The sequence below is a fragment of the Pelecanus crispus genome, chromosome 2 (assembly GCF_030463565.1).
Source record: "Pelecanus crispus isolate bPelCri1 chromosome 2, bPelCri1.pri, whole genome shotgun sequence".
NCBI lineage: Eukaryota > Metazoa > Chordata > Aves > Pelecaniformes > Pelecanidae > Pelecanus > Pelecanus crispus.
Genome location: NC_134644.1, coordinates 73,741,117 through 73,863,012, shown reverse-complemented (window position 1 = coordinate 73,863,012; position 121,896 = coordinate 73,741,117). Strand labels below are relative to the sequence as shown.

General features: G+C 40.7%; 4 protein-coding genes across 10 annotated transcripts; 1 reads left to right on the top strand and 3 right to left on the bottom strand.

The window, feature by feature from the left end:
* Positions 1 to 4,341: 4,341 nt before the first annotated feature.
* On the bottom strand, positions 4,342 to 5,505 carry NHLRC1 (NHL repeat containing E3 ubiquitin protein ligase 1). Its single transcript, XM_009482634.2, has one exon. It carries the CDS (start codon positions 5,503 to 5,505, stop codon positions 4,342 to 4,344), a length of 1,164 nt encoding a protein of 387 aa, XP_009480909.2.
* Positions 5,506 to 7,344: 1,839 nt separating this feature from the next.
* On the bottom strand, positions 7,345 to 14,584 carry TPMT (thiopurine S-methyltransferase). The gene is made up of 8 exons (XM_009485034.2): positions 14,445 to 14,584; positions 13,573 to 13,665; positions 12,339 to 12,471; positions 11,804 to 11,856; positions 10,160 to 10,234; positions 9,325 to 9,410; positions 8,260 to 8,304; positions 7,345 to 7,460 (listed from the first exon to the last, which is right to left on the bottom strand). The coding sequence occupies exons 1-8, from the start codon at positions 14,582 to 14,584 to the stop codon at positions 7,345 to 7,347; spliced, it is 741 nt and encodes a 246-aa protein (XP_009483309.1).
* Positions 14,585 to 18,714: 4,130 nt separating this feature from the next.
* On the top strand, positions 18,715 to 42,182 carry KDM1B (lysine demethylase 1B). Of its 7 annotated transcripts, XM_009484826.2 has the most exons (20): positions 18,715 to 18,817; positions 19,623 to 19,747; positions 21,598 to 21,687; positions 22,476 to 22,587; positions 23,316 to 23,432; positions 24,433 to 24,471; positions 25,579 to 25,783; positions 26,887 to 27,071; positions 27,925 to 28,101; positions 29,032 to 29,106; positions 30,473 to 30,610; positions 32,110 to 32,281; positions 33,344 to 33,471; positions 34,901 to 35,032; positions 35,429 to 35,503; positions 36,422 to 36,538; positions 37,399 to 37,524; positions 39,037 to 39,159; positions 41,163 to 41,315; positions 41,927 to 42,182. In XM_009484826.2, exons 1-20 carry the CDS (start codon positions 18,728 to 18,730, stop codon positions 42,008 to 42,010), a joined length of 2,463 nt encoding a protein of 820 aa, XP_009483101.1. In that variant the 5' UTR covers positions 18,715 to 18,727; the 3' UTR covers positions 42,011 to 42,182. The 7 variants fall into 7 exon arrangements, with proteins under 7 accessions (XP_009483101.1, XP_075584342.1, XP_075584343.1 ...); XM_075728227.1 differs by lacking the exon at positions 21,598 to 21,687 and having other exon boundaries at positions 18,719 to 18,817; XM_075728228.1 differs by lacking the exons at positions 25,579 to 25,783; positions 26,887 to 27,071 and having other exon boundaries at positions 18,719 to 18,817.
* Positions 42,183 to 48,450: 6,268 nt separating this feature from the next.
* DEK (DEK proto-oncogene) lies at positions 48,451 to 67,959 on the bottom strand. The gene is made up of 11 exons (XM_075705249.1): positions 67,873 to 67,959; positions 65,843 to 65,989; positions 63,997 to 64,098; positions 63,382 to 63,491; positions 62,281 to 62,375; positions 59,384 to 59,504; positions 58,027 to 58,209; positions 54,858 to 54,990; positions 52,397 to 52,545; positions 50,998 to 51,066; positions 48,451 to 50,073 (listed from the first exon to the last, which is right to left on the bottom strand). Exons 2-11 carry the CDS (start codon positions 65,976 to 65,978, stop codon positions 50,062 to 50,064), a joined length of 1,110 nt encoding a protein of 369 aa, XP_075561364.1. The 5' UTR covers positions 65,979 to 65,989; positions 67,873 to 67,959; the 3' UTR covers positions 48,451 to 50,061.
* Positions 67,960 to 121,896: the final 53,937 nt, after the last annotated feature.

Sequence of the window (121,896 nt, the reverse complement as noted above, 5' to 3'; positions counted from 1 at the left end):
AGAAGGTTACAAAAGGCAATCTCTTACAAGTCATTTCCCACCAGACTTTTCTAGAGCAGGACAGTGGATTCTCTGTAGAGGCTTCTGGTCTACTTATAGGGGAACCAAAGGTAACAAGGGGAGAAAATCCTATTATCAAGTAAATTTAAACTGTCTACACAGGGGCTAGGCCTCAGGCGCTTGCTGCTTTCTGAATGATCTGTCACTTCTCCTGAGATGTCTGAATGAAGTGTGAGGTTTAGAACTCATTTTGCAAAATTTGTGTATTTTTGCTTTAGTTATATTACACTCCTGTAGAGGCGAGCTGTGACTCACAGGTGACTTGTAAACTATAAGGATAGGCCTCTGAGAAGAGCCACAAAAAATCCCCAAACATTGAAGAGAAAGAAATTAAGGCAAATTCCTACTGTGCAGGGTGCAACAGCACCATAACGCATGGTCCCAGGGGAGAAACCTGCTTTTTTACCTCTGTCAACCCTTCCAGGAAGGAAAGGTCTCCTGTATTCAAAGCCATCATTTTGATGGAACCCGCTCTATCAAACTCTTAGTGATTTGGGGACTGGACGTTACAGGAGGTCCCCTCTTCAACCTGAAATCAGTCCATGTTAAAAAAATGCTATGGTGGTGTTACGTCCATGCTTTGTGAAAACAGAAACATCAAACTGATGTGCACAGCAGTGTGGCTGGAGGGAACAGACAGATGGTCAAATGGACAATGGCCAAATTTAAGTCAATTTTACCATTTTTTTTCCTGTATTTCTTTGTTCTTTTTATTCATCAGTCTGAAAAATTGATTATATTCTTTATCTAAAATTATTTTGTTCACAAGCAAAACAAAAAATATGTATGTTACAGGACACAATTTCAAAACACATTTCTGAAACTCCCCTGCCTCCTTTATGCCTGAACACTGTAAACATACCCTGATATATTTATATGCAACGATAGCAATCTGAGATCAGTGCTTAAAAATAAACCAAACAGGAATTGCAGCGTGTGTGTGCACAACAGACACACCAATCTATAGTAGGGGCTGAAGAGATGACATTAGGGGAATACTGTCCATTATATTTGTTTGGTTTTAATCCAAATTGTTAAAGCTTGAGGTGCAGAGGGTTGTGCAAAGTTTAGTTTAGGCTCTTTTTTTTTTTTTTAAATAAATGCAACAGTAATTATCACTGAAGCAACTAGACACCGTTGCCATGTTACATTCTAGATGAAACGGCCAGTGCTCTTTTCCAAGAGTAAGCCCACATCTAGCTATCCCCATTTTGAGCATATCCAGTCAGAACCCAAAAGCATCACCTACCTAGTTATAGGTGCCCCTTACCCTTTGCCATCCCTCACTCTCAGAACTCAAGTTTTTGTTCTGTTGAAATCTGTGACTAAATTGCAACAGATTCACAGATGGATAGGAGCAGTACGTGTCACCTGGGCCTTTGAAAAGCAGATGGCAATAAGGGATCATCCTGAAGGCAACAGATATCTACAGTAGCTATAGGGGAAATGTGCATATATGCATAAAGGAAGAGGCAAGAGTAAGTAAAAACGTCAAAGGCTTTTTAGTTTGTTATCAGCATATTGGTGGATCTCTGTCTCCCATTATCTCTTCAATTCCCTTGTGTGACAAAAGAAAGACTTCAGGCTTACTGCTGCATTTTCCCTTACACACCGAAGAGAACTCAGAATTTTTAGTTAGTGGTTTTATACAGTTCTTTATGGCTTCTCAATTTAGGCCCCTGCATCAAATGAATTAAGACAGAATGTAATCGTTTCTTTGATGCAGTGTTGTACAACGCTAAGCACCAAGTTTTACAGCAAAAGGAAAACAACTGCATCATTCACAGAAAAGGTCTAGATTTGCTTGCAGTAGGTAAAGCAGAGACTGCAGGAGATGGCACACAGCAAACTAGAGAGAATAAAGGCACAAAATTTATTTTGCTTATCAACCCAAACATCAAGTGATTTCTAGTCATATACCAAAGGAGATAGGAGTAGAATGGGCAACAATGGGAGTTTTTGTGGATTTTAAAACAGCATGAGTCAAATACTTAAAAATCAGCGTGTCAGCTGCTGGAAAATTGCCCACATGGCAGTAGACGCTAGGAAATTTGCCCATGTGTGAGCTCAGAAGCAAAAACAAGCTTCTGGTGCACACAAAGGTTTGAGGAGACAAAAGCTCACAGCCCACGGTTCAGAGGAAGGGTCCAGGTCCCACAAGTGCTATTGCGATCAACTATTAATTATGTATTAAATCGGCATTGATGGTATTGAATGCATTTTGAAACACAGCACTTCCCCAAAGGAAGTATTATCTAATTGTTTTTATACCCCTCAAAGACAGACGTCTCCTTGGCACCTAGAAAGGAATATATAATCCGGGGGGCTGCTTCTCTGAGTAAATTTCTTTCCTGCCCCCTCAAGAGGGCTGCTGCTCAGGGCTGTACACCTCCTACTGCAGAAGAGCCAAGGAGTATTTCTGGTCCTGCCAAAGGCTACACACTTACTCTGGGGCCTGGCAGTAGAAAAGGCTGGAAAAGACCAAATGTGCAGGTCCATATATTTTTCAATCGCAAAAAATGACCCTACAACAAGTTTAGCAGGGTATCTCCAAATAAAAAAAGAAACCATCTACAGGGCAACTGCAACAGAGAAATTAGATTGTAACAGAGAAGCCTATGATAAAAAGATATGAGGAGTTTTCACTAAATTATTCAATATAGGAGTAGGCAAATCACACTTTATTGGCAGGTCACTGTTCAATTAACCTTTACAAATAGCTGCATTTAATAATTTGTCTTGTTTATATGAATGTTGACATAAGACAGATTAATACGTTGTCTGAATTAGACAGCGTTTTAGCTCCAGTTTAAAGTAAGTATTTGGTAAATCACTGGTGCAGCAATGCATGCAGTTATTAAATGCCCTAAGGTCAGACCAAAAGCCAGATTAAAAATGTACCAATAGAAAGATCACCTGTGAATTTCAAATTATGTTAGTTAATATTCATGATTTCAGTGACTAAAGAAGTGACCCCAAAAGTTTTATGCCACTTTAACCTACTTGTTGCTACCTCAGATAGATAGCATTTACGTTTATATCTAACTTCCTTTTAATGCTGAACCGCCTAAATAATTATTTTACTGGCAGGTAAATGCCTAAAAATGCAGCAGTGACTTCTAGTGGGGCTGTTAAATCCTTCTCAAAATAATTCAGATATACCTTAATTTCCACTGTGCAATAAGGCAACAGAACTTGTGTCCACAGTGAAACTGTTTTCAAGGAAATATCAACTGGAGTAAACCTGCTGTGTATTCACAATCCATAAAACCTCATTTGGAAGCTAGGGAAAAAAATGAGGCTTACGTCCCCCTTTCTCTATTCTCACCAACATTTCCATTTTCAGTTGAATCTTGGGATTTTGGTGTGCAAAAGTACCATATGGATGACAAGGCAGAGGCAGGCAGTATTGGAAATCTCCCAAGCATAGCTGTGTTAGCAGCACAGCCAACTCAATTTTATATATGCAGAAGTATTTGTGGTCTAAACACAAATACTTCAAGGGGCTTTTAGGGAAAGCTGCTCATGCTGGTAACCACACCCCAAATTATGCCTAGGTAAAGACATAGACTTATGCATTATACAGGAAGACCAAGTGCTCCAGTACAACTCTAATAAAGGTGGGAATAAACTAGTACAGAGGAAGAGCGATCCCAGAAGTGCGTTTCCCCAGTATGGAAAAAATAGGCTTTGAGCACTAATTCACATAACTCACTAATCAGTGGTAGCTCCTCCATCACAATGATCTTAGCTGGATCTGAACTGAAGCTTCCATTTCTCCTATCATTTCGTCAAGCCAGTCTCCTTTCTCGTGCAGAAATCCTGGAAACAGAAACCACTCTGTCACTTTCATGAGCATAGCTATGCTTAAGGAAGAATAATGAAAACTATGTTCTGGGAAATGTAAACAAACGATGCATCACTTTCTCTCCCAGGTGCCAGTCTTTGATTACTCCATTCCAAATGTCCTTGTTATTACTTGTCAAGAAGTACCAAAAACGTTTGGTTGTCAAGGTATGGAATAGTTTCAAAATGCCAAATTACTTGTTTGGTTGATTCACTGTTGACTGCAGCCTGCAAGCGGCCAGGTCTTCCCCCGCAGACAGGCAAGAGATTCGACATAAGTTTTGCAGGAAGCACAGCATGTCGGTCAAAGAGGGCAATTTCACTTCAAGTAAGGCCTAGAAAATGCCTCCTCCTTACACGCCTGCTAACACCAGAACTCTGCTTGCTTCATGGCCAAAGCAGCTTGAACCTATAGCAGTAAGCATCTAAAGCCATTCAGGTGGAGCTATATATTTTTACTGAATGATCACCGCTGTCTAAAACGACGAGGGAATTGTTTGTCGTGTAAGTCAGTCCTACAGGATAAGCAAGCCCATGGCTAATTAGAGGGTTAAAGACGGGAAACTCCTCAGGTTTCCCTAAGCATATTACGGCCTGGCTACAGACATCCGTCACTATAACGCGGCCCTCTTTGTCGAAGGCCACAGCCGTAGTATATATTTTGGAGGGGAAAACGAGGTTCAGGCCGAAGCTATCCATCTGGCCGACGAGATCCATCTCTGCACTGAATATCTTGACTCGGGTGCTGCCGTTGTGCGGTCCTTGAGCTTTCAGGTGCTCTATTACCACGATAGCGCCCGAGGTCTGGGAGACGGCAATCCCTCTTGGGCTGATGAGCTGAGACCGGAGCATCTGACACTTCTTTAATTTCCCCTTCTTGAAGTCGGCCGTCAAACGGTAGAGAGCACCTGCCTCCGAGTCGGTGAGGATTACTTCACTCTCGGGGGTGGCATCCAAGCCCCAGGGCAAACAGAAACCTTCCCGGACAGCCAGGACCCCCCGTCCCTCAAAATCAAAGGCCTTCACGGAGCGGTCCCCGCCATCGGTGACCACCACGTGCCCGTCCGACGTGACCGTCACATCGAGCGGGTACTTGATGTCGTTGCCCGCGTCCCCCCGCTCCCCGAACTGCTGCAGGCAGGATCCGCTCGGCCCAAAGACGTGGATCCTCTTCTTGCCGTCGTGTGCCACTGCCAGGCGCCCGGACCTCCGGCAGGCCGCCACCCCGGTGGGGTTGACCAGCGACCCCCAGCCCCCCAGGGAGAGCCGGAGCCCGAGGCCGGCGGCTGCCGGCCCGGCCTCCCCTCCGCCGCCGCTCCTCCCCAAGGCCGAGGGGACGCTGCCGCCGGCGGGACCCAGGACCTCCAGCAGCTGCAGCAGCGGCAGGCAGTCGCTGGTCTCGGCGGGGCCGCAGGCCCGCCGGCAGAAGGGACACTCCAAACGCCGGCGCTCGGGGCCGCCCAGGGCCCCCACGCAGCCCCGGCAGAGGACGTGCCCGCAGGGCAGATTCCGCGGCCGCCGCTGCCCGCCGGGGCCGTACCGTTCGAAGCACACCCGGCACTCCAGCAAGCCCAGCTCCGCCTCGTCCTCCGCCGCCATCCCCTCTGAGGGCCGAGGCGGCCCCGGGGGCGGAGCAGGCGCTGCCGGCGGGCGGGTGCTGGCGGCCGCCAGCACCCGCCCGCCGGCAGCGCCTGCTCCGCCCCCGGGGCCGCCCTCCCCGCTAAAATACCCCCCCAGATCCCCACAGACACCCAGTTAGCTACCGCGCCCCTGCCAGCGCTGTGGAAGCCGGCGTCGGGGTGAAAGAAGCCGTCGCCATTTCACAGGCTTCCTCTCGCCACTCTGGGAAGCTTTCGAAAACGCAGTGGGGGGAAAAAAAACCCCCCATTTAACGCTACTCGCTAGCCGCCGCTTTGTCCGAACAGGTGCCTACGCGCATCTCGTAAGGCGTGCGGACAGCACGTTCTCCTTCTGCCTACCTGCGCCGTACTCTCGGCGTAACCGCACGGCGCGCGCTCGCCGGAGCCATCTTCACGCATCCCGAAACGGCTCGCCCGGCACCTGGCATCGCGCTTGCCAGGTCGTCGCCTACCTGGGAATCCTGCGCAGGACGCTGCGGAGCGTGCAGCAGCCTGGTGCCCAGCACCTGGCCTTTCGCGGCTATCGTGTCTCCGCAAGCCTGAGAGATAAACTCCAGCGGCTCTCACGCTGCACCTGGAAAAAAATTTCTGGGTCGAGAGGAAGGCGATGCTTTAACCTTGTAGCTGCGCTACTGGCCAGAAGCGAAAACTAGATGAAAATAGCAGCTCCCAGCTTGCACTGGCCCGCTGGCTACCTCCTTTCTTCTGTCAACCTGGCCTTGAAGCACCAGCAGCTCCAAGCACTATCGAGAGTTGCAACGGGCTGTAGCTTGGGGACTGCTGTTCTAAGATCATCAGACCCACCTGCAGCTCTAGGATGGACTACAACACTCTAAAAAGCCCCATGGCTTTTACTCGCCTTCTGGTCTTGGTGAATTATAATACACTACATTGCAATCGTACCTTTCCAGCGTTTTTTAAAATAAGCCGCCAAGGGGAAAAGGCCAGGGCAAGAAAGGGTTTTGAGAGCCCCACATTTTGTAATTTTTAAAAATTGCAGTAGTATCCAGATGGGAGAAGACCCGCAAAGGAAGGTTTGCATTTGGGCAAACAGCAGCAGCTCTGCAGGCTTTCTTTGAATGCTCTCGCCCTACAAGCCCTGTGCTGGTTTGCCTGCTCATAGCTGCGCTCTTGCAGGAGGGAGCAGCACACCCACGAACAAACGCAGGGATGTTGTCTCCCCGGACTCTCTCCTTTATTGTTACCCGGTTCGCTTCCTTCCTCTCTTTCCTGCTCCATGATAGTTCCCCCTTGGCGGCTGCTGCCAAGCATTCTTGCCCACTCACTGCCAGCTCATCACTCGACTTGTAATCACGACTGATGGGGACAGAGAGAAGCACCCTGCGCCAGCTTCCCGCCTCTCTCACCCAGCTGCCCAGTCTGGCGCAAGGCCAGCGTCGCAGAAAACAGTATTTGAACAGCAGCTGCCATTGCTTCCGGGTCTGCCAGCCGATGAGGCCGACCTGCGGAGCGCCGGGCAGACAGCATCGACTGGCAACGGGCAGAAAGGAACAGGAGCATTTCTTTTTCCTAGCTCTGATGATTTGAATCCATATGGAAGAAAAAAGATACACTTTAAAAACGCTTGTTTGTGCGTGGAGTTTAAGAAAAGCTATGCGCATCTCAAGACAGTGAAGGCAGTTATGTAGGAGCGCCGACTTGGTAAGCAAAATGGACAAAAGTGTTCCACAGGCATTTTTCTGTATGCTGAAGCCTGCTTTAAGAGTGCCCCAAAACATGTCTCATTTTAAAAGGTGAGACAAAAACAAAAGCAAGACATTATTTTAATTAATTTTAATCAAGCTCCAAACTTTAGTATATACAGCACCTCCAGAAAATAATCTAGTCCCCATTGTCTGTGTTTGTCTGAGAAGTCATTGACTTTTTGAAGACATTTAATTTCACAGTGGTTACCTGAAAAGGAGAATAGAGTAACAAATTACTGAATGACTGAAAAATGCAAACTGCGGGGTGGGGCGAGGGGAAACCAACCCAAAAACCAACCATCTTATCCACAGATTTCCTCACAGTCCCCAACGCAGTGGCACAAATGCACTGGGGAAAACCTGTCTCTTTTGCACTGGGATGTAACTGTCCGTGCCAATGACTCACTGTACACAGACACTGCAGGGGTCTCAGGAAGTTGTAAATTTAAAAGAAGTGCAACATCAAAGCATATCAGGAGGAACTTTTAAAATTAAATTCCCGCCATAATTCTGAGTTTCATTACTTTGATGAATTCGAGTTGTACATTTAGCACTTTCTTTGCGCGGCATGTTACTTTTCTTCTTTGGCTACAAAAGCACAGCAAACACTGTAGAACTGGTATGCGAGGGCCTTGTATTAAAACCAGGGTAGCTTGTGATGAGGTGCAGAGAAGGACAAAATGGTCAAACAGGACTAAGACTGCAGCTACAAGATTACTGAGTGCAGTATGAATCCTGGGAGAATGAAAAGATGCCAAGGGGAGGAAAGAGACAGTATCTGTCTCTCGGGTTTTCTTCACATCTTTTGAAGAGCTGCGAATTTTCCTTGACAGCAAAATCCCTGTGGCTAAATGGTATTTATTTTCCCCGTTATTTTTCCATGACTCCACTCCTCAGATAAGAAGCAAATTACTCTCTGTCACTTGTCACAGGCCAAGGTAGAAGCATGTAAACAAGTTTATGTGTTTTGGAAAAAATTCCTAAGGGTTAGCTGAAATATTACTTACCAAACAAGCTTTTAATTTCAGATTCAGGAACATAAAACGGTGGGCCTGAAAGAAAGTGGGTGAAGCTAATCAGAGAGAAGACACGGGAAGGGGACAAACATTTACACTGCAGCGGGAGAGCCAGCCCCATCACTCACAGCACCTGGCCCACCATCAGACCCCAGTGTGTAGCACCATCTACAGGGACCAGAAAATCCCATATCCAAGAACTTGTGGCACCTTGGTGGGCCACCAAATGGCTTCAGGTGTTGTTGCTGCATCATCTCCAGGCTGCAGCCAGGGTAGCCACGTTGTCAGAAGTCATGAACATGCCGTGGATACAACCACTCTCAGCGCACTGTGTGAATCCAGCCAACAATCTCTTTATACTACAATGGCATAATTAAAGCTAAAAGCTGAATAATGTGAGAAGGAGAGCAATGAATTAAACTACTGTTGCTTATGATAACAAGACCTATTTTTTCAGGGATAATTATGCTGAAGAGCCCAAAAGCAGCAAGAAATCTTTTTTCTTTTGAGAGTTAATAATTAACAAAAAAAAATTTTTAAAATACCTCAGACTTTGGTATGTAGTAAGTTATAAAAGGAAAAAATACTTCATGATTTTATAGAATTTCACCTCTTCCAAGCATATTCAGATCATGGTAGTGACTGGGAGAGAGGCACAAGATGGGCAACATGCTGGGTTGCAAGTACTAGGTAGACAGAGCGAAGCCAATGTTCTTGGGAGTGCTTCAAGCTCCCTAGGCCAGAGAGGATGTTACTCTAAGCATTCACTCTTTCAGTTTCATTGTCACAGCCACACTCCCAGTTTCATTTCTTTGTTAATATACCATGTCTGTCCTCCACTTACCCTTAGCATATCTGAATGCTAGAGAGAAAGAAAATTTAGTCTCGAGCTTGGTCAACATCTAAAATTTTTAACACACAGTTGTATTGGTGTGATCAGCTGACAAAGCTATGCTGACAAAAAACCTGGGGAAGATACTAATACATCTACCACATCTATATACAATTTGTATTAAAGCATGCAAAATCAAAACATGAACAGCCCAAAGTTCTCACCTTTGTGTTTGTTTGGATCATATGAAACCGTAACAAGGAGGTAAGAAGAATTTTTCTCCATCAGGGTGATCATCAAACTGACATAGCTAAAAGGAGAAAGTTATACTTTATTATTTTGGAACTGTACAAACATTCAAGCACAGCATTCAAAATACTCAACAAAAGAGGGAACGTATTTCTATGCAAAGACAACTTGAACTGAACTGCACAGAAACTAAGCAAAGCTTAGTTTGAATTTCATGAGCATGAAATTAATGCTACACATGAAACACCTCAAATAAAGGTTACTGTTCACTCCTCATAAACAAGCATTTATCTTTTTTGGCATATTCACCTCAAAGCTAACAGACAAAACAGTATTCGTCTGCCACAGTCTAGAATACAGTGCACAATACAGTACTGATCTTTTAAAATTATTGTGAATTCAAGATTATGTATCTCATTAAAAAATCCTGGGGGTAGGGTCAAACTACATTTGGGTTGGCTATAGGCAAGAACAAAAAATTGGAATAAAGGGAAGTGACGGGAAAAAGAACAGAGAGGAGAAGCAAATGGGGTGAAAAGGAAATAATAAAATTCAGATGAGACTTGCAGCTCTGCTTCTGCTGGGCTGCAACAAACCACATATTTTCCCACCAAGAGGCAGGGCGGCTTCCTGAAGGAAGCTCACAAACCTAGAGTACAGCACTCTGCAACTGCAGCTGATGCTTGTGGTAGAGAACTTGTGTAGGTTACTCCTTTAAATGAAAGGGGACTCATCAACAAGTGGCAGGAGAAAAAACCTGTGTCACTGCATACATTAGAGAAAAGACAGTAACAAAGCAAATTTACTAACCGTTGTCTGTCGCATGGATTCACAGCTACTAGAGCTCCTCTGTCCCAAACCCCATCAAACTTGCCAACTATTGAGCTACAGGGAGATAAGGAAAAGGCTTAAAAATACTAAAAAGGCACCGTCACCTTTATTCAGATACTTCTGTGAAGTCACAAGGGCTCTCCAGCTAGCTGCGCAGATTCCCCACTACCTTTTTGTTACAGTCCAGCATTTTCATGATGTGAAACAATATGATCTGGGTCCCAAGGACCCCCTCTGGTACACGGCTCTGCTGTGATAGCAAAGGGACGCTGAAATTGCTTGGCATTCCCCCATCACTAGGGGGTGCTGAGACAAGGCGGGGAGGAAGGAAAGTAGCTTAAACACGTTTGGGCTCAAGTCTGGGGTTTTGGCAATCAAACCCTGCCGTGACCCTTGAGGGAGCACTAACACGCACTAAGCACGTCGATAGTTCTTGGCCACCTTCTAAAACCCACGTGTGATTTCCAGCGCGGGTTAAGGAAGGTGCCTTGCTGCTTTAGTATCATTGAACTCGGCACACCCAGCAATTTTAGATACCGCAGTTCCTAGCTACGTGCCCAGGACAGTTAGCTTCAGCTTGCAATTTGTTTAATGTTAGAAAAGCTAAGTTACACTGCTGCTTGCCTCAGTCTACCACTGCCAGAGACATTATTTGTGCTCCTGGATATGCTGGCAGATGGCTTCAGTGACGCTTGAGCACAAGGTCAGGTGCAAAGCCACCACAAAATCTGCAAAAGCGATGCTTGAGGCCACAGAGCACAATGGGTTGAAACATTTTTCAGGAGTCAGCAGCGTGGACTGTATTGAATCATAGAATCACAGAATCATTTAGGTTGGAAAAGACCTTTAAGATCATCCAGTCCAACCGTTAACCTAACATTACCAAGTCCACTCTAAACCAATTAAGGGTAGACTAGACTAAACCATGGTAGACTAGACTAAACCATACTTTGCATTTTCTGTTGTGTCTTTTAACTAAGAAATTCGGACGTTTTAGCACTAAAAATCCTTCAGAAGACACTAGCAAGTCAAGCCATGTTTTGCAAGACACTTGCAGAGTCAGTGTTTGACAGTATATTATATAGTCACATACACTGGAGTGATGTAATGTACTTTAAGCCCATTGAGAAAAGTATGTTAAGTAAAGCATGGGACGCATACAATCAATGGGTACAGCTTACCTATGCGTACGTTAATTAATAGTTTGGGGAAAAAATATATTTAGTACTTAGTTAAATGAAAAGCTGGCTAAGACGACACCTCTGGGTATATTCTCTTTACTTTTACTAAGCTACTCTGAGTAAGGGATTGTGCTAGGGTTTTTCTATATGTTTTTTTTCTATATGTTTTCTATATGTTTTTGTATAACTTTCACAAGACGGCTTAGAACAAGAAGCTCATTTAAAGATATTTAGTCAGCACCTTTATCTAACGGTCAACAACAGAGTTAATTTTTGTTGGAGATTGGCTATTCACATTTCTCATACAAGTTAGTAAGAGTTTTCTTGAGAGGACCTGTTCCAAATCTTTATGGCTGATTCAAATAAAATAATATGACAGTACTATGACAGTATTAATACATGTTGATTATGCAGAATTGTAGAACACAGTATGTATTCCTACCTGGACAAATCATAAATACTGCAGCAGTAGAGCGAAATGTTCCCAGAGGTACTCTACAATAAAAAGAAAAGGAAACAATACTGGTCAGCAAACTATCTTTAAATACACACTTATAAGTGTATATTTACACTTTATACCTTAAAACATACACATATACTATTTTTAAATATACACTTAGGTGTAATGGGGAAAAACTGTGAGAAACATCTTTAGTTTTTCTTTACTGAGGTACCTCTCCTGATCCCCTCCAGAGAGGTTCTGATCTGTCAAGGCATGCAACTGTCCAATTTTAAAATACATTTACCTTACATTCAGATGCTTCCATGTCATAAGAAAAGGCGGCCAAAGTAATAAGCTCAAAAGAAGAACTTCTCAGTCCAAAATTACAACTCAGAGCTTCCTTTCAGACCTCTTCAGGAGAGGTAAATGATTACCAGTATGACAGAGGCATAAAAGTAGAATGACTTGTTTGCTCAGTTATGCCTGCGTTGCATGATTAACCACACCAGATCGTTAGACCACACAGAAAACATACCTGCAACTTTTTTGCTCCCGAAATCTCTGGGACTGGCTCCTCGCAATAAGGCAGACTGTGTTCTGCAAAAAATTCCTTCAGCGCTTGCTCGCTAACTTCCACACCGACAACACTATGTCCCATGTCTGCCAGCCTGCACAAGGCAGAGAGAGGTCCCACGTTTACGTGAGGCCCACAGGTTGGGCCATTACCAAATATGCATCTCCCACACAGCATTTATTCGTTAGGGAACCCCTGGGTTTAGGATGCACCAGTATGTCTAACCCTGACTTTCTGGAGCATTCACATTTTATCGCAACACCTCCCCTCCCCGATCTGAGCTTGCATTAGCACTGCCTGGCATGCAGTTGATGAGGACTTAAAGGCTTTATTTAGATTCAATAGATTATTCATTTATCTCGGTGAACTCAATGAAAACAAAGGTGATTACACGGAGAAACCGTCCCTTTCTGTTTACAGAAATACGTTCTGCTCTGAACTGCAGCAGCTGAGGCACGCTCTCCACCCAGCCGCCTCTGTGGCTCGGCAGTAGCGTTTGGCTCCGATGAAGGCGGCAGGGCGCGGTAACCTCTTCGCTGCTGCAGCTCAGCGCAACAGCAACGTGCGTCAGAGCCTGCAGTCAGCCCGGTAAGTAGTTACCATGATAAAACCTAGTAACTGGGACTAACTAACCTGATTCCTTGAGGATGCAGTTCAATCAGGGTTTTTGGGTTTGTGTCCCCTCCCTCCAAGAAAAAACACTGGCTTACACAGCCGCTAATTATAAAGATAACCCAGCCAAAAAAGTAAAATAATAAATTTTAAAAAGAAGAAGTTATATTTAGCCCAAATCGCTTAAGTTCCCAGTGTGGCATGCCACATGGTCCCATGAAAACATGCTGTGGCACAACCGACCTCACTGCAGGCAATTTAAGCTGGCATTGCCACCAAAAGAAGCAGCGGTAAGGGCATAGCTTCAGTCACTCTGTCCGTCACAAATTCAGCATTCCCCAAGCTGAACCTGGGACAATCGGGAGGACTCTCAGGTTCGTCCTTATCCATCCCATTTATGCTGCCATACAAAACGCCAGCAAATGAAACCAAACTTCCTCTTTCCCTTTGGCCTCCAGTGACGCTGCTTCCCTACCAGCGGAGATGTGGCACATTTCCATTGGCCAATATAAGGTTGGGAATTCCCCTTCTCCCTCCCTCCCCACATCAAATAAGACTTTTGCTCTTACAATCCATGCTTTACCATTTCATCTCTACTGCTTTACCACAAAGCGGGAAAAATATCCTCAGTCCACTCCTGCCATTTAAAAGAAGATCCAGATACTTCTGTAGGAGCCTGCAGAAGAACAGACATGTTTTACTCAACACTGCAAGTATTTGTGCTGGCACATTAAAAGCCAAGCGCTACGCATTATGGTGGGTAACACACAAACTCCATGATGGAACACAAATTCTTAGTTCAGCCTGCTTCACACCATTAGAAATAAAAACATAAAATAAAAACATTCACTTTCCATTTACTTAGAAAGTAAATTTAATTTCTGTTAGAAAAGAACACATTTCTCTTTGTTCTGTTTTCTGTTTGTTTTTTCAAGTAAACAAACACACCAACCCACCTCTAACAGGGCTCACTTAAACAGAATGATTATTAAACTTCTGTATCAATTAAATAACTTACACAGATCTTAAATGTAACTGTCATTGGTTGCAAGACTATAAAATCAGGCTTGCTCTCTTAGGTCCCTGTCTTCCAGTGTGCAGTAATTGCTCCAGTGCCCTCTGCATATTGTTTTAGGCCCCAGTTTCGTAACTTATGAACAGCAATGGAGAGCTGCTGCGTCAGAAAATTTAAGATTCTTAGCCAAGCTATCCAAGCTTTATAGTTTAAAACCCGATTTAAAAGTTCTAAATTCAATGCAATCCTTTCTTTTCTCTGCTCTTTTCTGACAAATGTAGGTCACAAAAATACTGATATTTATTTTACTTTCAAGCTGTGTAAAATAATTTTCCTTTTGTAAATGCTCCGTTTTCTGTTAAGAGTTTTTTGAATGAGTCACGTCATTCAGCTCACAGCATTTCTTTAAACAGCTTAGGCAGAAGAGTGAAGTCACATACGGATGCCCTTGTTCCTTGTGAAACCCGGTGTTACCCATTTCCCATTTTTGCAGCCATTCCTCCTCAGTCACCACTCTGTCTTTCTGTGGCCCAATATCAGCGCCTTCCAGGACCCCAGATGCATCTGCTGAGCGTTCCATCATTGAAAAAAAAGCTGTTTAAAAAAAAAGAAAGAGAGGAAAACTACCCCCACGCAATGAATAGTTTGGAACTGGCTCTTACTTTCTAGAATCAAATACAGATTTAGCACCGTTTAAGAGATTATAGTTCTGGACTGAACGTGACAGAGCACACTCTTGCTACCGATGGCCTCTGCTGGACCTTTTTTCCCCGGAGCGCAGCCTGCTCAAAGGCACCCAGCGAAACGCAGGGCAGGGCGGGTGACCTCCCCTTCTGCACCCAGCTGGAAGCCACCCAGGGGCTGCCCGGCCCCATCCCCGGGGGCGGGGGGGCCCGCGCCCGGGCCCATAGGTGGGCAGGTCGGGGCGGACGCTTCTCTGGCTCCCTCACCTCAAACCCGTGGGCAGACCGGCGGGGGCGAGAAGCGGCTCGGGCCGAAGGGGCCCCGGCGGGGCTCGGCACCCTCCTCAGCACCCCCGGCCCGGGCGGCGCGGCGGGGCCGGCGGGGGCCGCGGGGACGGGGCCGCAGGGACGGGGCGGCGCCTCCCCGCCCTCCCCCTCGCTACGCACCGCGGAGAGCGGAAGCGGCGGCAGGAGGAGGCGGGCTGAGGGTGCACGGCACCGGGGAGGAGGAGGGGGAGGAGGAGGATGGCGGTGCGGATGGCGGCGGTGAGTGACCCCTCTGCCCCGGCTGCAGCGCCCGCCGGGGGGACGCCTGCCCCCTCGCCGGGCGGCGGGGCAGGTGCGAGCGCTGCCCCCGTCCTCACCTCCCCGCTTCTCCCTTCCTTCCCCCTTCTCGCTCTCCCTCCCTTCCTTCCCCCTTCTCCTCCCTCTTCTCCCCCGCTGCAGCTCTAGCAGGAGGCGGCGCGGACACGCGTGAATGTGGTCTCCGGCCCCCGAGTGACCCGGCCCCGAGGTGAGTGCCAGGCGCCCCCGCCGCCGGCCGGCACCCCCGGGGACCTCCCCCCGGGGCGCCCCCGACTGCCCCCCGGGGACGCCCCTCCCCCGGGGACACCCCCTGGGGACCCCCCTGCCGCCGCCCCCGGCCGCCCGCTGCCACAGCCGCGGCGCTGGGCGCCGCTGAGCGTGGGCCCGGGGACCGGGAGTGCCCGGGGCTGCCGGCCCGGGGCGGGGGGGCGGCTGTCAGCCTGGGCGGCCGGGCGCCGGCCCTTGGCTCCGGGGGGAGCCGCGAAGGTGCGCGCACGTCGCGGTCCCCCCTCCCCTTGTTTGTCGGGCCGCGCTCGTTTCCTCTGGCTGTGTCAGTGCGTGTGTGTGTGTGTGCGTGCGTGTGGTTTCTTCCCCCTCCACCCAAGGCAAACTTGCTGTCAACTGTACAGGTAGACCCCGCAAAGCCTTCCCATACAGGCCACGCATTACAGAGGATGAAGTGTATAGAATGTGACAGCGTATTATGCATCTCCCCCAACCCACCCACCCCCCCCCAAAGGGTTTATTTTCTCAGCCAATACGATAACGTTTACAGGATGCAGAGTCATATAAAGCTTAGTAAAGTAAGCAACGTTTGCTTGTTCTTTAAAAAGCTGTGGGTTTTCGGGGAGGGTGGTGTTAGTTCTGGGAGGGGAAGTGGGGACAAAGTGGTATACAACTGGAAGCAATGGCCTTGCTTACAGTTACAGAATCACGGAACCAGAGAATGCTTTGGGTTGGGAGGGACCTTTAGAGATCATCCAGCCCACCCCCCCTGCAGTGAGCAGGGACAGCTTTAACCACATCAGGTTGCTCAGAGCCCCGTCCAGCCTGACCTTGAATGTTGCCAGGGATGGGGCCTCTACCTCTACCTCTCTGGGCAACCTGTTCCAGTGCTTGACCACCCTCATTGTAAAAAATTTCTTCCTTATATCCAGTCTGAATCTACTCTCTTTTACTTTAAAGCCATTACCCCTTGTCCTATTGCAACAGGCCCTACTAAAAAGTCTGTCTCCATCTTTCTTATAAGCCCCCTTTAAGTACTGGAAGGCCGCAATAGGGTCTCCCCGCAGCCTTCTCTTCTCCAGGCTGAACAACCCCAACTCTCTCAGCCTGGCCTCATAGGAGAGGTGCTCCAGCCCTCGGGTCATTTTTGTGGCCCTCCTCTGGACCCGCTCCAACAGGTCCATGTCCTTCTTGTGCTGAGGGCCCCAGAGCTGGACGCAGTGCTCCAGGTGGGGTCTCACCAGAGCAGAGCAGAGGGGCAGAATCACCTCCCTCGACCTGCTGGCCACCCTGCTTTTGATGCAGCCCAGGATACGGTTGGCCTTCTGGGCTGCAAGGGCACAAGCTGATCTTTTTCTTTCTCTTTCTCCCTACCTCTCTCTTCCCCCTCCTGTAGTGCTAATAGCAAAAATACGTGATTCTGTATGACTGGCCTCTGCCCTTCAAAATGGGAGGCCTCTCTGAGTCTTAAATATTTTGACCAAGCTTCTTAGTGAATGGTAACTGCTGCCTTTTCTTTTTCTAACCTGTATATGCGATGAAACAGCTGCATGTCCTTTTACCTTCTTGGATAAAGGGCCTCGCAGCAGCAGACTGTGATCGCCTGGTAGTCACCAAAATGAGTCGCCTGGTGCCTTGCTCAGTGCTAAGGTAGTCCATAGCCTCCGACCGTAAAGGCAGCGGCATGTAGGAACAATTATCTAGCGTCAGAAGCTACGGTGATACAGAGAGATACTGGATCCAGAAGGAAAGCTCCGGGGGGAAAAAGCCACCATTTCCTGGGGTGTTATGCAGTAGTTTAGGGAAATCTCATGTAAATTAAACTGGTTGGTTTTCCTTTCTCTACTTTCTAACCTCATCCACCCCCATACAGTGGTAAGTTATGGTGGAGTGATTTTTTTTTCCTTAGGTAATAAAAATTGACTTAATTCTTTTTTTTCCTTCTAATTAGTTATAATTGGGGGGGTGTTGCATAAAAAAGGAAGTTATTTTTGTATTGGGTTGTCTGAACTAATTTTTCATTTATGTGGATATCATCATGTGATTTCCCTTCCCCTCCCAAAAACAATTTCTTCTATATTGAGAGGAGAATAAAGCACCAATTTACTTGATTTGCATCAGCTTCATTTGAAAACTTGTAAAAACACCCATTCTCTCCTCCTGTTACCTTTACCTTTAGCAGAATTCCTGAAAGAAGCTACTGCTACCACGTCCATCACTGTCAGCTTGAACAAGGAAGATGCAGCCTGGAACAAAGAGAATTGAGAAGTCTCAAATATATTTAAAAAAAAAAAAATTACAAACTGATCCCTACAACAACAAGATAACATTTATGATGCAGTGCTGTAGTATGAGGGTTTTACTTCCACTTACTTTCTGTATGTGGTGGAGCACATTTAGATTTAATTTCTCCTCTAGGCTCTATTTATTTGTGTTTTACTCCCTGTGAAAAGGATGCCTTTGATAATACCATTTAAAATAGGCTTTCATATTTCTGTGACATACTTTCTCACATTCCATGCTTTCCAGCTTACATGATAAACGTGGTCTTTTCCATGTTCACACCGATGTAGTCAAAGCCAGCTATAGAGCTCTCTTGTGGCGTAAACCTTTTCTTCTGTAGTATGCTTAACAACAAAGTTTGTAATATTCTGGTCACCTATAATTGCAATGCAACTGCAGTTTAGACGTTAAATGCTAATGTACTTTCATAAGAGGGTATGCAAGTCTTGGAACTGGTTGTTCACCTGGTATTAAACATCTCTTCAGTACGCTGTTTGGAAAAGTGCTTTACAGTGCAAATCTCTTGCTACCAATAAATCAGTACTTAGCAGGATGAGCGTTAGTCCAAGTGGTATTTCAGTGCTTGCATTGTGAGCTGATGTCTGTTCACTTTGCCAACCCAAATTCCAGTCCAGGTCTTCACGTAATGCAAATCAGATTATTGAAAGCCAGGGTATGCGGATCTGGAACAGCCCGTCAAGATGTACTCAAGGATCTAATCTTAACTCCGAATTTAGTTTAAAATAGTAGTATTGTTCCTTTCCCGTAATGCTTCATTCTCTTCAATTCATAGTCAAGCTAAACAGATTCTTACCTAGGTAACTCCAACAAAAGTAGTATTATGAGAGGCTGTACTGCCCAGGTGATTAGACAGTTCTGCAAAGTCAAGCAATTTAATTTTTTTTTGTTCACTACTGCCTACCTTTTTTTGCAGATCTAATAATACAATGTCAACTGGAAGGGTACGAACGAAAAAAAAGGCATGTTCTTCAGACCAGTCTCCAGACAACCTTCCTCTGAGGAGTTCTGGAAGACAGGTATTTATAATAAATTGAAAAACACATGGGTTCATATTCTGGTATTTTTTATTTTCTGTTGACATTTATAAAGAAAGTGGGCTTCATTGTGGATAAGTTAGGACTTAGAGTGGAGAATTAGTTAATTCTGTGAATAAGTAGGTAAAGTGTCTCATTTGTGAACAACATTCAGAAAAGGCAAATGCTCAGTATAACCTGTAAATACTTGATGTGTTAAAAATACAATCACAGATTTCTGTACAGCCAGACAAAGCTGTCTGCCCATCCAGACGGAGGCCTAACACAACACAACACACAGTACCTTTGAGGCCCAGGAGAGACATTTGGTATACAGCTTTGTATCTGGAGTCCAAAAAAAGCCCCAAGCCTGCCGTAATATTTTATATGAGGTGCAGATAAGATTGCCACTAATTAATAAGTATGTGAAGAAGAGATTTGCTTTTTCTGAAGGAGAGAGAGAGTGAACGTGTGAGGCTTGACTCATTAGCATGTGATGGAGCTTAAAATATGATTTAAACTCAAAGATTTGCTTATAATTTCTTCAATGGCATCAGTTAGACTAAGGCAAGACATTTTTAGCTTTAAATTATATTTCCAGCCTTACTGTTTTTTTTCTTTTGTAGAAAAACTGACCTACTTTGACAGCTGTTTCGTGCTGCAGCTATTTCACAATGGATACAAAAATTTTCATTAGTACCATTTTAGACATTTGATGCTACTCAAAAGCTGCAAAACTGTCTGAATGCCATTTTGTAGGAGATGCATTTGTGTCATTTCTGGTCAGTTTTCAGCTCTTCTTTATTAGGTGAAGAAGAAAGCGGCTGAAGCAGCAGATGATGATGATGAAGCGTCAGAGAAGAAATATAGAAAGTGTGAAAAAGCTGGATGCACTGCAACATGTCCTGTTTGCTTTGCCAGTGCAGCTGAAAGGTTGTGTTTCTTTTTATTTGCATTTTCTATGGACTCTTCTAAACTTGGAGCTGAAGTTTAGGATCCTAACTATATTCTGAAAAATCTCTTTGTTTCTAAATGTAGAGGGAGAATCGAAAGGTACTAACACGAGTCTTCAGATGCCAGGAAAATGTCACAAGTTATTCCTGTTGTGGATAACTTTCTACTGTGCAAGTTGCTAATTCAGATATAGAATATCTTTAGAATACGCTTATTTATGTTATTATTAATGGTGTCTTCTGGAACACGCCTTGCTTCTGTGAAACTGAGAGCGTATTAGTGTAATCTGAGGAAGCTAAACTTGCTTTCAAGATGGAAAATGAAACTGTCATTTACTGCAGAAAGTCTTTATCACTCTTTCGCTGGAATGCTTTGCAGTCCCAGGTGAGATTCTGACCTTGAAATTTTAGGTCTTGGGAGACAGTTGTACTTACTTGAACTCTGTTCTTGAGTTGTTCATGGCTTTCTGTGTACTTGCACAAGTCCTTTTGCATTCTGGCCCTGGCGGTACTGAATGCATGATACTGGCAAGGTGTATCTATAATAAGCAACGCATTAGACCTCATTATGCAGTAGGCAGACTGTAATTATATAGCAATCCTCCCTCCCTCCCTGGTTAATTGAGACAAACTTGCCTTGTTTAATTTATTTTCCAATGATATAAAATAATTCAGTACTTCATTTAGTTATCTGCGTGGATTGTTCTTTGGTGGCAGGAGGTCAGTGTATGCTGGATGTTGTCATAGGAAAGCCAAGTGTTTTGGCAGTTGTGTAAGAGACTTGTAGGGGAAATGAGCACCTGAGAGATCAGCGTTGGTGATACTATGGCTTTTTATTTAGGAAACAATAGATACTGCTTAGTCTTCTTGTTGAATTGTTATCTTAATATTTTGATTTCCACCCCTCCCCTCCCCCCCCATACATACTTTCAACATTATTTATTTGAGATTAGATCATTTCATGGCTAGCTATTTCAGCTTAAGTCACTGCTTTTTACCTTGTGCATTTATCTTGACCCATTTCATCGAGTTTAATGAGAGTTTTCTAAGTGAAGAGTGGTTGCTTTGTCTGATGAATATAATCTTTGCTAATGGATATTTCTTTCTGAGAATAATAAAGAATAAGAGCGCAGAATGTGTAACTGCTTCCTCAGGGTTTTGTTTCATTGGGTTAAAATCGCAGCCAACTCGGTCATGTGAAAAAAAAATAGGCAACATCTGTTTTGTGTTCAGATTTGCCTTTATAGTTTTGTCAGTTGTTCTGAGGATGGGATGTTGTAATAATTTATGAATCAATTGACCACATGTACAGAAAAATACTAATTTAAGTGATCCCTCCCGCCCCTGCACTAATATTGGAAGAAAATGGAACAAAGTAAAGGAACTGCAAGTTCCTGTGGAGAGGGACTTTGTCTTCTTACGCGTTTGCAAAAAGCTTAGTGTGTCACAGCACATATTGTAAGAGCAAACGTATTTCATGTTCAGGAAACGTCTGCTTAAAGGGTACTAAAGACGGGCTCAAGTTGACCATTGTTAGCAGGAGGTTGCTGGAAGCCAGATGAACTATAAAACTGCACATTGTGTGTACATTTTGCCTCCTTTGCATCTGGTGTTGCTTAGTTTGGAAACTGGAAACGTTTGAGACAATTGAAATGATCTTATTGTTATTTGTATGAGTGTAACGCGTTGTGCAAGTCAGCCTTCATGGATGTAACATAAAGCCCTGGCTTGTCCTGAATGTTTTGTTCACATGCTAGAATGTGCTACTGTCAACAGAAAGATTTTTTCTAAATGTATCGTAAAACTATTTCTATGTCTCCTGTATTACAGATGTGCTAAAAATGGGTATACGTCTAGATGGTATCATCTTTCCTGCGGGGAACACTTCTGCAATGAATGTTTCGACCACTATTACCGAAGGTAGATTTGCCAATTAAGGTTGTGCCTTTTCAGTGCTTATTAAAATTTGGCAGACTTTACAACTGTTGAAACATCATTTACATAAACGTAATACAAAGACCTGTCCTCTGTGCTTGCTTTATTCAAAGTGAGGCTTAGATATTGGTGCTAAAACTGCAGACGTTTATGGACTAATCATCAACTTAAACATAGCAGCGTGAACAAAACGTTACTTTAGGCAGGCTGGTTTGTGTGTACAGTTATTCTGAAGCTTTTGTCTTTTTTTTTTTAAACAACATCAGAGAATTTTAAATGGTGAGAACAGTTTTAAGTAAATCTGTTTGCTTTTATAAAGCAAATCCACTTTACAGCATGAGTTCAGGAGACCTTGCCTCTCTGTAACATCAAATCAGTGAGCAGATTTAACTCTTGTTGACCATGAATGCTCTGGTCAGGCTCACAGAGTGCTTTCAGCTTCAAGGTCGTTTCTATCTGAGTGGGAGTTGAGACCAGCTCTACTAAGACTTTTGGGTGCTTATGTGCTCAGCAGTACCTGTGACTCAGTCCAGGCCTTAGATACCGGGAAGTGTGCTCATGATCAAGAGGACATAGTGATCAGGATGCAATTTATTGCTGTCGTAAGAACCCTGACTTTCTCCTTTTTTAATAGAAAAAATATAGGAGACTCCACAGCCTTATTTCTCTGTCCTTATGTAAAATGTTAATTTTAGAATAACTGCTGTTGCTTGAAATGAACTAGATATTCCATTTTCTGACTGCTTGCTGTTTTCTTTTCTCTTTCTTCTTAGCCATAAAGATGGTTATGAGAAATACACTGCCTGGAAAAGGATTTGGACAAGTAATGGTAAAAGTGAGCCCAGTCCAAAAGCCTTCATGGCTGATCAACAGCTTCCTTACTGGGTAAGATGGAGGGTGATTTATTTAATAGGGTATATTTCAATATGATGTTCTGATGTGAGTTTCTGATATTGTATATTCAAGCAGCAGGTCAGCTGAGTTTTTTTGGGGTGGGTTCTAGTGTTAGAGGACTGTGGCAAAGCTCAAGATAATAGTTCTAATAGCTCCTCCATTGTTGGAGACCTTCTCCACACCCCACAAAGAACAACCTTCTGTTGCTTTTCAGCAAAGTAGCAGCTAAGATGTGCGGTGTACAGGTAGAATAAGACCTGGTGGGGAAAAGGGAGCATGCCAGCTATAGGAAAGTACAAGTGTGAAAGACTTCCAAATCACATTTTGTATTTCCCTGGTAAAGAGAGCAGAAGATGAGAGACTGGAATGGAAAGAAGGTTGTTGTTTGGGTTTTTGTTGTTGTTTTTGAAGTGGTGAACAATGTTTTTGCAGTAATGCTTGTAAAACCCACTGAAGACCATAGTAACTGGGTGTTGAATTAATTCTGGAGCTAGGTTCTATGGAGAAATGCAGTATTACAGAAGATGGGCACAAGGCTTCTGTATACCAAAGGTCTTACTTATGACCTGAGGATTACATGAGAATGAATTTAACAATTATATTTGACAACTTCCTCACATCTCTCTGCTTCTGCTTTCTAATTGGCTTGTTATGCTTCATTAATCTTATCTGTAATCAGACAGCAACAAGTAAAAACATGTTTGTTTTTGGTCTTGTAGGTGCAGTGCACAAAGCCAGACTGTGGTAAATGGCGTCAGCTGACAAAGGAAATCCAGCTGACACCACAAATAGCAAAAACCTACAGATGTGGTATGAAACTGAACAATTCCACCAAGGTAACACAGAAGAGTTTTGCTCATATTGAAACTAACAACAAGTTGATGTTTCTTTTTGCAGACATTAATTTATTTGTGTTTGCTGCTTAATATTTCTAATGTCAAAATGATTGTCTGATGGCCTGGAGAGCTGCACGGTGACAGACCTATGTGCTGTTAGACTTTTGTTGTTTCCCGAGTGGAAATGTCAAGAAAGAAGTATCTGGAATATCTTTGTCTGCACAGTCAATTGTAAAATCCCTCATTCTGAAGCTATGGAAAGATTATCAGCATGTACAAAATAGACATACACCAAAATGTTTATTTTGGTTTTGTTCGGCCATACTTTGTTGTTGAGGAAAGCATTTGAAAAGCTCAGTGAGCTTTTACTAATTTCTAGCAAGTCTGTCATGGGGTTTTACATGAAAACTTTCAGCTTTGGCATGAAGATAACTCCTGAAATTTGGAAGAGTCTTTATAGTGCCATAGAATCTATGCAGTTAAAAACGTAACACTGCAAATACTGACCATATGAAAATTGGAAGGGTCAGCATTTAATGTTGAAACTTTGTGATAAATATACTCTTAAAATAAACGAGAAACTTTTTTTTTTTCTATATAGTCTAGACTGGAAGAGTCTCTCTGGAAAATGTGGGATATTTCCAGAATTTTTCTATAAAATCCCCCCCCCCCCCCCCCCCTTTTTTTTTGTTTCAGTGTTCCACTCCATTTCATGGAATAGGATGTATATTTTAATGTCTGATCAGTAGAAACTAACTTAACAAATGAGAAACATTTTCTGGGGTGTTTTTGCTTTATGGTATGTTGTGTTTTTTAACTATGCATTTCTCTGCTATGCATTTTTACGAACATTATAATATCTGCTACAGAAGGCTAACACACATTTTTGGTTTGTTTTCTAAGTTTAAAGAACTATGCCATAGACAAACTACTTTGTTTTATATTTATTTTTTGTTGTACAGCTTAAGAATAGCTCTAATACCATTCACTTTTCTTTCAGACTGAGGGTTCAGACCAGTGTTCCATGCCTGAGGACTTGGTGAGTAGTGGCTGTTCCTCCTCATTCGTCCTAGAATGTAAAAGCAATCTTAAAGCACGGCATATTTCTTTCATTTTCTTGGTCTTTTGGCCAATTACAGTGGTATTTATGCATTTTGCTCAGGAAACTGTCAGACACTATTTGCAACAGAGCCTAAGGCCTTCTACTTTCTCATCTTTTTCCTCTTTTCCCTTACCATACCAGTTAGCTTTCAGGTGGTTGGTGGTGTCTTTGAGTTGTGGCCCGTGATTCAAGGTTTACTGCTAATTCTCGTTTTTGATCAGGCCAAATGCTATTCAGTTGCCAGCTTTCAAATAAAATTCCCCATCCTAAAATTTCCCCATCTTTCAAGTGGTTTCTATCTTTAGTCAAGCTAGTCTCCTCTTTTTGAAGACTGTGAGAGAACGTGAAAACGTGTTTTCTCTCTCCTCTCCCTCATAATACAAAACTAGACTTGATGTATGTTGGTGTTTCAATGGGTTTATGATCATGTAACCCTGCATTTCAGATTTAGTATGATCTGATGTTCAATAAGCCAATGTTGACAAGTGTACCTGCCGTACCTCTATCCCAGGAAGCATGTTCAAGCTTATTGTTGACTCTTGTAGAAGCTTTGTGGTTTTGTTTCCTTAATGCATGTTTGATTTGTAAATTAAGGCTGAATCGTTAGCAGTTGTTAGGGTTTTAGAAGGTCTTTGATGGGGATAGCAGAATCTAAATTAAATTGATCAGTTAGTACAGACTTTCCTAAGATTAGATTTCTGGATGCATAAATGACTGTACATGTTTTATAAAGGGCCTGATAAGGCATGGATGTGTTGTCATGGCATGCCTCATCTATTTGCTTTCCACGTGGGTGTGGAGTTTGTGAAGTTTCAGCTCTGTTTCTGAGGAAGAGATTAATGCTACAGGTTTTCTGTGTCAGGCTGAGGAAGGGGAAAGAGGGAGAGAAAATGTCTTTATGACTTGCAGTTCTGAGATTGGTACTGCTAGTGCTCTTTGGTCTCAGTTTTGGAGGGGGGGTGGAAATTGGTTCATTTTTCACCGTTTTCAAAGTACTGACGTGTTCTCTTCTCCCCTCTTTCCTTCACTTCTCCGCTTGGCCAGAGAGTGGCTGAAGTTTCAGACCATTGGTGGTACTCCATGCTCATACTCCCTCCTTTGCTGAAAGACAGTGTGGCAGCTCCCTTTCTAGCTGCATATTATCCAGACTGCGTGGGCATGAGTCCATCCTGTACCAGCACTAATCGGTTACCTGGTGAATCCAACCTTGTGAAGTTAGAGCACTTAAAGAGCGTGCCTAATTTGACTGGTAAGGGCCATCTGCAGGGCTCTGTTGCTTAAATAGGTGTGATAAAGTTTGACTTATAACTGAGTTTATAAGGCACATAATGCTCCTGATTCAGAAATACTGGTTCTGTTCTCAGCACTAATACATACTCTCTGTGTGACTGCCTCTGTACTTCTTTGATGCAATTTACTCGTTTGTAAGATAAAGGTAATGCATTTCGTATGGCATTTCTTTAGGGAGTAAGCACAGACTGCATAGGCTTTTTGTTTACCACCTGTCATTTGTTTATACAAATGGGAAATTAACATGCAGGTACTTAAAGATTGTTTGTGTTCTTAAGGAAATTAAGGTCTATCAAAACAAAACATGGTTCTGCTAGTCTTGCTATTGTGGATCTTTGGGGCTTTGGAGAAAAGGATTTGATTTCTTAAGGCACTCAGATTCTGTTTAGGTTAATTTTTTTGTTAATGACAGCTCTGAGACTGACAGCCTGGGAGCGCGGATCTGCAGAATAGGTCAGGTATGGAGAAAGGTAATTCAGGATTCCCATAATCATCTCAAAGAGAGTGCTTTGAGGAAAGTTCAGCTTCTGTGTAGTCTTAGCAGGCTTTGCTCTCCTTAGGTGCTGGAAATAAATCTGTTCATCTGTTCAACAGATATTTATCTGCTTAACAAACAGAAAGCTTCATTACACAGAGCTACCAATACTGCACGTGGAAGATGATTACTTTTAGTTACTACCCGCTTGGGGCAGTATTGGGAGTTGAAGATGAAAGGGGTTCAGAGGACTGCATGAGCCTGTACAGTGATGCTAGATGTTAGACTTGAGTTTAGATCCTGTTCCTTGTTGGACTCATCATGGCATCTGAGGGCACATACTGTTTCTCTGACAAAACTTAAGCTCTGCTAGGTCCAAGATGTACCCATCAGGTAGCAGGACACTAATTAATACTGCACAGCCTAGAGGGTAGGAGGGGGGAGAGCAATATAAATGAAATCATTCTGAAAGTGGCTAGAGGCTGGAAAGCTTCGTTACTTGTTTAACTGTGTGAGGTCAATGGATTGTCTTGGAGGGAAAAGGATGCGATGGAATATGACAAGTTCTTTGGTGTGTCTTTATTCAGTTGCAGGCATGAACAAGTATTTCCAGCCTTTTTACCAACCCAATGAATGTGGGAAAGCACTTTGTGTGAGGCCAGATGTCATGGAACTAGATGAGCTCTATGAGTTCCCAGAATATTCACGAGACCCGACCATGTACTTGGCTTTGAGAAACCTGATTTTGGCTCTGTGGTACACAAACTGCAAGGTAAGAGATGCTAATAGTTAATTTGTTTACAAATAATAGCTACTTTTTTGGGATGTGGACTCTCTTTTTAGACATCTCCTTATGCACCAGAAAAATTGCTCCCATCCTTTTGAAAATACATTTAAGATTGGATGGCTTTTTGGTTTTTGTTGGGTTTGGGTTTTTGGTTTTATTTTTGAGTTTTAATGCCTAGGATATTCTTTTGCAATAAAATACAGAAGTTTTAAAAGTATTAAAACACTATGGAGTCCGCCCAGATATTAACTTTTAAAGGGATGCTTGAACATTTCTAAACAGTGTTTGTGGGTGCTTTATGATTTTTTTTCGTATGACTGTTGGAGAGGGAAGTGATTGTCTTTTTACTTATGCTAAATCTATGACACTACCTTGAATGGAATTGCTGGAATTTCACACACTAAAGCTTTCAGATACTGATGTCTGTATTTATGTGAAGGTTTTGGATATTAATTTATTCTTTATTTGGAATGCCATTTTGGAATGGATTTTACTGGAATGTCATTGTGAGCCTGGCCACCAGGTAGATTCATTTTGCAATCGGAGATGCATTTCCATACCATTCTTGTACTAATGGAGCACACCATGGAGTTTGCAAGAGTATCTTGTAGACTCATTTGCTTTTATTCCATGTTAATCTAGCTTAATAAATTGTTACCTCACTGTGTAAAGCTGGCTAGCAAGAAACTTCTGCAAAACCTGCTTTTAAAATGCTTTCAGAAACCTGATTCATGATTAATTTTTACCATCTGGTTTACAGTTTAAATATAACGTAAGCATATGAAAAAATTGAATATTACATAATCAACACTTTCTATTCTTTGTTTCTCCTTTGCAGGAGGCTCTTACCCCTCAAAAATGTATCCATCATATCATTGTTCGGGGGCTTGTGCGTATTCGTTGTGTACAGGAAATGGAGAGGATACTTTATTTTATGACAAGAAAAGGGCTAATTAATACAGGGATTTTATCAGTCAGTCCTGACCAGTATCTTCTTCCTAAAGAATACCACAATGTAAGTTGCTGTAGTAATCCCTACATTATTAGTGCTATAAAACTACATGGCACATGTCATATTTTTTGGTTCTGGATTTTTTGCTCATTACCTGTGATTCCAACTGTTTATATAAAAATTACATCTAAAAGCAAACACATCGCATGTTTTTCATGATTTTCATCTGCCTTCAATGGTTACGGAAACTACAGACGTAGGACTCTCCCCAGCAAGGTTTTTGTTCCCACTAAAATCTATGGAATTCAGTCCTATGGATTTGTGCTTCCTATGAGCTTTTCAGATGGATGGGAACTGTGTGAAAAATACACAGTTCACTTAGGTCCTTCTCATGGCTTAACCTTGTAATACACCTCTGCTTCCATAGGTGAGGAAACTCCTATTCCATATTGGTTTGCAGGAACTATGATTAAAGGGTACATATTTATGACTAGCAATGTGCTTGACAGCACACAGAAACTTATCAAATTAATGTATTCTGTAATGGAATATCTCCTAGAAATTGTAAATTGATTTATGTTTGGAAAGTGTATTTGTATATGTTTTTAATTTATAAAATAGCTTTTACTGGTCAACCCAATTTGTGATTGAAATCGTTACAAGGTAAGTGTGTTTCTTGTCTGACAACTTCAGTTAGGTTTTGTTACTTGACTGATAACTTCAGTTGTTTCTGTTAAAAGAAATTGAGACATCTGCTTTTAAAGTGTTTAAAAATTGTAATTATTTTTAAAGCTATAATTGATCTTTTCTCTATATTAAGTGCACTATCATCTTTAAAAGTTACCACTGATTACTTTAGAGGACAAGAGAGCCTAGACTTCTGAAACCTACAGGTATTTTTAACTTCAGCAAGAAGAAAAATAAGTGTGCAATGATAATTTCTATTTTAGTTCTAACTGGTTTTATTTATTTAAATCTTTTATTATTTTTTAGAAATCTGTCATTATTGTTGGGGCTGGTGCAGCAGGATTAGCAGCAGCCCGACAACTGCACAACTTTGGAATTAAGGTAAGAAACTTTTAGAGTACATTACTTAAAAAAATCAGACTTCCTCTGTTTTGAAAATGTTCTTCATCAAAATGAAAAAAATTACATTCTTCTTACAAACATGTATGTGTAGGGCATCCTGACTAAATTGTAAAATCTGGGGGCTTATTGAGTAAATTTGCTCTTTAAAAATGGCATTTATTTGTATCTAAAATTCAACAGTATGCAGTGAATATTTTACATAGACTTGGGTTGGGAGGATAGGGGAAACATGGATATTCTTGTCCAAATAATGGGACTGTAGATGATCATGGCTGTGTAAATAAGGTGAAATTTTCTTTCCTTTGTGCCCTTTACTGTACTTACTTGTTGCTTATTAAAACCAAGCAAACCACATGTATTTCCCTTTTCCCTCATATTTATCATTCATTGACAATGTGATCTCACAATATTTACATGTTGACATAATTATACACATCAGAATATTCTTCTGAAAATCTGTGTGACTCTACACATGAAGTGTTTGCAGGGTTGATGTTTAAGGAAGTGAATGAGCATCTGACTTTCTGGATTTATATGTTCCTATGTTCATATATGTATATATTTATATGAAAACCTGGATATTATAGCCCCATTATCTCATTCTTTGGTTGCTAAATAGCAAATTGCAGTGCAGCCTCTTTGTACATCAAGTCCTGTGGAATGCTATCCTGCAGTAAAATACATAAATATCAACTGCGAGGACCTTTTTTTTAATACATATTATATATATTTTTATATGTACACACTGTTGTTTTCTACTATTCTGGAGAGATGGAGTTTCTCTAAAAAGACTTTCTCTAAAAATAAAAAGATAATATAAGTAAGAGTGAACATATTCAGTCAGACATCCATCTAGTCCATTATTCTGTGTCTGTCTGTGACAAGTAGTGGATGCTGAAGGAGGTATGTATGAAGGTGGAAATACAGAAGAATGGGATTTTCTTAGAGTACCCCAGGAATAAATTTCTCTGAAAGGTGTATAGACTTCCTCAGACGACACTGCACCCAGATCATTGTGTTTAATAGCCTGTAGCATGCCTTAAACTCCAATTTTGAGACTTCCTGAATAGGTCTTTAGCTTTTTTAAAAAGAAGGGTTATTTTTGTTAAGAGTTGTTTCTTAAAGTAACAGTTATTTTATATGTGTATATCCCAAAGGGTAACCTTTAAAAGAGAATTTAAATGCATAAATTAGCTATCCACAAACAAAAATAAAGTGTTAAGATAGTTTGCATTGCTGGATTGCTTGGGGTTTTTTTGTTTTGTTTCCCCCTTTGCTCTGGAGTTGAACAGATATGTTTAATATAATCAAATCTTACAATTTACTAATCTGCATTGTGTCACAGGTCATTATTTTAGAAGCTAAAGACAGAATTGGTGGCCGAGTGTGGGACGATAAGACATTCAAAGGAGTCACTGTTGGAAGAGGTGCACAAATCGTCAATGGATGTGTCAACAACCCAATGGCACTAATGTGTGAGCAAGTGGGTTCCCTGCAGTGGTCATGCATTATCACTAGTGAAAAATTGTCCTTTAAGCCAGGTTCGGGTGGCTGGGTAAGGGTGGGAGTCCTTTTCCGTGACATGATTAAAGCACTGTTCTGCATTGTAAGTAAGCTCTGTGTTGCTATTATATCTTTGATAACAACTGCAGACAGAGAAGGGCTATAGAATGGTTTCAGGCACATTGTCTAAAGAAAAAACAGGCAGCTTCAGATCCAGAGGAAACCACTTTTTTCCCTTTTCTGGAGATAGTAGTGTAAAAGGTCCCTGGCAGACTCCCTTAGAGCTAGCTGAGAGAGGCTTTACTGTGGGAGGCTATTGCTATGTTGTTGTAATACATAGCTCTATGACAGACTTGCCTCTATATTTCTAGTTCAATTCCACACAAGTTAAGATGAATACGTGTAACAACTACTGATGCAAACACACTGCGGGGGTTTTTTTATTTTATTTTTGTTTTTTTTTAAATTTGTTGGTTTGGTTTTTTTGGGGCAGGAAGCTGAATTTCTCCAAGTGGAACTTGAGTATGGATTTTGTTGAGAGAGGCATGCAAATCCAGCCCATGCTGTTTTAACCGTTTAGTGCTCTATAGTCTCATGAAGAATTCTTTTTTTTTAATTTTTATTTTTTTTTTAAATCCTATTTTAGTTATGAGGTGATGTGTAATGACTTCTGAATACGCATTGGGTGCCTGTCCCTTTGTGGTCATTTGATGTTAACTTTCAAAGCACAACTGTATCTTGAGAATAGATCTGCAGTGGTGACCAACAACCTAGAGAGATGTGAGGATATGTGAAAAACCCTGGGGTGCACCTTAAGTAACAAGGCCCTAGGAAGAAGTTAGCGCTACATTTGTGCTATTTTCTCTAGACTGATTCTGTAGAACATAAAAACATCTTTATTCTGACTTAGCTTTGTTGTGTGTTTGAATCAAGTTGGACAAGCAGAGCAAGATACTATGTTTAATTCCAAATAATTTCTTTCTTTGCTTGTTTGTTAATGAAATTGCTGGTAACTGGCAAGCAATGTCCTGTCAATTCCGGAATGCAGCGAACTGTTTGGGCATCAGGCACCAAAAGTTGTAGGAAAGAACTGATTTTAATGGCGATTTAGAGAATAAGGTGAGGTAGAAATGAAGGAGATGGGTTCATCATGTTTGATTACCAGACCCAACATCTCTGTACTAGTCCCTGGCCTGATAGGAAAGTTGGAGATGAGGGTTCTGGGAATCCGTGATAAAGAAAAAGATGGAAGAGTGGGGAACAACAGTTTGTGGACAATTAATGGATAGAAGCATTGTTGGTATTACAGTTTTAGGAGGACGAGAGTTTGAGTTAATCTAATTATTTAAAGTCCTGGATGTTTTTTTTAAGTGGCATCGCTTAAATCTGAGGGATTCACCTTACTTTAAATAACTTTGAGCAGGATAGGCACGGTAGTTTTTCTATACTTAAAAAGCAATAAAATGTCTTTTTCTTAAGCTTGGCATTAAAATGCACAAACTAGGGGAGAAATGTGACTTGATCCAGGAAGGTGGAAGGATAACAGATCCCACTATTGATAAACGTATGGACTTTCATTTCAATGCCATCCTAGATGTCGTCTCTGAGTGGAGAAAAGATAAAAGCCAACATCAGGATGTTCCTCTTGGTGGTAAGTGGGAGATGTATCACAAAGTGAAGATGCTGGCTGTGTTCATAGAGTTTTATATTAAATTGGCTTTTGCATCAGACATTTTTAGAAGTGTATGGCTGTACATCTGACCTTAAATCCAACAGTGATAACCTGGCTCCATGGAGGACAAAGGGACATTGACTATCTCATACACACAGACCAAAATGTCACTTGCAACTTTTAAGGAGGCCTAATTTGAAGACTTTTACAATACTGTATGACTTCTGATGTAGTATTTTGTTTTCATGAGGTAGTTTTTTCAGTATAACTAGTGCACTAGCAGTTCAAAAGACTTGCTTCTTGCTGAAGCAGGCCATAGCCAGCCATAACTCTTCTACTTTTTGACTAATCTGTCTAAAAAAGAGCCTGATCAAAGCCTTCTGCTGGCAAGAATAGTCCCATCTCCATTGGTAACGCCTCCCACCACACTTACAGCGTGCAAGCACATTCAACAACAAAAAATAAACTTGCTCAGAAATGTCTGCCTCCCAAACCTTTTCAGCATGTATTCTGTAAGACAGAATTAGCAACTTCTATGTTCTTCAGTGAACTCTGGATAAAATTTCTCAGCTCTTTTGGTTTTGTAAAAATTAAGCAGGATTTATTTGCAAGGATTCTCCATTATCTTGAAGTGTATTTTCCTTGAAATATCTTAAACTGTGTATAGACGACAGATAAACAATTCATTTCTCTCCTGTCTCAACTGGCTAGCCTAGCTGTGCTGTTGCACAGTGTGTTTCTTTCTTTTTTTCTTTTAAATCATTTCAGCCTCTTTTTTTTTTTTTTTTTTTCCCCCCCTGAAGCTATGTATGTTTCCTTTCTGAAGAAGAAGATTTTACTAAGAAAACCTATGATTAAACAAGAAAGTTGTATTTCATCACTGGAAAGATCTTGCGTTGTTTTTTCTATGAGAAGAAAACATCTTAGTGCAATTTAGCAATAAGCTTGAAAATCCTGTGATCCAGAGAATAGCATATTGAAATGCAATAGAACTTCTGACGAATCGTGATATATTCTTATTTTAAACATGTTCTTCCACAGAAAAAATACAAGAGATCTATAAAGCCTTTATTCAGGAGTCTGGTATCCAGTTCAGTGAGCTGGAAGAAAAAGTACTACAGTTCCATCTCAGTAATTTGGAGTATGCCTGTGGCAGCAATCTCTCTCAGGTGAGTTTTGACAGCTGTGTTCTGAAGTGGTTGAGCGTCACAGAAAATAGGGCTGGAAGTAACATTGAGAAGTCATCTGATCCATCCTGTGGCCCCAAAGGAAGAATCGGCTATCCCTAAACTGTTCCTACATCCCTAACCTGTTCTTTAAAAAGAAGCATCAAGACACAGACTCCAGCACTGCCTTAGGTGATCTGATGGGAGTTAATGACACGCTTCCAGCGACATCCAAGCAGTTCAGAGTAGATGGTGCAGTGGAGTAGGGCATTTTGCTGAGATGCTGGGTGGTAGGATTCACAGGAGAGTTACTTTTCCTCAGATACTGTGTGTGACTTCTGCTTCTCAGTTCTGTGTTTAAAAACTGAGGTATTTCTCTACTTTGCTAGGTATCTTGAGAATAAATGCATTTAACTTATGAAGTGTTCCAACACCCTGATGGTGGGCCCCAGTTCACGACTCCTAGGTATTCTGTTGACTAAGTGATACTTGGCTTTCCTTGCGACTTCAATTTTAACCAAGGAGGTTCAGGAAATATCGAAGTACAATGATGTTTGTGGTGCATTATTTACTCAGTCCTGTTGCTTGGGTTAAAGATGTTTAGGGTCAATTGTACTGTGGTAGTGGGACAGCTGATTGATATGTGCAGGTGCACAAATCTGACCTGAACTGAGAAGCACATAAGGACATAATAAAAATCTGCAAGACAACGCTACACCAGGGCAGCCAATGGAAAATATTTTGATATGTCACGCTTTCACACTTCACAAGCACCCAGGGGAAATAAGATGTTAAAATTTATCTTACCTTCAAATTTAAAATAAAAATCTGAAGTAAATGCAGTGATAGGAATTGGCATTTGAATAGCAGTTTGAGAACCGCTTCAGATTTTTCACTGCTAAGTGGTGATTGCTTAGTGATTATCACTATTGTACTAACTCTAAGTTTGCTGGGGTCGGGGGAGAAGGTCAATCGAAGGTATCATGGAAGAACCTCCAAAGTGACAGAAAAATTCCATTGAGATTTTTTTGTATCTTATTTTCCCCTTCATGTTGGGAAATAAAATATTGCCATTTTTATTTGAAGTCTTAAGGCTGTAAAATCTGATTTCTTTGCTAGAGACAGAAAACTGAAATAAATACACTGCAATCCACCTGAATTTTTGTACTACTTTCCTTGTTTTCTCTACCAAGCAGAGCTATAGACCAACCTGCTAGTGACCAACCCGTATTATGACACTTCGTAATCCAGCAATTCATATGTTGTATAGTGGCCTTAGTTGCTTTTGTCAGCGTTGCCATGCATTCTGGTGAAACACTTTTTTTTTCCCAGTTGTGAAGGTAATTAGGGTAGCTTCTTGTAAACTGTGGGACTTTTGCTAGTACCCATGTCACCTCATGAGTATAGACAGCTAGTTATGTTCTGTCCACAGGTATCTGCACGCTCATGGGACCACAATGAATTTTTTGCCCAGTTTGCTGGAGATCACACTCTACTAACTGTGGGATATTCTACTGTGATTGATAAATTGGCAGAAGGGCTGGACATCCGGCTGAATTTCCCAGTGAGTCTGGAAAATGTTGATGCAGTGCCTGTCTTGGATTGCTTTGAAGCACCCAATCATACCTTTGTATTCTTTTGGACCAGGCAAATCTGTGCCTGTGATTATTTCGACTTGTCTTTAAGAGAAGAGAGGACAATTTCAGCATTTCTGGAAATCCTCTTTGAGGACTATCGGTACTTAAATATTATGATATGATGAGCTTATATGTCAGAATCATGATGATTTTTCTTTTTCAGCTTCCATGGAGGCTATTTTCTTTCTTTCAATACTTCTCTGGAAATTTGTGTTCTTCAATTTCTAGTTTGTAGACTGGTGCTATATTAGCTATTCTTGTCTGAATTTGCATTGCATGCATAGATTTTGTAGTATAATCTTTTTCAATTTGTCTTTCAATAGGTACAGAGTATTGACTATTCTGGTGAAGAAGTGCAGGTCACCACTGCAGATGGAACAGTGTGGACAACACAAAAGGTACCCAATATCCTTCAACACTAACAATTTTAGGGAACGCAAGAACAATATTGGCTACAGTACATGTCCTTTTTGTCTTCCCCCTCGCCCCCAAAACTATTTAGTCCAATTTCTCCCCACTTGAAGATAAAAACTTATATATTCTAATGACCCATATTTGGATGTCCTAGAGCCTATTTTTCATTGAGCATGCTTGAGTTTTGAGTATTAGTTGATTTGAAGAACTAGGCATTATAAAGGTAGTACTGAAAATGCGAAGCAAATAGATTTTTATCTGGTCTTTGAAGTGACAGTTAATGGTTACTGGTTCCATTCCCTGTTCAGCTTTACCCCATTTAGCATGTGCATCTGCCCTATTAAAAATTTTCCCTTTGGTATGCAGGACTGGACAACCCATTTTTCTCAGTCTCCCTTATTCCCTGTGTCCCCACCTGCTTCATGCTGCGTAATTTAGCTTTTAGTAATTTTTTAAATGATACATAAACTTGATCGAGATTGAATTGACACCAACAGTGTTACTGAGCATATTTTAAAGAGGAGGGGTTTGTGAAGGAAGAAAAAACAAACCAAAACAATGACCATATTCTGTCCTTTCAAAAAGATGGTTTTGTTAATCTGAGAGCCATTGACTATAATTTACAGGAGGTTTTAAAATTAGTAGCATGGTTAGCCATTCTGATACAAGCAATTCAACAGACTACAACTTAAAACCAGTGAACTGCAGGATCTGTTCTCACCTGAAGGTAAGGCATGTATTTCCCACTAACAGGAAGTAAAACCAGACACTAATCTAGAGATGTCTGGTGAATATTATGCTGCATCCTACAAGAATAATCCAAGATAGTTAAGAGGATGCTGTGAGGCTTAAGTGCAGTATTCAGCTTTTGCTACTGTTGTGATTGTAATTATTTCTTTCAGGTATTAGTGACTGTACCACTGGCCCTTCTTCAGAAAAATGCCATTCAGTTTAATCCTCCGCTGTCAGAAAAAAAAATTAAAGCCATTAATAGTTTGGGAGCAGGAATCATTGAGAAGGTAAGTAATTTCAGATTGTATTTAATTTTCTTTTCATAGAAACATCGGCTGCTTTGTCCCTGTGGCTTTTACTGCGTATATCTTAGGATTTATTATGCATTTGGTTTGACTTGTATCCAGTAGCACAGAAGAGCAAAATGCTATCAGGGATCACATGTATTTCTGTTTCTTAGATTTCCCAACTTAATGGGGTTTTTAAAGAAATTGTTCTCAGAATCACTTCACAGCTTAAACATTTTTGTGCTTAATTTTGAGCAAGCCTTCATGGTAGTCTTAGATCTTCCAAAATTCTAATAATACTTATTCCAGGTCCTTTCAACCTAATAAATACATAAACGATTTCAGAAGAATACTGGAAGTTGTGTATTTGACCAGTGTAAAATATCCTACCCTTTCCCAGTCCAAAAAGACAGCTTCTCCTGAAGATTCCTAGTAAGATGCGATTCCTAGTAAGATTCCTAGAAGAAAACAGTAACAGAAGTAATACCAGAAACAGATTATAACAATGTTGAAATTTAAAGGCAAGACTGAGAAGCCCCCCACACAGGATGGGGATCACTAAGTTCTACGTTAGGTTTGTAAAAATTCTGCTGAATTTCTTGAGCATTTTCCATAGTGAATTCCATTATGAATTGTCTGTGCATTTGCAATTTTTGAGACTAGCAGGTTTTTTTCTTTCCCTGCCCCCCTTGGAGAACAGGCACGTATATTCTCTGTTGAGACCCTCTCACAGAACTGGGTTTCTCTAATGGAGTGGAAAAGGGAAAAAGAATTAGAACAACATCATATACCATATCCAGTTATGAGTTTTGTGGCATGAAATGCTTTAATTCTGTCTCCTTCTTTTGCTTTCTCTCTAGATTGCCTTGCAGTTTCCTTATAGATTTTGGGACAGTAAAATTCAAGGAGCTGATTTTTTTGGTCATGTTCCACCCAATTCCAGCCAACGTGGACTCTTTAGTGTTTTCTACGACATGGATCCAGAGGTATCATATGCTAGCTGTATTTTCTGTTCGCCCTTCAGAAATTCAGTTTGGAATCTAGGTGCAATAATTACTGAACAATGAAAGCTTTCTTCTTCCCCCCACACCCACAACTGTTAAAAGAAGTGGAAGCAGTGTTATTTATCAAGAAGCTGATCAATACTTCATTGTAATAAATGGAAATGTTTCCTTATGTTTGGGTACAAAATAATATACAAGCAAGTTAATACTTTTATTCTCAAACTATCTTGAAAACAAGTCTCTAATACGTGACTATAGATGTACTAATATGGGAGAAAGTCCTACCAGTCACTTCCAGTTTAGGACTTCTGTTTCCTTATTTACATCAGCTAAAAAAAATCCTGTTAAAAAGATCATGTTGGCTTATTGATACTTAATGGCTTGCACTAGCCTGAATAACTATGTGGAGTGGCAGAAGAAAAGACAAACACTAGGTTTTGTATGAAACTGAGGTCTATAGATCAGTCCCAAACTCATGAATTTCAAAACAAATTCAAACCAGTGCATTGACATCATGTTTCTCTTCCCTGCTGGTTCCAAGCCGACGCATTACACATTTATATCTTACCTTTTCATGCTTTTACAACAACTGCTGCTTACTACTTGGCAGTAATTAAAAGGCCATTTTGTAACCTTATGGCTTACTCCAAAAGGAAACCATCCTGTGAAGATCGTGCTCTGTTACTACACTATCTGTACCTGTATATAACTTTCCTTAAAGAAGTTTTTTTCTTCAGTACTTTTAAGCTTATTCTACATGTGGTTCAGTGTGCTGGTGCTGTCCAGAGACACTAGATATAATTCTTGATTTGCTTGATAGCTATTCTCCACTAGCTCTCAAGTTTAGTAACAAAAGGATCACCTTATATAAACAAGAGAGGGAGAGTTCTGTTAAAGGAGTTGAGAACCTGTGGGCTATTCTATAGTCACCACTTCATCTTTGAAACTCCTGCATGCTAGCAGATTTCTTGAACTGGAAGGAAACATCAGTAGAACTGAGCTTTCATTTCTTGGGCCAACATCTGCTGGTAAGAACGTAGTATTGGCCTAATCCAAAACATATCTAACTAGTATTTAAATAGATTCTCTTTGTTACCACCTTTTGAAATTGGAGTACAATTGAGGTGGAATTTTGGCATGGAACTGGAGCTTAAGACGTCTGTCACAAACAACATCAATATAAATGTCAAATCTTTTGGTGTAGCCTTTAAATAGGTAGATAGGAGGTTTTCAGTTAATTCAGCAAGTTGTAAAAGGGGCTGACCATAACACAGACCTGTGAACAAGACGTCAGAGAATGTTAGTAATTTGCGCATAAATACTATAGAATACGTACCCTTTATTCTAAGGAATCAAACCCACTTTCCTCTAGAACAAAAGTTGCTTTGCAGCTGAAAATCTCTTTGTCAATACCAATTAAAAGGGACTCTTCAAGAAATACTTAATAACCTAATAATTTTGAAATGATCTCATATGTTAATGTCTTGGTTTTAGGGCAAACAAAGCATTTTAATGTCAGTGGTCACTGGAGATGCTGTGACAACCATTAAGAATTTAGATGATAAACAAGTACTGCAACAGTGTATGACTGTACTTCGAGAGCTGTTTAAGGAGCAGGTAAGAGAAGCCTCTTTTCTTAAGAAATGAATTAACTTGCCAACAGAGGTAAAGCTTTTGATTGTATTACTTCATGATGTATAGGAAAACCTTTGAAGTTTTAAACTGTTTTTCTTTGCATGTCAGTTTGAGAGAGATGTTTCCTTTGAGAGAAACTAAAAACACAATGTTTGGTCTCTTGTGTGAAGAATGTGTACTGAAGCATCTTAGATCTATCTGAAGAAAAATGGTAACAAATTGAAAAACAGAAATGAACTATCATCCTTTAAAGTGCTTTTAGAAAGGAAAAGTAATTAAAAGCAGTACTTTAGGCAGGTAACACAAATACACTTCTGCCTTAGCTATCACTTTTTCCAAACTTTTTTTTTTGGTCATCACCACTTCCAATACATCATAAAAGCTTTAAGCTAGATGAATACGATTGTGATTCCCCTTCCCTCCACGTACAAAGCAACTGAAATTACAACACGCCCCCAACCACCACCCCCAAACAACACAAATCCCTTACTCTTCTAATAAGAAACAACCCTTCCTGAGCTGTCTTGGGATGGAGGTACAGGCAGAATGATCTATCAAGGGCCCTACATCCTGAATATAAAAAACATTACATAAAAATTTCTACCTTTTTTCCTTCCCCCAGCTCATCATCTGGATAAAAACTAATAGGAAAATCAGAGAAATCTGGGGCAAGCAGAAGACTCTCACTTAGCAACATTATTTGCATTCTACTCTATAGACAGTAATGCCTTAGTTAAATTACTTAGAGCAGTTAAATCCCAAGGAATGCTTGTGTTAATGTTCATGGGTGATCTCTCATGTTTTACTGATGGTTCAGATGTTAGGACTAATGATCTTGGAAAAACTTCAGCATCTGAAAGCCCAACTTTTCCTAGAAAACATACTTTTGGTAATGGCTTTACAGTTACCAGAATCATATGGAATGTAAGTCCACATACCTGCTATTTTGATCTCATGAGAATGTCGAGGTAGCAAACAGGTCTTTGGTTTTGGTGCTGCTCTACTAGAAGAGTGATTTTTTTTTTTGTGTGTGTCTGTCTCTGTGGTTTATAGCAGTTATGAATTTCAGTCATCTGTCCACAATGCAGCGGGATTTCCAAAGACAAGATAGCTTCCAGGGGTGTACCAGAACTTCTGGGATGTCCATGAAACTTGCCATACTTGGCTAGCCATTGTCTTGATTGCTTGAGCTTTAGTCTCTCATGTGCTACCTGAATGGAATAGTCTATTTGTTGATACCAGGTGTTGTGTTAAGAGGCAACCAGGGGTGCTTCTGTTTACTTGTCACAAGCCCCTCAAGAGTTAAGACACAGCTGTAGTTGACTAAGCCTTCATACAATTGTTATCCACGCTCTTTTTGGTAGAATTGTGTGGAATTTGTATGCTGCAATGTAACAAAGAATACACAGTATTACTGTCGTGGCTTAGCTACAGACACTCTGACTTTCTGGTTTCTGTTTTCTCCCTGAACCTACTTTCCAAGCCAGCTCATTTTCCTGATCTTAGATAACTAATGTTATTTCTCCACTGGAATAAAATTATCTCCAAAATGAAGATTACAGTTTGAGATTTAACAAGCTAGAAGCAAAGCGTCATGCCTTACCAAGATGGAAAGTGCTTACATTATACATACAAAACATATTGATGTTGATACTGGTATTTTGTCTGTTTGCAAGAGTATATATGTATTTCGAGGAGACTTTTTTTTTTCTCATGTGTAGTTCTAGGTACATTAAAATATCCAGATTTGTTGCATTCAGAACAGTGCAACTGTGATGTTTCAGACATCAGGCAAGTCTAGCAAACAAAACTATCTTTGTAGTTAGTAGTATAATAAAGAAAATTGGAATTGCATTCTGGAATGTGATCTAATCTGTTGTAATAATACTACAGACTCTAAAGATTACAAGAAACTGTGTATGAGAAAAAGCTATGCAATTATGAGCTTTTCTTTGCAGTGCTTTACTTTTATTTTGATTATGCAGGAAGTTCCTGACCCAGTGAAGTTCTTTGTTACTCGATGGAGCAAAGACCCTTGGCTCCAGATGGCATATAGTTTTGTAAAAACAGGTGGCAGCGGTGAAGCTTATGACATTATAGCTGAAGACATACAGGGAAAAATTTTTTTTGCTGGCGAGGTAAGTATCTTGTTACTGTTGATTAAGGTTATTGGGGAATTATTTCTTATGAAGGATCATCTTTTGCTAACCCACACCATTTGTCTAGAGGTAGCATATAAATATGCCATTACACAAATATGCTAATGTTTCTTGATTTTGCCCCAGAACCCTCTTTATTCGTATTATTATTGGGCACAGAAAGTCTGCCACATATTTCAGGTCAGGAGTGAACCGCGTAACCATTAAGTGCAGAACATGACAAGACTATGCAAGCCACTGTTTTTTTTTAGTCAAATTGTCTTTCTGTTCCTCCATTTGAGAGTAACGTAACAAATGCATGCTGCTGATGGTGTAGGTGCATTCTGTACTGGAACAGAACTTAACCCACCCCACTACAGTGCAGATGGCAGAACAGACTACTACTTTTGCTAGTTGACTTGCTTGCAAATTTCGAAGTTGCTAAAAATCTTAAATATTTCCTCCTAAATTCCTTCTAAGAAGTTTTCTGTGGCTTTTAAAAATGTTGGTATATGCTTAGGGAAAACAAAACTGATCTTACAAACTGAAATTCTGTCTGTTCTAATAGTTTTAGAAACAATGCTTTTTTTGTTTTGTTTTGTTAAATACAGGCCACAAATAGGCACTTTCCTCAGACCGTTACGGGAGCTTACTTGAGTGGGGTTCGAGAAGCGAGCAAGATAGCAGCATTTTAAGTACTGAAATTTGTGTTTATAGATATATTTTTAATTGTTTTCTGTGGGTAAAACTATCTTCAAGTTTCCTATTTGCTGCCTTTTTCCTAAGTGGTACTTCAATAGAATATGGTACCTGAAGATAAAATCTTCATCTTCCTTTTCCTCTTTCTCCCCCACCCCCCTTTTAAGCCCTGGTGATTACAGTATCGTTGGGTTTTTTTTCCAGCTAAGGTATTACTAGCAAGAGTGACATTGGAGTCCCTGGCCACAGCTTAACGCAACTTTTGCTGAGAGTCCTCTTCTGCATGGCTCAAGTCATGCTATTGTAAACCTTCATTTCAGAAGGTCAGACTAAAACAAGACTAAGTTAACATACAGCATTAAAAATGCTGACAGTTAGTAATGATGGGAATCTTCCACTAACTGTACTTCTCAGGTTGATTATGCTCATAGGAGTTCAAACTTGCTCCCGAAAGCCCGAATAGCCTACACAAATTCTAGAATTATTGTAGGAAAGAACTCAACTATCATTCTTTCCACTTGCAATCAATAACCTTTTCTATAATATTTTTCATATTCTTAGCCTCCACTAAGTGGGCTTTGGAATATCGAGTTTGTTCCTTTAAATCAGATGGCTGGAACAGTTTACAGTGCAATCATAGAAAGGTTATTGTAGCCAATAAAAACTTGAAAAAATAACTTTTACATTACTTTAAAAAACATTGAAATATTCTCTCTGCTACTTATTCAGAAAAATTCTTGTTACAATAATAGGCTAAGTCTAGATTTGCTTAGTGCTTCTGATCATGTAGAAACAGGACAGCTTAAAAATACTGTATTTCTACAGTTATTTGAAAACAAACTTCCAGATTCATTTGGGCTGAGTAGAGGAACTATCTACTGATATGAGTGTGCAGTGGGGGGTGAAGGACTGTGCATTCCTAACGGCTCATTCAGCTTTTATATTTAAAAAATAAGTGAAGATGAATGAGGAAAAATATTAACACTTTTATGAAGGGCTGAAACAAGGTGGCTTGCACTTTGACTTGAAGTTTTTTTTTTTTCTTTTATTATTAAAGTATTATTAAAAACAACTTGAGGGAGTAATTCAGTAAGGGCTAAGCATCTATCTAATACCTTTTCCATGGGTCAGGGAAGAAAATAAAATATTTTTCAGCAGAAATAAGACAGACACAACCAGGATAGCTGTTGTAATACCCTTACACTAAAATGGTATTAATGAAAAAAAATTAAAAGCAACTTTTAGATCTCTTTCCCCACACCTTCCCTATAACTTTACTGCATAGACCTCACAATTCCTGGAAGGAAAGTAGGCACTTATTCTTTTCCCCCTCATTCTCATGCATAGGCTCTTCTCTTTTTTTTTTTTTTTAATCTCTTCATTTAAGAATGACACAGCAAATTTCTTCTGCGTTACAGTGCTTATTTCCGTAAAGTTCTATCCTTGGAAAATAAACAACAAGCAACCTTAAGAAAAATCCTACTGAATAAACGCAACTCTTCTTTTTAAATACCTAATATTTTGGTTTTAGAGTAGCTATGATATTGTTAAATACCTTTATTTAATCTCTAATTTACAAGGTGAAGATGTTTATATAACTAGATGTTTTTCAGATATATATTCTGTTCTGCTTCTTAAAGCTGAATTATATGGATTAATAGGAAAAGTGTAACTGTTCATAATTTTCCTCTACATAAATGCTAATATGTACAGTTTTAAAGTATTTCCAAGTATTAAATTGTAATTTAAAGGCTATAAGAAGCAAGACAAAAATCCTCTGATGGTAAAAGATAATCAGACATCAGATTTTGCTTTTGGTAATCATTTGCACTTTGTTAATTTAATGTCAGGCCAACTTATAGCATAACTAGGAAAGAATGAGAGCTGCATATGTTTGAGTTCCAAGTTTCTTTATCATATATGACAAAATTATTGGTAGAGGAGCTTCTGAAGGTGGGGAAAAAAAGCTTATTACTACAAGCCCAAAACATATTCAATGGCTGCTTCAGCTGACCTTGGTCAAAACTTCAGTCAGCTGAATAACAACATATAAACAAACACATCATATTTTAGGTAGGAACTGTCTGGAACGTTGAGCTCAGCATCCATTTCTGCAGTCCAAAGTTTTGTTTGAACATGCTTGATTTTAGGCATACGCTTCCATCCTATTAATTTGTACTTGGGGTTTTAAATCTATCTGCAACTAGATAAATCCTATATTCTAGAGAATAGAGGTGGACATGAACAAATACTGTCACACTTGACTTTAGCTGCTGCATGCTTCTTACAGCATTAAAAAAAGGATAACAAATGATAAATTCACCAATGGCCTAGTCTATTAATTATTTGTATATTATTTTGGTGCCAAGGCACTTAAACTGTGTTGTGCTGCACTTAAGTTTGAGGAGTAAATAAAATAAGTATGTTCCGTTTTAATTTACGTTCATTTGAAATGTATAAGAACATCAGGCTGGTTCTGAGACTTCATTCTTTAATTAATGTTCCCCAAAAATTTTTTAATACCTATGTTAAAATTTATTTCAAGCATGTATGTGTTTTTTATTTTGTGTTTAATTTAATCCCTGCAAATAAAGAACTGGGGAATGTGTCCTTTGAGTAGATTTGTTTAAATGTTATAAAAAAATATTTGAATGCAGAGCATGATCTGTTACACTTCAGCTCTTCTGTGTGACTATGTTATGGCAGCAGAATAAAACTGGAAAGTATCCACAGGATGCTCATGTTTTGGCTGGTGTTTTTTCTTTAACTATTGGCTAAGCCTACTTTTTTGTTACATTTGATATTGGTTTAAGATTCTGTTTTAGCATATTCCTCCAACTAGACAACTCCTCAGAAGCGCTGCTCTGAGCTCTAAGTACTAACTTTGCTGTTATTTGGACAATACCATAATAATCACTGTCTTTTGCCTCAAAGGTTTACAAAGCAATTCATAAGCTTGTATCAGATTATGCTCCTTAGGCAGAGAAACCACCAGAGCTTAATCACAAATGACTTAATGCTTTTCACTGAATAATTGTAGTATGAACACTTTGTAGGATTGTGGTCCCAAAAGCTTCCTCCTAGCACAGATCACTGTAAGTATGTGCAAGCCTAACTACGTACCCAAAATACTTAAAATATAAACAATGACAAATTCTGATAACACTTACCTATATTGCTCCTCTTGAATGGGGGGGTTAGATGTTCATTTACTGTAAGTCTGACTACACGCAACTAAAAAAATAATATTCCTACTCCCTTTGAATGTTTATTTCAACCAGTAACACATGTAGGTCTGAACCAGTGAAAGCATTACTGTGGGGAAGATTCACTGCTTTCCCCTAACCTTGTCATATTTGATTAGCAGTTCAAAGTTTGCATCCCAAAGACATGCTTTGTTCAAATGCTAACTCCCTGCAGGAAATTATTTTTGTTACACCTGACACTGGTCTTGAAAAAATGTTAACTTCAGTCTAAGAATAACAATCATTAAAACAGAAACAAAATACTAATGCTGCTTTTAAAATAAAGTACAAATCAGTAGATTTCATCACACTCCCCCAATGAATGACAGTCCTTCACAAAAATAGTTGGTGAGGAATTTTTTTTTTTTTTTTCGGTTTAGCCCAGCTGTCTAAAACTTAGATCAGAAACAGAAATGAAGCAGCAAGTGTACAACTGAGTGCAGTCCAGTGAACAAGGCCAGGTGAAAAGGCAGGGCAAGCTATGTCACATTGCCATCCTCTTATCCCCAAGACCTTTGGAGATCATTTGGTTTCAGCCCCTACTTGGACCAGGGCCAGCATGGAGCTGGTTGCCCAGGGCCCTGCCAGGTTGAGTTCTGAACATCCCCAACAACAAGGGATTCCACAACTGCTCCAGGCCCCGTTTCTGTGCGACCACCCTCATGGTGAAGCTTTTCTTTCCCTAACATGCAATTGCCATTTCCCTGGTGGCAGAGCTTGTGCCTCCCACCCTCTCGCTATGCGCCTCCAAGCAGAGCCTGGCCCTGCCTTCCCCATACTCCCCCATTTGGTGGTTGCAGAATGCAGTATGAACCCCCTTCATCTGTCTCTTCTTAAGGCTGAACAAGCCCAGCTCGCTCTGCCTCCCCTCCTACATCATGTGCTCCAGCCCCCGGCCATCTTGGTGGCCCTCCACTGCACTCGCTCCAGTATGTCCATGCCTGTCTTGCACCAGGGAGCCCAAAGCTGGACGCAGCGCTCCCGAGGCTGGCTCACAAGCGCTGAACAGAGGGCAACAACCGCTTCCCTCAGCCGGCTGGCTACACGCTTGCTGAACAGCCCAGGGTGCTCTCAGTGTTCCTTACTTATCACAACGGCACACTGCTGAACTGGGTTCAACTCATTGTCTGCGAGAACCATCTGCCCCTACTCAGGTCCTTTTCCACAAAGCTGCTTAGAAAGAAACCGGTCCCCGCCCACACTGTTGTACAGGGTTATTCCATCTGAGAAGCAGGATGCTGCATTTGCTTTCGTTGACCTTTATAAGGTTCCTGTCAGCCCATTTCTCCTGCAAGTCAAAGTTCATCCAAATAAACTTTTGAAGCCAAAACTTCCAGCTACTTGCTTTAATAAATATTTCTGAATTCAAAGGCAGGAGAGACATTTTTTTGAAGAAAAATAACACACTTGTCAGCATTCAAGATGTTTCTTAACATTTTTCAGCAAGTGGAACATTGATTTTACTTACTGCAAGTTTTCAGACAGTATTCTGGTGCCTTACAGACTTTTTTTCTGCTCTTCTCCCTAAATAAGGGGAACTAAAGTAACAGCAACCACCACCAGAAGTCATTCAGGAATGCTTTCACCCAGCTCAGTCAAAGCTACTTGATTAGTCCACTTCCTGATTTGGAAACATGAATAATTACATCTACCCAAGTGGTCATGAGCCACCCTCCCTCTGAAACAGCAACAGAGCTAATAAACCTTATGGGAATCACCATGCTGACTGCCAGGGGCCTTATTTGGCCAGATTAAGCACTGAGCTCCAGAAAGGTTACTTTTAAGTCCAGCTTAGTGGTGGCTAATCATAGATCCTGCTTTGTCATGTGCATTGAAACAGGATGATGCAGAAAGAACACAGATGCTGTAAGCAGCCTGCTCAGGTCCAAGAAGGCTATTAGTCTACAGCTTCTGGAAAAAACTCGGATGGCACTTAGCATCTTCCTTATTTTATCTTGGTTAGACATGCCTGAGCAGTATACCATGGGTATAACTCCGCATAACTCCAACTCAGCTCTTTTCCTAAAGACATGTAACCTCTCTTCACTCAAAATTTCTGTTCCTCCCCTCCCCCACCTAGCCCTCTCCATCCTCCTACAGGGCCCATATGCTGTCACCTCAAGTGCCAAGCTCACTCATTAGAACAGCTGCTTATGTAAGTAAGTAATTCAGGTTAATTTGTGTGGTTTTGCAGGTCACTGACCAAAATACTGAATACCAAAGGCTTAACTAAATGGAGGAACCAATACACTGGACTGTAGGAATTATGCTCTAAACAATCAAATCAAGATGTTACGAGTATTTTTCTAGAATACAACAGTCAGGACATAATCCTAAGTGTCTGGAAGGTATATGCCTGAACACTTTATATTCAGTTACCTTTTATTCAGTTAGCCAGTTTCTATTTTTTTATGAGCCTCTCTGTACAGGATTTAGAGCCCTGATTACCTATGTTTTTAATCCAATAGCACCAGGATAAGCAGGGCATTTTATTTACCTTTCAGTATTGTCTTGCAGCCTTTCCCCCAGTTGTAGAAAGAACTGGAATCTTGTATCAGCTGCAGCCAGACTGGTATGGATTAGCAGGGAAACAGCTCAGACATTTCTTCTCTGTTGAGGACTACACTGAGTTGTAGTTAAGACATTTAAACAAAATATTTGAAGGATGCCGAATTCATTTCCATTCCATCTGCACAATTCCAAAGTGGCAAGTAATGTGTATATACAATAAATAGAAGTACACTATCCCTTTGTAAGTTTTTGTTAGAATTTATGCTATAAAAAAATGTTTATTCTTGGGAGTCACTCATCTTAAAAACACTTCCTGATCCACATAATCAAAACTGACTGGAATATTTACATAAAAATCACAAGGCAGTTCAAGTATTTGTAGAAAATTAATCCAAAAAACCAACAAAACTTGACACAAGTAACTTTCCACTTTTAAGCAGGACTTGGAAACTTTTGATTTTTTTTAATTGCAAATTGAAGTGTTCTTTATGCTAACATAGTTCAGAGAAAAAAAACCAAAACCAAACCAACTTCATAGAAAATATAAAATCTTATCCTGGTGCAAGGACATACATTTCAGCAATAGTATCTGCTGAATCAGGCTTGAATAGTTTCTACCAGATGAGATAAAGACAACAACCTTGTTTCTGTATAGATTTTCTTTTTTTACTATACATTTAAGCAAATGTTAGATCATCAAAATTGATTTACATTTTTGTGAAAGACGTTTATTGAATACAAAACCCCCCCATTACATTCAGCCTTATTATAAATGATTACACGCAAAGAAATTTGAAGAGTGTGTGAAGATTAATAGTCTAACTGGCTGAACATTTTCAGAATTTAGATCATTTATGAACCCTTATTTCTCAACTGTACAGTAATAAAATTCAAAAAATACGCTTTGTCTTTCCAGCAATGCTACAGTCAGAAGGATTCCGTGCTCGTGGCGTTAATGGCAGCCCACACTTTGGCAACTATTTCATGATTTTAAGTGTAGGACCTCCCATATTAGCAACAAGGTGTACAGAGAACAGAAATGTAAACAACAAAAACTTATGCAAAGAGTTCACTTTGATCCAAAAAGCCGTAGGCCAAAGTTCAAGACTGCACGCTTAAAAGTACCATTGTCCATGTTGAGGCACCAAGGCTCAGGTTCAGAAGAACTTTCCTATACAGAAGAGAGCTTAACCACACACGTCAGCGCTGCTCCATTCGGAAGCCCCACTGTGGACTTCCAAAGCTATCGAGTCTCCCAAGCTGTACATCTTGGATACCCACTTCTGAGATGCTAGGCCATCAAGTCAAGACACTAAAGTAAGATTTTTTGCAAAGTGAACTTTAGAAAATTTTCCTACAGCCTTTAGAGGGATTTTATTTACTATGACACGCCATTGAAACACATGTATCTGTAGTCTTTTGTACAAAGTTAAATGCTGAAAAGCTTAAGTATAAAACTACAGTTTAATTTCTGTACAAGGTAAGATGGGACAAACATTGTAAAACCTCAACTCGTTTGTAGTTTCATGAAACTTCTGCATACCACTTTTCATCACAGCCTCACTGCTGAACAATGACATTTCATGTCATAAATCCCAAGATAACAAGATTAAAAAACTGATTTGCACAAAAGAAATCTGAAATAACTTTATATACACAACAGAAAGCCTTTTAAAAGTACAAAAATAACATCTATATGCCAATTAGTTACCATGCTTTGACAGTTCTCAGTGCCTACACATGCAAGACAGTAATCTAGATTTAGAATAATTCTGCATCTGTAGAATGTATCAGAATATAAAAGACATTAACATGTGACTAACTCTTGTTATTTTCAGAATGGATATGTATTCAAAATATCTTTATAACCAATACTGCAATATTCCAGTCTCTGCATGTATATGTGCAGATAAGCAGCTTTCATCTTACTTGATTTTAAAATCTCCTGCAAACTAGTAATCCACACTAAAAAGCTACGATGGTTCTAATGAATCTAGTTATACAAAGCAATTCAAAATGTACAAAACCTATAAAAAAGGGAACATTTATTGCCATGCACAAAACTTAAGTATGTTCAACTAAAAACTGCATCAAATGCAGTTTTGTTAAAAAAAAAAAAAAAAAAGATACACAAAGCAATTTACATCAACACATTTAACATTAGATCAGCAGAATCAGCTCTGACTAAATACCACAAGGGTAAGACACATTCCTTTTGCTGGTGCCTATCAGATCTTCAAATCCATGGGAACATAAAACCAGGAATCTTCATTTCCCACAGTCAAATCAGATCATGAAATCAACTGAAATGAGAAGTGTATTAGTTTTCTCCTTTCCCTCAATCCAATTACATACAGCCTCTCCTTATGCATCAGACTATCAAGAAAATACACTCTACTTCTGCTATCACAAAAAACCAAGAACATCCCTACAGCAGACAAATTGCTCTCTTATGCCTTTGCTGATAGTGACACATGTGTGCACAGCACACAGACATTAACTATTTCTAGATAGCCATGTATCAACATCTGCAAATGAAGCCACAAGAGAAAGAAAAGTTACTTTATTAACTCCACTAAGCGAACCTCACTTCTCTAATTCCATTTTTAGTTTTGGGGCAAGCAAAAGTAATTGAACTTGAAAATTTTGTTACAAATTAACAACCACAGACTAGACAATAAACCCTCTGTCATGAGTACATTAGATCAGGCCTAATCTTGAGCGCCGTAAACTCAAAGGCAACATTATAACTGTGCTACCAGGAGCACATACAGAAAAAAGCTATCTATCCTCTTTTGCCTTCTGTCATTGCCATAGCTTGCAGGTCTGCAGAGCTTATACAGCCTCATGCATTGTTACCTACGAATGGATGTGGTCAGTGCATGAATTATAGTGTACCTTGCAGCCAAGGCTGTAATTTAAAGCAAATGCATAGCTTTCAGAGAATAAGAATCATCAAGAATAGCTTTAATTTTAGTTCTGTTTACCAAAGAAATTTGGAAGAGTAGTAGTGGTGTGCTAAGAAAATAGAGTCTGAAGCGGTTATTTTTGAAAGAGGGATACAAAGGTGGGGGGAGGAGGGGCAGCAAAATCGGAGCCAGAATTCAGGTTTATCAGAGCACTAAACTTCCAGTACTATACAGGATGCCATGCCACTTTCTAATAGGCTGAAGGAAAAAAAAAACCCAAACCAACCCAGAATGTTTTCTAAATGATAAAGTCTTTACCTCTTTTACTGTTTTTTTAATGAAGTCTTTCCTGTCAGATAAGTCATAACTAGGATAGTTTTCATACACCTAAAAAAAAAAAAAAAAAGAAGTTTAAAAAACCCCCAAACAAAACAAACCTCAAATTACTTTCATTCAATGTACTGTATGAATAGAAGGAGCTTAAATTAAATCAGGGCAAGAATTGGTGTGGTACTTCTAGTATTACAACTGCCAAAATGCCTTCTGGTAATTATGGAAAGTGACAAGCTTATTTTCCTGTCCTTGTTTCAACCACATAAATATTTAAATACATGTATTTTTTTTGTGTTTGGTCACTGACTAAACTAGTACTATGAATTTTTCACATCAACAAATTGGGACACCTAGCTTGCCATGTCAGACAAGTAAGAATTCTCCACTCTTCATTTTACATGCTCTGTAAGTAGTCAGATACACCTGCATTAGCTAAACAAATATAAAATACCAAGGCTTATTTTATATTTTGGTAGTAAGTAAAATTGTGATCTTATCAAGTGACTAGTAGAAGAGTCAACACATTTGAGTGCTATTCTATAACTATTCTTTGGTTAACTGGGTGGAAGAGGACCAAACAACCCAAAAACCAGATGCCAACACTGACAACCAATGCAGAATATTTTATTTCAGTATACCAAATTTCAGACTTCTAGAACGACTATGAACATGACAGAAAGTTTGTACAGAATATAAACATACAGTTTTCTCATAAGAATAACTTCTGGTTTAATTTTCTCAAGACAACTTCTTGGAAGTACCAGGAAAACAAACATGCGAGTTAACTGACTGTAGAAAATATGAAGGTAACAGTATTGCCTATGTTTTGGTCACTTTTCCCCACCTTTCCCTGTTCCGGCCACATGGTCCCTTCCTGGCACCTGTTCTGACAATTAATGGATTCCTTGCTGAACTGATTCAACTCACTAACTTGGCCGAGAACTATTCATTTTTTCCTGACTGATGAGAGTTGAATGGACTCATAAAGAGAACATACAAAGAATGAGAGCAAGGTGAGCAGGAGAAGTGTACAGAAAGCAGGACATAGCCCTCCCCTTTTGACAGTAGCAAGCTGCTGCACCATTTCAACATCTCAAATATTTTCACTTTAATACCTGGCAGTTGTTTTGGAGGTAATACTGCTACTTTCCATGTAGCTAATTTTTCTTTGGAGATTTCCCTTCTAATGTTGTGTATCAGTGTTGCATATCTTAAGATTAAAGCTGTCCTTGTTATAGCTCTTGGCAAGTAAATAAATCAATGCAAAACTACTTTGTTTCTGAGCCACTGTGCAGAGTGCAAGCCTCCATTTCTGAAACGATGGCAAAAGTCAGTTCACAGACAACCCACCACCTAAAAGGATTGCAAAATCGTATTTGCTTACCTCCTTGCAAATTTGTTTCATTGTGACCTCCTCCAAGTTTGCATTTGCCAACAAGTTCTTGACAGTTTCCTTAAGTTCTTCATCTGTGGGTGGTTTCTTCAGCTTTTTAATTAAAGGTTCATCATCTGAACTATCCTCAGACTCACTTTCTAAATACGGAGAACAATTTGAATTGTAATAGAAGCTTTTCAATTTGTCTGCTTTCTTCCTCCAAAACAGAAGCCATCAGAACTTTCCCCAAACATCTGATGCAGATGCTCTCCCTTAAAATAGATATCTTGCCAGATCATCCATTTAAAAACAAAGCTAATGCTATCAGTACAACATTTATTTATGAATCTGCACTGTTGATGAACTATCAGTTTACAAATCAGTATGTACTCTAGAAAGTATGGGACAGATTAAATTAATCTATCAAACTAAAAAATGGTTTATTACAGCAATTCTAAATTGAGGTATTAGGGCCCTAAAAAAAGTACTTATTTGCTTTAAAAAGGAGTTTGGATTTTTTTTTCCTCAGCAGCACTGCCCACTAGGATCTTGTAATTTTGCAATGCTTGTATTACTGAACATGCTATCACAAACACCATGACAACAAATGAATAGCATCATAAAGCAAGTGGAGAGGCACAGGACACTCCTACAATCTTTTCCAGCAGAAAAAAAATTAGACTGAACGATTCCAACATAACTCAGTTCCTCTACTGCCAACAAGACAAAATTCAGAGCAGATGCCGAACAGTCTAGATAATGAGCTTACAGAAATACCTACTTAACATTTTGATTTTTGTACTGTGAACATACACTCAAAACAGAAATGCAGTAGGAGTAAATAAGAAATTATGAATATACTACATAACATATATGCAAATCTCATATGTAACTTTTTCAACACACACACACATATATATATTGATGACAAAACAAAGCGTACACACACACACACAGAGTCAGGCACATTAGTGCTGCCAGCAGCCAATCTGAAAATACACTGAGTTCAGCACAGGCCAATTTACTGCTGAGAAATAAAGTTATGAAAGAAGTTTAGCATAATTCTATGCGTAAGAGTTTAACCATTCCTTTACTTAATACACTGACAAGCAGGGTAATCAATCTGAACTGATGTCTGTGCTATAGCATATATATATGCCAATGCTGGCATTAAATGAAGTATGTTTGCAGTACAGATATATGCTGCATTACTAACTCATGCTACAATTGTGACAGAGACATGGCTGTTACCTCAGAGTGACAGAGGATTTAAGGTGGGAAAAGGACCTTTGGAGATCATTTGGTTTCAGCCCCTACTTGGACCAGGGCCAGCATGGAGCTGGTTGCCCAGGGCTCTGCCAGGTTGAGTTCTGAACATCCCCAACAACAAGGGATTCCACAACTGCTCCAGGCCCCGTTTCTGTGCGACCACCCTCATGGTGAAGCTTTTCTTTCCCTAACATGCAATTGCCATTTCCCTGGTGGCAGAGCTTGTGCCTCCCACCCTCTCGCTATGCGCCTCCAAGCAGAGCCTGGCCCTGCCTTCCCCATACTCCCCCATTTGGTGGTTGCAGACTGCAGTATGAACCCCCTTCATCTGTCTCTTCTTAAGGCTGAACAAGCCCAGCTCGCTCTGCCTCCCCTCCTACATCATGTGCTCCAGCCCCCGGCCATCTTGGTGGCCCTCCACTGCACTCGCTCCAGTATGTCCATGCCTGTCTTGCACCAGGGAGCCCAAAGCTGGACGCAGCGCTCCCGAGGCTGGCTCACAAGCGCTGAACAGAGGGCAACAACCGCTTCCCTCAGCCGGCTGGCTACACGCTTGCTGAACAGCCCAGGGTGCTCTCAGTGTTCCTTACTTATCACAACGGCACACTGCTGAACTGGGTTCAACTCATTGTCTGCGAGAACCATCTGCCCCTACCCAGGTAGGTAAAGCTGCTTAGAAAGAAACCACTGTCTCCACCGGCACTGCTGCAATCTTTACGCAGGTATTAAGGAACTCAATGTACCTTTCATGCATATCGTCAGATATGAGAAAACCAATAGCAACAGGACACATGTACAACCCGTATCTATGTTAACAAAAAACACATCAAGCTGCTGAACACAAGACATACACAGTGGGATATATAGTACTGGATCAATTATAAGATTCATGTGAAATCACTATAGAGGCACCAACAGAATTTTGCTAATGTTCTTCCTGCAGAAGGGAGAAATAGGCTGATACTTTCAGTTTATGTGCAAATAAAAGTATGCATATGTACACAACAGAAATTACATAAAGTATACCCAAACCAAGAATTTTTTTTTTAAATTACCGTTGCAAGGAAAGAAGTATCAAGGAGCAAGCCAACAATTCACCAAATTCTATTTGCTTTCACAATTAGGTGCAAAAGCTTGCTTTCTAATAAGCATCCCAGTTAAGTTACAAGACAACATATGATGAAAGGTTAAAAGCATTTACCTTTTCTAGAACTATTCTGATTTTTCTTAGTAGTGCTGCTATCTGCCTTCTTGACATTCGCACCCTTCACAGCTTTCTTAGTTTTGGAAGTCATCTTTTTAGATTTTTCTCTTTTAGATGCTTTTCTAGGGGGCTATAAAGAAGAAAAACAGAAGATTAAAATGATGGTTTCTACCCGAACAATCCATAGCCCTTTTCCACAATGGAAATTAGCCTTTCTCTCAATACAAACTAAATCAGCAAATTTAATTACTGTATTTCACTAGCAATTTCTACCCCTATACCATAGGGGGAGTAAGTCCACAAAGAGTATTCCTACATTCTTTTAAATTTCACATTGTCCTTCTACATGGACTCTTAAGCTCAAACAGTTAGAACTTTTTGATTATATTAGTTTGGTTGTGCTACAACTTTCCACTCTTAATTACTTATAATTAGCTTATAAAATAACTTTTAAGATGTTCCTTTAAAAAAGAACATGGTATGTTGTATTTAATTCCTTTTAGACGCTATAGTTGTCTAAGACTACATGGAACTAGTTCTTTTTGCACTAGTTGAGAACTACACTAGCTAATCCATAATTTGGCCAATTATTGTGACTAGTAAACCCAAAAAATTATTGCATTAAGTTAACATCAATAGAAGAAACTGGGAACATAAATGCATACGTATACACATATCAGTACACTGCATTTTTGGCACAAATTAAACGTGCTTAACACACAAAATCTTTAGATAGTATATCTCACAAGGCTGAAAACTTTCCTCACAGAAACAAACATGGAACATTGACCAGGAATAAACCATACTTCAGAGAAAGAACATCATGAAACAAAACAAAACAACTAACAGTAGTTACTAAATTCATAATCCTAGTTCATATTTAAAATGGCAGTGTAGTCAACTAAACAAACTATCACATCTAAACAATTAAGGTTAGTTCATATAACTTTTAACTGCTTCTCCCATTAGTACCTAGTGCAACTCATGAAACTAGTACTTAATAAACCAGATTATATTTATTTACATTGGCTTGCTCAGTTACAGCTGCAGTCACTCTGCAGTGTTAAATGAAGGATAAAGACTTTCACTGTTGAAATTCAGGAAATACACTCAAGCATTGCCCCATTTCTAAATAAACGTTGGTAGTTTCTAACTTTTCGGCTTTCAAGTTTCTGATAGAGCTCCATTACCAGCTACAAAGTCAGAAGTTAAATCCAGCACTTAACATTTCAGGTTTTTTTATAAAACTATGCTCCCCCAGCACACAAAAATATTTCTGATATCTTTTGCTTCCAGGTAACTGTAAGATTTTTTGTTTGTTTGTATTGTTTAAAGAAAGAGTTGCAGTCGAGAGAGACAGAACTCTGAAGACAATCTATTCCAGCAACTCCAAGCCTAAGATTCCAACAGAGCTGGGGAAACAAAACAGCTGTGCTGCCTATATCCTTCCACCTGCAGTATGTTAAAGGGTGTCATAAAACCAACTTTTTTTTTTAAATGCTGCAATCTTAAAGCTGTACAAATGCAGACATTTTCTATTTCACCATTTCCTATATTCAGACTAATCTGACATATTAGTGTTTTTGTAATAATTAAACTTTTACTCCATGCAAGTCAACTTCAATTTCCAAAGACTTCAGTTGACTCAGCTATTGCCTGGCAGACATATCTAACTCCTACCTTCTGAAAGAAGGCAAAGACCACCCAGTTAGATCAATGGAGTTTACTGTGAGGTTTTTTTGTTTGTTGGTTTTTTTTTTTTGTTTGGGGGGTTTTTAAAAGAGTTCTTGGAAAAAAAACTTCTGTCTCTGAAAGCAATATTCCTCTCCTCACGCTAGGAAGACTGCATTGCTGAAGAGATGACCAAATGTAAAATTAACTTCTAGTATTTCAGCCCTCTTTCAATTTGCCATCTGTGGGGAAAGAAAAAGGCAAACTAAGAATTAAGTTTATTTCATAGAGGCATGGGGAATTTCTTTGACCCATCTTTTTAAATTAAAACTAATGCCTATCAAAATGACACTGACAAACTGTTAAAGCTACATTAATTGGTCTTTCAACAAAAGATTTTTGTTACTATTTGCTATAGCTCAGTCTATTTAGTTAACAGCCTGTCACACTTCCACTGCAATGGACGGAATGTAACCCAAGTAAATAATGGTCTTACATTACAGCCAAAGATTCCATAGCTTACATAAAGAACTTCCTTGGATACCAACAGTCAAATAATTGCTGCTTGTTGCAGGGCTCCGATTAAGACTAAAAAGGCAGTCCCATCTAAATTAAAATATAGGATAAGATGGAACTTGTAGCTCCTTTTCATTTCTTTTTTCCAGGCTTCAGACATACGGACAAATTCAGTGTACACTTTGTACACAAATCGGCTGTACACTTGTACTGGCCCTCCATGTTTTGTGTCTATTCTGTGATAGTACAGGACTGAAGGAGAATGCACAGGGAAAGGTATTTCGCATTTAAATACAAAGTTCATCTCATTTCTCTCTTACTATGCAAGGCTAAAAGAAGTTTCAAAGAAAACAGAAGAACAGAAAATACAGCAAGATGAGAACTCTTTGGAGATTGCAGGGATCTTTGTAAGGCTGCTTACTATGTTGCTCACTTTATCTTTGCGATCCAAGACACAGAACCCTAAAAGAGAGATTAGGACATAAAATCCAGGAGAAATATGGAACCAAGATCCAAAAACAATGCAGCCAGGTAGGTCAGGGACCTCTACTGAATTCAAAGTTGAGTCCTAGGTATCCAATCAAACCCTACACAGAAAGAAAAGATAGATAGATATTGGGAATTTTTATGAAATTACATTAATAAAGTCATCACAAGATGATACAAGTGCAATCAATTATGTTTGAAATCCTGGATGCCCCAAAATGATATATAGCACACAGTTTATAAGGTGCATATATACTTCCAAGAATCAGAACCTTTGCCTCTTACTGATTTTCTAACTTTAATGCACTAAGAAATTATGAAAATCTCTTATAAGTTGCAGATGTGTTCTCTTTTCTTTCAAACCATTCATTCAGTTAAACATCACTTACCCCCCAACTCTGCGCATTCCAAGAATTACCAATCGGTAACAACCACATAATGACAAATGTTTTCAGCCCTATGTTGAAAAACAAACAAAAAACCCCTTCATTACCTCATCTTCACTTTCTTTTTCTTCTGAAGAGTCATCCTTTTCCTTCTTTTCATCTTCTTCACTACTGGATTCATCTGACAAGATCTCTGGGCACTTGGTGCGTTTTGCTTTCCTTGTTGTTCCAGTGCTACTGCGTTCTTTTTTGCCACCTTTGCTTGGTGTTTTTTTGGACTTTGGCAATGGCTGAGAGGCAGGGATGTGTGTTATCCAAGTAGGAATACAAAAGTGAATTTTAAAAATTTGTATACTCCTTCAAATCACATGACAGAACACTAAACAAATATAGAGGTCTCCAAGTCTTGATAACAAAAATCAGGACTATTTTTATGTACTACACTTAAGCCATAACATTTTGCGGTAAGCAAAAATTCTTTACAGAGATGGAGCAGAGTAAAATGAAATTTCAGTTCTAAGCTAAGTACCCCTTCCACTCCCCCAATCAAACAAATCTTCAAAGGTCAGGGGTTAGGGAAGGGAAGCAAGAAAGAACAACCTAGAAGGAACCTTTTCCCTACCTGTGCCCTCCCAACCCATAAAAGCAAGCTTTTTCTGCTGGTAACAAATTAGCTGACAACTCTACAAAAGACTTAAAGGCAGGAATTCTGGCACATCTTATGCAAACCTGCGCTTTGTTGTCACCCAGTACCAGTGTCCCTAAGGCAGCATGCAGACTCCTTGTTCACATCACTTACCAGAGTTTGCTGGGAATAATCTAATTTCCTGAGCAATAGTAGCTATTTAAGTATTGCTTTTAGATTAAAAACTGGAAGTCCAAGAAGATTAGTACAGAGTTTAGTAGTCTTGGCAGCTGAATTTCATGCACTAGCATATACCAGTTAAAGCAAGTTTTCCCGGCCTTGCAACAAATTCCATTTTGTGATGACCACATGTGATCACATACACTTGTCAACTTGTAGCATACCCAGGTAACATCTGACAGCTTATTTTCCTGTCCTTCCATGTTTTATTTCCTTGCCCTGACACCTTTTTTTTTTTTTCTTTTTCTTTCCTCCTCATGTATTATGTCTATTCCCCTCCATTCACCCACAAAGCAGAAGCTATTTCTGGTATTTGAGTATGGATATCTCTAATTAGCTTCATGTGTTGACAACATATGCTTTTGTGCACTAACAGTGTGTAATGGGTGCACTTACATGTAAGCATATGGTTTCTAAATCCTTACCGCATCATGGATGCCTGCAGGAGAAGAGCTACTCTCAAGAAGCCATTGCTACTTCAGGAAGTTAGAACAGTAACTGTATCACCACGGGTAACAAGCACATAATCAGGAATAGAGACAGCTGCATTTTTCATCAGAACAGAGCTATAAAAGCAAGCACAACAACCTGCATCTCACCTTGCCCGAAGATTTTGGGTGCATTAAGAAGTTTAAGATTCTGGTTACCAGCTCACTATTAACTCCTGATCTTTCCAAGTCAAGAACTTCGCAGATACTTTTCAACATTGCATTTCTAAATCTGGAGAGAAAAAAAAAAAAAAAAAAAAGACGAAAAAAGATTCAGTATCACATCCTAAACAATTGGTCCACATTTGACTGCTAGAAGCTGCTATCCGGTTTGTGTCTGCGACCTGACAATAGACATGAATATATACACTTAACTAGGTTTCCAGTCTTATCTATAGTTAAGCAAAGAACCACCACCATATTACATAAAGCAAAATAAAAGAAAATTCCCAAATCCACATATGTGTAAAGTAGGATATATTAAAAACATTATAAAATCTTACTAAAAAAAATCTTCCCCAGAATCTCTCCTAATCTACCACACTGGAAAGAACCAATCTTGGAAAATAAATCCAGCAGGTACAAGACTTGAACTCTAAGGGGGCAGGAGGTCTCCCTTGTTTGCTCTGGTTCCCTACTCCTTTACAGAAGTACCTCCAATGAAGAAGATAGAAGGTTAAGAGAAACTCTGACATCCACCCCCTTTACTCCAACAGGATCTTGAACCAATTGTCCCACTTGATCGATTTGTCCCACCGGTATTGAAAAAAGTGGAAAGAGTCAAATCCTGTGAAGGCATGACATAAGAATGCAAGCTGAGCGAGATTTTAAAAAACAAAACAATCCCCTACTTACTCTACCTGTTACCTCCCTTCAAATGCTTACAGCTTTCCTCTTCACTCATTTTGTACAATGCTGCCTGAAAAGTGGATTTCATTGTCTGACCATTTTTCACAAGTTTAATAGCTACTTCTGGTAATCAGAGTCAAAGGAAACTTATTTTTCATTGTTTATTTAAAAAGTCAGTGCAACTATTTCATGGTGGCCTGCAACTTCCCTAAAGTCGCATTTAATTTCAGACTGCCCCTTTAAACTCACAGACTTTTAAGGGGGCAGAACAACTTTGCTCTCACACGTTTTAGGGCATGGGGACAGGAAATCTTAACTGGTTTGGTGCATCTCCCTGCCTCAAAGTATAGTTCACCCACCATCCTTCCAATGATGAAGTCAAATCTTTCAATCATTTTTCTAGACGAGGTTATAAAAAAAATTGTGCAATCTTAACATGTGGAGAGCCTTCCTGTTTAGCTTTTGGGGATACACTGAAGACTTGTAAGGTACTCCTGCAGAATCAAAAGTCAGTCTCTTACATTTTAAAAGACAGTAATACTATAGAGTTAACACCAATTAACTTGTTAACAGATTTAAAAACTGTGTATTTCTGTTTCAAACTTCCAAGACCTTGTATATTGAATTTAGGATTTTATGGTTCTATCGCTGCTTTAACTAAAATTCCTTATAACTTGTGTTACACATGGTATTTGTCCTTGTATTTTAACTTAGGTTAGAAATAATACATACAAAGAATAAATACAGCCTCCCAAATCCTTTCATATTTTTAATGCTTTGAAGGTCCATCTGCAGGTAACAGCAAACATAATGCACTAACTATTAAAATGCAGTTCAAGTGTGGAATAAACAAGTGCATGCAAGTTTTCAGTGAGTAAATTCCATAGCAAGTAGTTTTGACTTACAAAATCCAAGAACTCTAATCCACACAGCAACCTCAACCCTCATTCTTTTTACTGTATAACCTGAACAGTAAGATTCTGCAAATAAGTTTTGTCCTTTGTTCATCTTATTCAATGCTGTTAAAACATGATGACATGCAAGTGTACAGTGTGGGAAGAAATCAACCACATAGACTAAATTAAAAATCTAATCAGCAGTGTTTTATACATAGCTATGAAGAGCAGCAGAACTTACTACAGCAATACAAGCACACAGGGCTCAGTATGTTGACAGAAGAGTGACAACACAATCAGTTTTCAGAATATTTGTTGAAGACTGAAGGGTAACAAAACTTAACTAGCAGTTCTTTCATATGGAAAATATGAAAAAAATGCGCAAAAATACTTTATTTTGTGACCTTTAGCAAATAAAGGGAAACTATCCAATTAAACCCGTGGGAAACAGTCAGAACTCCCATCCTGAGACAGAGTTTGTCTTGTAGATTCACATGTATTTGACAAACCCTATTCCTAGAAAACTGCATATCTGAGGAAGATTTGCAAGTTTCAAATTCTGGAAGCCTTCCCATTATCAAACTGACACTAAAAAAAAACCAATTTAAAATAAATTGTGTAGAAATTATTAGTCCTTTCATTCATTACAACTAGCTGCACAAATATGCAAGGGCATCTTTAAGCTCTTTCAGTCCAGTCAAAACCAAGCTGCAGCAGCTTCTCCTGTTTAATAGAGAAGCAGCTTATGTGGGGAGACAGTAAAAAAGAGGAAAAAAAAAAAAGAAAGAAAGAAAAAAAAGACTTGTTAGACTAGTTGCTACAGCAATTCTAGGAATAAGACTGTATGTTTAATATACAATAAGCAGAAATGGCTTTGATTCTGAAGGAGGAAGGTTGAGGCATAGAAGGATGCAAGTTTGCACTGTGAAGAGAGCACAATGTATTCACAACACTATGCCTGTCCCGGGGAAATAAAGTTTTCCTCTCACTTGGCAGAAGAATCTGCTAGTTAGCATGCAACAGTTAAAGCCAGGACTGTAGGAAGTATGAATAAAATGTTCACAATTTAACTCTTTTTAATATATTTCAAGTTCTCTTAAGAGATCAGTTTGTGCGATCAAAATGAGCTCAGAAACAGATCATAGAGCTCTAGGAAACAGCCACTCAGCTTAGAATTTAAATTTATCTGAAGTAAAATTTTGAAAATAAAAAGGAGAGTATAGCATGAGTCAAGCTATGTTAAGTAGCAACAGAGATCATTACTTTTTTAACATTTCTTCCTTTTTTTTGTATTGGTCACTTCCTTTTTCAAATGGGAACCCGCTGAACTGACCCACATTCTTCTTCAGGGAAGCAACCTACAACAAAACACACAGATTACTTTCCATTGCAAGTAGTTTAAAAGATTTCATCCAATTACATTTGTTAATTTTTCATACAAGAAAAATCCATTCTAGCAGTTAGCTTTCTGTTGCCAAAAAGTTACACCATTTAAGTTATAACCTACGTGGATTATGCCTTTATCTCATGACAGCCAAACTACAACAATTAAGTTCTTGTGATCTTGGTACTTTTAATTCTTTTTAATAACTTACCAGGTAAAATCACCTGCCATCTCAAGCTTGTTTAGAACATACTGCACGGTTATTTACAGGTTTGCTCAACTATGATCAAAGAAGCTTGTTGCATGCTTTGTACCATGTCATATGTTATGGAGTAGTGCATTTTATTTTCACTATATAATCTGCTAAAGCAGATTTGCTTTATTTGCTTTTCTAAAGTCTTACATAGGACCATGATGGTACTTTTGAACCTTTTCTTTCGCATGACCAATTTTTGCATTTACATACCACCCAATTTACAACTTCCACCATTACACCTGCAGTCTAAACTTTCATTGTGACAGGCCCTTACAATGGGAAAATCGTTCCCATTAAGATCCCAAATAGATTAAGTTCTTTGTTTTCACTCCATCTCCTTTTACCAAAAAAATAAGTTAAAAAACATCCCCAAATCTTTTATTCTTTAAGATCTTTATAAAACTATTAAGAATAATTTAAACTCACTTTCAATAGTCCTACAAATTTCATTCCTGGGTTTCTCTATGAGTTTATAATTTTACCAAAGCTAAGCTGCTTTTCTAAAGGTAATTGTCTTTGTCCAGCACCTAAAGAAAACTTGCAGAATAACAAGAAAAATTATGGGCTTGCTCAGCTGGTCCTGCAATACCCATCTTCTAAGTAGATTGTAATAAATGACACTTAAGAAGTAGATCCATATATGAAAATGTAAAAAACTATACTACAAACATTTTCACTATGCATGAGAACTAATAGATACACAAGATTGATTTTAAGTTCTTACAGTGCCTGGCCTGTTGTAGAGGAGTTTGTGCAGGTTCCTAAGTTCATCTGTCTTCTTTTTACTCAGAAAGAATTGTATCCTTTCAATTTCACAGAGTTTCTGTCCTTTTCCTGAAACAGTTAAAATCAATTATGCAATTCATCACATTCATATTTACCTATGTGTTTGTAACTTCAAATATGTACCGCTTTTTAAAAAAAGCAAAGAAGTTCTTTCAGAATAGCATCAGACATTATAATAGGTCAAACATTAAGCAGGCTTTTTCCTATCCATTAGGCATCCTGACAGTCTTATCATCTTCCTTACTTGACACTGCCTAGACCAGGGTACAAGGATGTGGCATTTCTTTTCACTCTAGCTGCTCCTGCCTAGTGGTGGCTAGGTACTGAAGATCCTATTCCAGATAAGTTTAAACATGATATAACTTTTATGGTTTAAATTGATGCTACAGAATAAAGGAGGCGTTTCATAAAATTATAGTAGCCTTATACTATTTTAACATGGATCATGACTCTTAAGTTAGATCTCAGCTACAACAAATTAATAATCTGATCTTTTAAGAGGTTCCGTTATCATTCCAACACTCACAATTCTTAGGTGAGAGGACAAGCTTACCTGGTGTAATTGTAAAAGGTTCCTTTTGCAACGAGGACACCTGCATGGTCAGTCGGTCTACCTTTTTTTTCTCCCTTTTTCCTTCAACAATGAGACTCTTTTCTGCAAAAGACAGCTTCCTTAAATACAGTATTTTTCATTACATGAGCAGATTTGACTGTAGTGACAGGCAACACAACACTTAATCTTTGAAATGGCAAACCAAAAATGGATAACGACATAACCACGTACTATGACACTTTCAAACCTTTCACTAATAGGTCAATGGGATTCTATGGAGCTATATATTGGAGTCTCTAGTTCTTAATCACAATCCTGCATCCAACTTAACCTTGAAGACAAGACTGGGCATTTCCTAAAGGGAACTTTACCCCACAACGGAGACTGCAGCACTACGCATTTTCAGAAACCCATCCCTCTCTCCCTTGACTGCCTTTCTGAGGTACAGAACTGACACTGTTTGCAGAGTCTTCTCTGGGATGCCCCAGCCCCTACATGCACAGCCCCACTTTAGCTCTCTCGGGGAGACTACTACCGCCACATGGGGAAAAAGAGAGTCCAGTGTGGCTGCAGATACTTTCTCTTCCCACTATCAGACTGGAGGACCCACACGTATCAGCAAGGAGAGGCAGAAGCACAAGCACACTGTACAACACCCCACAGGGCTACGCAGTGCAGCACTCTGCAGGGCACAATATGAGTGTCACAAATACTACAAGAATACTATTCTCAGTAATTCTGATACTGCTTAGGAATGAATATATTTAGATTGTTTCACGTATACACTGCACATCATTACTTTAATGATACCGTGTCAGGAGAAAAACCCAAAGCTTCACCTAAACATATCATACTAAAATACTTTACCTCAAATTAAACTATCCTTAGCGCTAAGCGGATGGGCTATCCTGGCTTTAACATCTGAAAGCAGCTTCAAAATCTGTATGAACATAATCAAAACTAGGTATGTATCTGATGAAAACAGAGCAAAACATGCTTGTGTGTACACAAGAAACAGTTTTTCCTAAAAATGTAATTACTCTAGTTTCCCAAACAGCATAATCTCTTTTCTTTCTACTACTTTTGCTAAAGACAAACTTCAGCTCTTTTAAGAATCAAAGGCCATCAGTGACTTGGTTTTTACTGTGCCACTCTGCAGCTCTGTTTCCATGGATGCTTTCATTTGCAAAACAGGTGCCTAGAGATTTCACGATGGCATTTTTGCATAGTAGTTCCTTCATCACATCTTGTATTCCTCTTCAATTAGATGCCACAACACAAAACCTGCCTTGCTTGCTCCTCCTATATTGCCACGATTTTTATTGACAAAATCAGTCAAATGGAATAACCCCCCTTCCAATGTAATTAAATTTTGTACCCAGTAAATTAATTGACAGTAGTTAACTAAAGACATCTGTATTGTTTCCAAAGCTACTGCACAGATTTTTCAAGTTTCTCTCTTTTGAAAACATGGATCACTTCAGAGTGTTACTGGCAAAACAGGATTCTTTTTTGGATATGCATTTTTGTACAAATAATTTGATAAGGGATGTTACCTCTTATAATCATCTAGCAGTTTATACAACAACCAAAAAACCCCTGGTGTAGGAATCCAGGATGCTGGCAATTCCTTCAATCTTTCCCGAGGAACATCAGTATTGCTGTTGCTAGTGTTGCCTGTTATAGTCTACTGGGAAGCGATTTATGACCCATGAGATAGATGTACCATGGAATCGCCTAAACAATAATTACACAATTAGCCAAGATCACAGGAGACTGCATTCTTGCAGTTTTGGAGAGCCTGGCATTTTTTAAAGGACAACTTATTCAGTGGAAAAACATGTACCCTTTTCTTCCTCCTCCTCTTCTTCCTCTTCTTCATCTTCATCACTTTCCTCAGCTTTGTTTTCAGTTTCAGGTTGTTTCTCATCTGCTTTTTCAGATGACATTGTATCTTCTTTTGATGAAACAACAGAAGACATGGTGTATGGTTCTGTAAAAAGCAGTCAGGGAAACTATCATCAATATAGCATTATATATGAAAAATAAAGGAATCTTGCTTTTTAAAAAAATCATTTTGTACAGCAGAAGTAATGTCACAGTGCTCATATTACGATTGTTCAAATTCTTTAAGACACTAAAGTATTCTACATACACACAATACATAAAATTTTTCAGGAGGAGTTGCCACCCATTCTGCAACTACCCTGATTAAGAACAGTTTAAAAGGTTATCAATTCTTTCTACACGTGAGCCTTCAAGCTTGCTTTGTGAAGCACTGAGAAACACCCGCTAAAAGCAGCTGATGCTGTTATCTCTTAAGAACTGCAATGTTTTAAGACATCACAATTTTAGTGCACCATGTTATAAACTGAATAGTTATTTCTGATCACAGTTAACTATGCAGACAAGTTTCCTAATAAGTTAAACAAGCTACATATTTAGATGGGAAATGGGAACAGAAAAATAAACAATAAAAGTTACAAGCAATTCAGAAAAAACACTGCTTTCAGAATTCAAACAGCTGTGACATCTTAGGGATTGAAAATGCTTTTTGTTTTTAATCTGCAGATCTACAACAAAAAGGAATAAATACTTCATATTTAGCATATTTAAGAGAAGTCTTTTCTTAGCATTTGAAGTAGCTTAAACATCAACTTCAAAATCAAAATATCTAACTTTGGTGAGTGCCATTTCCGTAGTGACAGAGAACATCTATCTAAGGAAGTTAACCATATCTGTTCATTTTAGAAACATTCTAGCTTTCAAAATCTTTCACTGTTTACAGATATGGAACAAAATACATCATCAGTTGTATAAGCCCTTGTGCAAAAAACATCACATGATTAACCATTTCCTTTTTCCAATGTTAAAGCCAATATTATCTGCAAGAGGTCAGACTCAATAAACAACAATGAAATCAACTGTTTATATGCAATGTTAGCAGGTGCCAGAGAATAGCAGCACTCCAAGTGACAGAAAACACGAGTTATATTACCAATAGGCAGGGGAAAAGAAAGTTTGCTGCTCTTTGCTAAATCATTGGAGGGGAAAAAAAAAAAAATCTCTTTCAGGTTATTACTACCAGCACTTCATTTGTCACAGAGAAGTAAGCCAACTTTTTCACAATATTACTCTCTGAATTTTACTTGTCCACCTAAGTAAAAAACCAAGTGAAGTACTACACGTCGTCTTTCCTTCCCCTTTCAATGGGAGCAGAAAGGCAATAGGACTTTCTAGGTTTTCAGCAACGAGGTCCATGAGGACAACTTGCTTAGGGAAAAAGGTACAGGGATCCACCTTTAGGAAGGCTTAACTCGGGGATATCTTTGGCCGGGAGAGAGTGTACCTCATAAGCCGCCCCAAGAAGGATACTCGTGCACAACAGCACCTTCCACCGCCGTCCAGGACTTTTCAGACACGGACTCGCCACCTGTCCCCTTCCCGACTTGCGAGCCGGAGGCCGGGGAAAGCGACGACGACGGGTAGCGCCCGGAGGAGGCAGCGGCCAAGGAGAATGGCGGCGGGGGCAGCGGCGAGCGCCGTCCCCCTCCCCGAACCTGCAGGCAGCGACACCGTTCCGCCCCCCTCCCGCCGCCGGGCGGGACAGAGCGCCCAGCAAACACCTCAGGCGGAAAACAGAGCCCGCCGCCCCGCGGAGGCCTGGGAGGGAGCCGGCCCCGCGGCGCCGGCGGGTCGGCGGCGAGCGACCCCGACACACGGCGGCGCAGCGGCCCCGTTCCATTTCCCCTCGTCACCCCCGTCCCCGCCTCACTGGGCCGCCCCGTCCGGCCCGGCTCGGCCGCGGCGAGGTGGGAGGGGGAGAGGCGGGAGCGCGCTCTCGGGCGCCGTTATGGCCATGGCGGCAGGACCCACCTCAGCTCGAACCCCGCTTCCTGGCTCCTTCCTCGGGCGCGGCTGCGGCAGCAACGGCAGCTGGAGGCGACAGTTACCGGAGAAGGCGGGGCCGGGCGCCCCGGCGCACAGCGAGACACACAGACACCCACACCCACCCCCGAGGCGGCCCGCGGCCGGTCACGGTCACTCTCCTCTCTCCCTCTCCCTCCCGGAATCAACAAGGTTTTCAAAATGGCGGGTTCTCGGACGGGGAGAAGGAAGCGGGAAGGCGGCGGCCAATCAGCGCCCGCAGCCCGGCCGGCGCGGGGAGGCGGCCGCAGGGGAGGGGAGGGTGCGCGCGCAGGGAGGGCCCTTGCGGCGGGGGGGTGTGGATGTGCGTGACGCCCGCCCGCCGGCGGTGACGTCAGGGGAGGCAGTGCGCGCCTCCGCCAGGCCCGGCGCATCCGCTGAGGAGGGGCGCGAGGCCGTCCCGCCGCTACCGGTGCTTTTGTCGGTTCGCGGCTCTCCGCGGGTGCTGCTCCGGAGCCGCCTTTCCCCCCCCGTCTCCCCTCGGGCCGTGGGTGCCGGAGGAGCGTAGGGCGGCGGCCGCGGCGCTGCCAGGCTGAGGGGTTGCGGCCAACGGAAGAAAACGGTCGTTGAAGTAGGAGCCGGAGCTGAAGAGGGAGGTCTCCTCCTTACCGCTGTAAAATGGGGCGGGGGGGGGGGCACAGGCGGCCCCCCGAAAGGCCCGGTCCCGCTGCCCGCGCCGTGGCCTGCCAGAGTTTAAGGCATCATCTTCAAACTAGAGAGGAGGCCTGGCTGGGCTCAGGGTGCCTTCAGCAGGAGTTAGGAGCACGCAGCAAATACGTTGGAGAAGAAAGTAGCCCGAGCTAGCCAGTGCCGGTGACTGTCTCGAAACCACGTAGCGCTGACAGCCGCTTTTTGGCTGGCGTTGAGTAGCTGTAGGTAGGTGCCTCTTACTTTGGGAGGGACCAGGGAAAGGGGTAAGAGAGGAAATGAGAGAAATGGCACGCTGATGTGAATTGTTAATCTTGGGCGCGTGGAAAGCACAGTCATGTAGAATTCTAAATAAATAATAAAACTAGGAAATGGGTGTAACAGAAATAGTACAAAATAGAATCTGGAATAGGAAAATACTTAGCAAATACTACAATTCACCTATTGTGTACAAAACGAGAGTCTGGGGAGTGTATGTTAATCACCCCCCAATTTAGGCAACAGAGATGCAGATTCCCTTTTTTAAAGTTTTTAAAGCTGGTGCAATCACAGATAGTGGTGGTCTTAAAAGGGAAAATGTAAACTATTTACCAACAATACCTAATTAGACAAGCCTGAAGTTAACACACAATAAGGAGACGAAAATACCTCATCATTAAGCCATGGGCTACACAAATGGCACAAGACAGATGTTTGAAGACAACAGACTACTTCCTATGAGATGAATAGGTTTGGATTAGTTCAGAATCGTGACAGAAGACATCCAAAGGGTGTGCTTTAGGTTGTGACAACAAATTAAACTGTCATTTTGTAAAAAGGGACGTGTTTACCTAAGGGAGATGATTTACCTAATTACCTATGTTAATGTCCTACACGTATCACATTAGAGCTGCACCTTGAGGAGAAATAGAAGATAATGGCTTCATTGATCCTTTTAGTGAAGACATACCATTTTAGTAGCAGGCAGACCCTTAAACATAGACTGAATCCAGTATTTTAGGAACTGATATACTCAGTGCAGGCAAATTGCATTTTATCACAGATTTCTTCTGGCAGAACTTCAACAGCTGTGATAACTAACTATTCTTGATTCTATGTTTTGAAACCTTCTCTGCCTTTTGTAGTGTCTTTTTGATATGTGAGTTTATGGAGTAGTTTCAGTATGCCGTTAACAGTTTAATAATTGGTTGTTGCATCTCCCAGACAAGATTGAGACAATATGGATTAAAAAGACTTTTCAAAAAAGTCTGCAAAGCTAGAATTTGGGAGAAGGAGGGAGCAAATTTGAGAAAATTTCCGATATGTGTTAAAGAGAAATTGCTGAATTCAAGACAAGAGACCAAAACTGGTTTATCTTCTCATTTTTACTATGAGTAAAAATTCTCATTCTCAATATACTGCTTTGGAATGCTTCACTGTATTGACACTTCTGTATTGCTGCCTCTTTTCCACCCAACCTGGTGAAGTTAAGGATACAGTTTCAGCTGACAGTTCAAAGACCTGGATGAGCTAATTATATTGGTACAAAATGTTAGCATTATCTAAGGTGTATCTACACAGTGTAGTGAAAGATACTAAACACAACTTAAAAACCTTGGTGCTGGAAGAAGTCTAAATTGGAAAGGGATAAGTGATTCTACGAGGTTCTTAGAGTTAATGCAAGAGCTGCCTGCTATAGCCTGCTCTTCTTACTCCATCACGGAGAGGCTGCTCTTCTACTGCCATAGTCCCAATGTTAAGGACACTCTCTTAGTTTTGACGGCTAGCTCCATCTGCAACTACCGGTTCCATAAAATGTGGTTATCCTGCAGGTACCTTGGGCTCAGTTTTAGGTATCAAAGGGTATGTTTCTTAGACATCATAACTCAATAGAATTAAAAGGGTGAAAAATTATTTGAAGGTGCTGTAAAAAGAAGCAGCTGGCATGTTTGAAGATACTTGTATTGTATGCTGGAGTGCACCAGGCAGTGCAGTTTTAAACATGGTTACCAGCCTCTGTTAATTAATATAAACAGCTCTTTTCAGTTAGTTCAGAGCAGCTTGTGTTAGCAAGCAATGTCGTTTGGCTTTCAGTATAAAGCAGACAGCAGTTTTTGAGAAGCTTTTGGGAATAGAAGTGTAGGCTTCGTAGAGTATACAAAGTCCCCTAGGACTGTGTTTATTTTGTTTCCAAAGTGACTGGTTACTGCAGCGTCCTGCCATCAACACAGAAACTAGCAGAGCTGCTGCAGGCAAAATTACAGAAAAGGTCATCTGTAGATTGCAGAGAAAGTGCCCTGCATCAAAGTAAGTACTCAGTAACTCTCATTATGAATTTTATCCATAGAGTAAAATACCACAGCAACAAATTACGGGATCCTACTTTTTAATAATGTAGGTGCTGTTGCTTTGTGTTCTTGTATGAGTCATATAAATATATGTACACACTTCAGTTTCTCTGTAACAGCCATGTAACTACATATTTCCTAGAAATGTCAAAGTGGCTTGTCTATACAAGACTGAGAAAAGTCCTGTGTAAATGCCAAGTACATCTTTATTAACGTTAGAAGCATGATATGGCTTTTGAATCTAAGGGTTACATAACCACTAGTGAAAGCAGGAGTCTAAATATGAACTTATAATTGAGCTAATTAACACAATTTACAAGAGAAACGTGAAAACTATTCGAGCAGTATGTAGTTATGGTGTGATTAATAACATATGCTGAGTATCTCCAATTATTAGCATTACTATTTTACTTTATTTCAATTATTAAACTGTTCTTATCTCAACCCAGGAGTGTTTCTCACTCTTACTCCTCCGATTCTCTCCCCCATCCCATCGGGGTAGGGGGAGTGAGCGAGCGGCTGCGTGGTACTGAGTTGCTGGCTGGGGCTAAACCACGACAGTGTTCACTGCATATTTGTGCAAGACATTTTGCATTTGGTGACTGATAAGAATACCTGATTTGCAAAGTGTTTCCTAAGGGGCTCCTGCTCACTTTTGACATCCTGCGTTCCCCCTTTCATTCCCCATCTAAGTGTTTCAGGATTAGCAGACTATTGCATCATCCATGCTTGTCATCTGTTTCTTACCCTTAAGAAGCTTAAAGAGTTGTCCTTGCAAATACAAATCCTCACAAACATGAAATGAGTAATTGATATGCATCGATCTATGCAGTTGCACAGTATTTTAGAAATCGCTGTATGGGCCGTGTTTCAGGGTAAGTATATGCAAAGATTCAACAGAATTTTAGGGTAATAAGAAGTGTCAGAGATAGACAATGAATCAAAAGAGTACATAAATTCATATTTTCCATCTTTGTGTGAATGACAACACTGTACTCTGTCAGACTGAGCTCTGTTGGGATTTCTGTTAACCTTCCAGTTACCAGGGTTGGTTTGAAAATTACCACTTTGTGTGTGCTTCACAACGTCTACAACGGTATGTTCAGTCAAAGCACGCGCGGCTGTTACGTGTTCTATGAAGTATTTAGGTCTAGTGCTAGATCTAGTGTTTAGATCCGCAGGTACAGCCTGGGAGCTCTGAACAGCGGACGCGTAGCCCTCGCAGGCGGCAGCCCTGGCAGCTCTCCCGCATCCCTCTGCTGAGGCTGAGGATCGGGAGGTAAAAGGGCTTTCCCCTCAAGGTCCCGCATGCTGCTCGCTGTTGGAGAGCTGCTAGCGGGACGGTCGCCCGGGTGAAGTACCACAAGGACAGAACCTGACTCGTGGTGAACGCTCGCTCAGTTACTGGCCTCCTGCTACTTTTGAGAGCGCTTTGCCCTGAATGGCGCGTGTGTGTGCCAGTTCACTACGTAAATGTTTCGTAACTCACACTTTAGGAAAAGAAGCACTGTCAATGCACTGACTTTTTAAGGTTTGAGCCTGTAAATTTCTACCTGGCAGGTCAATAGGTTTTGGTACAGTTGGCAATTTACAATTGCACATTTTCAAACTCATTGTAAATGGAAAACGTTTCCAGGGGTATTTACCACTTTGCACCTCGCTCACCATTGAGTTGGGCTACAAAGTGAAACCGGTGGTTTTCCACATCCATTGCGCCTAGTTTGTGGCAACCTGCGTTTAAAAAAACCTCAGCACCCGAATAACCAAAAATGAGAAAAAATGGAAGCTTTGTAGCTTTCTGATAACTTAAGGTGACCTTGATAAGAATTTCTTCGACATGGCGTGATGTCATTTGGCATTTTCCAGAAGGCGGGGGGGCTCTCCTCTTCAGAGCGGGCTGCCTCGCCCCCAGCCGCCCGGTACGGCGGGACTCAGCCGGCACCGAGCCCCCACGGCCGCGCTCGGAGCTGCCGGATGAATTTGCCCTTTGTACCGGGGGGCGGCGGCGGCAGCGCCGCCTGCAGTTGCGCGCCCGGGCGCGCCGCCGGCAGCGGCCTCGGCGGCGGGGGCACCCCCTCCCCCGGCGCTGCCCGGGGCCGCCGCTTCCTCCGCTCTCCGCCCGCGGCGGCGGCGGGGCGGGCGTGCAGGGGGGCACCGGCCCCAGCGCCCCGCTCGCCGGCAGCCTCGGCCCGCAGGCGGACGCGTGAGGCGGAGAAGAGCAGCGAGGGACGGAGGAGGCGAGCGGGGGGTTCGCAGCAGCTCCCCCGGCCGCCGTCCCGCCCGCGCCGCATCCCGGAGCGAACCCCCGCCGGGCTTGAACGCGTCGCGGCCCCGGCCGCGGGCGGCGAGCGGCAAAGGTAGGGAACGGCGTGCGGGAGCCCGAAGGCGGCGTGCGGCGGCCGGGGCCGGCGGGCTGCTCCCCGCTCCCCGTCCCGGGCGGCCCCGGCAGCGGGAGGCGCTGCGCTCCGGTGCGCCTTTCCCCGGGGCTGCCCCTGGGCACCGAGGGGCACCTGCAAAAGCGAGGGAGGGAACTGAGCGCGCTCCCCTCCTTGCCCGAAGCCGGGCGGGCGTCTCCACCCCCGCCTCTCAGGTGAACTGGCGGTGATTGCCGGCTCGGGGCATGCGTCTTAATTGCGTTATCTTCTGCAAAAGAGGCGAACTTTTCTCAGCTTTGGGATTTTCCTGCGATTCCTTCTCGACGCTGGGAGCTTGTGAATGCCCGTTTGCTCCAGGGCTAACATAGTGTGGCAACGTTATTCCGTGGGGGTTTCGTTTTGCATACTTACAAGTAATATTCCAAAGCCTAATTAAGGTTTCAAGTTTTTTAGATAACATTAGCTTAAGCATGTACTCTCTGTAATCTTAACAGGCATTTTAAGGTCTTTTCCACATACCGTTTCTCTAGGTATGCTTTGCCACATGTGAGGTGCAAGTGCAACCCTACAAAAGCTTCAAAGCCTTGAAGACACTACTACTGTGAACTGCCTTCTCACTTTTCAGATTTGAGCCCTTAGTATTTATTCTGAAATACCTAAACTAGATATAGAAACAAATATTAAAGTCTTCAAGTATTCACAGTCCATAGTTAAAATGATTGCATTTATTATATAGAAAAATAAATCCCAGCTAAAGTCATTTAAAGTTTTATACATCTGCCTGTTATATTCAAGCTACTTTAAAATTCCAGGGCCTGCCATGTGAATTCTGTATGAATCATGTCTTATTTTTAAATGAATGGAATTTCACACTGAAAATATTCACAGCATATTAAAGCAATATCCCTGGCCTTGCTTAGACTAACAAAATCCAGAAAGTTCAGCATGGAAGCAAAGCATTTGTCCTCATTTCACCTCTGTATCCTGGGTTTCTAGATATTTCTTCTCACAAATTATGTAGTTATTCATTGTTTGACCCTTCCAGGGTTTTAGGTTTAGTGAAGTGAGTAAATGCCAGGTGGCCAAGTTCTGTTCCCAATTACTTCAGACTTTACACCATGGTAACTCTATTTGTTTCAGAGCTGTTATTCTAGATTTACCTGACTGTAACTGGATACTGAATTTGTTCCATAGCTTCTGTCGTATTTTGTGACTTGTCAACTCAAGCCACGCTTTTAATACAGGATTTGTATGTAAATTGGATAATGCACAATTTAACAGATTCTCTTCTTTAATAGGACTTGCAGAATTGGAAATATAGATGTAACACTTGTTTTTAGTAGAGGCAAGAAACCACAATGCTGTTTTGTGTGGCTAAAAGCTATAAGCATTCAGTTCTGATGACCTTTTAGTGGAAACTCTGGTATGACAGAACTAAAAGCTTTAGGGAAACTATTTTATGTGTACACACATAAATAGCCTTGCAAAGTCAAGATGAGAAGGACTTTTAAAGTTAAAAAAAAAAGTCTTAAAGAATTCCAGTAATGACATTCTGAAATAGAGACAACTTAAATATAGGAAGCTCATATTTTCCTGTCTGGTGGCTGGACCTCAGAGGCTTCACGGATTTCTGCATCCTGCCTCTCCTTAGTGTGAGGTGGGCTCCCCCATGGTCTAGGACCCCAAGGAAAGTTACAGGAAGCCTATAGAGAGCTGCAGGGGTTTAGCATGGGGCAGATGATTTACTGTTTCGTAAGTCGGGTTCTTGGTTTGATCCTGTTCTACGTTAATGCGTCTTTAGGGGGCATTTAAGTAAAGTTTGTTTGCACTGTAAGAACCTAGAAAGACATATTAAAGAATTATATTAAAGAAGACATATTAAAGAATTATTAAAGTCTTTAAAGGGAAAATGCCCCATCTTTTTTGTTATACAGAGATTTGATCTCTATGAGTGATTAGACATGGATTGGCAAAAACTTAAATATTGTCAATAGCAGTATCCTTGTTTTGAAGAAAACATATGGCTTAAGGCCTAATTTTGAAAGCGAGACTCAAAGAACTGTTTGTTCTATGAAGGGGAAACTTAAGGTGAATATTCTGAAGTCTCTGCTGAACTGCAGCCTAATCTAAACTTCATGCAAAAGTAAAAAGTCTGTAATAGTGAATTCTGTCACTACATTTCTTCACCGTGTTTCCTTTTCATTTATCATTTTTCCAAGTAAATGTGAATTGAGTCCTCTCATTTAAAGTTTGGAACATGATAGATTTGCACTGACATGCATGCATTACGTAATTCCAAGAGGTATCCATATGCAATAACGATTAAGAACAAGCATAAAAGGGAGAGTACATTTAGGCTGAGAGGACTGAATCACTCGCCACTTCTTCCAGTGGATGTAGCTGACTGAAGAAGTCCATCATTTTGAAATGTGCCATTGCATAGAGCATTCAAATGATGTGGAAAGGTTTGAAAGCTGTGAAACTAACCATTCCTGACTAGCAGCTGTGGACATGGTGATAAAAATTTCTCACTTATAAGAGGTTAAAATAGCAGTCTATTTTAGTAGACTTGGTAATTGGTAATTACCAGATGAAGCAATCTGGCTTGCAGGAATTATAATAGGTAAGAGAAAAGTTCACCTGATGTTTTAACATGAGGAAGATTTTGCTCACAACAAGCAGGAGTGAAATTCAAGGGCATTCATTGCTTTGACATGGTAAAAAGGAACGAAGATGCTGGCATAGAAGTGATTAGAGATACTGCCATGCCAAGGGGAAGGTGGCTGGATATTTACTGGGAAGGCTGCAGTCAGTTCTGCAGAATCTGTGTTCTCCCTAATCTTACTCATAGGACTTCAGCCATTCTTTGTGGAGGAAGACACTGATTTAAACTCACTGATCTTGAACAGCTGCTCAACCTTTTTTTAGTTTTCTGTACAGAAGAGAAGATTGTAGTTGTAAATTTTATTGCTGCTTTAAACAGAAAGACTTTTTCATATTTCAGTTTTCTTCTCATGGCCATAACAGAAATAGATTCTGAAATATTCCCAGTACAAAGCAGTGTATTTACATGTGTTGATGAATTTTAGAAAACATTTGCTCAAGATTTAAGTGTGTTCTACCAAATATTGCTTAAATTTTCATCTTTGAAAAAGTGGAAAGACATTTTGGGTATGGAACTAGAAGACAAGTTTCCAGTCCTGTGTCTATGAATCTAATAGTCACCTCCTGTGTCATCAAAGACAAATTAGTGAAGGTTTCTGTACCTCGGTTCTGTTGGTACAATATGGAGAAAATAATTACAAGGATATTCTGAAGCTTGCTCAAAAAAATGAAACACCGTGTGATGCCTAGTGAAAGGAAGCTATATAAGTTCTTAAAATGTTTAGTGGAATTGTATATAGGTTTTTATATAGTAATTTCTATAAAGTTGGGCTAAGCCTTCCTGGTCAAAATACCCAAACATGAGAGTATCCACTTAGATGGAAATCAGTGCTTTAGTTATCCTATTTATTTTGCAGACAGTATCAAGACACTGTTTTACTTGATGTAACTCTAAAAATTAGATTGCTCTGTAAAATACTTTGGTTACGGCAATCCCAGTACAAGTCAAAATTATTGCAAGGATGTCACAGAAGGCAGAATTTGAGTACTCAGTTGCCTGAGGATGAGTGATACCACTTCTGAAATGTGGACATTACAAATAGACTTTCCAGGAATAACATCACATCACTGCCCACATGCATCTGTGGGTAGTTGGTTGAGCTTTTTAGAAAATTCACGGGCTAGCTAGTTAATATTAATCCCTCGATTATGTATAACAGTGTAAATACTTAGTGACAGAAGAGCTCATAAACTAGTTGGAAACTTCTTTTTCTTTTGTCTCACCTTTTCCTCTATCCCATCCTCTTCTGTCCCATATACATATTTATATACCAATTAGTCTCTCTAAGGGAAACATGCTCCAGGACACCAGATTTGGGCTAGCTGCCCAGGTAAAGTCAGTTAGTTTGGGTTTTTTGGGTTGTTTTTTTTTTTTTTTTTTAGTGACATAGTAAAATGAAGAATAACATAATGAAGAATAACATAGTATGAATATCATTTAATAGCAGAACTGGAAATAGGCTACAAGTCTGCCAATTCCCACCCATACTGCCTGGACAGTGGGGAAAAAAAAAAGGAAATTTACAACATCTTTCCTAGAAGTCAGTAGAAAAGAGTGAGTAAACTGATCAAACACTACAGTCCCACAGGACCTTTAATCACTAACAGGGGTAGCTTATCTGGAACTGGTTATGATACCCGTTCCATCTCCTTCAGTGGTTCTGGAGCAGCCTTGCTATGCTTTACAACTGTGATCTGTGGCAGACAGCTGTAGGACAGAAAACCCAACTTATGTTGTGCAAACATATATCCAGTATAAGCTATCTCACTGATGACTTTTCAGTTCCAAATATTCTCTTCTCTGTTTGCAAACGTGTATGCGTTTTATTATGCATGTTTTGCTGGCATGAAAAGTATGATAAAATTATTTGCTTCAATTTCTGAGAGTGACTTTAGAACTTACACTGTTTGTGCTTTTCAGGATTTCAGCAAAAGATGACCAGACAACAGTTACTGTAGATGTCCTGTTGTCAGGGCAAAGAGGTGTTAGTGAAAGTATCCACAGGTTTGATGTCTTCTGTATCTTCATTCCATACTTTTAGGTACATTGTAAGCAGATTTTAAAGTTAATTTTGCATTTCAAGGTCTTCCTTAAAACTGGTATTTTTTCAATGTCTTGGTTAAGATGATGCTTTTTTTAGGCCTATGTTGAACAACTGTCTCACTTAAATCTTATTAATGATCCGGGATACGGAGAGAGGTGCATTACTCCCAGTAATTTTAAAGGATTTAAGAATTGGTAAAATAGATCTTGGGTTTGTTCATATTCTACAAAAGTTTCTGGAGTGTTTCAGATATTACTCTATCCAGATTTTATAAAAATAATTTCACAAGACACTCCAAACTCTTTTTTCTAGTTACAGAACCTTTGTTATTGCAGGTGTTTGTTGTACTTCTTCAGCTTACAAGAGGGTGATAGAGCATATGTAATTTCAAAATAAATATCCTAGCTTCTCCAAGTAATTATTTTATAAACAATCTGAGAGTCTTTAATTGTGGCAAAAATGTTAACTGTCAAACTTGGCAAAATTCTGTGACTCTATGAAATTATCTACTGCTTTTTTGGAACAAAACGTGCATAGTTGTGTGGACAAAAGTGTCTTTGTGGAATAGAATACATTCTCATCCTTTTTAAGCATTTGTTCCTGATACTGAAGATTAATATATGAAAATCAGACAGAAGTAGAGAACACACAATATAATACCTGTGCCTTGAATTCAGTTGAGGTTTTTTTTTAAATAAATTGTTATGTTCTTGTTATAATAGGTGGTAGTCTGTAGTAGCCTGCTAAATTGAAAGTTACATAAGAATTTTCACCATCGTCTTGTGTCTGAATGTTGTCTTTGCATATGCATAACTTAATGAAATATTCTCCTTTCCTGATGAAATTTTTATGTTTGGTTTTAGTCCAGAGGTTGACTTTCCTGGAAAGCTTATGGGAAAATCCTTTGCCTGGTTTTGATTAAAGAAAAATATATATACAAAATATACTTTTCCCATTTGAAATGTGGCTGGGGAAAGAGGCTGCTGTTACATAAACACAACTATGTAATTTGACAGTTTTAGCCTGGCCATTTCTCATTGAGTGTTTAATTACTTCGTAAATAAAAGATTGAACAAGTATTTTAAAAACCTGGTGTCTGTTTCTAGTTTATTCTTAGTTGCTTTATTCTGTTTGGTTTTTGAAAGGCTTGTACCCTGGTTGCTACCATGTGGTGAGGCTTACACTGCTGTGCTTTTAAACTGCTGTGAATTATCATGAATTAACACATACTATACTTGCTGCTATCTTTGGTGGGGATAAGGCTTCCTTGGATGCCTTAGTTAGGCCTTAAGGGAGATAGTTATACCCACTATGTAAAGCAGCTTTTATTATTGATGAGAATTAGACTTTTTGGTGGTGGATTGTAGCATTGGTTACAAGATCCTTGATCACACATGAGCTCTGTAACCTGAGCACTCTGGTAAGTTGGAAGAAGAAGTTGCCTCTCGCCTCTCAGAAATAGGTCCTGAAATCCCAATGCTATAAATACCTATGAGAGTGGTTACCAGATTTGCCTACCCAAATAAAGATGGAATATTCACATACCTAAAGGTTTTTACAATTGTGTGCAGGATTGTAGACTTTAATGATATAACATAGCTGGTATCTCTCTAAGAGGTTTTAAAGCTTTATAAAAAATTGTAATATGTAATCTGCTTGTTCTATAAAACTTCCTGTCTGGTCTTGAAAAGTAAACCCATCCTAAACGTTAAAAATTTGCTTAATTTTGATTAAAATGGGGTATAAGATCTGTCATGTTCTAAAGCCTGCTAAGTCCCTCCACTGTTCTTAAAGGTGTCCTGAATGAAGCTGCTCCTAGAAAAGTCTTTTTGCCCACAGTAAATTGTGACCTGATGTATCCCACTATTGAAGCCAGCTGGGGGAGTATGCAGGTTGAGTGATTCAATCGCAGTGAGTTTCTGTGTGTCACTTCTGACATGTAAATGTCAGTTCAGTTTGTAAATTTAAGCCTCCATCTAATCTGGTCCAGGCTTTGCTGGGAGGGAAGTAAAGCAGGATCTAGCATTACCTATAGATGTTAAACCTTACTAAAAACAAATGCCATGGCTCTCGTCAGAGTAGGAATTTAGTTATGTCATGGCTATTTCTCCTTTAAAACGTGTAGGTATGTAATTTTCTTTTTCTCTGGTGTGCTTAAGAGGAAGAATTTGGCCTGCAGTATGCATCAGAATGATCAGTAATACAGGGGTGGTATAATATGGTTTTTTTCCTCAGAAATCTGAGTGCTGTTAGGTGACATCTGTTTTGTGTGTCCCACTGCCTATGCAATTATCCTTTAGAAAATGCATTTACCTCGAGTTTTCACCAAAAGTTTTGCTGTCTTTTCAGAGTAGTTTCTACTTTTAAACTCTATTAAAAAAAAAAAAATGTGACCTTACTTGGCACAGAAGGTCACATATCTTGGCTTTCCATCTGGTTAAGTAATTCAGTTGAAAAATGAGCTAAGCAACAGAGCCATTTTTGTGAGTCCCTTACAAAAATACTTGCTTGAAATGCTTTCACTTCACACTTCTTCACAGCTACCTTCCTGCCCAGCGCTAAACACAGCCCTCTGTCTTCACTGCATTTTGTGCCTCAGAAAAAATGAATAGCAGTCTCTGGGCTTGCGTACATAGGAACATTCAGACAAAATATTCCAAATTAACTGCATGGACATTCTGGAATATTAATTTGAGCTAACTTCAAAAGTATTAATTAAATCACATCCAAATAAAATTATCCATAACTTTTGGACTTGAAAGTGACTTCTGTTTGTTTAGCTGACTTCTAAAGTGAATTAAACAAAAGCATCTTACAGTCACTTTTTAAACTCTATTTATGGTTTCACTAATACATTTTAAAAGCTTATTCAAATTAATCTTCCTGAAGGTTCTGGCTAATAAACCCTGCTAAGTTTTGGTAGGGTGAATGATGAAATCACGGTGTGTAGTACTCTGTTCTGCTCCTCTCCTTAGGCTGCTGGACAAAGAGTGGCAGAACAACATGAATGCTTGCTGTGCAGCCCGGGAAGTTCACAAATGGTACCTAGCGCAAACTCATGTTCAGAGAAAGCAAGTACAGTGGACTGTGAACTGGGGCGTTGTGAGGCACGGACAGATTGCTTACTGTGCTGCAGCAATGGCCATCTTTGACAGAAGGTGAGGCAGGCAGCAAAAAAGGGTAACATCTTCAGTATTCCCTAACATCTGAAGTTGCAGGATTTAGCAGGACTTGCGTCAGTAGCATGAGCATCTCTGTGTAAATGAGCTTTCTCTCTACAAACTGTGAAGTGGGAGCGTGCTCTCTCCTGGAAATCTGCAAAAAGTGAAGGCATTAAGTTAAACTGTTCAGATTTTTATTTTTCAAGTTTCTATGTTCCTGATACCAAAGGTGTGTCTTCTGAGAGAAGTTTCCATGGAATAAGGCAGGATGTACGCAGCACCCGTTGCTCCACACTGGTTCCTGTTTTGGGTGTCATTGGATATTCTTGTTGAATGTGAAGTAGTTCGTTATCCTGGAGTTCAACTCATTGCACGTGGAAGGAGTTACTGAGCATTTGAATTTGCGCTGTAAATTCATACCGTCAGTTAATACAGAGTAGCTTCTTTGTGTAGATAAGCTCTAAAAGTCCTTTTTCTTCACGCAAGGCCATGTATCCTTGAGTATCTTTCCACACTCTTCCAGCAGTACAAAAGTCTGCTTCTCATGTGGTGGGCATCCCTGGTGCCAAAGATACTCATGCAGTGAGGCCATCCTGCAGAAGCTGTGTGCAAGAGGAAATTTTGAATGCAGTTAGTGGTGGGATAAGGCGCTCTTCCTTCTCTGGATTTATGATTAAATTCTGTACAGATTGATTTGGATGAGCATGTGGAATCTTTCTCATTTATGTGGTTCTGGCTAGGAACACTGACTACTTTTCAAACTTGGTGTAGAAGTGCATATAAAATTCCTTTATAACCTTTTAAGAAGTTACACATCACTTTCTGCTCCTGTAATTTAGTCCCAATAATCTGGAATTTTCCTGGTAGTAACCTGCAAAAAGCCCCAAAATATGCCCCCTTGAACATTCCTGATGCTTTCCAAACTGAATACTCCCTTTTGACTAACGAAACAGATGACATTCTTTGGCATGGGCTCTGCTCCTGACCTCAGAAAAACAGTCTTGAAAATGAATTCAAACAGTTCAGAGCAGCTGGAAACAGCTTTTTTTGGAAGTGCTACTTGGGGTTGGTTTTGACTTTCTTCTGAGGATACCTGGTTTTGTGCTTGAGGTCCTTCTGTCAAGGCAAGTATAAGTATTGTTCATAGACTTGTAATCATTTATATTCTGTCTTTTGCTCATGTAAGTGAAATGTTTCATCCTTGCAGTATAATAGGACTTTTAAAACTTCTTTTTTTAATGCATTTTTCTTCCCTACTTGCATTCTGTCCCTGCCTTTGCGGAGCTGAGAACTGGCCCATTTTGCCTTTCTGTGTTGCATTTTATTCTGGCAAATATTGTGTAATATGTAAGCTTGTATGTATTTGTTTATGCCAATTGGCATTTTCACATACGTTTGAAAAAGTCCAAGAAAACTCAAGTGCTTTAGGGTATTTTAAAATGTGAATGTATAGGTTATTTTTAAAAATGAATTAACTGATGTTTATTTATAGCTGATGAGAAGAGAGGTGAAGGGACAAATGTTGCATGTACAGTTACTGTACATTCATATGACAATAGATTTCCAGATGCTTCCATTGTACAATAAGATGATGATGGGAAGAAAAAAAAAGATAAAGTAAAATGATTTGTTTTATCTAGTAAATAGTAATGGACTAGGAAAAAACAGATACAGAGAAATAAAATGTTTGGTTTTATTTAGTAAATAATAATGGAGTAGGAAGAAAACTCCTATTTCTTTACTGCAAAAGTAGTGCTGCCTTAGTGGGACCATTCAGCTAGATTATTCATTAAACTGTCAGAAGAAACAGAATAATAATATGAAACGGTCTCCGCAGAGTGGAAGTATGTGGAAACCATAAGCCTCACTAAAACACAGGAAAGTTTCACATTTGCCTGGGTGTTCATCCATCGCAGTGGGGCACTGGTTAAGGTTTACAGAGAGCAAACGTGCCGGTCTGTGCCTGTTCGCCGCACAAGGTGGAGCTTGGGCCTGCGGAGGAATCTTGTTCATCTTCGATTTTGGCATCGAAGTCTGTAAGTCTGTGCATCGGCTGGAGGGGGTGTCCCTGTCCTCCCCCTGCCCACCCACCACATGTCGCCACCCTCTCTTATGCTACTGCTAGCATTCATTAACGGGATGATTAGCTGGGTAATAGATGTGGTCCAGCTGGAAAGGGGTTGGGTTTTTTGTCATTGTAGGATTAAGGCTCTGATCAGCTCCCAGACCTTGCAGGTCATCTGCCTACACCAGTGCTATTCTGGCACAAGTGAGAAGTCAGGACCATCTTTTTGGGGGGCACAACGTAAAATTAGGTCAGTTTTAGCTTAGAACTACACCCTGAGCGTGTGGCTGGGCGTGATGCTGTCTGGTACCACTGCAGCTCCCGCAGTAAGAAGTGGATTTCTGTTGCATTTCTGTACCTATTCACGCACTTTCTCTGTTCCTGGGGCAAGAGACTGGTCTGATGGAAAACTGTTACTTCTTTTTTGGAGGCTGGCAGAACACTGACTGAGTTTTCTGTCAGGTGAGCTTGCTGGACTGTCTTTGTGGCTGCACTGTTATTAGGTCTGGTGGAAAGGAAGCTGAAGAAGGGAGGGGTGAGGGGAAGGAGGCAAACAGGAGCTCTTCTTTCAGGGAAAGCTTGCAGTTGCACCAGACTGGAAGATGCTGGAGACATTCTGTTACATGATGTCTAAATATTTAAAATAACAAAATACAGTATGCGTTAAGTTTCAGTTCAGTGGTGCTTTTCTTTCTTTCCTCACAGTTTGAACAACTTGCTTTTGGATCAACAAATTTTCTTTGACAAGATGGGAAAATGTAATAAGAATCAGAATTGTTTTGTCATTAACAAAACCAAATATTGTGTTTGAATATTTTAATTATTTTGAATACTTCTGGTTTTTAGCTCTGTTATGAAATATTTTTTTTTTTTAATCATCATAGTCAATCTTAATAACGGGATTTTGCAGTATCCACAGAGGTTAGCTGACTTAGTGCGTTTAAAACCAAGTGTAAAGTAGTATGAATAATAGTTTTACACTTTATTTATTGAAACATTCGATTTTGACATAGTCAAAATGGACATACTAGAATTGTGATTTCTTTTATTTTGCTATTAAAAATATGTCTCTCAAAAATTGGAACTCAGTTGTTTTGACATTTGAATACATTTATTTTATGTCATAGATGACTTGGATACCCACCAGCCTGTGGAGTGTGTTAATTTGCAAAAGCTGTAAAGGCAGGCATTAAAAAAAGTCATAGACTGTCCAGTGTGCCCTTCAGCATTGATTACATGCTCATTACCTCCTAGTCCCCTCATTTGGTTTGTATCCTGGTTCCTTGTCCTCAGAAGACACGTGCATGTGCTACTTTGTCCTGAGTTGCTGCCTAGGAATTAAGGGAGCTCTGCTGGTCCTCTTGTCTTCCATCAGCTCAGGAAATGTCACTAGTATATGAGGGTGCACAAGGAGTGAATTAAAGTGTATGCTGAGGGAGAAGCTGGGCTGGTACAATGTATAGAGTGACTGAGAGCATGCATGTGGTGATACCCGTGGGACGGCAGGATGGAACTTACGGCCCTGAGGGCCTCCCTAATTCAGAATGTTGGTGTCTGTGGATTTACTGAGCTCCTGCCTCTCTGTGTCCATCTGGGTGAGTGCCACTGAGCAGTGATCTATCATTTGCCAGTTCATTATCCATTCTCTCCCCTTCGCCCTCTGACAGAAGAGCATGCGATATGAAGCTGTTAGTTCAAGCTCAACTCAGACAACCTGATAACATTAACAACTAGGGAAAGTGTTCTGAGAAAACAGTGAATTGTTTGTTCACTAGTATTATTTTGGGTTTAGGACTAGTACTTGTACAACATACTAATATCAGTATAGAAAGAGCCAATACCCTTTTACCGCTTTCTAGTATGGTATTTCTGTAGTACTGAAGGTGAAACGAGCACTAGTTTTTCTCAGTGTATAGTTGCTATCAGAAGCTCAGGGGTCTCAGCCAGGGTACACTGGAAAAGCAAGTGGTAGAAGGAAAAAAACTCCATGCCACGTTAGCCAGAGATATTAAAGTACACAGTGAAGCACTGTGGAGCTGGACAACTTTCCAGAGCAGTTGCTTTTTTTCCTTACTTTCATTAAAAACTTTGAGCAAACAGTTAAAGGTATATGATGAGTGCTATAAAGAACACTATTAAACGTTCACAAATCCTACTGCTCTCCTATTTATGTTAATTTTCAAAGAGAAAACTTGTCGGTTTTAATGTATGGAGCTTTGACTTCTAGCGCATTGTTTTCTTCTTTATTATGTCAGTGTTGGTAAATGCGTGCTGTGAAGGCATGAACATAAAGGTTTGAGTGTATTTTTGTAGGAAGGACAAGTATAGACACAAGACTGAGTAATAACTGAATAAAACCTGGCTTAATAATATTATTTAAAGATTAGAGATTTCTGTGCCAAATATTGCTTATCATCTCATATATTGCCATGAGGGAAAATGGTCTAAACGCAAGGAATTAAAACTGCACTTACCTGAAGTCTGTGAACAGCTGCAGGCAGCCCCCCCCCCAAGAAAGCGTACCCCCCCGATGAACAAGAATGGAGACCTAGTATCAACAGACGAGGAGAAGGCTGAGGTATTCAACAACAACTTTGCCTCAATCTTCACCGGCAGCCTCTCTCCTCACCCCTCCCGAGTCGATGGACCGCAAGATAGGGACCAGGGGGGTAAAGCCCCTCCCACTGTCAGGGAAGATCAGGTTCGAGACCACCTGAGGAACCTCAATGTACGCAAGTCTATGGGACCTATGAGATGCACCCAAGAGTCCTGAGGGAATTGGCTGATGTAGTTGCCAAGCCACTCTCCATGATATTTGAAAAGTCATGGCAGTCAGGTGAAGTCCCTGGTGACTGGAAGAAGGGGAACATTGTGGCCATTTTTAAAAAGGGAAGAAGGGAGGACCCTGGGAACTACTGACGTGTCAGCCTCACCTCTATGCCTGGGAAGATCATGGAGCAGATCCTCCTAGAAGCTATGCTCAAGCATGTGGAAGACAGGGAGGTGATTCGAGACAGCCAGCATGGATTCACGAAGGGCAAGCCCTGCCTGACCAACCTGGTGGCTTTCTATGAAGGAGTGACTGCATCAGTGGACAAGGGAAAAGCAATGGATGTCATCTGTTTGGACTTCTGTAAAGCCTTCGACACGGTCCCCCACAACACCCTTCTCTCTAAATTGGGGAGAGATGGATTTGATGGGTGGACTGTTTGGTGGATAAGGAATTGGCTGGATGGTTGCATCCAGAGGGTCGTGGTCAATGGCTTGATGTCCACATGGAGACCAGTGTCGAGTCCCTCAGGGGTCCGTAGTGGGACCAGTGCTGTTTAACATGTTCATCAATGACATAGACAGTGGGATTGAGTGCACCCTCAGCGAGTTTGCAGACAACACCAAGCTGAGTGGTGTGATTGACATGCCAGAAGGACGAGATGTCATCCAAAGGGACCTGGACAAGCTGGAGAGGTGGGCCTGTGTGAACCTCATGAGGTTCAACAAGGCCAAGTGCAAGGTCCTCCACCTGGGATGGGGCAACCCCTCATATCAATACAGGCTGGGGGATGAAGGGATTGAGAGCAGCCCTGCGGAGAAGGACTTGGGGGTACTGGTGGATGGAAAGCTGGGCATGAGCCAGCAATGTGTGCTTGCAGCCCAGAAAGCCAACCGTATCCTGGGCTGCATCAAAAGCAGCGTGGCCAGCAGGTCGAGGGAGGTGATTCTGCCCCTCTGCTCTGCTCTGGTGAGACCCCACCTGGAGTACTGCATCCAGCTCTGGAGCCCTCAGCACAAGAAGGACATGGACCTGTTGGAGCGGGTCCAGAGGAGGGCCACAAAAATGATCCGAGGGCTGGAGCACCTCTCCTATGAGGCCAGGCTGAGAGAGTTGGGGTTGTTCAGCCTGGAGAAGAGAAGGCTGCGGGGAGACCTTATTGCGGCCTTCCAGTACTTAAAGGGGGCCTATAGAAAAGATGGGGACGATCTTTTTAGCAAGGCCCGTTGTGACAGGACAAGGAGTAATGGATTTAAACTAAAGAAGAATAGATTTAGACTGGATGTAAGGAAGAAATTTTTTACAGTGAGGGTGGTGAAGCACTGGAACAGGTTGCCCAGAGAGGTAGCAGAGGCCCCATCCCTGGCAACATTCAAGGTCAGGTTGGACGGGGCTCTGAGCGACCTGATCTGGTTAAAGCTGTCCCTGCTCACTGCAGGGGGTTGGGCTGGATGACCTCTAAAGGTCCCTTCCAACCCAAAGCATTCTGTGATTCTGTGTGTGCTCAAAACAGCACTGCTGGACCAGGAGAGCAGCCGCTGCTTAGGGGTGGGCACTCCATCTGCCTCTGGAGGTCCAAGACTTCGGCTGCCATTTTTCTGGTGGTTTACTATTATTATCTCCTCTGAAGTGCTGAATTTTAATGTCACTTACACCACTCTAATTCTGTATCATCCCGCCGGTTTCCTGTGTGAGGTCTGTGAAGGACTAGCGGCCTCTATCTTTAAAGCCTCCGTAACCAGAAGTGAACATTGTGTACCAGGGCTACAAACTGGTTTTGCCAGGCAGGATGATGGCAGTAGCATATACTGCAATTGTGCAGCAACTCTCTGCTTCAGTCTGGGTTGCACAGAATTTGAAGTAGCTTCAACTTCAACTGCGAGTCCAGTTCACACCTGCTTTTATAAAAGACTTGACTTTACATGAAACAGCCATAAAATTTTTAATGTCTGACTTATTTTGCCTGAAATGGGTTGAAAGAATCTTGGGCAAGTATTTAAATCTCCTTTTTTGGCATGTAAGGCTTAAGGACATTTGAAGAGATCAGTGTAAAATCTTATGAGATACATAAACCTTTTTGATTGCAGAAGGAAAATGTGCTGATTTCTGAAATCTCTCTTGAGAAGTAGAAAAGAAAAATATGTTATTAATCAAAGACTGGTGTATGAAATAGAAAGCATGAAGTTACATCTTGAAAATGGTTTCCGTTCAATGTACTTTTAAAAGATAAAGGCAGAAGTACTTGTAACCTTTTTAACCACGGAATTACAGTTCTCTTTAAAGCACTTGCAGAAGATGTATATTCATGTTTTCACTTTTCAGATGAAGAAAATATGCTTGCTTACTTGAGTTGCCCTCTTCAGTCACCTCTCAACAGGGATCTGTAGTGTATGTATTTTTCCCTACCTTGATCTTTTTTTTTAAGGAGGGGAGGAAAGAATTGAATAAATTGGGTATATAATACTGTGCCTTTCTCAGGGGATAGACTAGTTGACAGTTTTGGGCTATGTCAGGGTGAAAATGAAACCTTGTGTTTGTGGCAATTGACTTGATAGCAGCTGTCAAACATGACTTCAAGTCATGGGAAGTACTTGAAAATGTTCCTGTCAAATAATGGCATGCTCAGTTCATTCCTGACCTTGGAAATTATTGCTTGTTTTAACAAAATATTCTTCTGGCACCTATAGTCTCTGTGAAGTAGGACCAGTAGGGTTCTTTAAAATTAATCTATATTATCGTTAATATAATAAAAGAATCCAATCCCCTGTGTCAGAGCATCATAATTAATTTGTTCTAGTGTCAGTCTGCTTTCTTTCATGCTGCTTTTTCATTTTCTAGTAGAGGTTACAGGAAGAGGGAAGTCATAACAGGACACTGAGAATGTAACTCTAATTTACGTGGAAAAATACAAAAATACTGAAGTAGCAGTGAATTTCCTTTGGGAAAATAAGGTTTTCTTCTTTCGTTCTGTCGTTGTTCATAAAATCATATGTGCTTTGACCTTGTGGTTAATGACCTCAATAGAGTTATTTCCTAGACTTAAAATCACTACAGGATTTTCTGTATTTTCCTTTTGCTTATTATCCCTTGATAATTTTATCGATACTGATAGGAAACATAAATTTCATTTACATTTAGATAACAAACTTCTGCTAATGCTAGGAAACTATAAACAGTTGTAAAGCTTTTGTACAAACGCTTTATAACTGAGGTCACTGAATTGACATTTTCATTCTACATTTAAAATAATTCACGCTTTTTGTCCTTACAGTAACTGCAACACAAAAATATCCTTTCAAATCCCTAAAGTAAGAATCCTGTAAATAAACATGTGGGAGTTAAGACTGTGTCACATATTCTATATTATTCCTAATGGAAGAGTGGGCAAGTAGTTATTAAATGGCTTTTCATATGTCTAATCTGCTTAATAGAGCTCAGATGAAGGCTGATGTTATTATGCTTCCTAACCCCATTATTTTAGCAGTGTTTCTGATTGTACATAATATATCGTTAGACTACAGCAAATCTAAAGGGACTCTGGAATGACAGTCTTGCACATCCTGAGCATGAATATCAGTCTTGTCAGAGGGGATGTCTTTGCTATCAAACTTTATTCTCAAAACTTTTGCACAGGCTTTCTAAATATCAAGAAGTTATAGAAATCTAATATTATTTATACAAGTATTTAATATATTTGCTTTTATTTCACTGCAGGGTTACATTTCTTGTTCTTTTTCAGTTGTAACCATGCAATGGATATAAAAAGCTACTATGAATTATGAAAGAAGCAGGAATAAAATGTCAGAATACTTTCTTTGGTATTTATTGCATTATCTCCCTAAAGAAAAAGCTTTGGTGTAGATGAACAATTGCCTCTCTTGCTGAGAACAAGTATCCTACATGAAAAATGGTTGAGAATCTTGGTTAAATTCACCTTAAAGAGCTGCATCAGAGCTAATTAAACTGATGTGGAAGTACCAGTGTAACCACTTGGTCCATACAAGTTATGCTTTTATACCTTAAAGAACATAGAAGTTTTGTCTTTGCTGTCCATACATTCCATACTCCTGGCACAGGTGTTAGAGGTACCATGTCCTGGAGAGTTTTGAATGCATAGTGGCATCTAGGAGAATTGTAAGAGCTGAAGGAAACTCATAATCTCCTGAGAAAGTTTCATGTCTCCAATAGCGGCAGTGTTATCTTCAACCCTTTGCCAAGGCTAAGGCCAAAGGCTCAGTCTGTGCTTCTGTAAACACAAGATAGATAGATAGCTCTTCAGATAAACTCTGTGTGTCTGGGGGGGGGGTTGTTTGGCTTCTTTGTGGGGGAGAGGTGTGGGGGGGGGTTTTGGGGGTGGGTTTTTTGGTTGGGTTTTGGTGGGTTTTTTTTTGTTTTTTTTTTTTTTTTGGAAAGGTGCCTGAAGAGTCTGGGCATGGAATTTCGCATGATACTGGTTGGACAATGTAAAGAAGAACTCTCTGGCATGTGTTTGTAAGTACACAAGTAGTTTCTTAAATGCTAAGTGCAGAGAATATATTTTTCTTTCAGGCCTGGATCACGACTGCAGTCAGTGAAATAGAGTTTCTAAGGCAGTAGCTTGCTGATGTTAGGATGAGAAAAGGAAGTTAGTTACAGTTGTGACTTCATTCTGATATTACAGCTGCTTGGAAAAGAACCAGTTTCCCTTTAAAAAGGGTATGGTAATCATTTTGTGATAGCTGGCAACCACCCTTCACTGGGAAATCCGTAGTGCTTGTTACTGGTGTGGGCTGGAAGATAGAATAACAAGTACTGTACTGATAAACATTTTTAGGAACATGAACTCAAGGTGTTAGAGATTACAGAGTAGATTGAATCAGACTTCTTTATCTGTGAAAAGCTATACTCACCCTGCATTGTATAATTCTTGGGAGCCCATTTACAGGAAGGATTGTTAATCCATGCAAAGGCAACGAAGAGGCAGTTGTATATTTGCATCATGGAGACTATGTCTCTGTAGGGTTGTGAACTGTTTCATGTTCAGATAGACACTGAACTTTTCTTTAGCTCAGACAAGGCCTGGATGCAGTCTTCTGTCACAAGATGTGAGGCCATTCCAGAGAGGAAAGTAAGTGTAGACCTTAAGGGGTAGGACTTGTTCAGAAAGCTAAAAGCTTCAGGACAAGGTTTTCTGAGAACTTAGTTCGTTCTTAGGTGTCCATTTAAATAAAGTATTTCATTGCCCCACCAATTCACTCAAAAAAACCTGTGAGGGTTGAATGCTTCTGAAAAACTGGTTCACATCCTCAACTTAGTGCCCTCAGGTGAAATGCTGCTGCTTCTGTGTGAATCTCACAAAAAAAGATTTAGTACAAGCCTGCCTAGCTCCTGCTGCTTGCGTGGGGTACCAGGTACCCTGAAGGTCCACCTTCATAAACTCTTCCACACTTAGCACCTTGGGATGGGTGTTTCATGGCTGGGAGGGAAAGAGAGCTAGAGAGACAGAAAAGAGGTACCTGTGACTATTGGGTTTGCGAGCAGTTAGTCTGGTCCTGTCCTTTCTTTACTTCCTTCATCCTCTGGCCTACCCTCCTTAAAGAGGCAATCAGGCCATGTCTAAGAGAGTCACTATTAATAATCTGCAAGCTCCTAAAAAAGTCCTATCCTAGAGCTCTCTAGAGCTGTTTCCAAAGCCAAAACCTCTACAGGCCCAGTCTTGAGTTGGAATAGAAGCTTGACTATTAAAGCAAAGGAAGCAATGGAGGGGCTGTGAGAGGGCTTGAAGACACTCCATTTTGGAGTTCATTGACCTGTATTCACTGCAAGTCAGCTGAATTAGATCTCAGGCTTGATTTCAAAGCTGGTATGAAAGGTGAGAATGAGGCATTCCCTCTGTTGGTAGAGCTGTACTAAAGCTAAATGCTATTTTGTGGTTTGGAGGGTAGATATCACTAGGGTGGAGACAGAGATGGAGCTCAGAGAGACTTTAATCTGCATTTTAATGTACTTCTAGCTGTCAGAGAGAAATGGGGACCTGGAAATGCCAGTTCATGAGAAGCGGCAGCAGGGACTTGTGTATCACCTACGACTGGTGCAATGCAAGGAGAGGAGCCATGATCAGGTGTCAGGACACTGGTGGTGGAGCCTGTGGGTCGGTGTGCCATCAAATGAGATGATGATGCCCTTTCTCCTTACCCATGGGTTCTGGCTTCCGCTTTATGCCAGCACTGGCCCTTGTGTAGCCATGTGATAGACAGACTATGGCCCTAGCTGACAGGTGGTTAATTTTCAGCAGGAAAATTCCCTGATCTCATTGGCCCCATGTACAGTGTCTGTGGCAGCAGGCGAGAGCAAGAGGATCCAGATGTTCAGTAACTAAGACAGAATACCCAGGGAGGCTTATCATAAGGAAAATAGCTCAGTTGGGAGGTTTGATATATTTTAGGGTGTCTGAATGACCAGTAACACCATACTTCAGGAAGTGTGTCTTTGGCGCAGAGATGCAACAGGGATGGATGGTGCCAATTATTATTACCCAACTTAAGGCACTGCTCTCATGAGGTGTATATCTGAGATTATTCTTTCTGTGTCCAGAATATATGTCGCTCCACAGGTACACATGGCATGTGTCTATCAGTAGACTCCCTGTGGACAAAATGTAAGAATGTTTTATGCTATTTTATGGATTGCACACATCTGTCTGTCTTGCAGCTCTTTTCAATGGAGGAATGGGTTAAAATGTTTTCTCAGCTGGTGGATAGGGAACCTGAAGGCATGGTCTCTCTATATGCTTTTTCTGCAGCCTGTGGTAGCACTGGGGCATATTGTGGTATGGTTCATAGCTTATCTCCAACAAGCAATTTTGTTGGCTCAGCTGAGGGAGTGGGGCATGTGAATGAGTAGGAAATCTTAAGCTGATACTGCTTTTTTTCCACAACATGGTCTGAAGGTTTTTGCAATTCATTGCTTAAAGGTGGCCCTTCAAGAACTGAACAGAACCCCTGTAGAAAAATACCTCTTTGGAGACATTTGCAGCATGACGCATTAGTCACTGACTTTCAGTAGTGGTAACTGAGCGAGAGAGTTCATTTTGAGGACTGAAGGCTCTTTTTCTATATATAAATAAAAATATATCAATGAATATTACTAATGGTTGGCTGAAATGTTGTTTAAGCTCATTAATCTTTTAAAATTATACAGAAAGTAATATAGAAATGCTGTCCTGATAGACAGTTTTAATTATGGAATTTAAATTATTTTCTTCACACAGGTGTATCACCCAGTGCCTAAAATTTACTTTCTTTCTGCTAGCTAGAGGTGTTTGGTAGAGCTAATAAGTGGAGATTTGCAAGCAAGTTCCTTAGCCATTTGAAGTAATTTATTCTTCCTGCAGTAGGTGAACACTAGAGGGCTCTTTAGACTAATGCAAAGTAACAGTGTCATGTTTGTAATTGAGGACTAGTCTGAGGCATTTTGTTATCTTGAGTTAAAAAATCAAACCCACTGTTTTCATTATAATAGTGTAAAGCTTTCCTTTTCAAGAAAAAATAAATCAGTGTCTTTGAAAGAAGAGAGGTATAGCTTGTTATTATGTATCAAGTATTTGAGTTTTTGACAAGTGGGGCCTTTTTAAACCAGTTAGATGACCACGTATATTTTTATACATTTTTCTGATAAGCAGTCAAGATTTTTTTCATGTTCCCGTTCCAAGTGATTTATTTTAAGATAACTATATGGTTTATATTTCTTTCTGCTTGTCTGTCCACCTTTAAGTTTCTTTCCTTATGTGGTAGTTAATTTATAGTAGCCCTTGTATTATGAAGCCCAAATCTGCATTGCATTGTACTATACATGATCACTGTCTGCAGAGGTGAGTGTAAAATGTAGCTATGCTTGTTTGGAAGTGTTTTTCAATTGCTTTATACTTGCTTTTCAAAAAAAGGTCAAACATTATACATTTTGTGGATGTCAAGAATGATTCTCAGCTGGTGTGAATGTCTAGTGCAGCCTGGAAAGGCTTTGTCATCTTATACTGACTGAACTTTGGACCCAGTGTGTTTATTTCAGGGTTAACTGATACCATTTGGGGGTGGAGGGAGCTGAAAAACCTGCTCTATGTTGATGGGAAAAACCGTAAAATAGTACTACTATAAGCTGTAGGAGGAACAGTGAACTCATTGTCTCAGTTTACACAGTCTTTGTAATCAGATATATTTTTTCATACATCCTCTTGATTTTTCCTTGTAAAGTGGTTCTTGTGCATAATTTGTTCTAGTGTTTTTCAATGACACTGTGGTGTTGTAGAAGATAATTGATATTAGAGAAAGGAAGAGACATTACAAATTGAATTAGTTATTATGGTGCCCAATTTACATCACTCTAGGCAGCAAATTTTATATTGTCAGAGGGAAGCCTGAAATTATGCACCAAAATTAATACAACTGTGCTTTGAAATTTAAAGCTTTTACATACGCATACATACAAATGAATACACTCGTTTTGAGAAGAGTTTGTAGAGAACAATGCGTGGGTTGCTTGTTTAGAAAAATGAAGGGCATGTTTTTCCCTATGGCAAGTCAATCATTGAAGAAGCAAATGAGACCTGAAAGGTAGGTTGAGAGATAGTTGGTTTGTGGGACCAATGTCCTGGAAACCAGTGGAGATTTTTCAGTGTTAAATACTATTGGCAGCAGCAGAGTAATTTTACTTGAGAGACTTTCTTTGGCTGTCAGACACTCCCTATTTTCTTGGATTTTCCTGGCCCTGCTGTACTGTTTCCAGTCACAGGTATATGCAACTTATTTTTAGCCCTTGGTATGGTTGTTCTGTACAAAACATTCAGCCTCCAAGTGGAATTTTTGGAAGTAAAGAAATGTAATGGTGTGGTGGGCACAACAGTAGGAGATCTATTTGAACTGTTTCAGGATTGGAGAGAGATATTTCCATATGGCTTTTCTTTCAGATTCCTGGGACGTTTTGACTCAAAATATCCATCGTCCAAAAGGAGGCTATGAATTTACAAGGAAGAATTAAGCAGGTCAGGGAAAATTCTGGCTGATGGTCAGTGAGGTGTTAACTGACCAGAACAGCCTGCAAAGAGAGCAGGGAAAGAAAATTGTTGGTCCATTTTATAATTCTCTCTCCTCCAAGTCCCATCAAGCTCATATTATTCTTGCATGCCAGAAGCTCTTGAGGGAAGTGAGAGAGAAGGAATGTATGAAGAAAGGTATCTAAGGGTGATGGGAGAGGAATTTGGGTGCTTTGCCTGCCAGGGAGAGAGGTGGGGGGAGAGAGGATACAGTTTTGCAAAGTAATAGGCAGAGGGGTCCACTGTACTGAGGTCAGACTGGGAGGAGGAGAGTGGGAGGTTAGGGGGGAAGGAGGAGAAGAAAACCTGCTACGGGCCCAAATCATGCCTGATGACTCCTAAACCTTCTCCCCCACTCAGAACCCTGTAACTCCTTGCTGGCACTCTCTCCCTAGGGATATTTGGGAATCCCTCTAGACCTCTTCCAGGTCCTCACCCTTAGTCCTCACCCACTCCCCTGCAGTCCGGTAACTTCACCACCTACCATAACCAGCTCTCCTAGCACCTCCAGCCTGCCTATACCCCTGCTCTGCTTCTGTTCCCGAGTTGCGTATTGCTGGCCCAGGGATGATGACAAAACTACTTAATTTCTTCTCATCCTCAGGGCAGTAACATTTAGTTTTGCCTGTCTTGCTGAGAAGCCTTGAAGTGATTCCATGGAGGATAACACGGCTCTCTTTGCCTAAACACTGCTGATGTTATACCTGACAATTACCAGAATCAAAGTAATTTCAGTTTTCTTTGAGGATAAATGCACGGTCTCCGTTGAGCATGTATGTGTAGTTCAGTTTGCTGCACACAAAATGAATTAGAGCTATGGATATTAGACTTCATTAAAATGTCTTCTGGACGCTATATGGCCAAAGACCCTATTCAGCCTAACATGTGACCGGCTGCTATATTTCTACTTTTCATCACTGATGAAGCGCGATGCATGTGATGACTTAGATTAGAAAATGACAGGCTTGGATCTGTCTCAGCTGCTGTTTCTAGCTATCATAGAACCAAAATAGCATAGGCTGCAACACAGTTCATAAAGCTTGCAAAATACACTTGGCTAGTGAAAATGCCAGCCAGGTATCAAATACTTTGCCAAGAAGGTTCCTTTGATATAATCAGCAGTTTATCCCGTGAATGCAGCTTGGGATTTAAGGAGAGCCTGTATTGGCACTAAGCTGAACAAACTGAATGCTCATTGAAAAGAATATATTTAAAAATTATTTCAGTCTTCTGTGTCATGGTTAGTTCTATTTGACTAGGCTTTGCTTGAATACAAAATATTGTGATTTTGGAACGCTTGAGCTCATTCGCTAACTCTACTCAGTTCTTGCTAGTGTGAATGAATATATATACTTCTTAATTGAAATATTGTATTTTGATCTTCTTAGCTTTTGCAAGTCTAGGTTTCAGAGCAAGATTCAAATAATTGCCAAGAATTGCAACATTTCAGGAGGAAGCTAAATTGTGCCAAATAGAGTCAGGAAAGATTAATGTATTTCATGTTATTAGAAGATAAAGACTTATGTTTAGAAGAGTCAAGTAATTCTAAAATGTTAACTTGTCTGAGGATAAATTATAAACGACTACAGTTAGTTATCATTAAGATTGATAGAGGACTCTCTGAAGGAGAGTATTTTTGTTCTGTATTACATAAATCCTGAAATAAAACCTGGTTCTAGACAAGCAACATTGGACAACATTGTTTCTGTTAAGCAATGCTTCTGTTAAAAACATTTTTTAAAAAATAATTGTGTCATTTTGACATTTTGTAAATTTAAAAAAAAAGTTATGCCAAGCTTAATCACCAACCAGAAACCAAAAATGAAAAGCACATTCAGAGCTCTGTCTTTCTGATGAAAGAAATTCAACTGGCGGTCTTAACAAATGTGGGGAATCCTCTTCCATGTATAGTATTACTTGTCTTAATGCCTCTTTTCATTTAGAACAAGTTGTATTAATATTGTCCTTCAAAGTCATGGCTTTTTCTAGAGGTAATGTGTTCATGGGTTGTAAAGAGGGGAAGAAAGAAAAGGAAGGGAAGAAACTGCTGTGCAGGCAGCGTGTTCATGTTAGGCCCTGAGTTCTGACTGTAGAAACTGGTGGTAATGGTCCAAAACCAGTTCCTGTTACGTTGCTATATAGCAATAGGGATGGAAGTGCTAGAGAGGTCTGTGGTTTTGATTAAGTTGATGAAATCCACAGATGTCTACTAAGCCATATAAACAGCAGTAATTAGTGCTAATCCCTTTTCAGAGAAATGCAGCTTATTGGTAATCTAAGAGAGTGGGTGCTGGCCACTATAATCACAGCTAAATACTTTTCTATTATATATATAGATAGATAGATGGATAGATATGCTTCTCTCTATCCATTATCTAAAATTGATGGCTCCCAGTTTTCAGCTGAATAGTTCAGCTGGAAGTGGGAAATTTTATGTGGGCGGTGGTAAAAAATAACCTTTAGTCCAATGCAAAGCATACAGGCACTCTCTCTAAACCCAGTATATCCATGATTGTGTCCCTATTTTTCCGCTCCTGCCTTTTGTTTAATTTTCAAGGGACAGCCTTGTCCAAAGATTCCCAAAGACGGCCTGGATCCTGTAGGCTTGCCCCCAACTATCCGTGTTGGTTTGGCCGAGAGTCCATACTTTTTCAGATTGCGTGTTTCCTCCACAGAGGAAATTTTGCTTTAGGCTCCGTGACACAGCCTAAAAATACAAATGCAAAACCTATTTGACTGCTGTTGAGACCTCTCTCATAACACAGCAGCCAAACCCATGTTAAATCTCTCCCTGATATCACCCTGATCTCTCACAGCTAGAGGAAACTGAAAGACTTGCCACAAGCACATCTTTTTGTGACGAATTGCATAGTGCATCGTGTTCTGTCATGCCGAGGCCTTTCTGTAGGTGGAAGATAGGGCTGAGGACCTCAGTCTGAGGCAGCAGCACTAATATTTTTAGACGGCATCTTAAAGGCTTCAATAAAATGCATGAAACTCAGCAACACACTTACTGGCTGGTTTTTTTTGTTTTGAGTTAACTGTGTAAATAAGCTTCCAAAAGTGGAAGTTGCGCAATGAAAAATAATTATACCAGGACATTTTTGAAAGATGAATTTTCTGATAACTCTGTTATGCTGATGTGTTTCCTGTAAAGGAATGCCAAGCAGCATCCCAGTAGCCTTTGGAAGAGACTAGATTTTTAGCTTCCGAAGAAAACACTGTGCAGCCACCCTATCTATTCCTTTGTCTGTCCATCTTCCCTCTAATGATGTTGGGTCTCGCTGCCCAACTTACAGTGGTTTCTGCCAGACTGGAGGAGGCAGAGGACAGGGCTAATTCATGCCGTTCAGCTGCTGCTGATCACCCATCAGTGCAGACGTAGCACTAGGCTGCCAGGAGCTGGGTGGAAGAGGGAGGATGAGGGTGGTGACTCTAGGAAGGGGGAAGATGTGGAGAGGAGGTAGAGGAATGCTGTGGGAGGATGCTTGGAAGGAGAGAGCTGCCTGTGTGATGAAGCAGTTCAGCTATTGTGAATAAAATGACTACTGTGAGGGGGCTTGGGGGGATACAGCGGAATAGTAGCTGTGTCGCACTGGAGGACTCAAGGACTGTGTTACACCATGGGTGCTAAATGTAGGACATAATTCCATAGGAAACCAGGCTTCATTAGTCCTACTGCTCCCACGGTGACTTACAGAATGGTAGGCATGCTTCTACGTATGGTTGTATCCTTAAGATACTAGCAGAACTTCCAGTGAATGGCTCAATGACTGAGTGCTTTGTTTTGTTCCAAAGATACATTTTCATTTCCACAGAAAATGGAATGATTGAGGGCCTGCTGTGGATAGAAAGCCTGTAATTTATCGGGGAGCTGCACTGGTAGGTATATCTGATCTGCCTAAACCACTGGCATTAGCATTGAATAGAGAAAACGTTGAAAGCATTCTGAAGCCCACTGGTGATATAAAAGCACCTACAGCTAAACAGATTTTTTTTGTTTCTTGAGATTTATAGCTCACATATGTTTGCTATACAACAAACTAAATTCAACTGAATAATATTACTGTAACTTAGTTAAAGCTTTCTATTGACAGTATAAATCATGAGGGCAAAGCTAGATTCCCTTTTATGTGCCTCTAGAATATTGATATAAAAATATAGCTTTCTGTGTTCATATTTCTTCACAACAGTTTAAAAGAAAGCACAGGCAGTAGTTTTACTGAAAGGGAACTTTAAAATCGAGACTGGTATGTAGTTGCATCAAAAGGGAATTTCAAAATCAAGCCTGGTATGCACCTATGAAGAGCCACAGTTTCAGGCGGGGGTGGAAAGAATCCTCTTTGGCCCTTGGGTGCAACTCCTCTGCTAGTTCCTGCCGAATGAATTCAAAAGGATACTTTTCTCTAACATTCACAAATGTAGTTGTTTAACAGCATTATACTGCACATTGTAATATAGGCAAAGAGAGGAAGCAAAATAAAAGTAAGGCAGGAAGAGGGGTGAATGAAGCTTAGTGAGTAAGCTACAGTCAGTTTAGCAAAAAAAAAAAAAAAAAGGTAAACTGTAGCTTGGTGCACTGTTTGGTGCTCTGGATCTAAAAGGCATCTATCCTGCAAGTGAGCAGTTGGGAACACCAGTAACTTCCTCCTCCAGCAGTGTCTGTCTGATTTCAACAAAGATCCTCATGAACCTGTTTGGTGGAGTCTGAAGAGATAATCTGTTAAACCCTGTGATAGCTGGTCCTAATTGCACGTCTTTTCATACATCGTACCCCTTTTACACAGCAGTGTTGTTTTTCTTCAGTCTCCTGATGCCAGACACTATCCAGTTATCACAACAGCTCTTAATTTGCACTCTCTCTTTAATGTTTTCTTGTTCTTTACTGTGGTAGCTTTGACTAGGTAGTCTCCTATTTTATTGACTATTCCCCTTTTAAGTTAGAGAAAATAATAAATATGAACAGTGTTTTAAAGTATTCAATATTTATTTTGTTCTTGAAGAGCCACTGAATAACTGGTTAGAGCTGGTTTTCAGGTGACCGTAGCATGTTCATTTAGCACTTTGCTGAGCAGCTTTTTGAAGGAGATGGGGTACAGAAGCAGAGAGCTCTTTATCACATTCTTTTCCCCTTGGAAAGCCTATTGGAAATTCCCACATGGTGCTAGCGTGCATTAGTGATTTTGCCTTTACAGAAGTTGAAAAGCTCATTAGCAACCATCAGATTTGTTTTGCGCACGATATTAATTGTATGATCACAGTACATAGCATATGTACTTGATTAAAGGTTGTCTAACACTCCAAATGTTGATAACATGCTGTTTGCACCTTTTGACTTTCAGGCTAGACCCTGCTGTCAGCTGTTGCTAGTTTTACTGTAGTTTTATCCAACATGGGGCAGTTTTCCTGAGAGGAAGTCTTGAAATGTAGCACAGCCCAGAAGAGGCTAAATTGCTGCAGGGAGCACAAATGGACTGATCTGGTGTTCTTGTAGTGGGTGTCAGTATGGTGGGAAGAGACTGGAGGGGGAAAGGGGAAAAGAAAAAAAAAAAAAGAGGAGAGCTTGTTCAGGTGGGGCTGGCTGGGAAAAAGATAAATTGTTCTCACTTGGAAAGAGAAGTGGAAGTGGAGGAGGAGCTCTGGAGCCTGTGACACTTCTCAAAGGCAAAAAGCTTTCCCAGAGTCTAAAAACATGGCAAGGCAAGGCAATGCTCAAGAGATCTGAGCTTCAGGGGAACAGAGTACCCTTCTGCACATGTCAGGTTTCAATTGCTCTGCCAGGTGGTATTGAGAATGTGCCACTTGACTGAAGGCAGGCTTGATAAAGGCAGCGTTCATGACGATTAAATGGCTCAAATGGACTTTAAAAAGGAGAAACGTATCTAGCCAAAGACTGGGGTAGTTGATCCCTTGCTGATTGAGTTAGCAGGGTTTGGGACTTTGTATCTGAGGAAAGGTGGAGCTTTGTGTGACTCTGCAAGGGGGCTGAGTCAGGGGATCAGGACCCCATCTGCCTGGCCACTGCCAACACCAGTGACAGACAGACAGACAGAAGCTTTCTAGGGCCTGGTCTCTGCATCTTTCTATGTCTGTGTTTCAGGAAGGTGATCCACACAGAGCTGTTCTTCCAGAATGGTCTGTGGAGCTCTGCTTGATTTCATGGCATTTAAACACTCTGCTTTGTTTCTAGCTCCTAACCAAGAGCTAATTCCTCCTAGAATAGTTTCTTCATATAATTTTTCAGGACAATTAGCTACTGAAGCTCCAATTACAAATGCCAGGGAAAGTTCCTCTCAGTTGTGAGTGTCAGCAAAATGGCTTCTTTTATTAAGGTGGCTCACATTGTGGAGGAAGGCTACATGGTAAAATACAAACCCTGCCAGAAACACCCCTGCAGTGAGGTGTTGGCAATATCTGTGTCATGATTAAGCAGTCGGACCACCCTACTGATTACTAAAACAGGTTCTTCACAGACCTGTCTGAAACAGTGAGGACTTTTGAGGGAGAGAGGGCAAGTGGGGAAGGGGTTGGTGGCTGAACTGGGAAAAGGTGAAAAGGGTGGGGAAAAAAATCTCACAATAATTATGTTTCAGTTAATGCCATGCAGGAGCCATCAGCTTTGTGATAAAATAAGGCGACTGAAAAAATGTTTGAGATCAACTGATGCTGAAGTGTTTCATGTGGCTCTCAGGTCCAGAAGAGCATTCTGCCCAATTCATAAAATCTGCTTGAAAAAGTTTGGGTTGGGTTTTGTTTTTTTTTTAAGTGACAAAATGAGCAATTCTGGAAACAGTGAAAGGAAATACATGGGTTTGGTTGTTAGTGTTTCTCAGGCATTAGGTGTTACCATCAGCCGTCCTGTGGTGGTGGCTGTGGCTGTTCCAGTGTGGCTTTTCAGTTCCTACACTGGCCTGTAGCTCATGCCCAGTGCCCTCTCTCCCATAGCCCTCCAACAGGGAGGATTGCTGCTTCTCCTCTCTACTTTTCAGGTCCTCCACAAATCATTGCTACTCCCTTGTCTTCTGCCAACGATGTCAGCCTTGGTCATGTTGTTATGATCTTTTATGTGGCACCTTCTGTAAAAAAAGCACCTTGCCTTATTATTCATAAGGGAAACATCTCTTCCTTCAGCTTCTTCACTTCCTCTATGACTTCTACCTGTGGCTAGCCAACAGTGATGAGTGGTTAGTATTGGTCAAGAATTGCAGTTATTTATTTTCTTGATGGGGCAGAAAGGAGGCTGAAGAAGAAATGTCAAATGTTCTGAATCATTTCATTGTATACAAAGGTCGCTTGTATCTTCTTCCAGTCACAGTTTTCCTGCCTTACTTTTCTTGTTGTTTCACAACTCTTCCTTCTTCCCTCTGATTGCAACTCAGGCTATGAGCTCTTTCTGACAGTGCAGCTTCCTGTGTGTTTGGGTGATGCCTTGCAGGGGGACCCCAGTTTGAAGTAGGGTACAGAAAATCTGTAAGATAAAATGTAATGATACCAGGCTACTTAATTAATTTAGCTCATAGTCTCACAAAATATGGCCTCTTATCATTATTTGCATTTTAATAGTGGAAATGCTAGCAGTTAGGAATTGTCAAATAGGTATTACCTAAAGGAGCTACCTTCTGATAATCCTATGCACACATTAATGACAAGCATAAAAATATCATGGTCATTTCCATGAAACAGGAACTCAGATGTATATACTAACAGAAAAACTGTTGGTTCAACATATTTCACAAAGAAAGCCTTTAAGGCAAAACCAAGATCAAACACACTGGAGCATGTAATATATTTCTACAGATACAAAAAAAATCATAAACTACTGCCATATTCACAGTGGGATATTTGAGATTTTGCTGACTGAGTGAAGTAACTATTCTGAAGAAAAGGTGAAAAGATTTAGACTTTTAGACTAGATTTAGCCAGGTTTCAGACAGGCAGCACAGGGATGACCAGTCAGGAGGTTTTAGGAACTGCCTGCCAAAGTCTTTGCGTGGCTGAGATAACAAGGCATACATGGCCATACATTGAAGAGTCAAAGGGAGGACGGTGGGAAATTGGAAGGAAGAATTGAGGGAGAGATTCAGAAATGAGAGTTACCAGGGGCCCCTCATGATCCCATGGCTCCTCTGCAGGCATTTATATTTAATTTTGTATTAGCACCTAGTATTCAAACAGTTAGAGTGCGTATAGCATTTACCTGTTCTACCTTAGCTAAGGCAAGATTGATTGATATATGCCACAAGTAGACACTTTGTATTGTTTCAATGATCATTTGTATTATCTTCCAAACAAATATAATCCAGTTCATCAGATCATTGATGCTCACTAGAAAACTTTTTTGTAGTGACTAACTTTTCATTTTATTAATTCACTTCAGATTTCCCTGTTGAATGGGGAAATGTTTCTCTGCTTTGCACTTGAATCCATCTAGCCTGGAAATGCAAGACACTTTACAGCCTGTAGCAAAGTATACAAGACACCTGGGGCACAAGTAAGTAAGGGTTTTTTTGTGGTGTTACAGGTGATAAAATTAGTGCACTAAGTTCAGGGGATGTTTGTGGCAAAGCCTAGAAAAAAAATCTAAATCTTGTATCTGTGCTGCAGGTATTTTTTGTTAAGGAGGTGGAAAGCCTATTGCAGGAGTCCTGAAGTTGGTTTCCCTTGATCAAAACCAGAATGTCAAATGAAAGCTTTTTCTCTTTGCTTCTTACTATGTATAATGAAACAGAAAGGTAACCACAAAACATAAATGTTGTACTTAGTCACAAGTCTGAAGAGTACCCAGTAGAGTGCACTGACTTTTGCTACGATTTGTGAAATGATCAGTCTAATCCTTAAAGATTTCAGCTGAGTTAAGTCTTCTGCTTAAGTGAATTTCTTAGGGAAATAGAACTCATATGGATTACACTATTTGTCTGCTGGTATACTTGACAACTTTTTGAGCCATTGATGTAAAAAGGCAGGCAGCGCTCCAGCGTTGTACGTTTTCTGGTAGCATCCAGTCAGATAACTGGCATCGTATATGAGGCTTACTAATCAGCACGCATGTGGGTCAATGCAAGTCATAACTTGTGTTGCCCCTGGTCCAGGGGCACATTGTAAGTGATATCAGGGAGTTGGGGGTTATTGTTTTAGTAGCGTTAAGGCACACAAATCCTTAGAAACCTGGCTTCATTAGCCTTGCTGCTCACCCATTTCTTCACATACAAGTTTGGGGCATAAAATCTACCTAATTACTAAATCTTAAGTTCTGAGGAAAATCGTAGTTTACAATACCTTCTGAATGAGGAAAGTAATTTTCTCACTGAGTTTTTTTCAGCAACATGCCTGGAAACACTTGTACAACAATCAAACCCTTCATTATTTTAAATTCATGAGCATTTTGTAATCTTCTCATAGAATTTTCAGTTGAAAAAATAAAATTGTTTGGCAGTTGATGGTACAGAAACAGAAGAGATCTTGGTCATCAGTTTGGGGACACTCTAATGTGAGGGAATCTTAAACCTTGACACAATGCCAGTAACACACTTTGGGTGGTCTAGACAGAGTGACGGATGGGCCTCTTGGCCCATAATAGTATCTGAACTCAAAACATCATGGTACGTGGAGTGTTGCATATTCGGGTTATCACTAAATGACAAAAGATTTATTGTGCACTTGTTGCCAGTTGAAGGAAGCTAAAGTAATTTCTGTGTTTCCTGGACAATCAAAGACTAAAGCTGATTCTTGGAACTTTTCCTTCATCATCGCTATCTCCATTCATGCCACACTCACTGTGTTTAGTGGAAATTAACTGCAGTAGAACATCCACCTAATTTCCTGTAAAACATTAATTTTATTTATTCTTCCTACATGTTTTTCAGCTCCCTCCTCTCCATCCTAATCCCATTGACAACAGAAGAAATGACACAAAAGATCAACTTGTTGGCTTTATGTAAAATATTGCATCAAAATAGTGAGTCACTGGAAAAAGACTTCCCACAGTCAACACACACACAAATATCCACTCAGGTCACAAAACCAAAAATGTTATCAATAAGGACAAAGGAAGTTGTTATTTTAGTTTTTAAACAGTCTTGCTTGATGCTTCTTGTCATTTTTCTTGGGGGGAAAGAAATGACTATTCCTAAAAAAAACAGTTAAACAGAATGCCAGAAACTCTTCAAATCCTTCAACCAGTATGATCAGGAATAAAACTATAGTGGAAATACATTGTCTTCTCCTGCTCTCCAAATTCTGTTTCCATGTACAAAGTTTGGGTGGTACATATCATAGAATCATAGAATGCTTTGTGTTGGAAGGGACCTTTAGACATCATCTAGCCCAACCCCCCTGCAGTGAGCAGGGACAGCTTTAACCAGATCAGGTTGCTCAGAGCCCCGTCCAACCTGACCTTGAATGTTGCCAGGGATGGGGCCTCTGCTACCTCTCTGGGCAACCTGTTCCAGTGCTTGACCACCCTCATTGTAAAAAATTTCTTTCTTATGTCATCATCACGTCATGATCTGATAATTTTTTTTTAACCCAAAGACAAGAAGCCATTATTGTATACCCTGTTTCTGTCCCATATTCTGAGGATCACCATATTTCAAAAGGATCTCGGGTAGAAATTCTTGGTTCTTACCAAGATGCACTGGATAATTTCTCTGAGGTTTGCTCAGTAGGAAGCAGCGTACTTGTTCCAGTTTCATCAGCCCAGAGAGGTGCTTTGTGCTGCTTTCACAGCTGAAGCCTGTGGCAGCTTGCTCCCTGGGACACCCAGAGACTGGCAAGATATTTGTGATCACCAACAGGGATGCTGGAGATGCTACGTGTCTGGATCATGCCACTGACTTTTCTCTCTGCAAGGCTACTGGGAAATGCTCTTTGTCATCTTTTTGGTTATCTTGCTCAAAAATCCATGAAGTTGTACTAAGCTAAAAGGTTATTTTAAGAGCTGGTCTTAGAAAGGAAAAAAAAATCAATTAGCAAAATAGAAATAGCTTTTCCTTTTTTTTATGTTTTTCATGCAATGTTAGAAATATTCTGTAAGTGTGTGTGATTTTTCCTCCCTTTCACTTGCCTTTTTTTCAGTATAGCAAATGTACTCTATGCATGAACCAAAAGCAGGGAGAGAGACAGGAGAGTGTTATGCTCAGTCTCTTCATGCTGTTAATTTCATGTTCAAGAGAGTCACACGGTTTCCCTGCCTTTGGCCCCTGTTCCTCCTTAACCTTCATGATCTCTCATACCTTCTTGGCAGACTTCAAGATCCTGGAAGTTTCTTCCCATCTGCCTTCTGCAGGTGGGAGTTGACCTAACTTTGGTCGTATGGGAAGTGAGAGAGATGTTAGGACTTTTTCCATGCAAGTACACCAGTTGTTTCTACTCTTGTCTAAAGCCTCTTTTTCTTCTTCCACAATGCAGCATTTCCACTCCCTGTGACTTGGGAAATTGTCTTTTCCCCAGGTTTGTAAATTGCAATCATGTAGACAGTTATCCTAAGGATAATGTAAGGAGAAATTTAGTTATTTACCTGTAGGCAAAGTTCATGGAGCATGTTTTCTTCACCTTGAATTCAGATACCCTGGTCACAGAAAGATAGAACTCATAGAATCTATACAGATTCAGAGTTCACGCTTCAAAGCTTTGTTTGTATCATACAATGCAAAGTGATTCTCTGTGGGAACAAATTTATTGATAAATTTTGCCCCTGACTAGTTTGTTTTGTCATATCCCAGGAAATATATATGTATGTATAAAATATAAAGTTGGAGGATATACCTAAACCTGTTTAAATTTCTTCCTGACAAGTATAGGGGAGTTAAGTGGAACCAGTGGATTTTCACAGGTGAAGTCATGCTTAACGAAAAGATGAGTTTACTTGTCCTTTCTTCAATGACTGCAGATAGTAGTGAAGCAGAAAACACTATTTGCTTGGATTTTAGCAGTGTTTGGAAAAGCAAAGGTTTTGGTATGCCTCTTGCCCTTCTGCCCCTGCTCAGTCTTGTAAAACTCGCGTTTCTTTTCCTAGAGATTCTCTCTGCCCAAATGGGTATATCTAGTTTTATAAGAGACTTTTAAAACATTACTAGGTAAAAAGCACATAATTTTAATAAACTTACCTGGCACTTGAATGTAGCAGACACAAAAATAAAAAACATGAAGTTAAAAACCCCCAAATTATTTCAGTGCAACTTAATAAATCCTTATGTCACTTGCACCAAGCAAGCAATTGGCTTGTTTTTGAGTTCCCACTATGCTAATTTTGGGATTGTTGAATTTAACAACTGCTTGCTAGGTGGTGCATGTTAAAGATGTCCTTTCAAGGAGATTATTGTAATTGCTGTCTTCTCTGCTCTGAGCCGAGGAGGGAAAAAAGTTTTATCACTATCCTAACAAAGGACCTGAACGTGGAGCAATCCTGGATTTTTTTCACTACAGCTGTGATATGATGACTGCCAGCAAAGAGTTGCATGCGTTTTAGGATGTTATTGCTTCTCATCTGGGAAGTGGTATTCTGTCCTTGTTGGATGCTGCCATTGCAAAGGTGGCTAGCCTAAAACAGCAGGGAGAAGACAGGCTCGCTCAAATAGCCCTACTGTGGCGCACTGAGAGGCTGAAAACCTTAAAAAACTCTATTATTTGAGATTGTCTAACCACATGATTAAATTCCGTAGGGAGAAAAGTGGATCTGGACGAACCTTTTCTCATCTGGTCTCACCATAAATGGGTGAGATGTAAACTAGGATAGAGAAAGGAGACTATAAAGATGAGGGGAATGGCGTGGGGAACCCTCCCTGGAAGTCGAGTAAGGAGAGGGATGCTGGTAGAGAGGGACAAGTTCTTGTTTTTCCTATATAGGTGTGTTTCAGTTCAGCATTTCCCTGCATAACCACACCATTGGAGTAACCCCTCTCAACTTGAGAAACCATTTCTCACCCTAAATTAATCAAAGGGTAAGTCTGTGTCATACCTAAATACTAAAGAAAAGGTATGAATCAAAGGTATGCTTTAGGTCCACACCTTGGTCCTGCCTGTCAGATGTCTGTGGAAGTCCTGTCTTTGGCTTTTATAGCCATAAAATTAGGTGCCTCAGCCCTATCTCATCTCTGACCTGCCCATCCCCGACTCCAGAAGGTATAGTAAAAACAACAAGGTCTGGGCTGAAATGTAGTATTAAGCACCCCTGTTCTAGCTGTCTTTTAAGCCTGTAGATACACCTTCACCAGGCTAAGGCAAAGCCATCACCTAGGAGACTGGCTTGGGTTGGAAGGAATAAAGCTGTCTCTTAATATTTCCAAAAAAGGGCAGTTAAGAGCTTGAGACAGGACAGAAGAAGCAGTAGAAATGGAGAAATGAAAACAGCGTGCACATTTTTTTCTCATGACGAGGACAGGTTGGTGACCTCTGTTACAGAGGAAGCTTCCTCTGTTGGCTACCAGAGGTTTTGCCCTCTCAGTTTTTAAACTGATGGTGATTCCGATGTCTGGAGTCACTGCAATTCTAGGTACATTACCAAAACACTTGGTTAAAAGTCAACAGATTGTGTCACTTTGGGCACACAGTCAAAAGGAAAAAAAAATCTGTGTATAATTGAAAGTCTGTGCCACGCTCTGAAGCTAGCTGTGAGCACAGTTAATAGAAAATAAATTAATTTAACCAAGCCTTAAGTTTTTCACATGCAATTTTTATATACTCTTGTTAAAAATGTCTGCTTACTTTAAGAGAGAGCAGGAGAAGAGGACAACTTTAGTGTCTCCTCTTTCATGTGTACGTAATATGGTCCCCTCGATGCTACTTTATAAATTACTCTTCGCAGCTAGAAATTCTCACCTGTTACCTGATCCTCAGATGAACTGAGCAACTCCACATCTATATGTGTTACAAGAATGTGGGAGCAAGGCAAGCTGTTTGGTTTTATGTTACTTTTTTCCAGCAGTTGATGAGGTGGTGCTGGTTTGGGGGAAGCTACGTGTGCTGTCCAGCTGGGGAACTGGACCCGCTTGCACAGGGTGGCCTCTGAGCCCGAGAGATGTCCTGCATCCTCTGCTGCCGTGTGACTAGAAGTAGTGCCGTCACATCACTGACGTGCCAGCTCTTCTTGCCATACGGAGGGTTTGTGACTGCACTCGCTAGGATGGGCCCTAGGCTGAGGGTGTTGCGCTGGCTGCCGCTGGGCTGGATGTTTGCCGTTCAGTGGCAATTCATTGGCAATTCATCAGCATTTCACTTATGGAAGACTCATAACAACTCGGCTTGTTTTCTTTTCACAAGCTGGTTCTTCACGCGCTTAGTGAACAGACAGGAGTTAGCAGAAGTTAAAAATTTATGTAGAGCTGTTGCAGAGCTGTTCAGTTGCTGGTGGCAAAATGCCTGCTCCTGGCGGCATTACCAGCAGAGCTCTGCCACCAGCAGAGTTTCTTATGGGGGCAAATACACTTTCTCTTAGTGCCTGCAAGTCCCAAAAACACATATTTTACTGGAACTCCAGTAATGTACTATCAATCAAAGCTGTTGGCCTTGATCTTTAAGCGGAGATTTCTAAGCACCCCAAACACATCTATCCCACTGGGGTAGCAAGCTACCTTCTTACTGTTTTCTGGTGAGGCTTCTTTCCTCTAGTGCTGTTGTGTACAGATCAAATACCAAAAGCTAGTTTCCAGTATGTCCAGAAGTACTTCAAAGTATAAATACAGGAAAAAATATCCGTAGAGAAGAAATACAGAGTTTTATGGAAGCCATACAATTGTGTTTTGTTTGGAGGTGGTCTGCTGTGCCAACAGATTTTAATGAATATTGCACTTTGCCTTATTCATAGAGCAGGATGAGTGTAAGTCACCTACCACTTTTCTTTGTGTCTGAGGCAAATCTATGCATTTTGAGATCATAATGATTATAAACATTCAGCAGACAGTGTGCCATCCCACTCACTTTTTTACTATAAAATAAAAAGCTCTTTAGATTTGTACCTACTATTCTTTCAGAATAATTTAACTTGATTTATTTCACTCCAATACAAAACACCTTACAATAAAGTTTTAGTATGTCTTAGCTAAAAGGAACAATGAAGATTTCAAACCTGGTTTGTTAGTGAGTGACTTGCATACCAAGTCAGAATTGTAGAACAATAGGGTTATTTAAACAGGAAAAGATGTGATCCTGATTTTCTTGTAGCTATTCTGAGTCTTGTCTGCATGCAAGATATTACATAGCTCTGTATTTTTTGCACTGACATCTGATTTCTAGCATTGTTTGTGTGATTATATAAATACATAGAGTGAATACAGATTCTTTTTTTTAATCATTAGATTTTTGCAGGTAGCACAAATGAGTTTTGATGGTGGAATCCTCCTTTAAAATAGTTTCCATTGAAGCAAACTATTCTTAGCCCATGACATCAGGGGTGTCATACTTGCAACTTCAGATGATACATGTGTACTCACAGTGCAAAAACCCTTCCTGTTTTGTTTTCAGCATTGGTTATGTTGCACATTAGTATCTATTTTTTTTGTGAAACTGTCTCTCTTGCATATACAAATACTTTTTTTTTTTTGCATAGGAAAATGGGTAATGTGCATGTACAGTAAATGAAGTGGATAAAGGCGCATTTTTCTTAGGCTCTGGTTTTAGAAAACTTGTTACAAAACCTGTTTTTATTTTACACCTATGGATACCAATTATTTTTCACGATACTTGTTTTTTATTAGTTGAAAACTGTGAACCAGAGTAGAGAAATTTTCTTTTTTTTCCTCACAGGCTAATTCTAGTTCTTTATGTAGAATTATTATGAAACTGTTTGTTAGTTATACACTAACTCAGTGTTTTCACTTGCTGTTAATGGTATTCTGTTTGTGGGATGTGAGAGATCTTTTCAGTGGTCGTGCTATTACTTTTTTACTCACCTACCTCATAAATTAATTAGTAATTTTAGTTCATGCCAGAGTGGCTTAGTCATTTTGTAAGTATTTCGAGTAGCTGCAAGGATGACACAGCAACATTAGTAATTAACTGTGCCAACCTTTGTTCTTATTCTGGCTAGTAACTCAACTAAAAATTCACTGTGAAGTTGCATTTTGGCATGTGTCGTCTCAGAGGCTCAGCCTTTCCCCCAGTCCTGGAGTTATAAAAGTGTCCGCTAAGTGTCCAAAAAATTAATTGGATCGTCTCAGTTTTGTGCTTTGTATCACTCTTATTGAAGAAGAAAACAAATGCGGAGGGCTTAGCTTGTGCCTTGACTGGCATTGCATGACATTCCAAACTTGTATTTTTTATTTTTTTGTTGGCTTAAAAAGGAAATCAGTCAACCTGGGTCAGGAGATTCAGGGATTTGAGCTGGGTAGCAATTTTAGCATGACTCACAACACTTCACAAAATTAGCTCGCCAAGAAGATGTGCTTCTGTGAAACTCTGAAGTACCTGGGTTCGAGGTACAGCTGGAAGAGAAATAATTTTGACAGAAGAGCTCCTAACAATCTAGCTCATGTCTTTTGGTGATGTCAATGGAAAGAACCATCAGCATTCATCATCTCAAATCCTTATAGCCTGAGCTCTTACACAGTGCCACCTTCAGCTCCTCTTTGCTGTGGAGATCCTGGATAAGCACAGAAACGGGCAAACTCAGAAGTGAAGATGGAAGCAGGGGAATAGCCAGCTGTTCACAGAGCATCAGTAAGTGATTGTCCTGCGTGTAAATCCGGGCACCACAGTTTAGGATTTGATACTCTAGAAGTGGAGTGCTTGGAATGAGCACATCTTAACATCTTCCAGGAAAATAAATGTCTTGAGAAACATTCATTATGTTTCTCAACAATTTTGTGATGTTTAAGGGAATTAATTTTGCTGCAAGCAGTTTTGCATGTTTGTGCAGTCATATTATAACTTTCATGCATAGAGATACATAGTAGGAAACCGGATAAAAATATCACGTGACGTTTGCAGCTGAAGTTTCCAGCATTTATCTGCATTTTAATGGACTAATCTAGTTTTCTTAATTCAAAAGAACAGCCCCCCCTCCCCCCCACCCCTAGATACAAGCTGCTCTCATCACTTATCTGAAGGAAAGATGATTAGCCTTTATTTGCAGTTGTTTCTCTTGACTAGTGGAGGCTACTGCAGTGAAGCTTGTTTTTGTTTTATTGTGCCAGCAAGGGGTAAGTACCAAACGAGATGCTGTTACTGCCTTTGCTACTGGCTTCTCCCCTGCTCTACTTCTGGACCTACTGCCCTGCCATTTTCCCTATGCCTGCATGAGTGACTTAACTTCCTTCATTCTCCCTCTCTCAACACTCTCCTCCTTGAGATAATGGTCCTTTTGCGGTTGAAGTGCTGTGGTGCTGAGCACAGGAGCTGAGAGCGGGAAGGTTTTTCTTGCTGCGCTTCATCTGTGGTCTAACAAGTACCCGTGTGATGGAGGCAGGGTATCAAAGGTAGCAGCTGCAGGACGAAAATATAGGAGCTGGAACAGAGGGAGGGAGAAGAGAGGGGAGGTAGTGAGAAGACAGTGATAGAGGCTTAAGCTGTTTCCTACTGCCACGGAAGATGGATAAAAATCTAACCACTGAAGGAGACTCCTTTTCTAATCGTGAAGTTTGACACAGAATTCCACATTTTCACTACTGCTCTGCAGCCTAAAAAATAGCTCTGAGCCCCAGGTGTTTCTTGAGTACTGCCTAGGATTGGTCACTGTTGAGGATAAAAGTCTGCTACTGCTAGGAAATGTTCTACTAGGTCAAGTGGCAATATCTGTGATGTGGCTCTAGGTTGCCTAATCCTACTGTAATCCTAGTGATGAATATTGTAGGGATCAACATGATTCCACATGCTGGAACAGCTATATTTTTTCTGATGACTATCCCCTCCCTCCCCAGATATAAAATTGTAGGTAACATCCAATGTCAATATAGATTGATAAAGTTTGTACTAATTCCAAGGGGGAAAGAGTATGTCATGATAATTCAAGCAAAGCTGTAATGCATAGGTGCAAGGAGGTGAATTAAAGTTGTATGAGCTTTCTGCCTTTTCCTTAAATTAATCTGATGCAGTATAATTGTCTGAATGTAACTAAAGAGTCAGCTGTGAGTTTCTGTACACCCCAGAAGAAATGCCTATAATCAGTCTTCACACCAAAGTCCTGAAGGCAAAATGCCAGCAATAGTTGCATGAAGTACAAAGTAAACTTATTTCATCATAAAAAGAAAATTATAGATTAGCATCTGCTTGTTTCTCCCTCTGTTTTTCTGCACCCCCTGCACCCCGATGTATCTGTATTTCTTATCTGTGGGTGTGGTACATTTCCTACAGCAGGAAAAGCTCTTGAGGGTTTGGTGTCATGTGGGACAATAATGCCTTCTCCTGCTTGGCTGGTGTGAATCACACCTGTACATTTGGAGTACAGAACAGTAGAATTACCTGCCCCTCTTGCACATAAGCCCTGCTTAAAGAATCAAGACTTAGTATTGACAGAATAAGCTAAGCATAATCATGGTTAAGCACTCAGATTTGAAATTACACTTGTGAGTTTAGATTTTTGCTCCCTTCCCCTCTAAAGTGAAGAAATCACTTTGCTTTTAGATGACATTTTTCACATGTGGGGATAAGCAGAAGCCAGCAATGTTTCAGACATCATCTGCTGGCAGGGCAGCTGCTGTACAAACTGCTACCCTAAACCAGGTTAAATGGCAATTGGGAGGTTTTTTATGAGTGTCGCATCTAATGCCTTGTCTCTTTCAGTTTTATCTTGACAGGGCTTAGATGGGAGTTATAATTAAAAGCAGCGCAGATATCCAAATGAGAACATAGGATATGCATTGGCTGGAAGCTTACAGGGTTTAAGTAATCACCTGCAGTTGAACTGAGACTCGGATGGGAAGTAGGAAGTGCTGTACTCAAGCTTCCTGTATAAATAAATGCAGCTTTCCCACAGCTACTGCATACAAGCTGTGGCGTGCTTTTAAGATAGAATGGCAGCATGCTCTTAATAGCAGGGAGGGGATGATTTATCAGAGTGGCAAAGGGGCTGGGAGACAAGTCATGCTGCAGTCCTAAAAAGTGTACAGCTGTCAGATACCCGGAGAAGAGGAAGGGCGTGCAAGAGCAATCTGCCTCCACTCCTGATTGTGAGCTTCAGGGGTTTGTGACATCGTGGTTCTTGGGAACGCTGGAGTCTGAGTGCAGCTACTGAAAAGTCACACAGCTGGCAGTGAACGCTACTCTCCTTTCAAGGTATGTTGGAATACAGCTTTCTGCCTGTTTTTTTTCCTTAAAAGCAAAGGATACCCTGAAAAGAACAGAAAGCCAGCATTTGCTTCTAATGGAAGAAAGTAGAAAAGGCTTAGTTAGAAAAAGGTAAGAACTAGGATGATTAAAGAGCTAAAATAAATGTTATTTGTGGTTTGGCTAAAATCAAACTGTGTGGTGCTTAGAGCTGAGGCAAAAAGGAAATCTTGGAGTCCCGACTATTAAAGGCACAGAAAATTAAGTAGACGTCAAGTACTTCCCAAAAGGGTGAAATTACTTTTGTCAGTGTAACTTTTAAAGAAATATCTGTGTGAAGTGTTTGAAAGTGCTGCAGTATTAGGACATATCTGTGTGGAAAGCAGTTGCTAAGATGGCATACTGTCAGTCATATATCTGTTTTAGTTTAAATACGAGAACTCCCTTCATACTGAAAACACATCTGATTCAGCTGGAAGGAGCTTGCGTTTAAATTGCAGAGATTTCCTGCTGGTTTAAAGGCATTTCTTCTGCCTAAGTCTCGTACAGCTGGTACCGTGAAGGAAAAAGATGCTGATCTGTATTATAAGTGTTAATGTACACTTCTAATCTGTTCAGGGTTTAGGGTTATTTGGTTTACATAAGCACATACTAAATATACAACACATTTGTTTTCTAGTTTGCATTTTTAAATTTTTTTTTACACTAAGAGAAAATTGCATGTACTGGTATGTTTGCACTGCGTTCTCTTTCTCAGCATAAGGCTTTTTCAGTACAAAGCTGCTTCAGTAATGAAGACGTTTCAGTCTGGCCTGTTATAAAGCTCTGTTTTTTTGTAATGCAAAGGCACTCTGCTTCCTTACTGTATACGGCAGTATCAAATATGCTCTTTCAGAGAGCACTGCCAGTAGTAAAATATTTAGGATGACTATAGTTAAAGAAGCATTGCAGGGTGACTTCCCATCCTCTTGGTAAATAGACACTGAATGCTTTTAAGAAGTAAATTTTAGCAGAAGATACAGGCTGTGACTGAAATACCCCCATGCAGCTTTACAACTGACTGTGAGCAGGCACAGCAACATGGCATGTTGGGCTACACTCAGCCAGAAGGGCAAGTGGTTTCAGTAAAGGGCAAGCACTTGGTTTGGGATACCAGCATTTCTGGAAACAGTAGCTTCAAAATCCTGTCCTTAAGTATTTTCCAGAACAAATATATTGACCTGATTCTTGTCCTGTTTAGGACTTGTCTGTGCTTGAATGTGAGTGGGTGTATGGGTTGTTGTCATAGCATGAAAGTGGCTGAAACCCTTCCCTCAGAGAACGTAAGCCACATTGGAAAAAATACCATATATTGATGACGGGATGGCTGCAGTTATGCTCCTGAAAGTAATGCTTTAGGTTATGGATTGAGAAGAGTGTGTGTGCAGAGTGTCTAAAGCTGTGGTAAAGTGAGAGGTATTCCTTCAAAATAAACTGCAGCTATTCTGGAGCCAAGCCGGTATGATGAGAATCAGACTCCTTTTCTCCCATGCGTCTTGCTGTCAGATGGGGGTATTTAACACAAAGTGCTGTCTGCTCATACAAGGACACAGAAACCTCCCTACGCTTCATGTAGGAACAGCATTTGGCAACCTGGTATAGTTTCTGTTCCCCATGCTGAACTGTATCCTGCATACTCCTTGCTGATAGTCACGGTCTTCTTTCCCACAGATGGTGACATTTTGGTGATTTTGTTTGTGTGGTGGTATACTTTGGAGAAGAAGTTAATAATATAAATAGCAAACAATATGGAGTTGTTTCTCCCTAGCTAGGTTCATGGATTACACTATATTCTCTAAATGCTTCATAAGCTTTGTAGAAATAAACAGTGTGGAAGTGGTTATCTGGCCTTTCCCTTCTGTGGCAGGAGGAAAGTATGTACTTGTCCTTATTATCATCTTAAGTTTAAAATGCAACTGTGAAAAGCAGCAAGTCACTTTACAGGAAAACAAGCAGTGCTAATACTTAACCCGGTTCCCAGTTCATTAGTATGCCTCTGATAGTATCTATGGTATGAGTCTGAGCCCTGTGCCTGCAATCCACCCTGTCCAGACCTTTCAGTGACTTTTAGTGGTGAGGCCCAGTGGAGTGTATTGCTTTGATGTGTAGCTCAAAAACCAGCAATAGGCTCACTGTCCCTCTTCTTGAGTGGGGAGTTTTCTTGAACGTGTCTGAAATGACACAATGCCTACAGAGTGTACGTATCAGATCCATAAATATGTCCTGGGCTAGTAGTACTGTGACATCTGAGACCGTAATTACAGCTCTGGGGCCAAGCACATATGAACAATATACTGTAACAGGCTGCCAGTGTCACTGTGAACTGAGTCCATCGGACCTCCTTGCACATACCGAAGCAGACATTGCCTTCAGCTTCATGAGGCTGAAAATGGTTCTGGATCTGTCCTCTTCCTCTGTGTATTTGCTGGGAGGCGAGTACAGTTCCCTCCTCTCCCTCTGGCTTACCCGTGCCAAAGCCCAGTCCTGTGTAATGCACTTCACATTCTCTTCATTACCCAACAGCCAGGAATAACCTTACATTCCTTCCATCTCAAAATTAATCTTCTTTTTGTTTGTGAAGGGGAACATGGAACAAACCAAACAGATCCAAAGGGAAAGACAGCAATGTTACTAAGCTCAGCCTCTAGCATTTTGCTGAAGTTTCTGCTGAAGCACAGCTGAGCTCCAGTGCTAGACTATGAGCCTTCACACTTGACAGAGAGAAGTACAGGTCTGAGGGCCATCGTACACTGCAAATTTACCCAGTCTTGGACAAATATTTACGGGGATGCTTGTGCCAAATAACTCTGTGCTGATCAGTAAGAAAACAGCGTTCAGTAATCTTTCTCTGTGTCTCTTGTAAATGGTTTCAGCTCAGTGGGAACTGAGTGGGCATTACATTCATAAAGTAGATCATTGCTAGCAGATACTAAAACACTCATAAAAAAAAAAGATAGTATCTCAAATTACAAAGCACCTCATCCTTCACTTCCTGCTGAAGTGGGACTTCTCCAACTCCTAGCCTTCCAGGGAGGAGCACAGGTGCCGAGCAGAAATTTCTAGGCTTGAGAGCATCACTAGGTTAGCTGCATTGCGAACACACTTTCAAATAAAAAATGTAGCTATATAAAAAACATTTTGTTGATGTAGTTTCATAGATCTCTTTGTATGTGTTGATACTTGTGCACAGTGATGTGTTCCCCATTTCTGGTTCCTCTTATTCTATTATAATAAAGAAAAAATGTTGTGGGTTGCCCAAGGCCTGGGTGGTTTTTTACTGTATTTCTAGGGGAATCTGCTCAGCCTCCAAGGGAAAATCCATAATCCATAATAAGAAATGCCATCAGCTTACCTGATTCTTTGAATGTCCTTGGTGCCTGCAAGTACAGATTTGACTTTGGTGAAATTTGGGCTACTTGACTATGGGACCTATGAGCATCTTTGTGCCTCGTGTTTCTGAATGAGTCAGAATCTCTGGAGTCCCAAAGCCAGCCAGCACCAGGCACAGTGATTTGGGACATGTGAATCTGGCTCCTGATACGGAATGGTTAACCTCTCCGAAGTAAGGCAGTCCCAGACATGCTGTAGTCAAGGGGCTGTTTGTTTGAATTATGTTTATATAAAACCTAATGAGAAATTCTGTACCTGTCTGACAGACTTCAAAGACCATAAATAAGGGCAATTGGGTGAGTCAGAGTGGGACTACCAGAATCGGGACACTTCATAAGGTGTATTTTTTTGTGTTGGTCTGGAGCTGTTGTCAGTGAAGGTAGAATCATAGAATTGTTTAGGTTGGAAAGACCTTCATGGCGAAGTCAAGATGTGCTGTTCATGAAAACTGTAGCCAGCACATTACTGTGGAAATGTCCAGCTTGTGAGTGTGAGTTCATGCACGCCAGAACAGATCCCCTTGCATGGTGCTTCTTCCTGTGCACTAGAGCTTGTTGTAGACACAGCCATCCTGGGGAGTTGTTCTACGTGCTTTTTCATAGAATCATAGAATCGTTTAGGTTGGAAAAGACCTTTAAGATCATCCAGTCCAACCATTAACCTAACATTACTCAGTCCACCACTAAACCAATTAAGGGTAGAGTACCAATTTCATGTTTCCTGGCTTGGTGGCTGGATTATTTTTAATAAAAGTAAAAGCTAGGAATCATTAAGGTTGGAAAGGATCTCTAATATCATCATTCCAACCATCAACCCAACACCACCATGTCCACTAAACCATGTCCCAAAGTGCCACATCTACCCATTTTTTGAACACTTCCAGGGATGGTGATTCCACCACTTCTCTGGGCAGCCTGTTCCAATGCTTGACTACCCTTTCCATGAAGAAATTTTTCCTAATATCCAACGTAAACCTCCCCTGGCGCAGCTTGAGCCCATTTCCTCTTGTCCTGTCACTAACCACTTGGGAGAGGAGACCAACATGCACCTCACTATAACCTCCTTTCAGGTAGTTGTAGAGAGCAGTAAGGTGTCCCCTCAGCCTCTGAAGGAGAGATGAGAGATGCTGACCAGGAGACAAAGAGAGTACAGAATTACTTCTTACTAGAAGGAAAAAAATACCATTTTACTGTCATACTCACGTTTCTCCCCTTTAATTGAGAATGTCAGTATTTGTGTCTGTTGCAAGCTTTTCTGCCTTTCACTTTGTTGTAATAACGAGGAGGGGAGAGAAAGTATAAGATGTCACTACTCAAAGAGTGGACGCTGACTGGGTGTCTGACAGAAGCTTTGATATTCATGTTTAGTTATACAAATTATTGTATTTTCAGACTGCCAGGGAGTAAATGTACAGCTCTGAAAATGTTTATGTGCTCTATATGTTCGCAAAAAGGAAAAACCATTGCAACAGAAGAGCTGTGTCTCTGTGTTCAGGGACTGAAATGGGTCCTTCAAGGCTATCTCTACTTATGCTTTTATGTACTATACGTTGCTGTGGCTTAAGGGCGAATTCCTTGCTTATGTATACATAGGTGCAAATAATTCAAAATTGCGTGCTCTAAACCCCTGCGTACGTAGAAGGAAAAACACATTTCATGACAGCTAGTATACAGGCTAATCATTTGCATGCAAAGAAAATTCCAGGATTAAGTAGAAGCTGTGATGTGCAGGCTGACCCTGCTTATGTCTGAGCAGTAGATGGGCAAGTTCATGTGTTCTGCCTGTGCTTAATTTTGGAAGCATTCTGATGGGTGGAGGTGGGGAGATGATGAAGGAAAACAAGCTGGTCTTCCCCCCTCCAAAAAAAGAAGGTTACAAAGGTGTAGTCAGTGGGGAAAACTAGCTGATTCTGTGGGCTATTTACCACTCACTTGAAGCTTTTTCACAGCAGTGGACCCTCAGCTAACCACTGATCCTGGAACCCTTCCCAATGGGCTTTCCCCATTGTAGGACTAAGATAACATCCACAGGGCCAGCAATAACTTGCTTGCTGAAGTTTTGCACAATGGAGAGGATGCAATCTTGCACCCTCCTGACCTCTTCACAGTTGCACTGATGGGTTCAGTGGTGGGGAATCTCCATCACAGTCTCTGGGGAGGATTTGCAGGAAAGGCAATCACGCCCTTTGCCTGGAGTGGAGTAAAAGCCACATATATGTATATATAAAATTTAGCCGATACTACCTTCAGGGCATGTGGGTTTTGGATTGGTTAATGTTTTTATTGCAAATACCCAAGCAGTGTACACGGCTTGACCAGTTTCAACCCCCTTGTTGACTTGGCTTCCCACATTTTGGGAGGATGGGCCAACAAATGAAGGAAATGTGCAGTTGTGGGGAGAGGACTAGAGAAGTACTTGAGAATTCTTGTCATAGCTTCTTTTCCTAATTACTTAACAATGAGGACAAAAATGCCTATTTGAGGAGCATTAGTTGTCGTGGTCATAATTAAAAGATCAGTTAGCAGAAGGATATCTTTAGAAAGGTTACTGTAACATTGTCACCCTATAGTGTAGTAAGCCTGTGAGTTCCTTCAGTGCTGTGTTCTAGGTACTAATTTTTCTGAGTGTTTGGGAAGTGGGGCACCTTCTTTCAACTGCTCCTGGTTGCTTATCCTTGCACACATAAGCAGGTCCATTGGAGCAATTGGAAGCACTCCCATTGGCAGGGCTTTGACTTCATGGCTAAGATCATGCAGAGAGTAGCCAGTTGTTAACAGATACTAAGGCTCTTGAGGCTGAAATAGTGTATATTTACGGGCAGCTGTTCTCCTTTGAAATTATTTCTGTAATGAAGGTTGAAATTCGGAATTGGAGTGAGGAAGTGATGATGAGTGCAACCCTCTAACTGCATTTGATGTATACTTCTGCTTTATTATATGTCTTGTAATACCATTTGGGTTTCTAAGTAGTTGTATAGAGCCTCTGAGCAACTGTGTTCCCTGTGCTTGATGCTGTACAGGCATAAACCTTCTAGTTAGCGCTCAGAGCCTGAAACATAGAGACAGAAGGTGGATGCAGAAAGTCAGGTGGAAGAGGGCCGGGCAACAATGAGACAATATTGCATTGCATGATAGACAGTGTCATCAGCCGAGCTGTTGCAAGGCTTTTTGACTGAAATTTAAGACAATGTCATATTTGTCTTATATAGTTAATAAGATGCAGAGCAAAATAGATTGTGCTCTGTTAAAAATGTTTATTTATAAAAGTGGGAATATATAGGTGATTTTAAAATATGTAGCTGTTAAAGTCAGTCAAGAGCGTAAGACTAATTGTAGTTGAAGCTATTATTGTTATTCCAGCATAGTTTGCAACTTCTGTTCAGTAGTGGGTACATGAAGCCTATCAGAGGTTAGAGATGCCCCACATTCACATTCTGATTGACGGGGCGTACACTGTGGGGCTCCTTCGCACTGGGGCAGCAGGCAGTGTGGAAGGAATCGCCTGCAGCAGAACTCCTCCCAGGAGCTGTCTCCCAGTGCGCTGGGCTCATTGCTCTTCCCATGCATGGGCTGGAAAACAGGGAGAGCAAATGTGGATGTCGAGAGGACAAACAGAGAGAAGCTCAGTTAGGGGATTGTTACTGGAGTTTACTTCTCTTTTTTGCCTCTGCAGGTCTGGGCAGAGCTGGGACTCATTCAGTGCTCTGTCCTTTCCTCATCTCCAGTTGCAGCTCACTTTGGTAGGGCTCATTGAGGAACTGGCAGAGGAGTGGTTTAGGGATACCCTCCAATAAGTTTAATAACCAGTCGTGAGAAGCAGTAGTAGTTACTTCAGTAAATGCATGTGTTTAGCTTCAAAACAACCTGCTCATGTCCGAGTCCAAACCTCTGCTATTGCTTCTTAATGAGTGTGTTGCTTCTTGTCAAACTCCAGTATAGTCAATAGCTGCTCATGTTGTTTTCTTAATGGGAAGTGCTTATATTAGTGATAGTGACTTCCCCAAGGTCTAATCTTCAGATTTGACTCCCAGTCTTTGATTCACTGAATGGCATTGTAGCTAAGACTTGAAAGTTGCTACTGGTAGTGTGTTTCCCCAGCTTTCTAAGTCACTGAGACGTATTTGGATCAAGGGCAGTTTTCAATGTTTTACCTGTTTTATCTTGGTTACCTTGAACAGCGTGTTTCTTCTACAATAATGGGCAGTGCATTTGACTGTAAGAATCGATAG

Coding starts and splice junctions, on each gene's coding strand:
- DEK (XM_075705249.1), bottom strand. CDS start 65,978: ATGTCTTCTGTTGTTTCATCAAAAGAAGATACAATGTCATCTGAAAAA. Junction 59,505..62,280: donor AAGGAAGAAATGTTAAAAAA/GTAATGATCTCT, acceptor TTTTCTCTCCAG/ATTTAGAAATGCAATGTTGA. Junction 54,991..58,026: donor AAAAAGAAAGTGAAGATGAG/GTAATGAAGGGG, acceptor TCTTCTTTATAG/CCCCCTAGAAAAGCATCTAA.
- KDM1B (XM_009484826.2), top strand. CDS start 18,728: ATGTCAACTGGAAGGGTACGAACGAAAAAAAAGGCATGTTCTTCAGAC. Junction 37,525..39,036: donor TCTACGACATGGATCCAGAG/GTATCATATGCT, acceptor TCTTGGTTTTAG/GGCAAACAAAGCATTTTAAT. Junction 39,160..41,162: donor GAGAGCTGTTTAAGGAGCAG/GTAAGAGAAGCC, acceptor TTGATTATGCAG/GAAGTTCCTGACCCAGTGAA.
- NHLRC1 (XM_009482634.2), bottom strand. CDS start 5,505: ATGGCGGCGGAGGACGAGGCGGAGCTGGGCTTGCTGGAGTGCCGGGTG.
- TPMT (XM_009485034.2), bottom strand. CDS start 14,584: ATGGAACGCTCAGCAGATGCATCTGGGGTCCTGGAAGGCGCTGATATT. Junction 13,666..14,444: donor CACAAGGAACAAGGGCATCC/GTATGTGACTTC, acceptor GTTCTTCTGCAG/GCTCCTACAGAAGTATCTGG. Junction 12,472..13,572: donor AAAGCAGTAGAGATGAAATG/GTAAAGCATGGA, acceptor TGCCTTGTGCAG/GCTGGCAGACATGGGACATA.